Source organism: Malus sylvestris, chromosome 7, assembly GCF_916048215.2.
Source record: "Malus sylvestris chromosome 7, drMalSylv7.2, whole genome shotgun sequence".
NCBI classification, from domain to species: Eukaryota; Viridiplantae; Streptophyta; class Magnoliopsida; order Rosales; family Rosaceae; genus Malus; species Malus sylvestris.
The window spans coordinates 22,354,663-22,496,402 of NC_062266.1; the positions used below are offsets into that span (position 1 = coordinate 22,354,663).

At 37.8% G+C, this 141,740-nt stretch overlaps 14 protein-coding genes, 1 non-coding gene and 1 pseudogene across 40 annotated transcripts; 8 read left to right on the forward strand and 8 right to left on the reverse strand.

Annotated features, from left to right (window-relative positions):
- The first annotated feature begins 5,046 nt into the window (after positions 1-5,046).
- Positions 5,047-6,976, forward strand: LOC126627963 (dof zinc finger protein DOF2.5-like). 2 transcript variants are annotated; one of them, XM_050297542.1, is made up of 2 exons: positions 5,047-5,167; positions 5,643-6,976. In XM_050297542.1, the coding sequence occupies exon 2, from the start codon at positions 5,667-5,669 to the stop codon at positions 6,486-6,488; it is 822 nt and encodes a 273-aa protein (XP_050153499.1). In that variant the 5' UTR covers positions 5,047-5,167; positions 5,643-5,666; the 3' UTR covers positions 6,489-6,976. The 2 variants fall into 2 exon arrangements, with proteins under 2 accessions (XP_050153499.1, XP_050153498.1); XM_050297541.1 differs by having other exon boundaries at positions 5,117-5,270.
- Positions 6,977-9,619: 2,643 nt separating this feature from the next.
- LOC126630353 (uncharacterized) lies at positions 9,620-12,819 on the reverse strand. Its single transcript, XM_050300446.1, has 3 exons — positions 12,438-12,819; positions 11,131-11,279; positions 9,620-10,012 (listed from the first exon to the last, which is right to left on the reverse strand). Exons 1-3 carry the CDS (start codon positions 12,621-12,623, stop codon positions 9,874-9,876), a joined length of 474 nt encoding a protein of 157 aa, XP_050156403.1. The 5' UTR covers positions 12,624-12,819; the 3' UTR covers positions 9,620-9,873.
- A 7,258-nt stretch (positions 12,820-20,077) lies between these two features.
- Positions 20,078-21,141, forward strand: LOC126630183 (aluminum-activated malate transporter 10-like). The gene is made up of 4 exons (XM_050300302.1): positions 20,078-20,198; positions 20,355-20,417; positions 20,657-20,797; positions 20,894-21,141. Exons 1-4 carry the CDS (start codon positions 20,078-20,080, stop codon positions 21,139-21,141), a joined length of 573 nt encoding a protein of 190 aa, XP_050156259.1.
- A 19-nt stretch (positions 21,142-21,160) lies between these two features.
- On the forward strand, positions 21,161-22,498 carry LOC126627702 (aluminum-activated malate transporter 10-like). Its single transcript, XM_050297214.1, has 4 exons — positions 21,161-21,321; positions 21,423-21,538; positions 21,624-21,767; positions 21,842-22,498. Exons 1-4 carry the CDS (start codon positions 21,285-21,287, stop codon positions 22,040-22,042), a joined length of 498 nt encoding a protein of 165 aa, XP_050153171.1. The 5' UTR covers positions 21,161-21,284; the 3' UTR covers positions 22,043-22,498.
- Positions 22,499-22,585: 87 nt separating this feature from the next.
- LOC126627700 (protein LEAD-SENSITIVE 1-like) lies at positions 22,586-25,303 on the reverse strand. Of its 2 annotated transcripts, none has more exons than XM_050297212.1 (3): positions 25,126-25,303; positions 24,771-24,925; positions 22,586-23,444 (listed from the first exon to the last, which is right to left on the reverse strand). In XM_050297212.1, the coding sequence occupies exons 2-3, from the start codon at positions 24,862-24,864 to the stop codon at positions 22,759-22,761; spliced, it is 780 nt and encodes a 259-aa protein (XP_050153169.1). In that variant the 5' UTR covers positions 24,865-24,925; positions 25,126-25,303; the 3' UTR covers positions 22,586-22,758. The 2 variants fall into 2 exon arrangements, with proteins under 2 accessions (XP_050153169.1, XP_050153170.1); XM_050297213.1 differs by having other exon boundaries at positions 24,771-24,976.
- Positions 25,304-25,975: 672 nt separating this feature from the next.
- On the reverse strand, positions 25,976-31,180 carry LOC126629529 (bifunctional fucokinase/fucose pyrophosphorylase). 2 transcript variants are annotated; one of them, XM_050299602.1, is made up of 7 exons: positions 30,724-31,180; positions 30,143-30,434; positions 29,394-29,758; positions 28,891-29,017; positions 27,767-28,780; positions 26,847-27,580; positions 25,976-26,552 (listed from the first exon to the last, which is right to left on the reverse strand). In XM_050299602.1, exons 1-7 carry the CDS (start codon positions 31,048-31,050, stop codon positions 26,154-26,156), a joined length of 3,258 nt encoding a protein of 1,085 aa, XP_050155559.1. In that variant the 5' UTR covers positions 31,051-31,180; the 3' UTR covers positions 25,976-26,153. The 2 variants fall into 2 exon arrangements, with proteins under 2 accessions (XP_050155559.1, XP_050155558.1); XM_050299601.1 differs by having other exon boundaries at positions 30,143-30,437.
- Positions 31,181-31,310: 130 nt separating this feature from the next.
- Positions 31,311-31,384, reverse strand: TRNAV-AAC (transfer RNA valine (anticodon AAC)). The gene has a single exon. It is a non-coding gene; the product is annotated as a tRNA-Val (tRNA).
- Positions 31,385-32,367: 983 nt separating this feature from the next.
- LOC126627933 (probable serine/threonine-protein kinase WNK4) lies at positions 32,368-35,981 on the forward strand (annotated as a pseudogene).
- Positions 35,982-37,153: 1,172 nt separating this feature from the next.
- Positions 37,154-38,840, forward strand: LOC126629738 (protein yippee-like At4g27745). Of its 3 annotated transcripts, XM_050299845.1 has the most exons (3): positions 37,154-37,210; positions 37,540-37,696; positions 38,433-38,840. In XM_050299845.1, exons 2-3 carry the CDS (start codon positions 37,589-37,591, stop codon positions 38,658-38,660), a joined length of 336 nt encoding a protein of 111 aa, XP_050155802.1. In that variant the 5' UTR covers positions 37,154-37,210; positions 37,540-37,588; the 3' UTR covers positions 38,661-38,840. The 3 variants fall into 3 exon arrangements, with proteins under 3 accessions (XP_050155802.1, XP_050155801.1, XP_050155803.1); XM_050299844.1 differs by lacking the exon at positions 37,154-37,210 and having other exon boundaries at positions 37,407-37,696; XM_050299846.1 differs by lacking the exon at positions 37,154-37,210 and having other exon boundaries at positions 37,410-37,681.
- Positions 38,841-50,728: 11,888 nt separating this feature from the next.
- LOC126630743 (calcium-binding protein KIC-like) lies at positions 50,729-51,430 on the forward strand. The gene has a single exon (XM_050300907.1). It carries the CDS (start codon positions 50,883-50,885, stop codon positions 51,267-51,269), a length of 387 nt encoding a protein of 128 aa, XP_050156864.1. The 5' UTR covers positions 50,729-50,882; the 3' UTR covers positions 51,270-51,430.
- A 723-nt stretch (positions 51,431-52,153) lies between these two features.
- Positions 52,154-64,687, reverse strand: LOC126630742 (serine/arginine-rich splicing factor RS31-like). Of its 3 annotated transcripts, none has more exons than XM_050300906.1 (6): positions 64,411-64,687; positions 53,536-54,015; positions 53,294-53,409; positions 52,918-53,147; positions 52,543-52,638; positions 52,154-52,434 (listed from the first exon to the last, which is right to left on the reverse strand). In XM_050300906.1, the coding sequence occupies exons 3-6, from the start codon at positions 53,351-53,353 to the stop codon at positions 52,413-52,415; spliced, it is 408 nt and encodes a 135-aa protein (XP_050156863.1). In that variant the 5' UTR covers positions 53,354-53,409; positions 53,536-54,015; positions 64,411-64,687; the 3' UTR covers positions 52,154-52,412. The 3 variants fall into 3 exon arrangements, 2 of the variants coding, with proteins under 2 accessions (XP_050156863.1, XP_050156862.1); XM_050300905.1 differs by having other exon boundaries at positions 64,378-64,687; XR_007626091.1 differs by lacking the exons at positions 53,536-54,015; positions 64,411-64,687 and having other exon boundaries at positions 52,543-52,835; positions 53,294-53,340.
- Positions 64,688-73,898: 9,211 nt separating this feature from the next.
- LOC126628852 (calcium-transporting ATPase, endoplasmic reticulum-type) lies at positions 73,899-78,806 on the forward strand. Of its 3 annotated transcripts, none has more exons than XM_050298711.1 (8): positions 73,899-74,175; positions 74,889-76,437; positions 76,529-76,650; positions 76,736-77,014; positions 77,100-77,483; positions 77,584-77,693; positions 77,780-78,008; positions 78,111-78,806. In XM_050298711.1, the coding sequence occupies exons 2-8, from the start codon at positions 74,970-74,972 to the stop codon at positions 78,672-78,674; spliced, it is 3,156 nt and encodes a 1,051-aa protein (XP_050154668.1). In that variant the 5' UTR covers positions 73,899-74,175; positions 74,889-74,969; the 3' UTR covers positions 78,675-78,806. The 3 variants fall into 3 exon arrangements, with proteins under 3 accessions (XP_050154668.1, XP_050154670.1, XP_050154669.1); XM_050298713.1 differs by lacking the exon at positions 73,899-74,175 and adding an exon at positions 74,184-74,288; XM_050298712.1 differs by lacking the exon at positions 73,899-74,175 and adding an exon at positions 74,328-74,750.
- A 22-nt stretch (positions 78,807-78,828) lies between these two features.
- Positions 78,829-85,713, reverse strand: LOC126628853 (U-box domain-containing protein 24-like). 7 transcript variants are annotated; one of them, XM_050298719.1, is made up of 7 exons: positions 85,381-85,713; positions 85,172-85,272; positions 84,743-84,862; positions 82,747-84,118; positions 82,266-82,569; positions 81,104-81,594; positions 78,829-80,421 (listed from the first exon to the last, which is right to left on the reverse strand). In XM_050298719.1, the coding sequence occupies exons 4-7, from the start codon at positions 83,980-83,982 to the stop codon at positions 79,423-79,425; spliced, it is 3,030 nt and encodes a 1,009-aa protein (XP_050154676.1). In that variant the 5' UTR covers positions 83,983-84,118; positions 84,743-84,862; positions 85,172-85,272; positions 85,381-85,713; the 3' UTR covers positions 78,829-79,422. The 7 variants fall into 7 exon arrangements, with proteins under 7 accessions (XP_050154676.1, XP_050154673.1, XP_050154674.1 ...); XM_050298716.1 differs by having other exon boundaries at positions 84,743-84,876; XM_050298717.1 differs by having other exon boundaries at positions 84,743-84,876; positions 85,556-85,644.
- Positions 85,714-104,797: 19,084 nt separating this feature from the next.
- LOC126627940 (endo-1,4-beta-xylanase C-like) lies at positions 104,798-113,752 on the reverse strand. Of its 11 annotated transcripts, none has more exons than XR_007625185.1 (4): positions 113,691-113,734; positions 106,251-106,371; positions 105,761-105,827; positions 104,798-104,955 (listed from the first exon to the last, which is right to left on the reverse strand). XR_007625185.1 is itself a non-coding variant. In XM_050297509.1 (3 exons), the coding sequence occupies exons 1-3, from the start codon at positions 111,115-111,117 to the stop codon at positions 104,949-104,951; spliced, it is 876 nt and encodes a 291-aa protein (XP_050153466.1). In that variant the 5' UTR covers positions 111,118-111,131; the 3' UTR covers positions 104,798-104,948. The 11 variants fall into 11 exon arrangements, 2 of the variants coding, with proteins under 2 accessions (XP_050153466.1, XP_050153465.1); XR_007625184.1 differs by lacking the exon at positions 113,691-113,734 and adding an exon at positions 106,507-106,550; XR_007625179.1 differs by lacking the exons at positions 104,798-104,955; positions 105,761-105,827; positions 106,251-106,371; positions 113,691-113,734 and adding exons at positions 111,278-111,760; positions 112,077-112,139; positions 112,945-113,011; positions 113,435-113,658.
- A 950-nt stretch (positions 113,753-114,702) lies between these two features.
- LOC126629623 (ras-related protein RABA3-like) lies at positions 114,703-117,402 on the forward strand. The gene is made up of 2 exons (XM_050299709.1): positions 114,703-115,116; positions 116,762-117,402. The coding sequence occupies exons 1-2, from the start codon at positions 114,818-114,820 to the stop codon at positions 117,207-117,209; spliced, it is 747 nt and encodes a 248-aa protein (XP_050155666.1). The 5' UTR covers positions 114,703-114,817; the 3' UTR covers positions 117,210-117,402.
- Positions 117,403-123,724: 6,322 nt separating this feature from the next.
- LOC126629935 (AAA-ATPase At2g46620-like) lies at positions 123,725-125,909 on the reverse strand. The gene has a single exon (XM_050300089.1). The coding sequence runs from the start codon at positions 125,585-125,587 to the stop codon at positions 124,139-124,141; it is 1,449 nt and encodes a 482-aa protein (XP_050156046.1). The 5' UTR covers positions 125,588-125,909; the 3' UTR covers positions 123,725-124,138.
- Positions 125,910-141,740: the final 15,831 nt, after the last annotated feature.

Genomic DNA, 141,740 nt, shown 5'->3' on the forward strand with positions numbered 1-141,740 from the left:
TCCATTCCCTGCTTTTCACGTTGCAATGAAATTAATCCACTAACTTAATTTATCCATCAACTTTGTCTTTTTGATGTTTATTGTCACCTTCAGCTACCAACCAAATCATGCAAAATTCCTCCTCCTCTTTGGAATGCGGTTCAAGATTATCCATGCATGAAACTGACTCTTAATCACTGCTTTTGAACACATTTCTTGTTTTCTATTGTTTCCCCCCTTTCTTTATTTTCTTTATCCAATAAGGAAAGGATGATTTGTCCTTCTTCTTCTTTTGCATGATGGTTAATAGAAAAGATAAGAAATCAAGCAACCTATATATCGCTAACTATAGGAGCATCTTCAACCTAAACAACAAAGGCTAAATCAAGCAAATCGTGTGCTGAGGCAATTAGCATAAACATAGTATATACACACACACATTCAGTTGGACAAGCTCTAGTTCATAAAATCAAAAGATACAATGATCAACAATCCAATAGCCCATATGCTTATGTTCATAGGAGAATATCACATATTTTTAATGCTCTGCAATTAAGAGATTCCAGACAAATAAAGGAACAAAAAGACGAGAAATGCATGAATAGTCTTGTCAACTTCTACAAAATCGATTGTAACATTCAATTTTGCTAACGTAAATCATTTACGCGAATACGGGTGTGTTGTGACTATTAATAAAATACATCTAAATTATAATAATTTATATTTAAAACTTACTCATATGCACAAAATGTACTGATCATAATTATCTTAAGATCAACTGCTTTCCTTACATTTATATTTTTTTGAAATGTGTTTGTACCATACTTGACCAATCCCGAAACTACTGAGCACCAGTTAACGTTATACCGTCAATGACCCAGAAGAGTTTCCCTCCAACCAGGAGGCCAATCACAGTGCCACACGTGTCGACATCAGAAGCCAATCATAGCGCAACACGTGTCAACATCAGAAGTCAATCACAACACGACACGTGTCAATGTCAGAACAAAGCTAGAAACTCTCTTCTATAAAAGGAGATCATTCTCCCACAATATTTCCTAATGTCATTTGTACTAAATCATTCACTAGTACTCACTAAAGGAGAGCTTGAACCTCTGTACTTGTGTAAACCCTTCACAATTAATAAGAACTCCTCTACTCTGTGGACGTAGCCAATCTGGGTAAACCACGTACATTTTGTGTTTGCTTCCCTATCCCTATCCATTTACATACTTATCCACACTAGTGACCGGAGCAATCTAGCGAAGGTCACAAACTTAACACTTTCTGTTGTACCAAAATCCTCACTGATTTTGTGCATCAACAAATGAATTACGTACCTAACAGATATTTTCAAATTAACGTGAAAAAAAAAAAACCAAATGTTGATTTATATAATCTTCTTTTTTTTTTTTTTTATGAAATTTATTATATAATAGTTAGTGACCGGATCCCCATCAACCAGTGTCATCCCATTTTCTACAAGAAAAGATAAACTTTAAACTTTAAAAAGGTATAACAATGTGTTCATGTTGGATATGCTAGCTATAACACTGTTCTAACTCATAATTTCCAATACAATAATTATGTTTGACGCATTGCCGCTGCACTTCAGAGCTACAAGTTTAAAGAGGAACAACAAAAATAAGCTAATTTCGTCTTCTGTAAACAAAAATAAACTAATTTTGCGTAAAGATGTAAAACTTTCTCCCCTACCGCAGTGCAGTTATATAATATTTTTTCAAAAGACAAAAGGCTTTGAATTGTTAATCATATCGTATTTAATTATTATATATATTTTAAGATTTTCTGGATTGATATTGTAGTTAATTATGATCAAAACTAAATTATTTCAAATTATCTTTCTAACAAAAATCTGAACAATGAACGTATCTTAAAATTTTAGATTCTCGATATTGTTTTGTTGGAATCAACAAGGAAAATACGACCATACGATCTTACTACTTTATTTATGTCCTGCATATGAACCTTATGTTATGACTACCGTCTGAAAGCAATTGCTAATTGATCAACTAGTGCCGATGATATATAGATTAGAATATCATCGTCCGGCAAAAAGTATTATACATTCTTTTATGAATGTACAATTACAATACACCACTATGAGATAAAAGCTCACTACTATGAGATAAAAACTAAAAAGAGGCATATAATACGAAAGATTGTAGACCTTTCTTACAGCCGATGACACTATTTAACAGACATAATCATGGACTATCTGAACACATAACAATTATTTGTATCGTACCATCAGTAGTGCTACTTGGACAAGTATATTAGTTTCAATAGAATTAATCTAATAGAACACACATTATACAAACCCTAGTTGAGGCAGTGGGGTATTAACTTTGGTTGGGTTGAATTGGACTTGGTAGGAAGGAAAAGACTGAAGAGAACGCCCAATCTGTGGCAATCTGGCCATCTGCAAGCCTCCAACTCTGAAAAAGAAAGAGGCAGTGGGAATTTGAGTCCTTTGGGTTTGGCTGTTTCGAACAGATCATTCAATATCATCAAGCATGCCACTGGATGTCACCATCACATAAAAGACATCCCAACACCCACACTAAGACTTATTACTCTCTATTATCATCTCCTCCGCTTTCTCTCTTTCCATCTCTTTTCTTTTCTACCGCCCATTATTTGGGTCCCGCCCATTCTTCCTTTTGTCGCTTATTGTCGGCTCTCCTACTAATCTCTCACTTCCTCCTTACTCTTTCAAATTTTCATTTTCCATTTAATTAGTCTCCAAAATTGATAATTATCTGTTTAGCTAAGGGAGTTCATAATTAATTTACTTTACTCAACTACGACTAATTGTTTCTTATTTCTAATGAGAATATGAACGTTTATTAGCACCACTTCTCATATCTCACTCTAATGCTACTTCAGCTAGTGTTTCAAACAACTTCATGCATGCTAGGGTTTTTTAGCACCACTAAATCGACTTAATTAATAGAGGTTTAAATGATTTTATTCTTTCAATTTATACGACAGATATTAACTTTTGTCTATGTAGCCACTCAATACGGTGATATTCCTCTTCACTTGTAAGTGAGAGGTCTTAGGTTCGAATCTTGTGGATGGCGAATTCGATACTAAACTAGGTTGCCCATTATATGGCTTAACCGAACTCCACCCTCTCTTAGTGTAAAATACATCGTTGTACTAGAAAATAAAAAATAAAAAATAAAAACTTTTGTCTATGAGAATATGGATTGGTCCGAGCCTCCACCAGATATATATATATATATATATATATATATAATAGGTTCCCTTGAACTAATTACTAATATCATTAATCAATTAGGGTTCTAATAATATGATTGTGCCTTTAAACTCGTCCCATACTTCTATCAAATTAGTCTATATATCTTTATGACATACCAAAAAGAAACGAGAAAAACAATAGTACTGCTCAAAAATATGAATAGGTTAATTAAAGTACCTCAACATGAGCCAATCTTTGAAGATGCTTTGTTAAAAAAGAAGAAGAAAATTTGTTACTTTGTTGTTTTTGAGAAGGATAATTAAAGTAGCTCAATCTCGGTAAATTATATAGATATATACACACTTTAGAAAAAGGTTGAGAAGACTCGACTCAATCATCTAAATTACTAGTACTGCATGCATGGTAGGTAATTATTCCTCCGGACTGTATGACTAAAATCTTGACACACACACACATATATATATAATGCAAGGTGATTAAATTTTTAAACTAAATTTACAAATTAAATGATGTATCACTGATAAGAAATAATTCATTAACATTATTTTGTCACATTCCGGCCCGGGACGGACCACTTCCCGGGCCCGCTCTACCACCGTAGCATGATATTGTCTGCTTTGGGCCCCGACCATGCCCTCACGGTTTTGTTTCTGGGAACTCACGAGCAACTTCCCAGTGGGTCACCCATCATGGGAGTGCTCTAGCCCTCTTCTCGCTTAACTTCGGAGTTCCGACGGAACCCGAAGCTAGTGAACTCCCAAAAGGCCTCATGCTAGGTAGGGATGGGAATATACATTTAAGGATCGCTCCCCTGGGCGATGTGGGATGTTACAATCCACCCCCCTTAGGGGCCCGACGTCCTCGTTGGCACACTTCCGGCCAAGGATTGGCTCTGATACCAATTGTCACATCCCGGCCCAGGGCAGACCACTTCTCGGGCCCGCTCCATCACCGTAGCACGATATTGTTTGCTTTGGGCCCCGACCATGCCCTCACGGTTTTGTTTCTAGGAACTCACGAACAACTTCCCAGTGGGTCACCCATCATGGGAGTGCTCTACCCCCCTTCTCGCTTAACTTCGGAGTTCCGACGGAACCCGAAGCCAGTGAGCTCCCAAAAGGCATTGTGCTAGGTAGGGATGAGAATATACATTTAAGGATCGCTCCCCTGGGCGATGTGGGATGTTACAATTTGGTTTACAAAATTTGGTTTAGAAATTTGATCTCCTAACACTATACTTAACAAAAATGCTATTCTTATCTCGTTTATATACCATGTTTGTATGAACTATCTCTCTAATAAAGATGAAACTCACATGTATTGATACACCAATTTGTTAGACCAAATTTGTAAATCATATGATGTGTCACCAATATAAAATAAGCACATGAATTAGCATTTAAATAATAATTTAATCATCAACAACCATGTCATACAATTTATAAAATTTAGTTTAAAATTTTGATTTCTGTAACCTTTCCTATTTAATTGAGCATACCGAGGATACTTTAAGAAATTTAATTACAATACTTCGATGAACGAAAAGAACCATTAATCCATGTTCATGTATGGTCCTTAGAAAACATCTAAAAGAGAGGGTGACAATGAAGAACAAGAATCAAGACTTTAGCATTATGAGGTCAATAAAGAGAAACCCACCCACCACCATCACTACATACACTAATGATTCCACAAAAGATGAATAAAAATGAATTTTCTAAGCAAAAGCAGACAAAAATCTCACATAAAATAATACAATTAACAGCACTAATGCAGTGACATTTTTGGGGTTATAGTCAAAATAAAGACATTTCTTTATTTTTCCTTTCATCATCAATCATAAAGTAAGCCAATGCATAAAGCGATAAGCGCACACAAAATCTAAAAGACAATCTAAAACATTCTTTGTTCCGCTTAGAGCAGCTGCAGACAAAGAAGGTGAACACTTTCTCCCTCTCTCTCTCTCTCTCTCTGTGAAGTCATCAGCTTCCCTTCTTTCCTTTTCTCTTCTGAATTCATGGATACTGCTCAATGGCTGCAGGTGGGGGGATTTATAATTTTTCTTCTTATGTATTCTTTTTCCTTTCTTTAATGTGCATTAGTTCCATGAGCCAAATTTAATTAATCTTGGTTAGAAAGACAGATCAAGCTCCAAAGTGTTTGAAACATATGTATAATTACTGTGTGGGGTATTTGGATATCTTTAATCCAAAGATAAAAGGTTATTTCATACTTCTAGCTAGGCAGCTACTTGTTATGATGATCTATCTCCATGTTTATTTAGATTTCTAGATCCGTGTGCATCTGTAGGATATATTGTTCGTTTTGTTTAATTTTCATTAAAATGAATTAGGGCTCTTAATTTTGATTTCACTCTCTTAATATTGGGAGGTTGTCAATTAATTATAATTAGGGAAGTGGAGAACTTGAGAAGCCCATGGAAGATCATGAGATGGGATCCAATGGATGCACAAGGTCAGTGTTGGAGAAAAGGGCTAGACCTCAAGAGCAATTGAATTGTCCAAGGTGCAGTTCAACCAACACCAAGTTTTGTTACTACAACAACTACAGCCTCACTCAACCAAGGTACTTTTGCAAGACATGCAGAAGGTATTGGACTGAAGGTGGAACTCTCAGAAATGTCCCAGTTGGAGGAGGTTCAAGGAAGAACAAGAAATCCACATCCTCATCGGCTTCAGTATCGTCAAAGATTACTATTCCTGATCTTAACCCACCAACAACCCTTTCACACTTTTCATCATCTCACCAAAACCCTAGGGTTACCCATGAAGGCCAAGATCTTAACCTGACCTTTGATTCTATAGATGCACATTACCATGGTACTACAATGGAAAACAACAACAGTACCAATTCCTCATCAGCTCCTAATCTTTCAGCTATGGAGCTTCTTAGGACTGGCATTGCTTCTAGAGGTGTGAATTCATTCATGCCAACCCAGAATATGCCTGATCATCATTCAAATACAGTACTCTATCCACCATCATCAGTAGGGTTCTCGCTGCAAGAATTCAAACCAACAAGCCTTGGTTTTTGTGTTGATGGGCTTGGAAATAGGTATGGAGGGGATGATCATGAGAATGTTAATGGTGGAAGGATATTGTTTCCATTTGGGGATCATCACTTGAAACAGATTTCAAGCACTGCAGGTCATCATGAAGTACTTGATCATCATCAGAACAAGGGGCAAGGGAACCCAACAGGGTATTGGAATGGTTTATTAGGTGGAGGCTCGTGGTGATGATTAAATAAGTGAAGGATCGGATGAGGGAGAAAAAAAGACAAGAAAGAAAGTGTATGTTCACTTTTAGTTTCTTCCTTTTTTATTTTTTTTGCCCTTAAAAGTTGGGTTACTTATTTGAAGTTGTTCAGAACTAACAGATAGGATAAAATGTGGTTTCTAATTTGTTAATATATATATATAGATATATATATATGTATGTATGTATGTAAGTATTCCTCCCCTTTCTTATTTTGGATTGGCTTTCTACAAGAGGGTTTTGTAAATCCAGTACTTGATATCGAGTAGGGGATATAGAAGAACAAATGAATGTAAGGCTCTTGGAAACGTGACATGCATTCATGCATTCTTCTATCAAGTCCAGGACATGCATTTGATAATGCACTTGTTGTATTATTTTATAGACTTGTTGATCTAGTTAATGTACTAGTGTATCAGTTGCGCACTTGCGCTTTCCCTTTTTGTCTATGAACTAGATTGAATTATAACTTCTCCCTCTTAATATTTGTTTGAAGTTGATTTTGTTACGTGATAATGCTGCATAATTTACTCAACTCTTTCTCTCTCTCTCTCTCTCTCTCTTATAAATACTTATTCGAAATTATTTTTGTTACATGATAATGCTGAATAGTTTACTAAGCTCTCTCTTTATAAATATTTGTTTAAAGTTATTTTTGTCACATAATAATACTCATTAGTATTATGCACTAAAATCTTTCTATAAAAATTTATTTAAGGTCGTTTTTGTTACCTAACAATGCCGACATGAATGTATCCATAATCAATATTATTTCTTAAACACATACTATGCTTTAAATGGATTGGTCTATCTCGTGAGAGCAACTCCACACAGATTTTTCTCGAAGCACACAAGAATAAGGCGGGTATGAGGTGTTAGGGTTGACGTCTTATCTATACACAACTGAGATTCCTCCAGCTATGAAAGCATTTCGTTAGAAAACAAATTGGGCACCTAAAATGATGAAGGCCTACCTTTAATTTTACCTTTAAATAAAATTAAGGGTTTATTTCACAATTGATCTTTGAAATTAACTCATGCCATCAAGATTGTCCCTAAAATTTAAAATCGATCAATGTAGTTCCTGAAAGTAGACGTCACAAATCAATGTGCTCATATGACACACAAATAGGTCTCACAAGTTTTATTTTTTATTTTTTATTTTTTTTATTTTATCACAAATGATTCCTGAAATTGACTCACACCATCAAGATGGTCCCTGAAATTGATCAATATAGTCCTAAAATAGATGTCTCAAATCAATGTGGTCCTTTTATCGTAATTTGTCAAAAAATTCATTATGTACTGATGGACCCAGAAGTCCAACTAAATAAAAAATAAATTAGAAATAGGTCTAATAATTTAACAATTAATTAAAAAAGTTGTCAACCAAGAAACTCAGCCCCGCAATCACCTCCGATCCCAACCCATACTCCTCTACCTCTATCTATGGTAGCCTTCACCATCTCTTCTCTGGAAAAAAAAAATAAATAAATAAATCTCAAGACACCCATCTTTACACCCTTCGATCACCCTTCATCAAATTGACCAAGATTGAGACCACCTTTGGTGACGGCTTGGATTGGTGACTACTTTTGTGACTCCACCGTCAACATTTGGGCAATCGACAACCTAACAACTTTAATCTTGGAGAGCTTGTTGGGTGCTCCCTAGGTGATCTTGGTGACACGGAGAACGGTAAGCTCTGCCTTGAGATAATCTCACTCTGCAAAAAGGTATTTTGACAACTTTTCTAATTAATTATTAAACCCACATCAGCAAGTAACAGAATTTTTGACACAATTGTGATGGAATGACCACATTGATTTGCGACACCTATTTTCAGGGGTTACGTTAATCGATGTTCAATTTCAGGTACCATCTTGATAGTTTGGATCAATTTCAGGGACCATTTGTGATAAAAACTCTTACATCTCGTGTGCCCCATTTATGTGCCACATCAGCACATAACATAATTTTTTACAGAATTATGATAGAAAGATCACAATAATTTGTGACACCTATTTTTAGGGACTACATTAATCGATTTTCAATTTCAAGAACTATTTTGATGGTGTGGATCAATTTCAGAGACATTTGTGATATAAACCCTAAATTTAGTGGGTATATGAATACTTATTCTATTAACAATCAGACTCACTAATAAGATCCAATTCAATTATTAAAGTACTAGAACCGATCTAGGCACTAGTACTAGTGGTGGTAGACCCAATACACATTCTTTTACCCAGTATTTTATGTTCTTACTTTAGGGTTTCTTAGACACAAGTCACACACCACCACCAAACTAATAAGCAATAAACTACAAAGATTCACAATTTTAATTAAGTACCTGCCTCAACCGAAAGCAAACCTAATCAATTTGTTGAAACACTCGGCCGGCCGCTGATCGGTTTTAGAAGACTCCTTCCATGAAAGATCATCATAACTTGCATGCCTTTCTATAAAAAAAACATTGATAAAATCAGAAGGAAATCCCCACAAAGGCCACCCCTCCTCTCTTCTAAATTTTGATTTTAGGGTACTTAAAATGGGACCTCTCAAACATTCCCTTTGGTTTAGTGGGTTCCAGGGAAAGCGTGTCGATAAACCATTTTCTCCACCAACTCTCAGTCCATACATTTTCATATCTTAATTTGGAGTTTTCGTATGATCATATCACCCATTCCTTTCTGGATCACTAAACCCATTTAGGAAAGTAACCCACACGGGGTATTCACGTGAGCCTTTGAGAACTTTACCTTACAGTGTCGCACAGACCAAAGAAAATCCGACCTGCCAATTTCCACTGATTTACCAAAGAAAATTTTTTGTTCAATAAAAACAAAAAGGATTTTTAAATTTTACCTATTGATGTTTCTTGAGTGCCTAATTACACTTAGTATTGACACATATTTGACCATCCAACGGCTAATTGCATTTACTAATCCGTCTCCATGTCACTGAATCACTACCATACATCAGTAACCAACCCAGAGGCTGTCAAAGTTTCCATGAATCTATATCCACACATTTTTATCTGTTTCAGGCATAAAACTGTTTTCAGGATGGAAAATTATCAAATAAGATGTAAGTTACGAAGAAAAAAACAGACAAAATATGTGATACGCTCATATAGCACAGTGACTCTCCCACATACATAAAAATTTCTCTACTGTACAAAGATAATACAATTATTCCTTCATCATCTGGGAGGCACCTTGAAACGCCGTAAGCACAAAGAAAAAACATTATATTTTCTAATATCCCTCCAGTTCCAACTTCTATACAACGATATAGCTCTCCATCTGAATAAGATAACAATGTTCTGACTTTTGAACATGTCAACCCATATGTAAGCGCAACTCACTTATCTCCATTGATTCCAAAGATCCGGACTTTGTGCATGTTGGGGAATTTCGCTATGACCAGCACGATGACTGCAAGACTGTTGAAAAACAGCATCGGATGCTGGTAGTCAGTTGTGTGCGAGGCTATCAAGTACCTGGCAGGATATAAGGAAGACAAAAATGAGAACCGACATGGTTTTTGTTCTAACAAAGCTTCCAAAACATAATCCTAGTAAAAACTGTCATCTTTAGGACTGGTATTTGTCAGCAGGCTCATACAAATCCTATCATAATCAGAGCTTCAGAAATTTCTATTTATTTCCAATGCCTTGGTAATAATGTATTAAACAAAAACACGGGCAATGATTCTGACCAGGAGAAACTGACTCCCAAAATTACCAAGATCTAGGAAGCTAACTTGTCCAACCGCAGCAGGTTAAATCTCACTCCTGGTATATGGGTTTGGGGATCTATAAACGCCATACTTCTAAGTTGGGAAGCCAATCAAGCACATACTAGTGGTAGACGAATCCAAGCCATACCAAATATTGACGTGATCAATAAGTTTACGTGAATTATTTGATGGTAAAAAAGGTTGAAAATAGCATGAGGATACGACTGAATTCATACCTAGGATTATGTTATGAGTTCACAAACTGCTCCATGGATATGCACACATCTCAAATGGAGGTGTCATATTCTTATCCAAAAATTATGGTAGATTTTACTAAAATCTGGCTTCCTTGCAGGCATTAATATGGAACACTGATATGTGGTCCATAAGGCAACCACAAACAAACAAATTGTGATATGTGCAGTGCATAAAATCTGGCCTGAACTGCGGGTGGAGTGTTCAGTGTAATCCCAAAGAGCCAATAGACCAGAACCAGAAATTCTTAATATTCTTAATATTCTTAATATTCTAAATGTACTATCACAAGTTTTCATTTTTTTTTTAACTTCTAAGTTCTATATAAGAAATGACCGGTGTCCTCTTTATTGTAGTTGGCCACCTGAATGAGTCTGGTACAGAGTCCCAACCCACGTACAGGCTTAGCTTTAAACTGGACCTAATATTTGGTGTAGTATGTTTGGGACAGTTCAACAAAAGTGTATATGCAACAAACACATGGTTGGAAAGGTTTGACAACAGCCTTCTGGAGCTGGGCAGGTTAATTTAAATAAAATCTTTAACAGCCAAGAGGTTCAATAATATTTAATCTTAGTGTAAAGAGTTGAAAATGCTAATTTTACAGCATAAAAATCAACTTACAGCACCACAGGAACAACGGTTAAGAACTTCCTGTTGCGAGTGAGCTGCTTTCCACTATCCATCTGCTCCCACCATGTCAGTCCATTGTAGATCCCCTGGTCATCAGCAAAGGGAGTTCCTTTCTTCCAGTGGAAGAAGTGATATGTGACCTGAAGAAGAACCAGACTCTTCAAATACGGTAGATGGAAATTGAATGAGACTAACCTAGAGTTAAGAGGTCAAACTAACAAAGCAGAAGACTGAACACACTGCTTAAGGATTATAAATCAAACTGTTATTTGGCCCAAAGCCTTTGATCAATAGATAATTCAGGAAAGACCGTTGAATGATTAAACACAGAAACATCATACCAAAACTAGGAAACAAAAGGCAACCTCAAGGTCGTCTCCAACAAAGTATGCAACGCTAAAAATACAACTACCAGTTATGTGCATTAATTGGATATGAAGAACCGTTATGAGTTATAACCATAGCACCATATAATTGGAGAATTATCTATTTGCATACAATCAATGGGGACATATCCAATACTTATTCCTGAACTCCCAAGTCCCAGAAAATAGGACATAAGAGTACAGTTGAAAATAGAACAAAGAATAGCTTTCGATAAGAGTTACAATGACAATCCCCCCAAGTCGTGAACAAAGCGTATGGAATCCTTTCATGCCATTGTCTTCAAAAACTTAACAACTAACTGACCTCAAAAACACTGCTCAGCTCAGTTAAGGTAACATTAGCATCTCTAAACAAAAATGAAATTGTAATATTCAAATGTCATCTATCTACTCTCCTTAAAATTTTAGTAGCAACCAAACTAAATAGTGAAATTAGTATATCCGCACCATAAGGCTTCACATGATTAACCTCGTTTTCTAAGCTAAACCACAGACGACTCCAACAACCAACTCATACCCTCTATTACAGGATAACAAAATGGATTAAATCCTACCTTAAATCAAGAAATTCACAAACTAGGTCTTCACCCTCCACACAATACCTCATATGAAACCAATAACTACATGAAACGCCCTAATTAAGCATCGAAATAACCCATGTAGAATTACGAAAGCTACACCTAATCATATGCGTGGAAACACAACGTATCATCATTGAGCAGAATAATTACAACATGGGTTTTATACAAAATTCAACTAAATGCAATTACTTGAATGATTAAGCATCAAATTCAACAGCCTCTAATCAACAAACATAAAAAATTCCACAAACCCAATTGAAAACAACACCAATAAATCAAACCCAGTAGACAACATCTGCACACCACCAACCACATAGAGAGAGAAGGATACCGCAAAATGAGAGAGATTGACTATGGTCCAAGCCATGCCGGGAGAGCAGCCAAAGATTGAGAGCACGAGAAGCCAAGAGAAGAAGAGGATGAGGATATAGGTGGTCCAAACACCAGGGTACATGAACCACTCTGTGTTCCTATTCAGATCCGCAGGTGGCACAGCTTTTACATACAGACTAGCCATCCAAAATTTCGGATCCTGGGTTTTGATTCGTCGACCCGTTTGGTCGAAAACTTGAAGAATTTGGTGGGTTTTGATTTGAGGATAAGCTGGGATTGAATCTGCGTGTCGGATTCAAGATTTGGTCCTTTTTTGGGTGTTTAATGGTTTCGAAAATCCAAAACCCAAAAAGCAGAGCACTCTGTTTTGCTTTGCTTTTTATATATGAAGTCTATTATTTCTCTCCGTTGAGTATCGATATTTCACGGGGTTATACGACGCCGTATAGAACCACATAGGATCTTCTTGTGGATTTGTTTACTTGTTAAATAATTTATTTTGAATTTACAAATTTCTTGACTGAATTTATTTAGTAGGTTAAGGATGACAAGATCACTGAATTTTTTGTAGATTTGACTCTTTAGTTGCTAATAGCTGCCATGGTAACTCTTTTGGTTTGGTGTTCAATTTTATTTGGATGAAAATTAGCCCTTTAGGAAATTTCCAAACTTTTTTTCATAACCCTATAAAATAAACTTTATTGTTAACGTAATTCACGTGAATTTCAAAACATACAAGTGTACAATAGTGCTCAATAGCTAATCAATTAATATACTAATAAGACGCTAACAACTACTCAATGTTTTTTCATGGTCTAATATGTTTCTTTTGAAGTCCTCACATACAATCATCATTAAAAATCACTCAAGTTAAGGTATCTAACAAGTGGATTGCCCTCATGTAAGCGTCCTTCTCTTCAACTTCATGCATCTCAAGTTCAAACTCTTCTTTTCTTTTCTTCCTCTTGATAGCAAGTGGTGAGTTGTTATCAAGTAATAATATCGCTTGTAATAAAAACAATAAACAATCATTTTAATAAAACAATGAATATTCAAGATGACACTTATTATGACAAAGTATCTTGGAGTAATAAATCAACCACATTCATCATACACATCCAAGATCCCCATAACTCTCCGAACATACCAATTACCAAATCAACACACTGAAACGATCTCGATAACTTTCATAATCCGCAGAGTTGTTGGAAGTTAAGTTAATGAAAGAAATGGGAAGAAAGCCCTTCTTTTCTGGAACTCTAAGAAAACAAGAAATTGGTTGCAAGATTAAATACTTGGGTGTGAAGTCTGTGTCACAATCAAATCATGAAAGCTGGTGTCCAAATAAATAGTAGACGGCCCCAATATCAATAGTTTGATAAAGACAAGGGCCAAGGCTCGAGCCAATTAACTCAAAGTGGATATTAGGCATGGGTAGGTTGTGGTTGGCTCAACTTTTTGTCAATAAAGTTTATAATTTGCCTTTTATTTACTTTCTTTTGCTTGGCAATGATAATGTGTGTTAAAAATGACTTTTTAGATAAAATGGTAATAAGATTCGTATAACTCTTTATTTTAGTTTTTGAGATTTGTAATCGGTAAAAGTGGTTCCTGAGTTTGTGCATCATCAATCATTCTAGTCATTCTACGAAAATTCTACCAAGTAAGGACTAAAATGACAAAAATAAAACAATTTAATAAACAATGAGCCAAAATGATTTGACAAAAATTGAGGGTATTTTTGTCATTCTATCTTATTTAATGGATATTTTTCAAGGAATAACCAAAATAATTGATGGTGGGCAAATTTAGGAACCACTTTTATTGATTTCAAATCTCAATTACCAAAGTGTAGAGTTATGTCAATCTAAAAGATCATTTTGGCTAAAAAAGAAAGAAGTGCATAGTATTACCAAGCAAAATGCAGCCCAAGCTGAAGGCCCATTTCAACCAAAGGGGCAATTTCTCCTATCCTGGCTAGCAAATTCAGTACTTCGTAATTTCTTGTGGAGCCTTCGCTTCTCCACATGGACATCTTTGGATCCCCACGACTACTTTGACTTCGTAACCTACAGCTGATCCCAAACCCTTTTCTTTACTTACATAAGGTACTTGCTTGTTTAAGGAATGAATAGGATGAAAAGGGGGATCTCATCAAGTACGTGCTTGCCACTAGATATCATCTGAATGGACGTTTTTTGGTAATAGAAACCCCATTTAGGTCTTTGTGAGGCCAGCCATTTGGGTGGAGGTGGAATGCTTGAATGCTCCCATCTCTACCGGTATCCTCATATACATAGTACTACAAACCAAAATGCATCAAGTTTAAGGCTATTCAACCAAGGTAGCTACAAAGCTCTCTGACATGAGGAGAAAAACTTGAGCATGAATTAGTTTATGCCTCCCATTACCCGTGTGATGTAAGTACAACCCTCGATGCACGACACCGAATAGTTCCAGCCACTATCAGTTGGTAAGTTCAGGCATGAGTCATAACTAGTTGATTGATCAAGATGTCGTAAGGAAGTTTTTCTCGTAACATAAGAAACAAGACCTACCAAATCTCCAAGTTTGGTTAGCATGTCATTGGACAAACTATTTGAAGTAGTAGCAACCTCCTCAATGACTTTGACAAGTTCAAGCATATTTCAACGTGGTTTGTTATACTTTAATGTTGGTTTAAGTTCATCATGTCTCCTGTATAACACTACTACAAAATTATCTATAATTGGCGGTCCAAAAACCGACAAGAAATGTATATTATTGTCGGATTTCAAGCAAAATCCGACAGAAAATGGATGCAGTGGTGGATATAATAAGCAACAGAATTGCCAGCGTCAAGAAATGAATTTTCTGACAGAAAATACTCTAAAACCGACAGAAATTATGTTGGATATAACCGACAGGATATATACTTATAATAAATAAATAAGAGAATTTATGTCGGATAAAACCGACAGAAAATACTAAAACCGCCAGAACTCCTGTCGGATATAACCGACATACAATTTATTAATAAGAATAAATAAAATAATTCTTATCAGATAAAATTGATAGAAAATATATTAATAATAAAAAAATATATAAATCACTTTCTGCATTTTCCATATCCCCTGAACTTTCTGCATTTTCCATAGCATTCACCATCTAAAACCTTGCCTAAGCTCGATCTCGAAAACCTCAGGGCCCTTAAAGTCTTAGGCAAGGGAGCAATGGGCATCATTTTCTTAGTCCACGACTCGTTGTCCGACCCCTCCACCCGTCGCCCGTTCGCTCTCAAAGTCGTCGACAAGTCCACCCTCCGCTCCAAGCTAGACGCCGAGCGCCGTGTCCGTTAGGAAATCCAGGTCCTGACCAGACTATCCAGCCCAAACCCTCACCTATTTCTACCCTCCATCATGGGGTCGTTCGAGTCCGACGAGTTCATGGGATGGGTTGTCCTTTACTGCTCCGTATTTGAGGTGTCTCGAGCAGCATCAACACCATAATGTTGTGCTAACCGTTCTGAGCGACTACATCCACTCGTAACACCACCACCAACAACATCCAACCCACTGAAACAAACAACACAAAATTATTCAAGTTTTTCAATCACCTCTCAGCCGGGTAACTACTAACTACTAACAAATTTTAACAAAAAAAAACACACATCAACAATCCCAAATCACAAATTCTGATGCAATCAAATTTATCTCCTACCTACCTACTCATTTCTCAAAATTAAAACCCTAATAAAAAATTAATCTCCAAATCCCCAATTTGTAAATCATAATTTGAAACCTAATTCAAAAGCCTGTGATCCCTAATTCGTTTTATTAAATATGAAATTGCTTACCTTAAATGGCTGGAACTCTAGAGATAAAATAGAGAGGATTGTGGTTGATGACACGATACACGGTGCGCAGGTGTAACAGCTCGCTGGAATTGGAAGACCCAAACCCAGACCTTAACTTTTTTACGGAACAAATATACTCAGATGTAAAGACAGAGAACCACCATTGAAGAGGAATCCTCCTGGAGCATCAGTGCTGCATATTCAAATCTAAAACGTTTTTACTTCAGAAAATCATTGAACATATATACTGCAAACAACAAGCTTAGTGAATGCCTTGGATTTGTGCTGAGCATGCAGAGCAGTCTGCAGTTGAGAATCCAGAAGGAAAAATCTCAATGGAGATTACAGAAATGAGGGTACGGTTGAAATCTGGGAGTAAATGAGAAGAGAAGAGAATGAGAAGATGAGAAAATGGGGAAGGGAGAAGCATCGGTGCAAGGAAAAGATGGAGGGGTTTTACTTTGGAATATTTTCATTACTGTCGATTAAACAGACAGAAACATTTTATTAAAATAAAAACCAACCTAAACCCTTCATTACTGTCGGTTATAACCGACAAAAAAAAAATAGCGGCAAAAATCCCCCCAAAATTCCCTCTGAAAATTTTAAATTTTCCCCCAAAATTTTGTTACGATTTAAAAAAATAAAATAATAATTGTTTGGTTTAATAAATAAATAAATAATATGTATTAAAATAGAATATTTTTTAAAAATTAAATAAATAATTGTTTGGTTTAATAGATAATTTTTACACTTTTGGTGTAATAGATAATAATCCATGTAAAATATGCGATAAAGAAACAAAAAGAGAATTGTACAATGAAAATGTCATCACACAAACTAAATATTGTCTAATCAATACTTAAAAAATATAAATAAAAATTTAGCACAAATTAATTTTCTCACTTCAAAATTTAGGCAAATTTAATGGAGATATGCATTCTATGAAACTTTTTTCAATGATCCAACCGTCAAACTTATTTGTACACACTCCGAGATTGCATACGTAAAAAAATCGTAAAAAACAAACATTCAAAGATTACGTAATGGAATAAAAGTTTTCGACAGTTATAAATGAAAATTCACAATTTAACGGGTATTTTAGCTTCGATTTTAATGATTTTTTACAGCTACACTCCTCGACCCTATAAGAATGTAATGAATAAATTTCATCTTCAATTTAAAATATTTACACTAGTGGATACCACAAAATCTTATTTTATACTTAATGGAAGTATAACATTAACTCTAAGTGTTTATTTAATCTACTATTTTGATGCGATACGCATTCTATGAAGCGTTTTTCAACGATCCAACCGTCAAACTTGTTTGTACATACTCCATACGTAAAACATGACAAAAAACAAACATTAAAGAGATTAGGTAACAAAACAAAAAAATTTGACGGTTATAAACAAAAAAATCACAATTTAACGGTTACTTTAACTCCGATTTTCATGATTTTTTTACAGCTACACTCCTCGACCCTATAAGAATGCATTGAACAAATTCAATCTTTAATTTAAAATATTTATACTAGTTGATACCACAAAATCTTATTTTATACTTGATGGGGAAGTATAACATTAACTCTCTAAGTGTTTGTTTAATCTACCGTTTTGACTCGATATGCATTCTATGAAACTTTTTTCAACGATCCAATCATCAAACTTATTTGTGCACACTTCTAGATTTCATATGTAAAAAAATTGTAAAAAACAAACATTCATAGATTGTGTAACGGAACAAAAGTTTTCGACGGTTATAAACGAAAATTCACAATTTAACGGTTATTTTAGCTTCGATTTTAATGATTTTTTACAGCTACACTCCTCGACCCTATAAGAATGTAATGAATAAATTTGATCTTCAATTTAAAATATTTACACTAGCGGATACCACAAAATCTTATTTTATACTTAATGGAAGTATAACATTAACTCTAAGTGTTTATTTAATCTACTGTTTTGATGCGATACTCATTCTATGAAGCGTTTTTCAACGATCCAACGTCAAACTTGTTTGTACACACTCCGAGATCACATACGTAAAAAATCACAAAAAATAAACATTCAGAGATTATGTAACAAAACAAAAGTTTTCGAAGGTTATAAACGAAGAATCACAATTTAACGGTTATTTTAGCTCCGATTTTGATGATTTTTTTATAGCTACACTCCTCGACCATATAAGAATGCATTGAACAAATTCGTTCTTCAAATTACACTAGTGGATACCACAAAATCTTATTTTATACTTGATGGGCAAAAATAACATTAACTCGAAGTGTTGATTTAATCTACCATTTTGATATGATACGCATTCTACGAAACATTTTTCAACGATCCAACCGTCAAACTTGTTTGTACACACTCCAAGATTGCATTCGTAAAAAATTGCAAAAAACAAACATTAAGAGATTAGGTAACGGAATAAAAGTTTTCGATGGTTATAATAAAATTTTCATTTCTGTCGGTTATAACCGCTAGAATACTAAAATAATAACCACCAGAAAGTAAAATAATAAAATAGTCAATTTTTGTCGGTTATACCTGCCACCATTAACATAAAAACCGACAGAATTTGCCAAAAATATTATAAAAAAATTCAAAAAATACTATTGGTTATATCCGATAGTTTTTTTTTTGATATCTGCCACTAAATATCCGTCAGGAAGTTATGTCGGATATAACCGACATCATGTTTCTAATATCCGTCACTAATTAAATTATGTGTCGGATATAATTTATCCGACATGATTTTTCTAATATCCGCCACCATCATCCGCCATCTAAAGCTAATATTGTAGTAGTGTAAGTAGGTAGGAACATTTTTGGGAGGAAATATATTTTTGTGAGTTGACTTTTAGAAATGATTGTATTCCATTGATTAGTTTCTTAACCAACAAGTAATGGTTTAACTTTCATTCCCTAACTTTTTCCATTGCATGAATGAAATAGTTTCTTACCAGATGAAACTGAAGAGAGCAAAGTACTAAGCATGTTGAATGATACAGCTTGTGGAGAGATTGTGGCCACAAAAGTTAAATGCCACGACATTTTGGCACGTTGATGTAGCACTAGTAGTCTAGCACATAGAAATTCCTATATTTACAATTCTTTATCAGGTGGTGGAATTGAACGTGAAACCTTTCTCTTTCAGTATTAAGAGCCAAAGTACTATTAAGCTAAGAGCTAGTTGATCAAAGATGATTCAGACATAAAAAAAAATGCTATATAGGCACTTCGACATAATATTTCCAATGATCAAAGATGACATGGATTGCTCTCGGCCTCTATTTCTTAAACAATCTAAAAGCTGAAGATATAAAACTTCTAGTATGTACCTAATGCGTTTTATGGTGTAGTGGATCAACTAAAATATTAGCCCTGCACTAATTAGGTCATGCTTTTTAGGGATTTTAGGTTTATGATCCAAACCCTAATGGTTAAGTTCATGTCCTCAATTTAAAACCTTTTGAACAACAAGCGGTTTCTGTACTTAAAACATATTATCCACTTAATTGTCTAACAAGATAACAGCACCAAGACATTGTTAATTCAAAGCCATTAAGTTAAGCTTAATGGAGATGACGATACTAGTAACTGCTTACCAAATTTAGGCCATGTATTTTCAGTGCTATCTGTAAGACCATTAATCTATGTGCTCAAGGAATTGAAAGTTCTGGTGAATAATATATAAGGCACATGAAGCTTAATGATCGTACATTAAGGCAAACCACTAAGCGCTTCAATTTAGTCTGAACCGCCCTAATTCCGTTGTTCTTGTGAGCCCTAGCCTACATGGTGAGTGAAAATGATGTGTTAGGGAGTGTCGAATGGGGGATCAATGTAGCTGATGGGACAAACAATGCATCTGTTCCAGAATCCGGGCTAGTCGACAAGGCGTTGCTAGGGTTGAAGGGTATGGTTGGAGGATTGGTGCTGAAAGTTTGGAGGTTTTTAGTGAAGGCATGAAAGTTAGGAGTTGATGAGCCCAGAAAGGCGATCCATGCTCTCAAAGTAGGGTTGGCTATTTCAGTTGTGTTGCTTTTTTACTACATGAGGTCTTTGTATGAAGGTGTAGGTGGGAACGCAGTGTGGGCGGATATGACTGTTGTGGTAGTTTTTGAATCAACTGTTGGTGAGTAAAACTGTAAAAAACCAATTTTTTTAATACCAAATAGGGAGTAATTTCCGGTCAACTCTCTTTACTTATGTCCCTTGATTCACCCTTAACTTGATAAAAAAAAAATTAAAAAAATTAAAAAAATTAAAAAAATTAAAAAAATAAACGTTAGGAAGTCTCTTCCTGTACAAAATTTGTCACAGCATCAAGTTAAAGTGAAAAAAAAAAGTAACCAATTGGCCATTTCATTGCAGGTGCTACACTATACAAAAGCATAAATAGAGCAGCAGGAACTTTTCTTGCAGGATCACTTGGCTTGGGTGTCCATTGGATTTCTTGCAAGGCAGGACAAAATTTTGAGCCCATAATTATTGGAACCTCAGTTTTCCTCCTAGGTATGTGCATCTGCTGTTCTAAATTTCGGGTTCATAATCATTTCGCTGGTGTTTCGCTCGAGTTAAACAATACTTATGTGGTGCTCACTTTTGCAGCTTCGGCAGCCACCTTCTCTCGCTTCATCCTCACCTTCAGCTTAGTTTCGATTTCCGGATATCGCGTGGAAGAGTTGTTCGAGTTAGCTTACCATAGACTGCTCACTGTTGGCATTGGGACCTTCTTTTGCATTCTAATTAGCATTCTCTTTTATCCCAATTGGGCTGGTCAGCAGCTCCACTGTTTGATCTATAATAACCTGGAGAAACTGGCTGATTCCTTGGATGGTATTTATCTCAAATTATGATACTTAAATGGCCTGTTTCGGACTGCTTCTGAAAAGGCTAAAAACATCTTCTACCAACTAAAAGTTCTTTTGACAGCATTTGGTAGAAAAACTTAAAACCGCTTCTTGGTCATAGAAGCATTTTGTGGACAAGCACCTGCTAGATGCTTCTTAAAGAAGCACTCCCAAGTGCTTTTACAAGTAATATTTGGATTTACAGAAGCAGTCCTAAACGAGCTCTAATTATCCTTTTCTTTACCCCCGGCAGAATCTAAAGTATTAGTAATGACAATATTTTGCAGGATATGTGCTGGAGTACTTCAAAGACAATGAAGCTGTGACTGAAGACAATTGTTCTACTAAGCAAATCAAGGGGTATAAATGTGTGCTCGATTCGAAGGCAACAGAAGACAATTTGGTATGCCATCGTGTTACATGGGATCGATAGGCGACGAGATCGATTTGCTGATTTTTCTTTCCCATGGGGTCATTCGATTTTGCAGGATAAATTTGCAAGATGGGAGCCTGCACATGGAAGTTTCAACTTCAAACATCCATGGCAACAGTACCTCAAAATTGGCGCATCGATGCGCAGTTGTGCTTACTGCGTCAAGGCTCTCAGCGCTTGTATGGAGTCGGAAATTAAGGTTGGCGTTTTACATCAAACAAATTATCTCTGTTAAGATTATGTAGTTTTAAGTTGCATATTGTTTATGGGCAGACGCCGGCTGGAATCGGAAACCTAAAGAAGCATTTCAGCAATGCCTGTAAGACAACAAACAAACATTCTTCAGACATCTTGAGAGAACTGGTGAAAACAATTAAAACCATGAAAAAATCATCTGAGATTGACTCATTGGTTTGGGAGATGAACAAAGCAGTGCAGGAGCTTCAAAAATCTTTGAAATCTGTGCCTATCTGACTTGTTTTACCGACATCAGAAGCTACCGATGATGATGGCAAAGGAGAACCCATCGTAGCACCACTGGTGGAGGTTCTTCCCGTGACCACATTGGTGTCTTTGCTGATTGAAAATGCAGCAAGAATCAGTGGAATTGTTGATGCAGTCAATGAGCTTGCAGGCCAGCCAGATATGAAGCCTGCACCCCAAGGAAATAAAACGCAACACCAGACCGGTGACAAGCCCTCTGCAGGAGAGAAACTTCCATTCAACGGGAATGTCACGTGACAGTTCCCCATGCCAATTGCGCATTGCCGTATGGTACCTAAGATTATGAAGCCAATGGAGGCCCTTCGAAAAATCTGTGTTACAGAGTGCTGCTTCTATTAACTGTGTATATGTACAGAAAACAAGTCCGTTTGCCAGTTGATTTTGCGATTGCGATTTACCAATAATGCGCAACTAATTTGAAACGTTCTCGATTTGGTTGAAAATTATTTTCCAATTTTCTTTCTCGATTTAAAAAAACAACGGATGGAAGAGTGAAAGATGACTATTTTGGAGTGAAAAATCGAATAGTAGCATCGATTACGGACACCAGATTAGTACTGCTATGAATTATAAGACACTATTATGTGAGTTTCAAATGAGTTGTAAAACCCACATCAGTATTTCAGTCATTAACGTCGACAAATGCTTATTCAACGGCACTTGACTTGCACAAGAACCATGTTCAATCACCTGGTAATCTGCGTAAGAGAGGAATCGGAATCATCGTCCTCACTCACTTCCTCCTCATGGTCACTGCCCCAACCCAAGTTCACGGCCAAATCCTCCACGGCGACCTTGATCACATCAGTTCGAACGCCAATATCAGTTGCATACCTGCTCATACAGTACATCCCAGCTGTTACAGTAGCCACACCAACCGGGCTTGGCATCAACAACTTCAGAGGAGAAGAAAGAATGGCTGCCAATGGGGCACCAATAATAGAAGAAGCTTGACCACTACTTCCCACACCTTGCTTGTCTATTACCAAGAGACCGGTTTTGCAATACATAGCAAAATCCTCGCAGTTGTTTTGAAAAATATCGTAGTTGCCAAATCCATTTTGAAGAAGATACATGGCACGTTGGACAACCGTTTCTGATGGGTCGGATGCTGCAGTGGTGCATGTGCCACCCCGTACTTTTGCAAGGAAAACTGAAGGGCTAACCCCATATTCAAAGCAGTAAAGAGATCCATTTTTCAGGAAGCAGTCCAGGCACGAGAGGACAACACCACTGTTGGGTTGCCGGAATCCACAGTCAGGAGTGGTGGGACAGGACATCGAATCATAAACATCAGATGATGATTCAGTGCTGGAGTTCAAATTTCTTTTGGGTCTAAAATGGACCACCTTGCTTCCCCCAAGATATATACCTGCATCATGTCATTTTCAACACAGCTCGTGGTTAAACTCGATCCAAACATGAGAGTAACGCGAGAGAGAAATAAGTTCAAATGAACTAAGCACTGTATGATTTGAGCAATTCAAAATTGGACTTTATCTGACAGAATGAACAAAACTGAAAATTGCAATGGGAAGAACAAAATCAGGGGAAATAAATCGTTTAGCAGGTGCTAAAGATAATGACGAGAGAAAACTTTATGTTGAAGTTTTCTACGACATTCCGTTACGCAGGTTAAATCAAACCACCTAAATGTGAAGTTCACGGCACAGATGCAGACATGTTCTTCATATAATACGTCCAAGTACATTTTAGTACATTTTGCAAATCCATAGCATGTTGTAACTTGTGATGAGACATCTTAGTTAAATCGGAAGAATAAATGTGTTTATTCTAGCAATCGGGGAACTTATATGACAACATTGATTTAGGAATTCAGTTTTCGAGTCCAAGTTACGGTTGAATACTGCAAGTCAGCAATGTTAATAGGTTACGAACAACAGAAAAAAGGAAGGGGAAACACATTCTACTTCCTCAAGTTCAACAAGAGAAGGCACAAATACTTCGGTCGATTTCTGTTTTCCTGTGTTGAGCCATACAAACCATCCAATAAACAATATCCGAAACAGAAGTTAGTGCTTAAAACGACTTCATAAGCGAATTTGATGACTCAACAAGGTTAAGAAAAGGTAGAAAATTAAAAGAAGTGAACTTTGAACCTCCTGGTGGCTATGGAGTCATGTCTTGTACGGGTAAGAGAAACTAGTCATCTGTAATCATCATGCCGAAATAATCAGCAGAGATCAAGGGTAGAAAAATTCAGTTACATCACATCACAGAACGATTATCCGTGTAATCGAACGATTTGAAGAACTACTCAACAAATTCAAACAAAAAGTCAACACGTATTTGATTTAGAAATCAAGGGTGATCTAAGCAATCAATTAGAAGAAAATTACTTCTATCTGAATTGTAACAATTTCTTTTATTTTGACTGCAAGAAGTCAACAAGTATTTGTTTTTTGGACTGCAAGAAATTAAGGAATCCACAACCATAAACTTGCAGGCAAAGAAACTTGAAATTCAAGGAAACAAGATGCAATAATTCAGCTGAGAATTGAACCCAGAAATTAGAATTAAACGAACAAATGGAAGAAATGCAAGAAACCCAGAAATCCCATCACTCCATGAACCCACATTGTGTAATTCTTCAAGAAGAATATATATAATCAAGAATTAAATACCCAGAAAACTAAATGAAATAAAAACAAGGAAGAGAGAGGGAGGGAGAGAGAACCATGGTGAGAGTAGGCGAATACAGCTCTGTATGTGTAGATGTGGTCTCCTGGCTTGATCTCATTTCTCTCAACTCTGTTCGTCAGCAAACCCATCTCTCTCTAGACTGCTTCTGCTTCTGGCCTTCTGCTTCTGCTTCTGGCTTTCTGCGGCTCTCTGCAATTACACCATAAGCAAAGCAAACCGCTTGCAACGTAAAAATTGACTCTACAAAAAAATGCAGATGGATTGACTGACTGGACTGACCCACAAACGCCAAAGGATGAAAATTGGAGAGTCTATATAAAAGATTACATTAAATTACATTAAAAATTAATACAAAAATTAATGGGTGCGGCAGAAAAGGATTGGCTCACCAAAGAAGCAGTTTAGCGACCTTTACCAATTTTTATATAATTTATACAACATTAATATGAAGTATTTTCCGATTTTAATTTTCTGGGTCAGGAATAATCATGACCAACTTTGATGATGAAATTGAAATGGAGGATGATGACCCCCCTTTGTTTCCTTCTCTTGTTTTTGTTCTTAGCTCTCTTTAGAGAGACAAGTGGAAATTGCAAGAGAATAAAGGGAGGCTCCACTTCATAATTTTGTTCCTGTCATTATCTTTTTCTTTTGTCACCTTTCACTAATCAATTTCCTGTAATTTTGTGGGGTTTTTTTCTTCGAGTTTTTTATGCAATAGTCACACAATCACGTGGTGTTGTAGCTTTATTTTATGTTTTTTTTGGTCAAATGATAGATTTGTTAGAATAGGAAGTCGACGGAGTTCGAACTCACGATGTGGTTCAATAGCAACACTTCTCTCTATCACTGTAATAGAGAGCCACTTGCTGTTGTGGCTTTACTTACAAGTGAAAATTATTTTTCTATATATATTTATATTTATTTACGTTAAAATTCTCATTACTTTATCACAATATTACCGTTACACTCAACAGTTTCTTGTTTTAAATTTGTTCCCTTAGCAACGCAATTTATGGGGAAAAAAAAGGAAAAAGAAAGGAATGCCGAATGCTTTGGATTCTTTGCCATGATTTCACGTTATACGTGTTTCATGTTCATGATTTGTTTTTGCCACTTGGCTTTCTTTTATTTTCTCCTTTGTTTTTCCCTTTTCTCTTTTGCCGCTTGATAATAAGCTTAAATTAAAAAAAAAAATACAAAGTATTTACAATGATTAAATGCATTGTAATATTACGATTTTTAAATGAATCAATTCATGAATTTATTCTATATTTATTTCCATACAAATACAAATTTGAATTATTTTCAAACTAATACAACACCCAAAACTTATATCCAGTAATTATGGCACGTAATTCTAAATTAATATTAATATACATTAAAGAATGTTACAAGAAGCTAAGAATCAATCTAATTAATTATCTAAGAAGACGTTCCAGTTGTATACTTTGACGTCAAAATTTGAATCTTGTTCCAGCAAGTGCCTTAGTTCCTTTGCCTGCTTGGCATCCTTGGCAAGCAACAAGGCAAAGCCTCCGCCTCCGGCACCCACGAGCTTGTAGCCGGAGCAGTACTGGTGTGCGAATCTGAAGAGTTGATCCACAAACTCGTTACTGCAGTAAGGGTCGAGTTCTTGATGCAGCCTCCAAGCCTCTAGCATTATCTCCCCAAGGTCGTCTATGTCACAGTTCATCAACGCTTCTCTCCCAATCTTGGCCAGTTCAGCGAGGCGCTTGATGCTCGATATAAGAAGGTTGTCCCTTCGGAGGTAGCGGGTTACCACCTTTTGCAAGACTTGGTGTGCAAGTCGAACCTGCACGAATATCACATTTACATTATTTCATATTATGCAAATACAGACGTGTGTTCTTTGAGAACATGAGATGCATGAGCTTGGACATGAAGAATAAAGCAACATCAGGGTCCAGTAACTAAAGTGCGTCTGTGTAGAACAAGACTCTGCAATCGTTAACTTGACCAGCAAGCTTCTACGCTTTTCACGATTGAACACACGATTATGTAGTGCCATGTTTTATTGTTATTTACTTATTGCAGGCAAGAAGAATTATGCATTATCTAAAGTTGAAATTGAAAGGATGCCACATACTTGACCGGTAAAAACCACAAGCAAGCGTTGCTGCAACTCTGAAATTAACGGTGGGGAAGCCAAGAGTGGGACGACTTGTAGTCGCAATGGGATACCAGGAAAACTTGAAGTACATTTAATTCCCGGGTAGAGACCCCCAATCTGATCCTGCCAACCACCACCTGTCCCCATGAGCTGTTCTAATACAAGAACAAGTCTCGCAACATTTTCATTACTTTCATCTCCATCGGTAATCTGAAGAAGTCCTTTCACAACTGCAGCTGCTAAGATGCTAGAAGTCCCCAAGCCACTTCCACGAGGTACGCAAGCCCATGTCCTGATCTGCAGACCCCTGGATGCAAGAGCATTTTCGTGAATAATGCCAGTCACAAGCAGTGCGGATTTGACAAGCCGAAATGGATCGTTGTCATCAAATGGTGTGGCAATTGAGGTTAGGTCCTTAATGTGTAACTCATTTCCACCATCATCACTAATACAGACACCAGTTTTTTTCGTTGTCTCGATGATGGTGCCAATTGGAAGAGAACCTTCCAAACTTATTGCCATATTCAGAACACAACCAGAGCGCTCCAAGCTCCATGGAGGAGTGTCACTCCAACCCCCAACAAAATCCACACGAACTGGTAATTCAACCTTCACCTTTCTGGGGTGGAATGAATGATCCACACAGCCGTCGAAATCATTGTTCTTATGGGACAGAATAGAGATATCGCTGGGAGCCTCATAGAGATGTTCTACAGACCATAGATAAAAAATAAAAAAAAATAAAAAAAGCATTTTGTAAATTTCTGGTCCTTTAAAGACCACAGAACGATCAGACAAGAAACATGAGATCCAAAATGAGTACTATCTTGATTTTAAAATGTGGATGAGATTACTAAGAATTATGCCATTATTGAGATACGAATAATTGACTCTACCTTTAAAACCATATTTTACAGCTGAAGCTGTTTCATCAGCAACTGCATTCCAAACTTTGTGCTCCAACTTACGTGCCGTTGTTTCATTGCTGCATGCTCGAAGAAGATCAACTTGAACCTGGAATGCTCGGCTTTTGGGAATGATCTTAGAGTTCTGCTCCAAGAGTCCGGGACAAAGACTTAGAAATTCCTCACATACTTTGACTCCTAAATCTTCCTTTTGCAGAACTTCTTCACACAACTGATATAAATTGCGGCCCAGCACCCCATAATTAATGCATGCTTTAGCGATTCCAGCTGCAAGGTCTGCTTGATGATCAATTGAACCATGACACATCTTTGAAAAATCAATTGATCTATGCAACTCCTCTAAACTAACACGAGGTGAACTTCTCCACAGAGAAAGCAAATGCTCAGAATTTTCATCACTCAAGCCCATCAACCACGATGCCAAAGTTAGCATCTCAAAGTAAGAAAGAATGGGGAATATTTTTGAATTCCACAAACACTTTTCATGAGTACCCATTGAGCTCCATAGATCATTTTCTTGGATTCCTAAATCTTGCACAACCTTCCTCCAGGGTTTCCCACAAAAAGTGCCATCCTTAGAGAGTGAAACCTTGGGGTTATCATGAAGGCCACAATATACCATGACTCTTCCAGTGTGTCCGACTAGAGGAACCTCCCAAAGACAATGGCGATCCGGAAGTATGAATCTAAATGAATTTTCTGCAGCACTACTATTTACTTCTGGAACATTGATACCAACAACTATGGACAGAGAACCAACTTGCATTCCACTCGGAATGGTTGAATCATATATAAGAGAATCTTCCCCAATCGAGACAGCAGGTGCAATTTTACTAGAAAGAAGAACAGCGGATGCTGCAATGTCAGATAGAGTGCTTGCTGGGATAGAACACTGGTGTCTTCGACCGACCAGTCCCGAGGCAGCTCCACTCAGATGATCCAAAACCTCACTTGAAGTTCCAAAATGTAAGAACGACAAATCATCTGCAGTTAAAATCAAGAAGCAGAAATAATATAGGAAATAATAATCATATAAAAGAAAAAAAAATTGAAAATGTTAAATATATGGATAATGGCATCAAGGTAACACATACAAGCGCAGTAGCTAAACATCTTCTGTTTTCCTAATCTGCTGACCAGTTCTTTGCCTGAAGGGCGCAGTCGCAACCAGTCATGCTTTGCAGGTACCCAAGCTGCTACAAGATCTTCATATAAGCTCATCTGTGAAAAATACAAGAACATTATTAAAAAGGGTAATGCTAGAGAGACCATCTATTTAAACCATATTTTGTAGACCATATGATGTGGTTGTTGATGATTGGATTATTACTTAACTATTGATTAACGTGCTTATTTCCTATTAGTGCCACATCACATAGTTTGTAAATTTGGTCTTAAAAGTTGGTTTACCTAGCATTACTCTATTAAAAATTTAAAACCTTCCTAAAATCACTGAGAATTTCACACTTGGAGAAACCCGGTCCTATATATAGGATTTTACTGCAAAGCCTACAATAAGAATCCAGTTGAATTTATATCATAAACTATACACTTGCAGGACGACATGCAATGAAAGCTCATCGAAATAGTAACTTACCTCCTTTCTGGTCTTCAGAAGCTCCGAAATCATTGGTTGGCAGGAACATGCAAGTGTAACAAGCTCCTCCCACCCTTTACCTCTAACCGCTATTATTCCAGTGTCAAGAAGTGTTCTACCATCATCAAGAATTGCATTGTTCTTAACAAGTTCGTCTACACTAGGTTTCTGTAAGAGATTATCAACAAAGCTGATAGGATAACTTTTTTCTACATTTCTTCTCTTAGATGCCACAACAACACCATGGTTAGACGCGATATCAAGGGTGATGGGAACAGTTATGATACAGGATGTGTCCTCTGGAAGCACCATGTTGGAGGCATCAAAACATGGAAGTACGTCTCCAGTCATAGTAAATATTCCACCTGCAAAGAATGAAACATCATTTATACATGATGCTTGGAGAGATGAACTCAGTGACATTAACCACAAGATACGGTGAATGTCATTCTAATATGACAGAACAAAATGAAAACCAAAATAAACAAATTAATTACAAATTCAACTTTCGAACTAGAATATATCTCAGATAGCAATATTATCCATATTTCTTTCATGGAATCAAATGACCTTAGACACATCTCTCAACCCTGCCTGCTTAAGCACTCCTAAAAGAATTGGCCCCATATGATATAGTTAACTAGGGTTAAAAGACAGAATGTGAAAAGTTCATTGGACACCGACTACAAATTCTCATAACAAAGAGATGGCCAAGTCTCACTTATATTGCAATAGACGGAACAACTAACCTTCATTTTTAAAAGCTTGTCTTGCACAAGAAGCAATTGCAAGTATATGATCAAAAAGCAGCGGGACTGGCCCATCAGGGTCGTCAGCTGCCATATATGGAAGTGGCAGGAAAACTTTCCCCATGGGATTTGCCCAGGGGACCCTTTTCGAATCACCACCAGCATGAAGCAATAATATATGCCTCTTGGCAATGAAGCTAACCATTTCCGAGAGATCATCATCCATTTCATTGCCAGTTGCATTTCGATTTGACTCCGAGAACCCAAAACCACCATTGCTTGTAGCTGCCACCTGCTTTTGAAATGAAACAGCTTACAGATACAAGCAAAAAAACTAGCCAACATCACAATTAGTGAAAATTTAGCCACTTGCTGATGACATTTAAGAGTAAAGTGGCCACCTTTCTTCTTCAATTTGCTGTAAATTTAACAGATTACATACCCTTTAATGAAAATTAAGCTACCCAAATCATGTTTAGTGAAAATTTAAGCTAACCCACATCGCAATTTCACAAAGTTTCGTAAATTTAATCACAAATATCTACAATACAACCCAATTACCAAACTCAGAACAGTGTTACCTCTGAGTGTAGGCCCAACGCACGGTAATGCTTGGCGAGGGCGTGAATGGCGTGGAGAGTGGCGGCGCCGGAGCCGATGCGCTGGCCATGGGGGTCAGGCACAGCGAGTGTGATCGTGGAGGCGGCTATGCGGCCCGCCCGCTTGGCGCGAGTGAGCTGCCACTCGTAGAGCTCGGCCTGCTCGGGGCTAGCCGCCGTCAATACGACGGCGTCCCAAGTGGGAACCCGGGTCGGGTGCCTTACCGACAGCCTGAGGTGGTACCATGATTTCCGGAGCACAGCTGCCGCGTCAGCCTTCCGTTTGGATCGCGAGAATTTGGTTTCCATTTTCCGGGAATCTGAGAGAAAGCTTGAGCGGTGAGACTTTCAGATGTTGAATCTCTCAGTACGCTGATACTGATGGACCAATCATTTAACAGAAAAGCCGAACAGGTGTTGTGATAATGTCGGGTCATCCGGCGGTGGGTCGTCGTCGACTTTGTCGGTAAAACAGCTGATAGAACGTCGTTTTTGTTTGCCAGTGTACGACACGTCGTATAACGAATATTGAAAAGGGCAAAAATTTTGGATGAGTTGAAAAAAAGAAATGGCTTCGCCCGGGTTCGAACCGGAGACCTTCAGTGTGTTAGACTGACGTGATAACCAACTACACCACGAAACCATTTTGTGTATTTTGGTCAATTTATTACCTATAAACTGGCATAAAAATATAAGTAACATTTAGATCTTCATTTAATTATATTTCCATGTCTTAATTTTCTAGTCATAACCTTAAATGTTTAATCTTTAATTATAATAGGGGTGTGCCACACACCCGTTGTTAATTTCTATCAATTGATCTTTTTCAATTCATCCGATTCGACGATCGAAAACCAAAAAGGTGTGAGAGAAGTAAAAAGGGATGTGTGGATATCACACTCCTTAGAATAATGTGCTCCTCTCTCTGTACTCAAGTTTGAATTCTTTATTTGTAACTTAAACAAATTTATTAATGTGAAATATCAATTTGTCCCAAAAAAAAAAATTTGACCAATTAATTTTTATGTAAGTTTGAATAAAACATAGTATCAACATCGCTAAAAAAAAAATTTAGTCATAGAGTTAATTATTTTTTTTTTTTACCAAACGATATTAATTACATTAAGAGATGGGAAATAGGTCAAGCCTAATAAGTCCGCCATAATAATGTGGTTTAAATTCGCTTTTGGTTTCAGTTAATTTTAAATAAAAATAATAATCAATTTTTGATAAAAATTAGCCATATTCTTTTGACTCCAATAATTTCTCATAATCTTCTATATCGTGGGTTGTTTAGAAGATAAATTGAAGATGGTTTTCATTATGAGATGTACCCTCTAGATGATGTCATTTGTCACCGTTATCAATTTTTTTGTGTGGTACTATTTATATACTATTTTTACTTTTTACATATTTCTCTTAATTTTTAAGTATCGGGTCGAATAAATTAAAAAATATTAATAGACAAAAGCCAGTATGAATAGCACAAACTATTTTTCTACACAAATCTATTTACTTAATTTTTCTTTAAAAAAGAAAAGATATAAAACAGCAATCCACACACGTGTGTGTTCTGAGCTTGAATTTCGCGCGTCCCCAAAAATGAAAATCCCCCGTACCCGCTCTCCCCTCTCTCTCTCTCTCTCTCTCTCTCTCTCTCTCTCTCAAATTCCAACCCCATTTTCTTCTCGCTTTTTTCTCCCATTTTTCCTCGGTTCAGATTTTGCGGTCCCTCCATCTCTCAACCCCCCGCCCAACGGTCGAATTTTGCTCTGCTACCGCCTTCGTCTTCTCCTTCTGGTCAATCCTAATGTCCGATCTCCACCGCCGCTTCTGACCCCCTCTCGGCCACTTGGGTTCACTTCAGGGATGGCTTTCGCCAAGTGGGTCGCGACGATATTGGCGTAGAGAATGACAAAACCGCGTTGCATGGAACTTGGGGTTTTGAACTCAGCCGGTTCATTGGTTCCATCCGCCGCCGTCGAATGCCGATTCTGCTTCCAATCGGCATTCGATTTCTTCTGCATCGCTTCTGAAGCATTCTATGAGCTGTTGCTGCGTCGTCGTTTTTTTTTTTGACCCAAACAACGGCGATTGCTCTCTTTAGCTGAATGAGAGAAGAATACATTTTCCAAATTAGAAAATTTGACCCGCTAAATTATTTGCTAGAAGAAAAAAATATATAAAAAAAGAAAAAGAAAAAGTCCTTGTCTTTCTGGTGTGGTAGCAGTTTTGGTTCTTGGCAGGAAATGAATTCAGGGGTCGGATTGGTATCGCCAGCAAGTAATGGGATGTTTCCAGTGGCGAAGCTCCTCGATGAAGAGGTCGATTTTGTAGAGAAGGACCCAAGCAATCGATATGTTCGGGTAATATCACAACTTGCACTTGCATTTTGGATTGGACATGTTATGGAATGTGGAATAAGGATTGTGTTCAAGCTGCAATTTTAGTTCTTGTTTGTTTTCCATATTTTTATATGGTTTCGATATGTTGAATTTCGTGTAGTAATGGGTCACATTTTGATGGAAAGGTTCAATTTTGTTGAATAGATTGTACATTTTGTAACTTTGTTGCTTTTGTTTTAGTGACTGATTAATTTTGTTGTTTCAAATGAATTGGTATTAGATTGTATATGTGTGTGCAAGTGTTCATCAGATTAAGCAGCTAGCTTTCGAGCCGATTTAGATAGGAAACCAATGAATTGTTATTTTTTGTTACAACTGAGAAGATTGTGTTTCCCCTTCCATTCAGTCTTTTATTTCTCCTTTAATTCATTTTTTTTTTCTTATTTTCTGGTAACAGTACAATGAAATCTTGGGCAAAGGTGCCTTCAAGACTGTGTATGGTTCTGAGACCTTTCTCTTTGTAGTTTTTTTTTTTTCTTCACTTTTGTTTTCCGGATTTCGTTATTTTTAGGAACAACAGTTTTGTTAAATTTAAGAATTATCATTAATTTTTTAAATTTTGGGCATCTCATTCATTATTTGCAGCTACAAGGCATTCGATGAAGTTGATGGAATAGAAGTGGCTTGGAGCCGGGTGAAGATTGATGCTGTCTTGCGATCACCAGAAGATTTGGAAAAATTGTATTCTGAAGTTCATCTTCTGAAATCACTGAAACATGAAAATATTATTAAGTTCTATAATTCATGGGTGGATGATCAGAAAAATACGATTAACATGATTACGGAGCTCTTCACATCTGGAAGCCTAAGGCAGTATGTTCTATTGATTCCTTCTCATTCTGTCTTTGTATCGTTTAACTGCATTATATGAAATCAAACTAATTGCGCACGTTTTGGTTATTAGATATCGTAGGAAGCATAAAAATGTGGATACAAAGGCCATAAGGAACTGGGCAAGGCAGATTCTCCGAGGTTTAGCCTTTCTCCACAGCCATAGCCCCCCTATCATTCATAGAGACTTAAAATGTGACAATATTTTCATTAATGGAAATCATGGAGAAGTTAAAATCGGAGACCTTGGATTGGCAACTGTTATGCAGCAGCCTACTGCTCGCAGTGTGATTGGTAAGAAATCTAGGACATCAGATGTTATCTCTTGATTAAACCGTCTAAACAAGTATTGAAACTTTTTCTTTTCTCTACGAAAGGGACTTCCGAGTTTATGGCTCCAGAGCTCTATGATTACTTTTGAGTATCCATATAGTGAATGCAAAAGTCCTGCTCAAATATTTAAGAAGGTTACCTCTGTAAGTGAGGAATCATCGGAATATCATCATTCCTTCTGCTGGCTGTTTAAAGTAGAATCACTCAGTTCCACAGGAATCTTATTTCTGGTATGTTCTTTTGCAGGGCATTAAACCTGCAGCCCTTGGGAAGGTGAATGACCCCCAAATCAAAGAGTTCGTTGAAAAATGTCTGGTTCCAGCATCTGAGAGGGTATCGGCGAAAGAGTTGCTCAGAGATGCATTCCTTCAAGTTGACAATCCAAGGGAACCAATCCGTGATCCCTTACAGTTGCCTAACCAGAGTCTGAAAGCAACAAATTTACCAAAGTCTGGGCCTCTATCCATGGACATAGATACTGACTACAAGCAGCTATCTATAAGCACATGTACAGGAAGCAACAATGGGAGTCCACAGGTTCTGGAATTTCAAAGGACACATAAGAACAACGAGTTCAGGTTGAGCGGGATAAAAAATGACGACGATTCAGTATCATTGACTTTGCGTATAGCTGATGCATGTGGTAAGTATGCAATTATGTCTAGTATTGTTATTCCTGTCAGGAATGTAATAGCATGACTTTTCTGTATCTTACAGGTAAGGTGAGGAATATACATTTTCTCTTTTACATTGCTAGTGATACTGCAGTGTCTGTGGCGAGCGAGATGGTTGAACAACTGGAATTAGCTGATCATGATGTGGCTTTCATTGCTGAGTTTATCGATTACTTGATAATGAAACTTCTACCTGGTTGGAAGCCCTCATCTGATTATTCCTCAAGTGGACCAGCGAGTCTTTGTGGCGGATCCTTAGTCCGTAAAAATGGAAAACCATCATTGTCAAGCCTGTGGGGTTCAGTGCTATTTGGTGCTCCTGATGGTTTGATGGTAGAGCAAGATGGTAGCTCCTGTGATAACCCTGATACCATCAATTTTAATGGTGGAATTACCTCTTATCCAAGCTTTGCTGATTTTGCTGATGAATCTGTTAATTGCAATACTTCTGAGCTAGAGCCAAGGTATTCATATTTCGATGACCGCAAGTTACAGAGCAATTATGCTAGCAATGAAGGAGGAGGCTTCCCAGTGAATGGGATCATAAAGAAGTTGCAGTTTCCGTTTCATGGACACGATTTATCAAAAGATATGAGCTTGACAAGCAGCTGTTATTCTCCATCTTTGGTAGATAATGATCTGGATGCCGATTCAAAGTTGGAACTCGAAATGATTGAGTCACAGTACCAGCGGTGGTTACAGGATCTTTCAAGGATGAGGGAGAAAGCATTGGAAATGACCAGAAAGAGATGGATAGAAAAGAAGAAAGTGGCTGTTGGCTAATTTAGAGCCCTACTGAACCCAATTTTTTTTCTATGACTCTTTTCCCTTGTATATTGTTGACTGGTAACTCTATTTAAGCGTCGACATGATGTTTAACCCTTGGATCGGATGCGGCTCACTTTTTTCAGCAGCCGCGATCATTCTCGGGACTAAATTTTATGCTGATATATCCTGTTACTTTTGTTTGCTAATGCATCCTCAGCTTCTTTTTGCAGATGGATGATCACAACTGATGACATAATGCTTCGGGTTTGTCAGCTATTCTAACAAGTATAGCTGAAAAATACCAAACCGCATTCGATCAATGGCATATTTCACAAGGTTGACATAGCTTGAGATCACGCATGTTGAATTCAAGAGAAGCACCAAGAAACGTAAACAAGCCTCTAACCACAAATCTCCCCCGCTCTCTGCAATTATTTTCGATTTCGAGATGTCATTACATTGTGCGTGCTTATACACAACCACCAACAAATCACACTGGTTATTCAATGTGGATTTCAGAGGTTCTTAAATAACATTTTTAAGTGACAGATTTCAAAGGATTGTATAATCCTTACAACCTTTTAAGGATTTTTATGGATTTTGATTGAAGATTTGAAAAGATTTGAAAGGATTCTTATGGACTTTGATTAAATATTTGAATGGATTTTGAGACTCTTTTCTCATTTAAAATTGAAATTTTTTATATGTCCACACATAAAGTGGGTATGAAATTTTTTATTTTTTTATTTTTAAAATTGAAAGAGAGAAGAAGAGAGTGAGAGAGAACTGTAGGTAAAGACTTGAACAACAAATAGCAAAATTTTGTTTTAGGAAATTACATTGACGCCCTTAACTTTTTGTTTTGATAGAAGATTAAATAGTCTTTTCCCTCTCTTTTGGTTGATAAAGAGAGTTTTATTAATATATAGTTTAGATACCAAATAATTAAATAATAAATTGCCTATTTGGTATCTAAATTATATTTGAATACAAATTAAGTTCGTAAAAAAATTGTCAATCCCTTCGTACTATAAGAACCAAAGCTCTAATATCTAATTTTTCATCAATTGAAGACACTTTAACAACTAATACCATTATTTTGTTGCCCATAAACCTAAAATTGCATATACAGGGTTAACACCTCATATATACAATGTTACCTTGGGCATAAAGGAACAAAGGCCTGCAGTACAAGTAAAAGAATTACACATATTTCAGCCTTGCCACCCTTTTTTAATTTGTGGCCCCATCAGATTTCTTTAGCTACCAAAATGTGGCGTGTCTCATGAGAATCCTGACTGCATCACTAAAAAATTAAAAACCCCGAAACCCTACCTCACCTTTGAGCAAGGTGCAAATCAAATCGTTCTCTCTCATATATATATATATGTTGTCCGTAGGAGAAAATTGAAATAGTCTTGCTTTTTGCTGTTTTTCTTTTGGTGGATGGGCATTCAGGTAAGAAACAACAATGCTTGACCGGTATGATTATTTCTTCCAGATTCTTCATTTTAATGAAGGATGGATTGGGACTCAACAGATATTAAAAGCCTACTTAATTAACAACCCTGGCTTAATCATCGCATTTGTTTATCCAATATATCTAATTCTATATTATATAATTCATCTCAATAATTGATGCCTGCTTCAATGGTTTTGTAATTGTTCAATTGGGTGATTGTTTGGAGAAGATGATCAGCTTTGGCTTGGTGGTTAATATCAAGCTTAATTAGCAGTTAATTGGTATGTGACTTTAATTTCTTCCTGTTTTTGTAATTTTCTTGCAGCAATTAAATTAAAGTGATATATATTGCTGTTAAGCAAATCCTCCAATCAATGGCTGATTTAGCTGGGCCAAGGTTGTATGGCTGCTACAAGTGCCAGAATCACGTTTGCTGTCATGATGATATTGTCTCTAAAGCTTTTCAGGTGATCCAAGCACATGTGATTTCTCCTCCATATCTCTATTTACTATTATGCAGTTTACAGCAATTGTTCTGGTAATAAGGTCATTGCATCAGATTTAAGTGTGTCATTGCATTGAAAATCTGGTCTGGAGTGTTATATTTGAGTATACAGAACATGAAGTTTCAGTTATGGAAATGTTTTTATTTGCCATAAATAGTATATACTATGTTATGTTGTCCGACTATTAATTGATTAGACGGATTCAATAGTTTGATAATTGATATGTCATGTCTTCAGGCTACCAATGAGCAGATGCATTATTAGTTAAATGCCTTTTGTTGATTCGTGAATTCTCGTTTAAATATATAGTTCAAAGAGAGAAACTTACCTACAACACTGATGTCATTGTGACGGTATCTCAAATTAATCATGTATGTACTAGAGTATGGTAAAGTTAAAATGCATGACAGTACCAAAATGATGTATACACCACAATGATTTCCATATTGTAGGCAAGTCCTAATAGCCGGATAAGGCAACACAAATGATGAGAGTGGGTGGAGAAATGAGTCACGATTAGGTTAGGTCTAGAGTTCAATTTTTCATGTTGTAAAAAAAAAAAAAAAAAAAAAAGAGAGAGATAAAAACAGTAGTGGGACAAGACAAACATCATCTCATATAATTTATACACTATATATGGAGTACTTTGCAAATATTTGAAGATCTTTGTGCCATAATGTATACATATATATGATATGCTTTGCTTTGTTAGGCAAGCCGTGGCAGGGCCTTTCTGTTCTCCCATGCAACGAACGTGGTCGTAGGGCCTAAAGAGGATCGGCATCTGATCACAGGTCTCCACACAGTTGCTGATGTACACTGCTGTGATTGTGGGGAGGTATTAGGCTGGAAATATGTCAAGGCTTATGAGGAATTGCAGAAGTACAAAGAAGGAAAATTCGTTCTTGAAAAATTTAAGATTGTTAAGGTCAATTGGTAGCATATGTACTCATCAATTTGGGTTGTGAATGTACAAAGAAACTCTTAATTTCCAATTCGGATATGGTGGTATCCTTTTGTGAATAATGATAATGTTGACCTTTTATTCATGAACGAAAATTTTATTTGTTAGACGATTTGACGTATAAGTCAATTTGTAATCACGTTGACTTTTTATTCAGATTTGGTGGCGCCAACCCTAGCTTCGGTCGGGGCTGGTTAGCCATTCTCCTTTTCCTCTCTATCTCCTCTTCCTTCTTTCGGTTATGTTTTCCCATGCTCTCCATATCGATTTATCATTTTCTTCTTATTCCACTGGCGTCCCTCTTCTTTGTTACTCCGATCTGCAATCATGCTTTACTGAGACAAACCGTAGAACTTCGGTGCTTGCATAGACTTGGTGTTCCGAACACCACCACCTTCTCTCTGATTGCCTTTGCTAGCAATGTTGCTTGTGGGTTTCCACAAGCTTTTTTTCTTCTAGTAGCTGGATTTCTTTATTTGGTTGTTGGATTTCTTCGATTGTGGTTGCGTACCAAGTGGTGCTCGGGGTTGGATGCTACAGTCGGCGAGTCGATGTGAGATTGGAGGCGTAGAATTAGGCGGATCGAGATGTATTGTTGTAGCGGCGGCTGCAGTCGACTTATCGGCTTTCTTTGGTTTTTTCTGTTTTGGGCCCAAGCTATTGGTTGGGCTTTGCTTTGGTTTGATTGGCTGGTCCATTTGGTTTGATTGGCTGATCTATTCTGCTTGTTTATGTAATTTTGTCTTTGGAATCTTTGGTTGTACGGTTTGTAAGTTTGCTTGTTTCTAGTGGTAATATTATTATCTTTTTACCTAAAGAAAAAAAAGCTAGGTGCATCGGTTCTTGATGGGGACGAGAAGATGGTGACCATAGCCTTTTTCTTATTGACTTTCCCCCTCCCTTTTTATTTTGGTCCAACTTTCCCCCTCCCCTTAGGGACTTGTCTGTGTCGGTTGTAAGAGATGTGAATTCATCTATCCGACATATTTCTTAAGTATTCAAGTTTATTTATGACATGAAATAGCTCGAAGTATGGGTTTAGCTTATTAATACATTCCAGAAAACCCTACTTGAATACATTTGATTCTTTTACCTTTATCGACAAAAACCCGTGCTCAAAATCTATTTATTTTGAGCATGTAACATGGATTTCTTAGTCGAGTCTGATGGTTTAATAGGGCAAAGGGATAATCATAAGACTTTAAGCGTACCTGGGGCCCTTAAAGAAATTAAAAATGGTACTAAATTAACCGATAAAGAGGCAGAACTAACAACTGCTGTAATGAATTTAAACTAGAGATGGAAATAGTCACTCACTGAATACATATTTATTAAAGAAGACTGAGCAAGTTCTAAAGTTGAAAGATGAAGGCAGCAAGGCGAAAGGAACAAGGATTGTTTGTCTATTAAGAGTTTTCTAATCAAGTAATCAATTCTTTCTTTGTTAGGAATACCTTTATTAATGAGCTTGTTTGATACAATTTTATTTTTTGTTTCTAGTTTTCTTCTTTTGTATTTTAGATATGAGAAATGTGTATGGGGTGAAATGAGGGATGAAGAATGTGGTGGGAGAGGAAAAAAGAAATAAAGAGATTAATGAAATAAATTTTGGAAGTGAAAACAATTTCAAATAATTTTGGTTTGTAGTATGGGAAGTAGTAAGGGTGCTGAGTCAAACCGACTATCAAGATGATCAAGCTCGGGTCAGATAATATTAATAGTGCTCAAGCTCAAGCTCAGATCAAATAATTGTTTCAAGTTCTAGTTGGACTCGACTCTAACTTTCAAGTTCAAGCTTGGCTTGGCTTGGCTTGTAAACTAAATATGAACTTTTATATGGCTTTGCTCAACTCAGTTCTCTGGACAAGCTTGAACAGTTCGACTTAATTTTTATTAACACCTAAAATAATAAACTCATTTTCAGAATTTAGCCCAATGATTTTTTTTTCTTTCAGTTTTGAAAATTTCCATAAATTTGAACACTCAATCTTACTGATACAAAGAGGAAAAAAAATACAATCGGATGCTTAGCTACTAGTAGTATCCGAGCCAGATCTTAATCAAGTAGATCTTGCAACTTTCTCGTATTCCTTATTTTGGCATTAGAATGTTTTGACCCTTGAATGGATTTCTTGATTCAACATTGAGCCGACCCTGCTTTCCTCTCATGCGACAAAAACTTGTTTCCCAACTTTGAACTCCCATTTTATCGTTGATGATGGCTCTATTCAATGCTAGCAACCGCATTTAATTCTTTCCGCCATTTTTTTTCAATTTTCTTACATTCTAGCTCCTCTCCCGCGACAAAAACTTGTTTCCCAAGTTCAAACTCCCATTTTATCGTTGATGACGGCTCTATTCAATGCTAGCAACCGCATTTAATTCTTTCCGCCATTTTTTTTCAATTTTCTTACATTCTAGCTGAAGGATAGACTTTACCTTTACTTAGGGAAGGACGACAATACTACTACACACTTCTGTGCTCGTAGGTTGACTTCCCTTATGCATCTAGTCACTTCACTAATGTGAATAGGTTAGGTTATAGAGAGGGGTGGGATGGTTATATCTCTTATTCGCATTCTTCTTCAAACCTTTTGGCAAGATAGTTGGAATTCTCACTGATATAGCATGTGTGCCACTAGTGCTTTGTCTTTGAAAAGGCAGAATGTTGTTATATAATTCACTGTTTCAAAATATGTTGTATGTCCTAACCAGATGTCGTGGGGCAATAATGGGTACTTTATCTAAACTAGACAGGATAATTTCACTAACTTTCCTGCTCTAATAGCAATGTTTCTATTCAACAAGAGTGGTTATTGGAAATAACTTATTGTGTCCATCGTTTAGGCTCATAATAAATTAAAAGTTGCTTCTGCTACTCAACCCAGAGCCCTTAGTATTGTCCTAGGATATGTCGTAGGATAATGACTAGGAGGATTTAAAAGGCATTATGGCATTAAGATTGCCAAGGTTTAGCTAAGACTTAGCTCAGGTCCTCACTACCACCCCCATCCGAAGGAAAATGTCCTTTGGCGCAAAAACTTATTTGTTTCTAAATGGATTTGTTTCAACAACATATCTTTGTTCGTGAGGAAGGAGGAGAGTTGTAGCCAGATCAAACTCCCTTAACCTCTTAAGTGCTTGGACATAGGATTTATGGCCTTTAGTTGCACGTTGACATCTTTTAGTGGGTCGCCCCCACTCTACCTCTGTCTTTAGTAAGCGCTCTCAACTTCTGTTCATGGCGGGGGGTGGATGGCCTTCATCATTTCTAAGGAGGCTAGGTCGGTCATGTAAACTTTATGCGGTTATATAATTAAAACACAAACAAGGAGTTGGCTAACCTGATCGTGAAGCAATAGCCATTGAATACCAAGTGGAATGATGTAGGATGTGGCAACACCAAAGTCTTCTACAAAACACGTAGCCAAATACAACTACTTTATGGGAAGCGTTTGTTGTGTATCTAGGGTTTGCAAGGACCTTAGTATTTATAAGGGCTAAGGTATTAATGTTCCGTCCATAAAGGAATCCCAAATCCCACTTTTTTAGCCTATCAGTTAGGTATTATAATCACATAAAATCAATGACTTCATCAATCTTACTTGTATTACAAGACACCTAATATAAGATTGATATCTTTAGGAAATCAAATCACAACATCTACATTAATCTCCAATATTACATTCCTATTATATGATGTAGACCATTTAAGGTTGATTTACATCGAAATAAATCCAACATTCTCCTACTGGTCTACACATATAATATTTATGTTTATACTTGAAATTGGAAATCAATGTCACTTTAATGGCCATGTAGTTGTGATAACATCATATCCTTGATACATTTTTTTTTGTCAAATAAGTCTTTCAACATGAAACTAACAAGGTTGTAAGGTTGATACAACCCAAAACCTTCATAATCACACATGCTAAAATCCTCATTCACATGAAACACCGTCAAATTATGATCACAGAGATGAACTTTAATTACCTGAATGTGTCTTAACTTTTATCATCTCAGGTCCTCTTTAATGCAAACTTTTACTGCAGTTGCAAACAAAACTTGATAAAACATAATTAATTCAACACCTACAAGCAAGATGAATTAACATGTTTTTGACACTAGTTCATCTACGATATCAGTTACTTTCACAAGAAAATTTTCAACACTTATGAGCAAGATGAAAAAACCCTCACAACTAATACAACATATAAATCATGTCATGCCATTTTAAGTCAAACCAAAAACATTAATCCACACTTATGAGCAAGAAGATTAACCATTCCTTTATGATTTAAACTGCAATTTGCTTAACTGGATATCAAATATATTTTCATATGATAATTGACCAACACATAAACATGTGACTCAATGAATCCAACCAGAGATTAAACTGAATACATGGATTAAAAAAACTATACATACCTTATAGGTCATCTGCAAATGTAAGGCATTACTAACATGAAACTTTGCAACATCGTCACTTAATTTGCAAATCCATACTTAAATCAAATCTTTTGAAATATGCTTGTGGGAACACCCTTACTTAGTCAATGAATGCATATCACTATAAAATTGTCTTTCTTTAACCTTTCCTTAACACCTTAAATAGCATAATCTCAATGAAAGGTAAAAAACTATGCAAAGGAATGAACAATAATGACTAAAATCTTATGTCCAAAACCCAGTCAGTGTTAGCATGATGGCTAGTGTAACTGTATTAGAATACCTTAGTTTTCTACCTTTAATGAAAACAGTATTTGAAAACATTCTTCATATCATCTTGTAAATGCTTGTGACTTTAAAGCATTAACTTTACTTTTTACTTGATAACTGCATTCAAACAGCCACACAGATATATAATCCAAAACTGACGGACCAGCCAAAAACTAATAGTCTTAGTGACTTAACTACATAATGAATGCAAAGGGAACTAACTAAATTATAAAACATGAATCTCCCACTAATTCAATGCATCAAAATCGAAAATTAAACCCATGGTTTTTCACATGCACATGGAACGCTGCATTAGGAAGAACTCTATTAAGTGGATTAGCAAACATTGACTTAGTATCAATGTAATATATTAAGTCCCCCTGAGCCTCAAAATTCTTTCCAAAGATTCACAAATAATCAATTAAGGCATCCAAATGGTTGCAAGTAAAAATATACACATGCACCAAGTACTCATTCAACAACTTAAACATATTATTGTCATTCGAGTCATGCATAATTCTAATTTCATCAACCAAAAAACATATTCATGGAAGATAGAATAACACTTTAATAGACTTATGCAAGTCCACTTAATGCTCAAAACTTTAGAACAACTCCCACTAAACTTTTAGAGTTTATACACTTGTTGCAAATAAGTTAATGAGTGTGAAGCCCAATTTTCTTTCCCTAATTCTCCCACTTGGGCAAACACTCATTCATAAATTCTTTCAAGGAGGTACAAAATTGCTTCATATCTTAGACATAATTAAATAGACATCACAACCAACATAAAGTTATCAAACAAAATTTCAGCAATGAGTTACACTTTAGAATTTATCATAATTAATTTATATGCTTAATTGCTATCAAAATTTTACAGATCAAAATATACATAGTAATCTTCATAAAATAAAAATATAGAGCCGTTTTAGGTCAAAATAATTGTCTAAAGTGACGTCTCAAAAGACAAAAACAATCTGCCAGTAAAACTGTCTGTACGAGCATGGGTTACTAGTAAATTCACCATAATTACAATACATGGCAAATATTTACGAAAATTTTCAGACACGTAGACATATATATGTTGAACATATCAAAAATTCAGGTCATTTGGTGACCATTAGACGTGTCATTCACCCGATTTAAATCAAGACACGCAATCTACCAGAAACAATTATGTGCATCTATCATGAATTTATACATCCATAACAAATTCAATTTCATATCACTTAAATTTCGATGTCCAAAAGAAAACTCTAGTAGTCAAATTTCATCCTCTAAACCGACATCATGGTTCAAATTGAAAAGATTTACAAGCATAAGACTTAAACAATGCATACCTCAGCAATCCTTGATTAATCTTCATGGGTCCAATACTTTGCAACAACAAGTCTTATGAAGAGACACAAAATACGTCATGATGCAACCAATTTCCATGCCTTAAAACCACAACCTATTATGGGGCTTATAGTGGGATTTTGTAATTGATGACATGGAACTTTGTTCCCAATAAACTTCATGAAACTAGATTAATTTACACCTACATGCAAACAAATTAATTAGTTTCTAGTAATGGATTATATGCCACAAGAGTTACCTTCATAAAAAACTTCAACACCTATGGGCAAGATTAAGCTTTCACAAACTCATGTGAAATAAAACTCATACTATGCCATCTTAATTAAAACAAAGGAAACGATCCACACCTACGGGCAAGAAGATTATCCCTTTTATTCTAATTAAGATGCAATGTTGATCGAAGTAACTTAAAACCATAGTCCCAGCATCAACTAAGCCGCTACGACTTGCTTAGTTGACAAGACATTGATCATCTCCAATTTGAAACAATACAAAAAGTCATATGGATTAATTAGCTGTAAGTGAAAAAAATTATGATAACCTGATTCAAGCTTCGAGTCTTGCCAACAAATGGCCTTAATTTAATAATCTCCTTCATGAATTCCTTCGATATTCAATTAATCTCAAGAAACCTGACAACATACTTGAAAGAGATTAATCACATATAGAACAAGTTGTATGAGAACTGTAATATCAATCTTCCACCACAAGGATGTCAATAAGTGTAAGAGAACATGATGGAGCTAATAGATTCAAAATAGAAACACTTTAAACAATACAGTCACTTTAATTCAAAAGCCAAATTGTGATATCACCTAAATGCTCTCTTAAGTCAAATGGGTTCCTTCTTTTGTACCTTTCTTTCCGTAGTACAAGACTCATTAGCCTTGAGTAATTTCTTTTCTTCTCCTCTTGTGGCATATACAACATTGACTGATCAAAGCAATGTTTAGAATTCCTTAGGCATAAGAAAAACTAACAAATCATATAAAAGTTTGGAAACTCATGCTTATCAAGTAAGTCACATGCTTTGAATGAATTACATACCTCAAGCATTCATATGCTCACCACATTTTGTTAAACATATATATAATCACATGATTAACCAAAAAACTATAATTCATCACATTCCAAGATCAAGGCAATGTTTAAAATTGCATCATCTCATACATGCTTGAACCAACATGCCATTTGCTTAATAATGTTGCCAAAATTTATATGAAATTACTTTCATGTATAAGAGATACATTAAATTCATTGACAAGTATGTATTAAGTTGATATGTGGAGAACTTAGCATATGCATCCCTGAAACGCAACTTTAATATATGTTATCGTAATAATATATAGAGGCACAATCTATATACCAACAATAGTATTGAGACAATCTAAAAGTGAACCAATTCCGTCGCTTGCATTTAGAAAGATGCCAAGAAGCATTTGAAATCTCATGCCCATCTCTTAATTGTAATAATTAGGTAATAGGATTTGAACTTAATTTAATTTACCTTTCAAACGCGAAGCTATAGGCAACATATACACTCTTGCACTAGAGTCAGAATATCCAAACTATTTTGACAAAACAATCTCAAACGAGTACGATAATCTATGCATATATAAATGCTTCTCGGTATGCCTTCTTTATGCATACAATTTGGATAATGGTGTTATGATGAAATTTACACATGCAATACAAGCACTATATGCATAATTGGCTTTGGAAAATTACATGTACTTGCTTGATAAAAAATATTAGCAACCTCCAGACTTCGATGGTGCAACCAAAACATATTTTATGCAATAAAATGCATGCATAAACCATATTATATGCAATTATTATAGGTTTGAAAACTGTTGCGATTGGAGGCTTATTCCATATTTGGATCATCACAATTTAAAATTTTATGCTTCAATATGTTCAATCATATACCATGGTTATAATATTCATGGACGATGAAGAAATTTGCTTGCTTAGATCATCAATCAATGGTTCTTGAATCCAACACAACCATTCTTATATAACTGAACATGAAGACCAAAAGAAAATATCATACTAGGATCTCATATGCCGATGAACTTCCCCATTGGGCTTGCTGATGTACAGGGATCTCAAAATTTTCTCCAAACAAGGTTAGAACAAATGTAAGTATGTACACAACCTGAAATTATAATTGTATATATTAGCCATACTTTTGCAGAAGCAACCAACTAGTCCAGTCTTTGATTTTATCCATACTTTTTATATTTAACTGGGTAAATATACACAATAACATGGGCTTGTGACCCAAATGTGCGGCATTAAAGATGGTGTGGAAGATAAGTGCATTAAGTCGATCTCATTCTCTCCTCTAGAAAGTGTCTTCCTATGTATACGTAAACAGCGAAGCTAACCATAGGGGCCTTTTCACTGGGATGACAGTGCCGCCACACCGACAACCTCTTAACTGTGCGGCCTCCATCTTTGATTTTTATATTTAAGTCACACTTTCAATTTATAGGATCAAAAGAAAGTAATAGCAAAAAACACTTTACATAATAGCACGATATACATATATTTATATGCTTCTCCAAATTCCTATATAATTATAGGACTGATCCATGACTTGCTGCTATTCTTGATGAAGTTTGCCCAGATTCATGCCATAATGGTTATACAACCTATTAATAATCCTCGAATTCCACTAAGTAATCCAACACGGTGGTGTTGCCGTGTACAAGCAATTATACGCAAGTATACAGTTTTCATGGAGGTTCGTGGTGGTGTTGCCAAGTGCAATCACAATTTGAATGTAAAATCAAAACTGCAGTTCATGAAAATATTATATAATCAACCTTCAACTTAACAAGTCTTAATCATATAACCGATGGCTCTAATACCACATGTAAACTTTATGCGGTTATATAATTAAATCACAAACAAGGAGTTGGCTAACTTGATTGTGAAGCAATAGCCATTGAATACTAAGCGGAATGATGTAGGATGCGGCAACACCAAAGTCTTCGACAAAGCACCTATCCAGATACAACTACTTTATGGGAAGCGTTTGTTGTGTATCTAGGGTTTGCAGGGACCTTAGTATTTATAAGGGCTAAGGTATTAAGGTTTCATCCATAAAGGAATCCCAAATCCCACTTTTTTAGCCTATCAGTTAGGTATCATAATCACATAAAATCAAGGACTTTATCAATCTTACTTGTATTACAAGACACCTAATATAAGATTGATATCTTTAGGAAATCAAATCACAACATCTACATTAATCTCCAATATTGCATTCTTATTATATGTTGTAGACCATTTAAGGTTGATTTACATCGGAATAAATCCAACAGGTCATGACCTCATTGAATGACCTTTTAATTAGGTTATAGTCAGCCCTTTGGAGTAGGGTGGGTTGCTATCTAGAAGCTTTCCCTGCAAACAATTCTCTTTGGAAGAATTGAGATGAGGCATAGTCCGTTTCAAAAAAAGTGCATGTATATTCGCAAGGCTTGGCTTACTATAGAGTTTTATAAATTACTTTAAAATCTTGATTGAATAGTGAATAACCTTGGACTTCTATGGATTCATATAAGATCTTGATTGAATGCATATGAATTCGTAAACTCTTTTAAAATTATTTAAATTCCTAATTAAATACACCCTCCTAAGTTATTTCATCTTATTTTTCAATTATTATTTATTTTTTGTCAACCAGTGTGGCACTATATTATTGACTTTGTGGCTCATATGCATGACAAGTCAGCTAACTAATGAAATTCTTAACAGAATTGGATGGTAGGGACAACATTAATGAGTAAGTCAATAGATAAAAGATCAATTTGATGAGTTTAAAACTTAAATGACCAAATTGATGATTTTGCTATATATAAGACTTTATTTGTGATAAAACTCTTAAAAAGAAGGGAGCTTTAAAGAAAAGGGTTTGAATTAACTTTTTTTTTAAGCCAAAAACCACAAGACAAAACTATTCATATACTAGCCCTAAAAACATTTAAAAGACGGGCCTAACTAAGCCCAACCCGCAATAAAATAATTTTTGCCATAATTACCCCTAATGGTATATGTGAACAACTGGAGGGAAATAAAACACGTTCTTTCATATTTGTTCGTCAGCTTATCAAAAAGTCGTATCAGCCATTTCTAAGAGAGAATGTAGGAGTTTGACGTATGTATTCGTATTACAGAAATATTGAAACTTTTTTTTTGTTTTTTTCAGTGGTTTTTATTAAACAAAAGTGGGTGGATACATGACATTATTTAACTAGAGAGGAACTCCATCTCAGTCAATGTACCTGTCACCTAGAAAAATTTCTCGATGAGTGGATGGACCACTTTTGAGATAAGTGGGCTCGATTTTACAAGAGGAAGATGAAGTCTGACCCCTGACGCATTTTAGCCACCGGCCAACGTATTTTAAGCCCTTCATAGGTTTTTTTTTTTTTTTTTTTTTTGTCTTGGATAAATTACTTTGATTGGGCTTGTTTTATTGGGCTGGTTTGATAATGAGTTTTGTCTGAACTATTAAATAAAGTTATTACATGATTTTTGGTTAAATTCAAAGTTTTGAAGCATTTTTCATTAATTTTCCTTGGAAAAAGAATGATAAACATGCACACATAAAATAGAGAATGAAACCCTTAGAATGGTAAACATGCAAAAAATATGTCAACTATAAGCATATTTTATGTGGCTCCAAATGTTCTTGTGGATCATTTCATACTCTGTTGTTCGTCTATTAGCTTTAGAAGTCCACAACGTTAGCAGGTACAATGTTTTATCTTACGTCCACAATTAGAGATCGACTTTTGCCATTTCATTTTCTAAAACAACATGCTCATCTCTTTCACAATTAGAGTTCGACATTCGCACTCTTCTTCGATAAAAAAAACCTGCTCACGTCCTACCTTCCCACGTTTATCACTCTTACCGGCCTACAGCTGTGGGTTGTGCTTAATGCTTATTCTCTCAATTGGCTTACTAGTGGGGAAGAAAATAAATAAATAAATAAAATTGGACGGCAGATATTTGTTATTGACAGATCAAACAAAGTAGAAGAATCCAAACAAATCAATTGATAAGAGAGACAAGGAAGCTTCATAGAAGCCAAGCTCACGGACAATTTAAGCTATTCTCTCATTTTTCAAGATTACGTTTTAGCCACACAGGTCCCCTCTTCCCCCACCACAAAGAACCTTCCTAGAAAGTTCGAATAAAAAAAATATTTAAACCTCATAAAATTAAAATTTACAAATAGAAATCAAGATCAGTGATCACGTTGTATATCAAATTGTTGCACCACGTCTGACTTTGGAATTTCAAACACTTTTAGGCCGTTCACATGTCTTGTTCCTTGATAAATCAACCGTCCATTTGATCTACTTTCAACATCATAAGGTTGCAAACGTTTTTGCGTCTGACTGTTATATTGTCATGTGGTGTTGTTTATTCATATTTTTAAATATTTTTTCTTAACCTTGTGATGTTTTTCATTCTATTTTGCAAATTTACACCTTCAGGTTCGGTTTTATAAGAATTAGGTTTCATGTCCCTCCTCTTTTCTTTGTATCTTTGTTATTTTTGTTTCAGGACGGGTAAAGTTTATGCCCTCCTTCTTTTTCATGTATTTTTTAATTCGTTTTTATTGTATTATGAGATATTAGGTTTATGTTCCCCTAACTAGATGTACATTTTTTTCGATATCAATAAAATTCTCTCGTACTGTCAAGGTTTTCTAAAAAAAAACTCATATTTTTATTCATATTATAACACATAAATTAGTAACATCATGTGACAGTGTTACAATTAGACGAAGAGATTTTTTTCCAATTTGTGTGGATAGGGCATCATAAACATAAAGGCAATAACTAACCAAATGGGTGGCTAAGATTGGGAGAGAGTCGTAGCCTAGGCATCTTGCAAATTAATATCAATAAATTCCACACACCAATGATGCATTTTGTATTGATGTAAACTCTACAAAAAACAAAAAAACAAGATATATACCTTAAGCCAAAACATTATATATATTCTTCCAATCCCCATAGCTCTGCAAAAATCCTCTTGTTATTTGTTGTTGCATCGCATTTTCCACTACACATTAAAATACAAAAAACCATGGAAAACAAGGGCAACACCTCAAGGAAGTCCACAGCACCAACTGAATACCAAGACTTGCTGCCAGTCATGGCGGAGAAGCTGGACGTGGAGACGTTTGTGTCAGAGTTATGTGGAGGTTTCCGGCTTCTGGCAGACCCCGAACGGGGGCTGATCACGTCGGAGAGCCTGAAGAAGAATTCAGCGCTTCTCGGGATGGAGGGGATGAGCAAGGAGGATGCCGAAGGAATGGTTAGGGAAGGAGATCTTGATGGAGATGGTGCACTCAGTGAGACTGAGTTTTGTATACTGATGGTGAGGCTTAGTCCTGGGATTATGGAAGATGCTGAGACATGGCTTGAGAAAGCACTTGATCAAGAACTCAACAAGTCTTCTGATCAACTTTGATGTTGTAGAGTTCCAGTGGTTTTTATATCTCAATTGCAGAATGATATGTTTTTCCAATATATGTCGTGGATATTTGATCACTTATGTCGATTGGTATATTGTTGAAATTTAATTTCGATCAGTTAAACGATTGGAATTTAATTTCTGATCATTTTAGCTAATTTCTGTTTTTTTTTTTTTTTTTTTTTTTTAAGAAACTTGGCAAGGCTGCAGGGCACTGTTAATAATGTTTTATTAAAATTGTTAGATTGGATTACATAGTGTAATTAAGAGGACAAGATCATGATGAAGGGATTGTTATCCCATTTGCCAACTCATAATTTATAATCTAATGAGACCAAATGGACCAGTCATTGCAACTTGGGATGCTTGGCCGGATCACAAGGAGCAAACAGTGACAAAATAATTTCTTATACTTGTCATGATGCTTATGGAATCCTGTATTTGTTCTTTTGTAAAATTAATAGATCTGAGCGGTTACGAGTACTTGTTCATGCACATTAAGTTGTGTGTTCGATTTTTACACTTTGATATTCATTTGTGTATTATTATTTATATACAGTTTATTGTCGATTTAGTTTGTCAGCATACGAATCTCCTGAGTGCAAAAGGCAAAAGGCGAAGGGTTGGCATATGGGTCCAAAGGGAAAAGCCACTACTGAACCACCAAAGTTATGACTTGTGTGGCATTTTCGCACGATTCTTTTGTATAACCAGAGACATCACGTGGCAAATATCTATTGAACCGTTGGTACAACACATGACAAGCATTTGCTGGAACTAGAGACGCCATCGGGGCTACGTATTAGCTGCAAAAGAGAATCTCTCCATTTGCACATGGTGGAAGAAGTGCTCAGAATGCAACGAAGCTTCCTATCAGTTACTGAGTCACGTCCATCAAATATCTGATTTCTCCATACGAGGGGATAAATTACAGATGCGAGATGAGTCGAGAGACTCAAGACAATGTGTTCCAGCAGAAATCTAACTAAATTCCTATTATTTCAACCCTAGAGAGCAACTTGAACTTAATAATAACATCAACTTGAACTAAGTACTATCGTTTCATCCTCTACAGATGTACCTAAAAGCTATATAGCGAAACTAACGATGAGCTCACTACTGCATCAGATGACTTCACGTTCATCTTTGGATAGGCGAGCGACTGCAAACAGTAAATGATAAATCACAAACTGAAATGGTATAACATCAACCTCACAAGCAATTGAAATCTCTGCATATAGAGAATGAACAGCGTGGTATGAAAACATACCTGCGGTATCTGCCGTATTCAGGACTTGCATTCCTTCCACGTTCAGGACTCCTGCGCCTGTCATACACTGGACCGTTGTACCTGTCATAAACAGGGCTGCGAGGACAACCGTAATCAGGATTTGGGCGCCTGCGACAACCAGGACTTGGTGATCTCCAATAAGGACTATCACCATGCCTACCGTAACTGCCCCTTCTAGGAGGGCTATCACAATAGCGATCACCTCTCTCGACATCACCTCTCTCACTATTGTCTCTCAGAGCGTACGCCACAGAGACAACCCTGTCTAGTATCTTGCCGCAACAATGATATAATTTTGCCTCAGTTTCTCAGCGTTCTAGTCAAATGAGTTGAGAAAACAAACATATTACTAACCTCAAATGTGTAGCCTGAAGAGCTTCAGTAGCTTCTTCCTGCGTGTCAAACTGCACAAATGCAAAGTTCCGACGAATTCTGACATGAAGCACCTTCCCATAAGGCTCAAAGTGCCTTTCAATATCACGAACTTTGGTGTGGACGGGATAAAAGATGATAACAAACAAACTTTTAGTCGGCCTCTGGTTTGCCAGTGATTTAGACCCATCATGATGGCGACCACGTTCACCCTGATAAATTAAATTGTTAATACGTTATAGGTTAAGATCTTAAGACCCGTTATATATACTACCAAAAAATACACTGTATGACTTGTGAGTCGATATAGAAAAAAAATACAATGAGAGAGATTATAAAAAATAAAGGATAATCGTACCTTAGCCCATTCCACAGATAGCCTGCGCCTGTCATTCCACAGATAGCCTGCGCCTGTCATTCCACAGATAGCGTCTTCAGCATCCTGTTCATCCTCAAAATAGACAAAAGCAAAACCTGAAACAGAGGAAAAAATCAGACGCAGAAAAGACCAAAGGAAGCATCAGCATATAACTCACTCATAAGCTACTACATCAACCTCATATATCTTTACCCTGGCACAAACTAAAGTAAATACAACACCTGCATTTACACGAGGGACTTGATAGATATAAGGCGGTAGAGGCGTTGCTTGAAGAACTAAATCATGATGGTAGCATACTAAAGGTTTTAATCCAAAATTTCAGGTCTGAATCATTGCTAAGAACGCTTCGCCATTCAGAGAGCACAAATTCCGTAATGGAAGGCATAGCACGACAAAATCAAAGATCCCCATTATCAGTGATTGAAGGCATGGCCAGATTTCATTAATCCGCTAAGAACAGTGGTGGATTTGTGGTGGGCATGGCAAAGGAAATGACCCCACCAGGACAATTCTTGTGAAATGGCAACGTTATGCGATGAAGTGGGTGAGTGACGGATGATCGAGTGAAGAAAATGCAGAATGTTGCTACCTGTGAACGGAGTGTAGAGAAGCAGGCAACCAGGACGGTTTCCTCAATTCGAAATCTGGAAGTGATGTTGGCAAGAAGCTCAGTTCATTTTCCTTTAGTAGACAAGTTCCTGCGCCAAAAGCAACACTTAAAAACCTGGTCCAAAAAATTGCAAACTCGCGGCTGCCAAAAGAAGCAATGGATATGTTCGCGTCAGGAATTTCCGTCGGGGACGTTTCCTGGCCGATGAGCGCACAGCTCCCCAGGAGGTTGGCGCGGGTTGAGGGCTACTGTCGGGCTTCTGCTTCACTGTCGGGCTTTGTCGGGCAAGGCTCGTCTGGCACAGCCTATCGGGCAAGGCACGTCAGGCAAGGCTCGTCGGGCAAGGCTGGAAGAGAAGGACAGCGTTAACTTTGAAAGGTGCCTTTGTGGGGCCTTAGGTGTAGGCCTTGAGGCTCACAATCAAAATTAACTTCTAAGTACTCAGGCGTGCCACTGCCATCTTTAGCATGGCAGATGTAAAATGGATATCGCGTTTTAATTGTGTGTATATATATATATATATATATATATATGCCCGAGAAACCATGTTAGTTATAACAGGTGCCTTTGTGGGGCCTTAGGTGTAGGCCTTGAGGCTTCCCATCAATAACTAAACCAGTGCTCGAACATATAATATGCGTTCGATTGATTGCAGGAGCCTTACAACTATTATACTTCTGATTACCCGAATCTGAGAGATAGAACGAACCCAAATAGGTGCCTTTGTGGGGCCTTAGGTGTAGGCCTTGAGGCTTCCCATCAGAATTCGTTCTTATACTCAAACGTTCCAGACCGCGGAATGGAATGAATCCAAATAGATGCCTTTGTGAGGCCTTAGGTGTAGGCCTTGAGGCTTCCTATCAGAATCCATTCCATGCTTAAGCATTCTATGATAATCATAACATAATAGAAATAAAACTAAGGGATAGGTCGATTACTTGCGCCCCAAGTAACTTCGGACTTCTTGTTTATCAAGGGCTATCGTGGATGGGTTAAGTCCACATAAGGTTCTTTTTTATGCCTTGAGGTCAAGGACTTTCAACTGATCAAATGTATATGCCCGAGGGCTTATAACTTAGATCTTGTTTGAACAATGAAGATATATTCAAATCGGATCCAAGCACTCAGAGATTCTTTTAATCGTCATCTTAATCGAAATAACTTGAATACAACTGGAAGTATACAACATATTGCTAAGCTAATGAATGAAAAGACAAAAACACAAAGAAGGTCGGGCAAGGTTTAACCTTGTCGGGCAAGCCTGGTCGTCTTGCAGGTTCCTATCTTTGTGGCTTATCAAGGGTCTGAGAGCTTTTAGGGAGAGATAAGGAAAGGAGTTTTACAAAGAGAAATCGATACTACAGCAAGGTTGAACAGGGTAGCAGAGCTATTACAAGGGTTTGAGTGAAGGCTTGTCCCGAGAGGGATGAAGGCTTGGGCTGACTACAGCTTCGTTATGAAGGCAAATCTAGCTTTGAGCAGAGTTTGTGCTTGCATTTGTTTGTTTGTTTGAGTGTCTTTAATCCTGATTTCTCTTTCTTCTTTTATAGACAACTCAGCTTGGCCTCTTATAGCAGCAGCCTTGCCCGAATGCAACTTGAGAGGCAGTGACTCATAAGCTATATTACTTGTTCTGCCATTATAAAGTACTTTATGGACTATATAGCTGGTCAGTCTTTACCACTTGGCTTTTGGGTAGGTGAGCAAGTGGTCTTCATGAGCTGCACCAAGTCAGGAAAGCCCCTTTTCTGGTTTCTGGGCTTTGGCTGGGCTTAGGCCGACTATCCCTTAGGCATCCCTTTGGGCCAGCCCCTTTCCTGAGCCCAAAATTCAAGTTTTGATCCAAACAGTGCCCCTTTCAATTGATATTTAGCCTGGAATTCCAGGCGCCAATATTGATTGAATAGCTGCATGCGGTTGCACCCTTGCCCTTGGAACTTGTGTCTTCTAGATGAAATTAATGGTACCCGGAGTCTCTTGATCTTCTCGCAACCCTTGAACTACTCTCTAGTATTCTTTATAAATGTCAGCTCTCTTAACAAACCATCATCGAACTCGATCTTTCATTCTCTCCAAGTATTTCTTCTTTCTGAGTTTCCTCCCAAAACTGTGGAATGAGTTCTTCATATTTTAAGTGGAGTTTCCTAAAATTCCTTTTCCGTGAGAAAAAGAGTTTTCATCAAATAATCGCTATCTCTAACACCCTTGGTCGAACACCCCGCTATCTCCAACACCCTTGGTCAGGCGGTTTCCTCACGAAGGCTTGCTTTCCTGCTTGCTACCGTGATAAATCGGGCTTCACCATCACATATGGTGATAGTCTTGATTGAGGATCCTCTACCAGACGTGTCTTGGCCGCACAACCCGATCACCTGATCGGGTTCCATCCATGAAGACATCGGAAAATCAGCTGAAGATATCATTGCCTCCAAAAAGAGAATTGATTGTAATACGTCGGCTTTGAATCTTTTGTAAATTTCACCAATTTGTCGAAATGAAATATACATTATATCAGCAACTCTTGTCTTTCCATCTTCTTGAATGATTGATAAATATACACTGCACATCGATATCCCGAAGCTTGCTTTACCATGCATCATCTTCAATATAACAATCTCTAACATCCCACAACGTAGGACAATATTTCTTTAAGAATTTAACATTAATGAGATGTTTCTGCCTGTTTCTTTCAAGGTCCGCCAAGTAGTATCCTCCTCTATCCAAAACGCGACTAATAATGAAAGGACCTTCCCATGTCGGGCTCCATTCTCCAAAGCCCCTGAGCTGAGCTCCTAGAGGGAGGACTGTCTTCCAGACTAAATCCTCTTCCTTGAAAGACTTCATCTTTACCTTTTTGTTATAAGCTCGGGCAACGGCTTGCTTTCCTTCTTGAATCTGGTTCAAAACTTCAATTCGGGCTACATCCAAGTCTTCAATTCCTTGACACATGGCCTCGATGTACTATTCACTATGTAACCCAAATTGATTTTGAATTCTTACAGAACTTACATTGATCTCCACGGGGAGCACTGCATCTTGCCTGAAAGTTAAAGCATAAGGAGTTGTCCCTGTTCCTGCCCTCTTGGAAGTTCTGTATGCCCACAAAGTGTTCCCCAGATTTTCATGCCACTTTTCTGGACTATCTATCACCATTCTCTTGATAATGTTGACCAGGATCTTGTTGTTGGCTTCTGCCTGGCCATTTGATTGAGGGTAGTACGGACTGGACTGGATCATCTTTATTTTGTACTTACTTGCAAACTCCTCAACTTCTTTTGAAATAAAAGATGGCCCACGATCCGTTACTATAGTTTCGGGCACCCCATATCTGTGCAGAATCTTGGTCTCGATAAAATTCTTGACTGTGGCTGAAGTTATGGATTTTACTGCTGATGCTTCCACCCACTTGGTGAAATAATCCGTTGCTACAATTATGAAAGTATGCCCTTTACTAGAAGCTGGATAGATTTACCCGATGAAGTCCATCGCCCATCCCCTGAAGGGCCAAGGCTTGACTACTGGATTTAAAGGTACCGAGGGTATATGCTGGAGAGGTTTGTGCCTTTGACATTCTTCACAGCCTCGGGCATAAGACTTGCAATCTTTTTCCATGTCGGGCCAGAAATAACCATACCTTCTAAGCAGCCATCTCATCTTCGTTCCAGCCTGATGTGCTCCACATACTCCTTCATGTACTTCGGCCATTACCCTCATGGATTCTTCTTGGCCCAAGCATTTCAATAGTAACCCATATGGAGTTTTCCTTAGCAAGTTCTTCGCCCATAAGACATACTTGGTTGTTTGCTGTCTATCCTTCTTACTTGTAGGCGAAGAGAGATCCTTCAAATGATGAATGATAGATGACCTCCAATCTTCTATCTTGGCTTCTAGCACCATTATGTCTAGACTGAATCCCCTTTCTAAGATCGAATGAAGGTTTCTTCTTTGGATCTCGACATCTATCCCGTATATTCTCTCCTGTATTGGCACTCCTGAGGCTAGTTGTGCCATCTCATTGGCCGCTAAGTTGGATCCCCTAGGAACATGATTGACTGATATCCCAGAATCCCAAAAACTCAGTAATTGTGTAACCGCCAAGTAATACCCCGCCATGGTAATATGTCTGCACTTGAACTCCCCATTTAACTGGTTTATTACCAACTCTGAATCCCCAAAGACCTCTACCTCTACTGCCCTCAGATCCATCAAGATTTCCAGACCAATTATTAAGGCCTCGTACTCTGCCTGATTATTAGTATTTCCTTGGTAGTCCAGGAGAAATGAGTAATAATGATAAACCCCTTGAGGGTTTACAATCACAATCCCCGTTTCTGAAGCCCTCTGAGTGTGAGATCCATCAAAATACAGCTTCCAATGAGTGATCCAGAGACCAGTCACTCTTCTTATCTCTTGCTGGACCCACTCTTCTTTGCCCGAGATATGTTTTCTTGGCGGGATCCAAATGCTAGTGACCTTCAGGCTTCCGGGGATATTGATTACCTCACTTTGAGATTCTTGGTGCTCGGCCAGGAAGTTAGCAATTGCTTGGCCTTTGACTGCCCTTTGGGGTACGTACTGAAAACTGAATTCTGATAATGCTAGAATCCATTTCCCAATCCTTCCTGTTAATATTGGCTTTGACAACATGTACTTTATCACATCTGTCTTAGCGATGATGTGCACGTGACAAGGTAACATGTAATGCCTTAACTTACTGGCAGTGAAATATAGAGCCAAGCATAATCTCTCTACTGGGGAATATCTTGTTTCTACCTCAGTCAGAATTCTACTGAGGTAGTACACTGCATGCTCCTTCCCGCCTTCATTATTTTGGGCTAGCAAACTCCGGATTGACTTTTCTGAGGCAGAAATATACAGCTTCAAGGGTTTTCCCCTTTGAGGTGGCACCAACACTGGTGGAGAAGTTAAATAGGCCTTGATGCTGTCAAAGGCATGTTGATGTGGTGGTCCCCACTCGAAGTTTTCTTTATCTTTCAATCTTAGTAAAGGAGTCAACGGCTGGATCTTGCCTGCTAAATTAGCAATGAATCTCCTCAAGAAGTTAATTCTGCCCAGTAGCCTCTGGAGTTGCACCTTGTTGGTGGGTGAAGGTGACTCCATTATTGCCCAAGATTTGTTCTTGTCCACTTCTACACCTCTTTGATGCACCAGGAATCCCAAGAAGTTGCTCGCTCTTACTCCAAACGCGCACTTCTTTGGATTCATCTTTAATTTGTGGATCCTCATCCTTGCTAATGCTTGTCTGAGATCTTCCAGATGCTATTCTTCTGTCTTGGACTTCACCACTATGTCATCGATGTATACCTCCATGCTCTGGCCAATCAGATCGTGAAAGATGGCATTCATTGCCCTTTGGTAAGTTGCACCAACGTTCTTGAGCCCGAATGGCATGACCAGATATTCATATGCCCCCACATGACCGGGACACCTAAAAGCTGTTTTGTGTATATCTTCTGGAGCCATCTTTATCTGATTATACCCGGCATTCCTATCCATAAAAGATAGGACTTTATGTTTTGCTACTGCATCTATGGATAAATCGGCATTGGGCATGGGATACTCATCTTTTGGTGTAGCGCCATTAATTTTTCTATAATCCACACAACATCGTAATGCTTTTGTTACAGCTTTTAAAACGGGTACAATGTTGGCCAACCACTCCACATATTTGGCTGGTCTGATAAAGCCAGCTTTTACTAGCCTTTCAATCTCCTCTTTGACCTTTTCTTCTATCTCCTTTGACATCCTTCGTGGTGCTTACTTAACAGGTTTATATCCCTCCTTGATGGGCAATCTATGTTCCACCAAGGCTGAATCTAAACCTGGCATCTCAGTATAATGCCAAGCAAAACAATCTTTGAACTCTTGCAAAAGGCAGATAATCTTTGCCCGATCATCAACCCCCAATAAACCACTAATTTGTATTGGTCTTGGATCCTCCTCTGTCCCTAGATCAATAATTTCCAGAGGATCCTGGACTTCTGGTGGTGGTTTATCTGGTTTTGCACACAAAAATTCGACTAGCTCCGGGCTCTCGGGCAAGTCATCTGGCCCATCTAGGTCATAAATGCACTCGGCCATTTGAATGGCCCTTTCCAATTCTTCTCTGCAAGATTCCTCCTTGCTTTCATGCTGGCTGGTTGAAGTTCCCACCTGCCATTTCTGCTCTTCCTTGTCCAAGAGCTCCATTTCTTGCCTTCTTCCCTTCCCATATACCAACAGTCTTTTAATCAGGGATCTGACTGCCATTACCTGATCTTTCTTCTTTTGTTCAGTCATTGATGGTGTAGAGGATTTGGGAGGATACAAGGTCTATCTCACTCCTCTCTAGTAAGGAGCATTCCTTGTTCCAAAAGCTTTTGGGCCGTCACCTTGGTAGGGCGGCCGTTCTCATCAGCTCCTGAACACTTCAAGATTCCTACGTTGGGGTTGTAGAAACTTGCTTCCGCAACATTAGCTGTGGGGAAAAATGGCCGTGATTCGGCCTCTACCATCTCCCAAAAGCCTGGTCCTTCTGTGCCTGCTTCATGATAAACAGCCACTTGTTGATGAAGAGTGGAGGGTATGGTTAGACTTTGATGGATCCAATCTCTTCCGAGTAAGGCTCCATAAGTGAAGGTGCAGTCCACCACAAAGAATGCCAACATGATCTGTTTAGATCCCAAATCCACTTCTAAAGGCAATATCCCATGAGTTTTGGTGATAGCGCATGAGAAGCTAAAAACTGTGAGGTCTGTAGGAATAAGATCCCCCGTGCCTCTTCCCATTTTCCTCATTTGCTTGGATGGTAACACATTAACAGCTGCCCCCATCAATTAAAATTCTTTTGAAGGGCACCCCTTCCAAATGAGCAGCAACATATATGGGCTTCAGATGATTGGCCAACGAGATGTTCGGGCGGCTAAACACCATTTCGTCTGTATAAATCCTGAAAGGACCATCTTTGGACGCTTCAGTGGATTCAGCCTTGCCCGACGCTCCTTCTTCAACTACCTCCACATTGACATGTGCCATCATTGGCTCAGTAATCAAGTAATCATCCTCCATAGTAACGGGCTGATCAGGTCTGGCACCAAACATGGCGGATAATACATACGCCATGTTGATATGAAAATTACTAGGCTCGGGCAGATCTTCTTTATTGCCCCCAATCTGGTCCATGAATTCATCCAACCAAGTCATCGCATATACTGGAAGTAATGGTTCCAGTGCCCTTTCTTGTTGATCCATGCTGGCATACAACGTTTGCTTTGGAACTTCACCAAAAGGATCTACCAATGGCAGAGAAGGTGGTCTCCTTTCAGACGAAACAGTTCCATCCGGCTTCCATTCAGGAGTTGGTACCATGATTAGATCTTCCTGAGCCCGCCTCAAGATCCTATACTTCCCAGGGTGTTGGCTCTACGGCACGTGATTCCCCTCGCCTTCTGTCTTGCTACTGGTATTTTCCACCTTTTTCTTACTTCTCCAGCGGAGTTGACTACTTCCCCCAGATGGTGTCTTCTCCGATTTTTTATTTTGGGAGGCTTCAGATGTTGCGGGGGTCTTTAGGGAATTCATGTAGACTTTGTGCTGCCTTTGAACTCTTCTGACCATGGAGGCTCCCATTTGTTTGGTAGGCTGTCCATTCTTTCCGACTACGTACCATTTTCGCCCGAGGTGGGTAGGATTTCCTTTTCTGACAGGATTTGTTATCCCATCAATCTTCTTGATTTCCTTCCCCATATGGCCATAATGAGGATGATCTGCATTCCTCCGTGTTTTGGCCTCCATATCTTCTGCCTCTTCAGAAGCTTCATGGTTTCGAAATACTTCTGACAAAGTTTTGGGTTGAGAATCACCTCCTAATCGTTGAAAAACGCTTCGGGAAATGTCTCTTCTCGTAGCCTGCTTGATCTTTTCGTGGGCTTTCCTCCTTTCATCTTCTTCTTTCCTCCTGATCAGTTCATGATCAATGAGGATTCCAGATGGGGGAATTTCGAGCTCACACTCGCATTGGCACTTACTACACATAACCATCCCCTTGATTATGGCTGCTGTTGGATATTCGGGCGATTTGATTACCCTTCCTGTAGGTTTTTTAGCCAGTCTTCCTTCCTCCACTTCCCTTGTGATTTTTTCTTTTCCCTTCTCAGCCCATGCCATACTGATCATATTCATAGGGGCCTCTGAGAAGAGAACTGCATGTTTGTCTACCACCAACTCTTCTGGCTGGCTGGTTTTAAGTCTCTTTCCCTCGGGAGGAACCAAGTCTGTTTCTTTTCTGGAGCCTGTGGAGGCTTTCTTCCATCTTTGCAACATCTGTAGCAACGTGGTTTGCAAATCTTCTGGCATTTTGACATATACTGATCAAATGTATCCCACCGGGCGTGCCAAAACTATGTTCGCGTCAGGAATTTCCGTCGGGAACGTTTCCTGGCCGACTAGCGCACAGCTCCCCAGGAGGTTGGCGCCGGTTGAGGGTTGCTGTCGGGCTTCTACTTCACTGTAGGGCTTTGTCGGGCAAGGCTCGTCGGGCACGGCCTATCGGGCAAGGCTCGTCGGGCAAGGCTGGAAGAGAATGACAGTGTTAACTTTGAAAGATGCCTTTGTGGGGCCTTAGGTGTAGGCCTTAAGGCTCACAATCAAAATTAACTTCTAAGTACTCAAGCGTGCCACTGCCATCTTTAGCATGGCAGATGTAAAATGGATATCGCGTTTTAATTGTGTGTGTGTGTGTGTATATATATATATATATATATGCCCGAGAAACCGTGTTAGTTATAACAGGTGCCTTTGTGGAGCCTTAGGTGTAGGCCTTAAGGCTTCCCATCAATAACTAAACCAGTGCTCGAACATATAATATGCATTCGATTGATTGCAGGAGCCTTACAACTATTATACTTCTGATTACCCGAATCTAAGAGATAGAACGAACCCAAATAGGTGCCTTTGTAGGGCCTTAGGTGTAGGCCTTGAGGCTTCCCATCAGAATTCGTTCTTATACTCAAACGTTCCAGACCGTGGAATGGAATGAATCCAAATAGATGCCTTTGTGGGGCCTTAGGTGTAGGCCTTGAGGCTTCCTATCAGAATCCATTCCATGCTTAAGCGTTCTATGATAATCATAATATAATAGAAATAAAACTAAGGGATAGGTCGATTACTTGCGCCCCAAGTAACTTCGGACTTCTTGTTTATCAAGGGCTATCATGGATGGGTTAAGTCCATATAAGGTTCTTTTTTATGCCTTGAGGTCAAGGACTTTCAACTGATCAAATGTATATGCCCGAGGGCTTAGAACTTAGATCTTGTTTGAACAATGAAGATATATTCAAATCGGATCCAAGCACTCAGAGATTCTTTTAATCGTCATCTTAATCGAAATAACTTGAATACAACTGGAAGTATACAACATATTGCTAAGCTAATGAATGAAAAGACAAAAACACAAAGAAGGTCGGGCAAGGTTTAGCCTTGTCAGGCAAGCCTGGTTGTCTTGCAGGTTCCTATCTTTGTGGCTTATCAAGGGTCTAAGAGCTTTTAGGGAGAGATAAGGAAAAGAGTTTTACAAAGAGAAATCGATACTACAGCAAGGTTGAACAGGGTAGCAGAGCTATTACAAGGGTTTGAGTGAAGGCTTGTCCCGAGAGGGATGAAGGCTTGGGCTGACTACAGCTTCGTTCTGAAGGCAAATCTAGCTTTGAATAGAGTTTGTGCTTGCATTTATTTGTTTGTTTGAGTGTCTTTAATCCTGATTTCTCTTTCTTCTTTTATAGATAACTCAGCTTGGCCTCTTGTAGCAGCAGCCTTGCCCGAATGCAACTTGAGAGGCAGTGACTCATCAGCTATATTACTTGTTCTGCCATTATAAAGTACTTTATGGACTATATAGCTGGTCAGTTTATACCACTTGGCTTTTGGGTAGGTGAGCAAGTGGTCTTCATGAGCTGCACCAAGTCAGGAAAGCCCATTTTCTGGTTTCTGGGCTTTGGCTGGGCTTAGGCCGACTGTCCCTTAGGCATCCCTTTGGGCCAGCCCCTTTCCTGAGCCCAAAATTCAAGTTTTGATCCAAACAGGATATCCAAACTACAAAAGTAGCCATACATCCATAACCAACAAGCGCAAGTTTTACACCAAACTCTACGTCTCTGTTTATCAGAACAAATGATTAGATACAACCATGCCAGGCAGACGGAGCGGTCGGCCTGAATCAAACAGACACAGTCTCGACATTGAATTGATGAATCATAGGAAGAAACAAAAGGGTAAATACAGATAAAATCAAAATCAAACACACCCGTAAAACCACGACATGAGCAATTCATTACATGAAATCTTGAATGATCCACAGCCAGCAGACACACAATCCCATAGGACAAAATCACTAACTCGACAAATCAAACCTAACAAAAAGATTGAATCTTTAACATAAATCATTAAATTCTACCTTATAAACAAGTCAAAACAAGTCACGGCGTACCAGACTTTATATCGACACGCTCGACCCTTCCGTATTTATAGAACAACCGGTCCAGCTCCGATTGCCTAGTTTGCCAACGAAAATCGGCCTCATTGTTTCTATTTTCATGCAAATTGCACCGAAACAAACAGTCCGAAAAATCCCCAAATGATACAGGAATGGTCAGAAGATGGAGAGGGTAAGGTTGGGCTTTCATTCAAGCGAATCCTATCTAACCGAGGACCGTTTAATCGCATATACTGTTATGAACTGTAAACAATGTGATTTTCTTAATCACATTTTAATAAGTGAGTTAGTATTAAGCATGGAATTAGTTACAATTTAGTTATGCTTTTATTGTTGTGTACCGAAGGCGCTGGCTTAGTTTGTATGACTTTATATAGCTGATGGGTTGTAGGGTCTGGCAAGCATTATTTTTTAATAGAAAATATTATTCCAAAAAATAAGAGCGCAGCTCCCTTCTTCTCCATCATTCCCATCCTCCATTGTTATACCTTGCTGCAACAGGTCAAGGTAGAATCAAGTCATAACATTGGTATCAACCAATGTCGATTCTAGTTTCCCTTCCGTGCATGCCCAGACACACTACCACATCTCGTTTTACAGTCATGGAAGAGCACATGGCTGCTCTCGAAGCTTCTTTTGTTTCCTTGCAATCTTCCTTCTCTGATACTCTAGACGCCAAGCTCGCAATCTGTTTTGAGCAGTTTCGTCGTGAACAATCTTATGGGGGAAGGAATTGCAGTTTAACCTCTGATCCCGATCGTTGTCCAGCTCCGCTCATGGAAAATCTTCCAGATCCTAACGAATGGAAGCTCATCCGCACTCCACGACGTGAGATCTATGACGGTAGACACCACCATCGGCAAAACTTCCAACATTGCATCGAATTTCCCATATTCACCAATGGAGATGATCTGATTGCTTGGATTTACAAGGCCGAGCAATTTTTCGCCTACTATGGCACTGCGGAGCATAAAAAAGTGGTGACAGTCTCTTTTCATTTGGAGGGCGAGGCGTTACAATGGTTTAGGTGGATGGATTGTTTGGTTACTACACCACGCTGGGATGATTTCACCACTGCATTTTGCCTTGAATTCGAACCTTCAGAGTTCAAAGATTGCACTGAATCTCTCTTCAAACTCCGTCAAACAGGTACTCTCAAGGATTATATTGCTGAGTTTTGTAGGCTTGCAAATCGAACTTCTGATGTTGGTCCGATTCTACTTAAGAGTTGTTTCCTAGGTGGTTTGAAGAAGGAATTGAGATGTGAAATTGAAACGCCTTGCCACTGTCTATGAGGCTATTTCTATAGCTATTCAATTGGATACTAAGTATGCTGAACTTAAATCTGGTTCTCAAAAATCATTCCCTCAGTATAAACCCCCTTTACAACCTCCTACTCCCAATAATGCTACACATCCTAGGCTTCCTAACTTACCACTTAAGAAACTCTCACCTAATGAAATTCAAAAAAAGAAGGGAGAGAGGTGACTGTTGGTTCTGTGATGAAAAGTGGGTTCGTGGTCACAAGTGTGGCCATAATCAATTATTGATGATCGATTTCTTAGGTACTGATGAGGAAATATTTAAACCACCTGATGATGTGTTGGTTGAGATACAACACATGGAACTTAGTGAATGTGCTTATTTTGGGACTCTATCCAAACACACACCTCAAACCATGAAAGTGGGGAGATTCATTGGCAGCCAACCAGTGATAATCTTATTAGATTCGAGTAGTTCTTATAGTTTTGTGGATTCCAGGTTGGTGAAGCAAGTTGGTTGGAAATTGTGGGGCACCAAACCTTTTGAAGTACTGGTGGCTAATGGTGGGAATGTGAGGAGTCAGGGGTGTTATAAGGAGGCTCCCATATCTTTGGGTGGTTATTCCTATGCTCATACACTTTTTACTCTTCCTTTTGGTGGTTGTGATGTTGTTTTAGGTGTGCATTGGTTATCTACCATCAGCCCTATACTTTGGGACTTCCAGCTTTTAACTATGGGCTTTATAGTGAATGACCACCATTATACACTCTCCCATAGTAACACTCAACCACTAACTACTTTACATGCCATCTCTCTGCCCAATGTAGACAAAGAGTTTTCGAATTCTACTTTGGGGTTGGTGATCTACTCCTTTGAGGGCTCTACAATGGAGGCTTCTGAGTTGACCCCCTCTCAACTCCAAGACTTGTAACAATTATTGCATGATTATAAGCCTCTATTTGAAGTTCCTACTTCTCTACCACCAATACGAGTGCATGACCATCGGATTCCCCTCCTGCCAGGTTCCAAACCACCCAACATCCAACCCTACCATTATGGGCCTCTCCAAAAGTCTGAAATAGAAAAAGCAGTGGCTGAGTTGTTACAAACATGTTTTATCCGTCCAAGTCACAACTTTTTTTCTTGCCAGTGTTGCTTGTCTTGAAGAAGGAAGGAGTTTGAAGGCTTTGTATAGACTAAAGAAAGTTAAACTTTGTTACCATAAAAAGTAAATATCATATTCCCTTGATAGATGACTTGTTTGATGAGTTGTATAGGGCTCGGTTCTTTACTAAGCTTGATTTACGATCTGGTTACCACCAGATTAGGACGTGTGAAGAAGATATCAAGAAAGCTGCTTTCCATACCCACAAGGGACACTACGAGTTCCTAGTGATGCCTTTTGGGCTCACAAATGCTCTTGCCACATTTCATAATCTAATGAATGATGTCTTCTAGCCTTACTTAAGGAAATTTATACTTATGTTTTTTGATGATATTCTCATATACAACAAGTCTTGGGAGGATCACATCTTACATTTAAAAATAACATTCCAGGTACTCACACATCATAAACTTTTTGTGAATAAGCAAAAATGCTCTTTTGGCTAGTCCAAAGTTGAATATTTAGGACATGTGGTCTCTCGAGAGGGTGTAGCCGTTAATCCCTCCAAGCTTCAAGCAATTGTTGACTGGCCTATACCTGCGAATGTAAAAGGGTTGAGGGGTTTCTTAGTCCTCACGGGTTACTATCGGAAGTTCATTCTCAGTTATGGCAAAATTTGTCAACCACTTTATGAGTTGACCAAAAAGGATGGATTTCATTGGAATTCTAATGCTCATAATGCTTTTCTTACACTCAAACAAGTTATGGTTTCTCCTTAAATCTTTGCATTGCCTAATTTTTCAGTACCCTTTGTCATTGTATGTGACCATCCGAGAATGGCATAGGGGCAGTGCTGCAACAAAGGGGAAAACCTATTACTTTTTCGAGTCAAGCACTTGGTCCCAAGAACCAAGCACTCTCCACATATGAAAGGGAATTACTCGCAATAGTGCAAGCTGTAAAAAAGTGGCAACATTATTTGCAAGGAAGGTATTTCATCATTAAAACAGACCACCATAGTCTGCGATATTTCCTCAGTAATAGAGCATATACATCTTTTCAACAGAAATGGGTATCTAAGTTGCTTGGATTTGATTATGAGATCCCATATAGGAGTGGCTCTGAAAATGTTGTTGCAGATGCCCTCTCAAGGGTAGTTGATTCCTCTCAGACTCAAAGAGACACCAATAACCAGTCTGAAATGATTGTTACTTGTCATGCTATCTCATACCCCTACATGGGATGGATTGATGAATTAAAGAGGTTTAATGAGATGGATAAATGGATCCTGCAGAAGGTGCAAGATTTAACTAAATATGTAACAACCACCTCTCACTACCATGTTGATAATGGGCTGCTCAAGTATAAATTGAGAATAGTGCTCAGTCCCACTTTGATTTGGCGAGATAAGGTTCTCAATGAGCACCATTCTACTCCTACTTCGGCACATGAAGGGGTTTTTATGACATATCACCGGGTTAAGCGTGGTTTTTATTGGCCAGACATGAAAAGTGATGTGAAGAGAATTGTTTCTAAGTGCATAATTTGCTAACAACATAAGTATGAAACCATTGCTCCTCCAGGTTTGTTGCAACCACTGCCTATTCCTCAAGGTATTTAGAGGGACATTAGCATGGATTTCATTGGAGGTCTTCCCTTATGCTCTGGAAAATCTGTAATAATGGTGATTGTCAACAGATTATCCAAGTATGCCCACTTTGTGGCATTAGCACACCCCTACACTGCTTCTATTATGGCTCAAGCATTTGTGAACCATGTCTTTAAATTACATGGCATGCCTTTATCAATAATAAGTGACATGGACCCTAACTTTTTGAGTTCCTTCTGGAATGAGTTCTTTAAACTTCAAGGTTCAACCCCTTGCCTGAGCTCTGGTTATCACCCTCAAATCGATGGCCAAACTGAGGTTCTCAATAGGTGTTTGGAGACATATTTGCGATGTTTCACTAGTGCACAACCTAAGAAATGGTTGCACTGGTTACCATGGGCAGAGTGGAGTATCATACCTCTGCACAGTTTACTCTATTTGAGTTGGTTTATGGATACCCCTTACCTCACATTGCAGCTTATGAGAGTGGCACATCACGAGTGGAAATGGTGGAGCAAAGTTTGATAGCCAGGGATAAACTTTTGTCTCAGCTAAAATCAAACTTGGAGAAGGCAAGGAACATAATGAAGGTGCAAGTTGACAGGCACCGAACCGAGAGAGAGTTTGTTGAGGGGCAACTGGTATATCTAAAGCTTATACCTTATCAATTGCAGTCCTTAGCTTCTCACTTTTATCACAAACTTCAGCCTTGTTTCTATGGTCCTTTTGAAGTATTGGAGAAGATAGGCTCGGTAGCTTACAAGTTAAAGCTCCCTAAAGGCTGCAAGTTACATCCCGTTTTCCATGTTAGCTGTCTTAAGCAACATTTGGGCCCTAACATTGTTCCTACTACTACTTTGCCCTCTGTTCATGATGATGGTCTGAAACAACAAATGCCTATGGCAGTACTACAACGAAGAATATACAAAAAAGGGAATGCAGTTGGAGTTCAACTTCTTGTGTAATGGGAAGAGGGTGCCAGAAAAGATGCAACCTGGGAAGATTTTGATGCTTTCACTGCAAGCTATCCGGAGTTCAAGTTTTGATTGCTAACCAACCTTGTGGACAAGGTCTTTTGAAAGGGAGGGAAAGGTTATGAACTATAAACAATGTGATTTCTTAATCACATTTTAATAAGTGAGTTAGTATTAAGCATGGAATTAGTTACAATTTAGTTATGCTTTTATGGTTGTGTACTGAAGAAGCCAGCTGGCTTAGTTTGTATGACTTTATATAGCTGATGGGTTGTAGGGTCTGGCAAGCATTATTTTTTAATAGAAAATATTATTCCAAAAAATAGGAGCGCATCTCCCTTCTTCTCCATCACTCCTATCCTCCATTGTTATACCTTGTTGCAAAAGGTCAAGGTTGAATCAGATTATAACATATACCGTCAGATTGTCCGACTTTCCGTGCTAAGAGAATTAGGTTGCTGACTAATCATTGGGCTACTCGACTTCTATTTGGTGGCCTGCTGAGGTTTCATTTGGGCTACTAGCCTACTACTAATGTTACAAGGAGTCTTGTTCTCTCGGTCACTTTGTGATGAAGAATTTATGATACCCACTTTTAGTGGTTGGAATTATAACATCAAAACACATTAATTTATCAAAACACATTAATTTATATAGTTGTTGGAATTATAACATCAAAACACATTAATTTATATAGTGGTTGGAATTATAATCAAAACACAATAATTTATTGTCCACTTTTGATATGAAATTTAAGAGGGGTAGGAGCACCTCCGAATGAAATGTTAAAAGGTCCTCATCAACAGTAACAGTAAAAAAAAGAAACAATATTAGTGTTTTCTAACCAAAATACCAATTTTTATGTGTTAATGACGTGGATGGCAACAAAGGTGGTTGAGATTATAACATTAAAAATACATTAATTTATCATCCCCATTGATATCAAATATAAGGGTGGATAATATTACATTTCTTGGTCACCCTGGTGGTCAATAGAACATTTAAGATGTTATTAAGCTTTTAATAGTGGCTTAGGTGAATTTGATTTTATATACACAAAAAGTTCGTATACAAGATATAGGCTATTTGATTTTGATTTGTAATACCATAGTTATTCTCGTGTGAGTTTAATAAATATGTTTTTTTTGTGTGTTCAAATTGTTATTATTCAATTGATGGATAAAAGTAAGAGTAGATTGAACTTAAAAAAAAAGTTTCACAATAAAAATGTACGGTTGAACTTTGTCTTTGTCGCTTCGATATATATTGCCAAAATTCAGCCACCAAATCAACAAATCATGCAACTCTAGTCCTATTCGCTTTTTGGGATGTCGTTCAAGATATCCATGCATGAATACATATATTTCTACTAATTAATGAAACACTCATTGTCAATCAAAATTATATGAAATTACCAGTTTAACTCTCTAATTAAAACAACATGAATAAAAAATATGGGGTAAGAATGTAATTTTACACAACCAAAATTTGCTGTTTTTTTTTCTTTTCAAAACTTCACTTACATGTGATCCTAACATATATCTAATTAAAAAACAATTAAAAAAAAAAAAAAAAAACCCTTCCCACTCCCACGTTCTCTATCACTCACTTCCTCTATCCTTCTATTTCAAAAACAAAAATAAAAAAATTTCTCACACACTTAGTGTGTGCCCATATGCTAGTATCTCTACTAATTAATAAAACACTCATTGTCAACCAAAATCCTATGAAATTACCAGTTTAACCCTCTAATTAAACAGAACATGAATAAGAAATATGGGGCATAAATGTAATTTCACACAACTAAATTTTGCTGTTTTTTTTTTCAAAACCTTACCTACATGTAATCCTAACATATTTCTAATTAAAAAAAAAATATTCCCACTCCCACATTCTCTATCACTCTCTTCCTCTCTCCTTCTATTTCAAAAACAAAAATAAAAAATTTTCTCACATACTTTGTGTATGCCCATATGCTAGTTTATATATATGGAAACTAATTAACTCGTAAGACTAACTTCAACACATGGCCTAAAACCTATAATTTCCCTTCTATTCCCTCCAATCCATTCCAACCCTAGTTCTAATTTGAAGTTAGAACCTAAAACTTGAAAAAATGCCAGATTTTGGCCAGTATTTAGCCTAGAAAATGGTGTTGGCCCCACTAGCGAGAGTGAAACTTGGCGCTTGAACGCCAGACAAGGGGTTGCGACATGTGCATTCGAACGACGCTCCAAATGGACAGACCGGCATGGCCCCATCCATATGGGCATGTCAACGACTTGCATCAGATTCCAACGGGTAGTTTTTCAACCAACTACTAAGATCAATTGGTGCTAAGATCAATTGGCTGTTGGTTAATCCAACATCCTACATTCAAATTTTTTCGTTTGTTTTATATTTATATATTTATTGAATACAATGGCTGAAATCGAATATAATCAAATCTAACAGTAAAAAAATGATCTAACGACCCAAATTTAAATCCAATGGCTAAAATAATTAAAAAATAATTATTTAACTCAAAATTCACCCAAAAACCTATAAATACCTATGTATTTGTTCAAACATCCACACGAAACTCTATCATGTGTTTTGTATGTGCTTCATATGTATTATGTGTGTCTTGTATGTATCATGTATTTTGTGTTTATACATCTCTATCATGATTTTCATTTTCTTCCATAGTGTTTCATGAGTTTTATGTATCGATTTAGTGATTTGTCAATATTTATCAGAATTTAAATATTTTTAGGTTAAAATGTTCATAAAATTAATTTAGGGTTGTCTACATAATTTTTTTAAATGTTAATTAAAAAAAAGAAAAAAAAACCTAAATTCATTCTTTAATAATCTGGGGCTAAAATGTTATGCCAAAAGGGTAGAAGCAAAAAAGCTGTTTCTGGGTTAAAACCTAAATTTTTCAGGCTAAAAATTTTTGGTTTTAAGCCAAGAGTTGGCGATGGTCTAAGTTGTATTTGTGACATATTTACTTCTAGACTCTTGGTTCTAGTTGCATCTTGTGGTGACCATATTGGAGTTTAAAATCTTTTGCGTTCGGTGCGCATCATCTCCAAATCAAGAAACTAATGATCACCAAAGAATATATACCCATCTGACATCTCTTGTACTGAGCTGTTCTTTTTAACAAAAAATGATTGAGCACAATTTCCATAATTATTTTAAACCTTCAAATCAACTCAGCTCTACAAAATAATTGAAATGGTTACCAGAAGGACTGATAATTAACAAAACCTCACCATAAAAGACAGATGTGCTAACAGCCTAACCCTAAGCACCCCAAAAGAGAAACAAAACAATACTGTGATTGTGGAAGCAGCCACACCAATGCATGCATGCACCTGCCAACAAATGACTTAAAAAAAAAGTTCATTTATGTTAGCTTGCTTGGGCAACACACTTCCTTATGTTTACTTCTCAAGGAAAAATGTCTTATTCTTGCTTAAAACCAAATTAAAATAAAATAAAAACAATTATGATGATAAATTGACTAACAGAGGCTGTGGATGAAGCAGGTGAAAGGAAGAAGTTTCCAGGAAGAACTTTTGTTTGAATTAATAGGTTTCCTTTCCTTTTGCTTTCCACAACACAAACATTAAACAATTGGAAACGATATGATTAAATATAAAAGGCAGTTGCAGAACAAGCAAAGCAAATGCGATCATTGATTTGTACATCGCATGGTCTTCTTTAACTCTTTACCAGCCTAGCACCCCTGTCCCCATAACACACCAGACACCTTCGAAATTCTCTTTTCTTTTTTTACTACTTGTCCCTTTTTTTTCTTTTTAATTTGTGGGCACCAATGAAACTTGAACAACATTTGAATGTAGTCGTTGAATATCATGTTTCTACCACCTCTAACTATAAAACCGTACATGTTCGGTACGTATTAGAAGTTAGGTTTTTTGGTCAAAATTGTCACTGAGATTAGCATAATTTTTCATATTGATTCTTGACATTGAAAATCGATAGACGGATCCAGTTGGAGAAACGGTACTACACATGACTAGTCTAACAGAGAGGATGACAGATTCAATTGGAGATAGTTTTCTTAACATTCTACCTTCAACTTAACTTTATGAACCATCTCGACAATAACGCATTTCAGTTGTCTCGTAAACGATTGGATCACAAAAATTGCAAACAGGAAATAAAACATAATCCCATAAAAGGGGACACCATTCATCAAGATTAGTTAAGAGATTAACTAAAAACAAAACTATCCTGCTTTGAATTAAGTTGAACTTTGTTTGTTTCTTATTTATTATTTTTTTTTTCCTTTAGAAAACACAAAAGCAAAAAGAAATGGAAGGACATATTCTTCTACGGCTGTACGCGTACGGCAAACAAAGTTAGCCACAACTCACAACTCACGAATAAAATACGAGGGCAAAAAAGTCAAACTAAGTGGGTCCCAGGCGTACCACAAGGGTATAATCGTAAACAACGGTTCATATTCGGGAGCACGACCTCTCCTGTTCCGAAAAATAAGAAAACTTGAACTGACCAAAAAGACCAACTTGAGCGAAAGCAAAAGATTCCAAAATTCTTTCCAAAAAGCCAGAGAGAGACCAGACTAGTCCACTTATCCCAAAATTCAAAAGACCATTTATTCTCTTTTGGTTTGGTTGACAAGTTTAATTTAGTGTTCTGTTGTGCACTTGGGGCCTTGCATTGCTTTGTGCCCAAGCCAGAAGCCAGAAGCCAGAAGCCAGAAGCCAGAAGCCAGAAGCAGCCGACAGCTTTTGGTGTTTTCATGTCTTCTACATGTTCTTCTTTAAAGGGTCAGTTCTTTTTCACTTCAATTATGCTCCATTCAGTTCAAATTTTACTTCTTTTTGTTGCCTTTTTTTCATTCTATACATGCAAAATTGAATTCGGGGTCTCGGATGCAAGGGTGAATGCTCTTAACTATCGTAGCTATAGCTTTTAAGTCTGTTGCAGTTTTTCTGTGTGGATTTTGCGGATGTTATTTTTTGGTTTTCCATGGTTCAATTTCTTGGTGTTTTCATGTCCTACACATGTTCTTGTTAAAAGTGTCGGTTCTTTTAAATTCGAGTACGCTCCAGAGTTCAAATAATTCATCTTTTTGTTGTTTTGTGTTGTGGGTTTTGGAGATAATTGGCAGATGTTTTGTGGTTTATAAGTTTGTAACTGCTTTTTTCTTCTGTTTTTTGGTTATCTTTTTGTTTTTATCTCTCTCTCTCTCTCTCTCTCTCTCTCTCTCTCTAAACTGCTACTTTGAGTCATTTCTACCTTTCACTTGAAGAATTAGTAAAATAGAAAGACATATTTGGGCTTGTAGCAGAGAAAAAGAGTGTACAAGTTCTCAATTCTTTCTCCAAGTTCAATTTTCTTGGTAACTTTTTCTTCTCATTTTTCAAAATCTGATTCATGACATCATATATGTTTGAATTTTGAATTGATGGTCTGTTGAAATTTACCCTTTTTCTTTTTCTGGTAAAAATTTCTTACATGTTTTTTAGTTGCTCTGCAGATGTCTGACATGGTTTTAAGAGACTTTTAACCAAGATTTTTCGTCTGGAGGTGAAATTCGAGCTCCGAAATTGCAGCATCAATGGAAGAAAAGCCGTTCCCGGCATGGTCATGGTCAATCGAGCAGTGCTTGAAGGAGTTACATGTGAAGCTAGATAAGGGTCTGAGCACTTATGAGGTTGAGAAGCGACGCGAAAGGCATGGCTGGAATGAGCTTGCCAAAGAGAAGGGGAAGCCGTTATGGCGGCTTGTACTCGAGCAGTTCGACGACACATTAGTGAAAATACTTCTGGTTGCAGCCTTCATATCTTTTGTTTTGGCTTTCATGGGTGGAGGTGAGTCAGGGGACTCCGGTTTTGAAGCCTATGTGGAACCGTTTGTGATAGTTTTGATTCTAGTCCTCAATGCCATTGTTGGAGTTTGGCAAGAGAGTAATGCTGAAAAAGCGCTCGAAGCACTTAAGCAGATGCAGAGTGAGTCCGGTAAGGTTTTGAGAGACGGGTATTTGGTGCCGGATTTACCTGCAAGGGAACTTGTTCCGGGTGACATTGTTGAGTTGCGCGTTGGAGACAAAGTTCCTGCTGACATGAGAGTGGTGGTTTTAAAGACTTCGACTTTGCGAGTTGAGCAGAGTTCATTGACTGGAGAGGCCATGCCGGTGTTGAAAAACACTGATCCTATATTCATGGATGACTGTGACTTGCAGGCTAAAGAGAATATGGTTTTTTCAGGCACAACAGTTGTCAACGGCAGCTGTCTTTGTGTTGTGATTAGTACTGGCATGAACACTGAGATTGGGAAAATCCAGAAGCAAATACATGAGGCTTCTTTGGAAGAAGATGACACCCCTTTGAAGAAGAAGCTGGACGAATTTGGAAGCCGGTTCACGACTGCAATTGGGTTTGTTTGCCTCATTGTTTGGGTTATGAACTACAAAAACTTCCTCTCATGGGATCTCGTTGATGGATGGCCAACGAATGTTAGGTTTTCGTTCGAGAGATGCACGTACTATTTCAAGATAGCTGTTGCACTCGCTGTGGCTGCAATCCCAGAAGGTCTTCCTGCTGTTATCACAACTTGCTTAGCTCTTGGGACAAGGAAAATGGCACAAAAGAATGCGATTGTGAGGAAGCTTCCGAGCGTAGAAACCTTAGGATGCACAACTGTAATTTGTTCGGATAAAACGGGGACTTTGACAACAAACCAGATGTCTGTGACAGAGTTCTTCACTTTGGGTGGAAAAACCACTGCTTCTCGAACGATTCGTGTTGAAGGCACAACTTATGATCCCAAGGATGGCGGAATTGTTGATTGGAGTTGCTTTAACATGGATGTTAACATGCAGGCCATGGCAGAAATATGTGCTGTTTGCAATGATGCTGGCATTTATTTTGATGGCCAGCTCTTCAGGTCTACAGGTTTGCCTACTGAGGCAGCTCTCAAGGTTTTGGTCGAAAAGATGGGAGTTCCAGACGCCAAAGCGAGGAACAAAATTCGTGACATGCAGCTCGCTGCAAGCTACTTAATCGACAGCACGGCAGCGAAATTAGGTTCGCAGAAAACCATATATTCTTATGTTCTTCCTATGATCCTATAGCTGCTGTCAATGGATTAGGTTTTTAACTGTCAATTTTTCTACAGGGTGTTGCGAGTGGTGGACAAAAAGATCGAAAAGGGTTGCCACGCTAGAATTTGATCGTGTCCGAAAGTCTATGAGTGTTATTGTCCGGGAGCCAACTGGGCGTAATCGACTTCTTGTCAAGGTACATGTCATTGCTGTCTGCAATTTGGTTTGAGTTTGCTGTTGCAGCATATTTTCATGCTTGATGTATCTGGTGCGATTGGCAGGGTGCCGTTGAGAGCTTACTGGAGCGCGCTTTCCATGTGCAACTTGCTGATGGATCCCTCGTTCCAATCGACGAAACTTGTAAACAGCTATTGCTCTCGAGACTCCAAGAGATGAGCTCAAAGGGATTGCGGTGCTTGGGATTTGCATACAAGGAGGAGTTGGGAGAGTTCTCAGATTATTCTTCCGCAAGTCATCCTGCTCACAAGAAGTTGCTTGATCCGGCCTGCTACTCCTCCATCGAAAGTGACTTAATTTTCGTAGGCATTGTTGGGTTAAGAGTACGTATACCGCACAAACCTTTCGCTGATTGATTTCTAAAGTTGAAATTTTCGAAGATTTCCATTTGTAACTGTGTTTGTACAGGACCCTCCTCGCGATGAAGTTGGCAAAGCGATCGAAGATTGTAGAGAAGCTGGAATTAAAGTTATGGTGATAACTGGAGATAATAAGTCCACGGCTGAGGCAATCTGTCAAGAAATCAGATTGTTATCTAAAGACGAGGATATGAAAGGGAGAAGCTTTACAGGAAAAGAGTTCATGGTTCTTCCCCAGTCGCAACAAAAGGAAGTTTTATCGAAACCAGGAGGGAAGGTTTTCTCTCGTGCCGAGCCTAGGCATAAGCAAGAAATAGTAAGGATGCTGAAAGAGATGGGGGAGATTGTTGCAATGACCGGAGATGGAGTGAACGATGCACCAGCACTCAAACTCGCTGACATTGGAATCGCCATGGGAATTACTGGGACTGAGGTAACAGAGACACTCTCTCTTAACCAACTGCCACTTATACCTCTTGCTAACTTAAGGGCCTTGCAGTGTGACTTCTAAGCCTTCATGTTTTATAACTCAGGTGGCGAAAGAAGCTTCGGATATGGTTTTGGCGGATGATAATTTCAGTACTATAGTTTCCGCTGTTGCAGAAGGCCGTGCCATTTACACTAATATGAAAGCTTTCATCAGGTACATCCCTTTGTTCAAAATCCTTCCTCCCACGTTTACCGTCTTCTTCCTTTGAGTAAGCACTTTATCAATATGTCAATTTGCAGGTACATGATATCTTCAAACGTCGGAGAAGTCATATCCATATTCTTGACTGCTGCGTTGGGAATACCAGAATGTATGATACCTGTGCAGCTTCTGTGGGTAAATCTGGTTACCGATGGACCGCCAGCAACAGCTCTCGGTTTCAACCCAGCTGACATTCATATTATGAAGAAACCACCTCGGAAAAGCAATGATCCTCTTATGAGTTCTTGGGTTCTCTTCCGCTACTTGGTAAGTGTTAACGGAATGGTTATCCGTCTTACTTCAGATTCGAACTTCAGCATGCCACGAAAGAATCATATGCTTAAGTACTAACCTGTTAAAAAAATGCAGGTAATTGGTTCCTACGTAGGCATTGCAACTGTTGGCATCTTCGTCTTGTGGTATACTCAGGCTTCCTTCATGGGCATCACTCTTGTGAGTGACGGACACACACTCGTTGCAGTGTCTCAACTTCGCAACTGGGGCGACTGCCCCTCATGGTCAAACTTCACAGCGGCTCCATTCACGGTTAGTGGGGGTCGGACAATCACTTTTTCCGACCCCTGTGACTATTTCTCTGTTGGGAAAGTGAAGGCAATGACTCTGTCGCTCTCTGTACTGGTGGCCATTGAGATGTTCAATTCCCTCAATGCTCTCTCTGAAGACATCAGCTTGGTGAAAATGCCACCTTGGAGGAACCCTTGGCTTCTGGTTGCCATGTCGGTCTCATTTGGGCTTCACTGCCTCATTCTCTACATCCCGTTTCTGGCAGACGTCTTCGGTGTTGTTCCGTTGAGCCTGAATGAGTGGCTCCTCGTAATTTTGATCTCCGTGCCGGTGATACTAATCGACGAGGTTCTTAAATTTGTAGGAAGGAGGAGGAGATGGAGAGCAAAGAAGGAGAAGACAGCATGACAGAACGAGTCAATTCACTGTGGATTAGAATTCTCTGATGATTATATTTGTGCACCTAAAGTTTGTTTTATGTCAAACTAAAGGCTTTAATCACCATTTATTCATTAATCAAATTAGAAATTAGAGATCAAATTTGAAAAAACGAAAACAGAAATGAAACAAGAACTTAAACGGATTCAAAGGGCACAATTTACTCGAAAATTTTACAGCGAATTTTTTGATCATTTCCTATGTATTCACAAGAAAGAATCCACATCCTATAGTAGAAAAAAGAATTCAATTTTTCATCGAAAAAAATGACCTCAGCTTCCCTTACCAGGCTACCGGTGGTGCCTCGCAATGATCTCTCTTCTCCTTACGCCAACATACAAATCAAGCTTCAAACACACAAGTGGAAACCAACTTCCGGCAGCACCTTATGTTTGACACAAACATACTTCCTTCTGCTCCAACACCTTTAGTTTCTATGCAAGAGCAGCTGAATTTTAATTGTCATTTCGCATCTTGAGACTGCAACTCCACGTCAAGACAAATTAAATTGCATCCCTCCGATCACACGTCGCTGAAAACCAGATAATGGCATACTGACCAGAGAGCCCTGCTCTGCACTCTAATATGAAGGGCACCCATGTCTAGCTATGCATGGCCAGCCCCGTGTTTTTAGTAGTCATCGTGAAGTTGAAGCATAAAGGTGAGTTTATGCTTGACCTTCAAATCAATGACACGTAGCTGAAACCACGAAGCTTCTTCAGAAATAAGAAGACTGATCGTGAAGCACGTTCAGGTGAGCAAGTATTCTGGCTGCCATAGATTTCACACTACCGCTTCCACGCTGGGTTAAGTCGACTAAAGGCATCTGAGCTGAGCCTCCAAACTTCTGTTTAAACTCCAGCAACCGGAACATTCTTTCTAGAGCATTTAAGGCCTTCTCTTGCAAACTAGGTTTTGGGTGAACAAGAAATTTTATTATAGGTGGGATGGCATTTGCATCTGTAAGCACCTTACTACCCATCTGCAGTCTCTCACCTTCGATTAAAGTTAATAGTGCATCTAAAGAAGCCTCACAAGCTCCGGGATCAGGTTCCCCAAGAATCCTAACCAGTGGCCCCACTGCACCAGCCTCCACAAGGCAAAATGATGAAACAATGCCACAGATTCCTCCATGAACAGGGCATCCAGTTTCTGGTGGGGCCGAGAAGCAGCAGAATCCTTTGCGGTTAGGTAAAGACTGGCTCAAACTTGGTGAACTCTTTGAAAATCGAGAAAGAGATATGGCTGCACGTTCCTTTGTCAATGAAGTTCCAGACTCCAGCAAATGTACGAACAACGGTATAATGCCAGCTCCAGCTGCATTCTTTTGCCATTCCAAGTTTGTTGGAGCAGTGAACTGACAAATGGCTCCAACAGCATTCTCTGTCAACTGATTTCTATGGGGACCATTCCGCTTGCTATTCTGGAGAAAACTGAGTATGACATGTAGTGCCCCAGCATCCATAAGCCACTGTGTGATCTCGGTGTTTTCGGGAAGGTTAGAGATAATGTCCATTGCATAAGCGACCTCCTCTTCGTCATCAGAAGTTTTGATGATCTTGATTATAGTCTCAATGCACTTCTGATTCACATGCTCCAGGATAGTGGTGACTTCACTGCTGCCTTCTACTAAGCAAGAGAACAGCTTTACAGCACTTGCTCGTAGGTTTAGGTCATCATGCTCGCACAACTGAACCAATACTTGTACAGCTGAGGACTGTAAAAGTAACCACATCGGTGAAATGCTCATTTAACGCTTGTCAAGCATAAGTTGAGTAAATCAAGTTAGCATCTGGTAAAGATTATTATGTCTGGTTATGAGATAAATTGTGGAAACGAAACTTGGAATTAAAACTCTGAAATTCAAGAAAGGATACATCTGACTTAACATTTCCTAACTTCACATTTCAATAACCAGAAGAACATGGTATAGCCATAAAGGAGGCGATGACTAAAAATATATCAATAAATTCTAAAAACAAAACCTTCTCTTAATAAAGCTTCAATTAACTTCTGTTTCTTTATATATATATATATATTATTGTATGGGAATTTGGATGTGCATCATTAGTCCGAATTGAGCATACACTACCCCAGTCGTTAATGTTTTCAGGAGGGTGATGGAGGAAAGTCAAATGATGATGACTACTAATTGCAAAACATGATAAATCCCATTGCAGTTTCTTAGAAGAAAAGAAAAGGGCCTGTCAGTTGAAGCTTCAACTTCATAATTTCAGTTCATATCCCTTTGAACCTTCGCCTACTTCCCAAGTTCTTATGAGACTAGCCACATTTCTATTCGAACTTCTAAATCCTGTTAATATTCTACTAGTAGATTTGTGTATGCAGGAAACCAATTTTTATTGAAATTAAAACCTCTTGTAAAATAAGATGCACACCTGTATCAACTTGGTCTTGATACTTGTAGTGGAGGGGGATTGACACAAGGCGTGGAAGGTCCGAATGATGCTTTGCTTTACATTGGGCCCCATCAAGCTAATCAAAGAGAAAAGCTTGATAATATCTTCATCTGATTCCAAAAATGAAACGGGTGTCTGGTTGGATTCTTGAGACGCCATTGAAATGGAGAGTTGCATAATTGTGGCTGCTATGTATTCACGCAAACTTGACAATGACGAACTAAGACTGAAAAGAAGGTCAAGTAATGGGCGTTCAGCACCTTCTCGAATCATCTGTAGACCATTTTTAGGCAAGCTTGAGAGGTTTCTAAGAGCTCTAACAGCCACCATTTTAATTGGAATGTCACCATGTGCGACCATGTAAAGAAGTGGACCCATTACTCCTCCTTGAACCAAAGATTCTTTATTGTGGTCGGTCAATTCCATCTCTGCCAAATTTGATGCCATAATCATTTGTACATCTTCCGGTCCTGGATGAAGAAATGACAAACTTTATAGCAAAAATAACGTTATTTACTCATAAGATGAACCCTTAAGACACATAAATGTAGCAAACACATAAATTGAAAATCATTGCATACCTATACAATAGTTTAAGCTTTCATAAACTATATCTTATTGTAATCATATCCAAGTATGCACAAGTATAAACTAATGGAATTCAATTCGATACGGTGAAAATTTAAATCGCTGAAGAATAAATTGTACCGATAAAATTTAGGGAGTTTTAACAAAACACTCCGAGTACTGTTCACTTTTAACGAAAAACCACATTTTTACCCTTTTCCTGGTACAATTCATTACACCTTTATTTGTCATTTTTCATTAAAACTAAAGTTTTTTTGGATTTTTCGTTAGTTTTCCTTAAAATTTAAGATTGATAAACTTTTGACTACAAACAATATAAAAAATCAGAAGGAACCGTTAGATATATTACTAAAGGTTGCAAAAAATAAAGAATTGAAAATTGAACCCCACACTTGTAGGTTTATTTTACAAAAGGTTGCAACTTTAGCTTAAAAATTATCTATTTTGGTATCTTACTGTTTTACAATCTGTATGAGCATACATCCAGAAAACAAAAGAAAAAATCCTGTATGAGCCATTTATGAGAAATCAAGACGAAAGAATTTAAGAGAACCTGTAGTGAGACGCTGCAGCAAATGTTTAAAATAGTTTGCCTTCGCCATCTGTACAACATTCTCATTAGAGAATGACAGATTCTCCAGTAGCTCTCGTGCGTCTCTGGCAGCCCGATTATCGTCACTGTTGGACATGGTAACTAATAGGAGTATGCAACCTTGAACCTTCCCAATGCATTCTCTTACCAAATTATATTTTGATAACTCCAAAAGTAATGCAACTGCTAACTTCCTTTCCTCAACACGGCGCCCAAGTGAACGAACAATAGATTCAATACCGTTATCAACTTTGGCGATTCTTTCCTGCAATATTAATTATAAGGTTTTAGCCATACAGGAAGGATTTAAGAAAATATAACACAAGAAAATCAAATGTATAAGAAAATGAAGTTTATTATTGTTCATCAAAAGAATACCACAGCAGAGAGAGAGAGAGAGAGAGAAGAGCACACTAAGTAGTTACGGTAAACAAAGTATTACCTTCGCATCATCACTATCCTTCACCAAAACGCAAAGGATGACAAGAGCATTGTTCCTTATCTCGGGATTTTTAACACCAAGAAGTTGAATGAGAATCGGTATGTAGTTCTCTAGTATGACCCATTCCTTATGCAATTCTCTTTGTTTACAGAGATCTAGTAAATCAGCCAGGCAATGAAGCACTTCTTCTTCTTCTTCAGATTGGAGTTTTGATTTCAAGGAACCAATCGTAATCATCGAATTTCTGTCCTTCCATTCTTCTATGGATTGCCGAAGAGTTTTATTGGGCCGCAAAATTGATGTGTCCAAAGAAGTCATGGTCAGGGGGCACAATTTGTTCCCATCGGCAAACCACTTTTCTATAGCACTTTTCTCAAATGTCTGTCCAGAAGAAGTTTCCACTGGGTCCACCATAACGTCCCTGGTGATTGGACAATAAAATGACTGAAGCGGTTCCAATAGTTGAAACCCCAAAGATTTCCGCTTTATCATATATTTCATTTCTTTCTCCTTAGAAGATGAAGCTGCATCAGCTCTTTCTAATAAAGCAATTATTTGCTCCATTTGTATAGCTTCAGCCTGGTCTTTCCTCAGCCGAGCGTTTTCTATCTCACTCCTGAAGTCTTCTAATTCCTTCTTTAACACTGACCTCTCAGTTGAGATTCCGATTGCCTCTGCTATAAGAACCAGCAAATTATTTGCATAAGAACGATCGACGTTTCTCTCCTGGATTCCAGACTCGATTTTGTTCAAAATCTCTTCTTCTGCTATTGCTGCCCTGAACTCAGCTCGCTGCATATTATCACAAAGCTTTTCAATTTCTTCAACTATGCCAGATGAAATATCTAGAGAAGTCAGGGGAAGAAGACCTAAAGCCCGACTGATCTCTTTCATAGTGTCTTCTAGGCGCTTAACTATTGTTCGGCAATGGATTAAGAGATACACTTTGTTTCTCTTCCTGCACTCAAGGGTCAGTTGCTTTGCGGCTCTGATTTCTCGGTTAAGAATCACCATAACATTGTTTAAGCTCTCAGAATGAAGAATAGATTTCTTGTTCAACTCCCTTAAGATGGGGACTATCCTTTCCAAATAAGTTGAAACCTCTTTAAATGTATCCTTCTTAACAAGGACGTCCCCGGCAGCAGCTGCAATTTCGAAAATGGCCTCTAATGTTTGAGAAATTATTTCTGAAGCCGGAGCAGATGCAACACTTGAAACCAAGTCTGGTGCCAACATTTTGATACTCACCAACACTAGGAAGTGAGATCCTCATTTACCATTTGACTGCTCAACTGATAAAAACAGCAGATGCCCTGTTGCAGGACAACAACCTCAAGCTTCTGATCTCTATATGCCTGCTTTCAGCTTCAACCTGAAATATCAAAGTATTTTCTGTCTTGGTCATGCTAGTAAATTGATATATTTGGAATGTATTTACTCTATATACATGGACCAACTTCCCATTCAGAGCACCGGGCAGAAATGAAAATCACACAATTATAAACTGGTTATAAATTCTCCATTTGGTTGCTGAGAATTAAGTCTTTTATTCTTTAATTCGAATGCCTTGAATCTACTCACCAGTCTTCCATTACCCATTTTCCAGAAATCAAAACAACATGCAGTAAGTAAACGCTTCATTTTCCTCCGCAACGGAAAGGAAAGTGGTTTTGGTTTGTTTATCATAAATTAAATGACTGAAAGCTCATCCATAAATTTGTAATCCCATAACTGTGTCAAAAGTTCCCTTCTTTCATTAACAAAAAATTAAACTTTTGTAAGTTCACTAAAACTAATTATTCTTTCCTGCTTTCTCCTCTACGCAGAGAAAAAAATATACTTCCATTTTCTGGTCAGAGAGCTTTTTTTTTTTTTGTTTTTTAAACAAACGATATTATTTACAGTATGGGATGGGAAGTGGACTAAGCCTCGTAATAGGCTAGCAATAATGTGGTTCAAATCGCCGTGAAAGTCAAACCTAAAACTTCTCACTTACAAGTGAAGTGAAGGGAATACCACTAACAATAATAGGGCCTTCCTCTTCAACCCGCTGCACTCCGGCTTCAAACCCTCCCCCTTCCCCTTCCCTTAGTGTATTTTAGAGCAATAATATCGCCTGTAATAAAAAACCTGCTTCATGAAAACCCAAAGCAACCAATATCATGCACTTGAAAGTTGAAACAAAGAAGACTCTAGTCCTAAAACAAGGATCTAAAATCATCAATATTGCTTCATTTTCCAAAGATCTGAAATCATCAATAATGCTTCATTTTCCAGCTCCTTTCCACAATTTTGGGCTCAAATTGCAATTCATTAGGACCCCATTAAACATCAAACAGGTAAATAACCCAGAATCCAAAAACCCAGTTCATGGCCAACACAAAAGTCTTCACTAAATGAATAAGAGAAAGTTCAGGAGGCATACCTGACAAAGAGCTCATGCCCAGCCCACCAAAACTCACAGCACCATCACTCTTCTCACCACAATTTTCCCGGGAAAATTAGCAATCAGTCCACCACAGAACCCTTTCAGAAATAGAAAAAATAAATTTCAAAAGTAGGACTAAAAGGAATTTCCTTTCTACTTTTTCTCTTCTTTTTTTCTCCTGGGTAATCAATTTGGAAAGTTGTAACCTGAAAAAAGTTTGTCTTTGAGCTTGTAGGGAGGATGAAGACTCCTCTCCCAAGTCCAAGTCTTGACCCTTTCTTTGAAGGGCCTGAAAACAAAAAGACCTCTTCTTTGAAGGGTTAACTTCTGCAAAAGGTAAATTTTTACAGGAGTGAAACAGAAAATGGGAGGAGAAGAAACCTTCTTTCCTTTCTGGGTCTTTGCTTTAGAGATCCTTTCCGGATCTCTCGCACAACACATCGCATCAAGTATTTCGGACTTTTTAAATTTCATCGACCAATCAAAGTTATCATAGTTTTTAAAAGGTAAAAACAAATTAGTCGTAAGATAAAATTTGAAAGGTCGGATTACTTAATCTGATGATTTTGGTAAAAGAGATGCAGATCGCTTTCCTTTGCTTTAATCCTTGTGGAGTCTTCACCGGGATAAAAATAAATAGTAATATAAAATATTAACGTAATTTAATCGTGATTACACAAAACAGAATAAAATAGTGAAGAGCAGAGAATCCTTGTCCGTCTTCACAGTCATCAACTCAGCAAGACAGCTGCAGCATCCGTTGACTGAAATCCATTAAAACTCTGGACGCAAACAAAAAACAAATACTATATATTATCGAATTTAAAGTTAAACAAGGGTTAATAGGGGTGTGACTTTATTGTTATGTAGCACTCAATGCTGTAAATGTTTAATTTAATTTTTATCATTATTAGATTTTTTGTTTTTAATATTAACTGTATATTTTTCAAATAAATTGTTGAAATGATGAGTGTTGTACTTTTATATACAGAAAGGCATCAAATTAATTGAGAATTACACTTTTAGACTTCATGCAGACAGAAAATATAAATTTATGCAATTAAAATTTTAGAGTGTAACATGAAAAAATAAAAGGAAGTTAGCTACGATTTACATATTTTGACATTTGATTTTTCATAACGATGACATATTGATAATGTATCGCTGATACAACGACGATATTATAACAACACAATTGTATAATGACATCATAATAAGCATTTATTATTATTTTTCAAATAAATGTTGAAATATATTACTGTAACTAATTGTCCAAAATTTTAAAATGTTAGTTCCTCATTAAATAAAAAAAAAAACGAAGGTAGAAAAATAGAAGCTCATTGAAGCTTTTAGGACAACTCACACTCAGTAGCATATGCATTGCCAAGTTGCCAAGTTGCCAAGTTGCATTGAACAGTATCAAGTTCTTAAACACGTATTGGTTGCGGGGGCCACTACTGGCTCACTGGTCAACCGCATTTTTCTTTTCTTTTTCCACACCACAGAACAGAAATTTGATCTCCATGATTTCATATTATACACATTGAGATATTTTGCTAATTTGAGTGATTTCCTTCCAAACTTGTAAAGACCAGCTATAACCTTAATTTTAGTTGATTACTCTTGATTTTTTTTTTAGGGCATTTTTGCTCACCACCATAAATTATGGTGTATGCTCACCATATACCTAATCAATTGACACATGTTCTTTCACTTAATCTTGGTTAATTTTTTTCAAAATTGAAAAACTAACATTTAATGTGAAAGTTAACTAGAGTTAAATGAAAGAACACGTGTCAATTGATTAGGTGTATGGTGAGCATACACCATAGTTTATGGTGGTGAGCAAAAATGCTCCCAACAACTGAATTTCATTAAAGATAAAACACACTAATACAAAGTGAAATTAGTCCGAAGACAGTCCACAACACAATAAAAGTGTAGCCTATTACAAAAATAAAGAAAACAAGCCCCAAAAGTAAGCTCAAGCTAAAGCCTAAACCGAAAACCCTCCATTTGGAAATGAGAAACAGCCACTTCCACCAAAGCCACCACCACTGGTAAGAAGAACCAACAAATTGAAATGATGAACGGAAAATGGGGGTGGGCAAGCCACCCGCGCAAAAAACGCTTCCATAATCCTACCAAATAGTGCGAAATGCACTTTAGCAGCCACTGAAACCCAAGGCCTCTAACCGAAGTCCATGGAGGAAGAGCACGAGGAGCCAAATAGCCGAATCAAGTGGGCAGGAGCTCGCGACTAGGAACAACAATTTGGGAAGGAAAGGGCGTGAAACTCATATCTGCAATAAGATTGCCAAACATTGAGACCTCTTATCTCAAGGAAAATGAGACAAGCTCAAAGCAAACCAACAAAAAAACAAGGGCCAAAGAAAAAGAAAAGGAAGAAGATGGGGCTTAGTGAATAAGGAGAAAGAGAAAAAGGAAAGAGGAGATGAGGTTGCTACCAACCCCACCCAAGAGGAAGGGCCCGCAGTTGAAGGTAAGCTTGATTTGGAGGATATGGGTTTGGCAAGGGGAGCGGCACCTCTAAGGATTTTTAGATAAAAGGAAGGAGGTTGCTTTTGTGGCAAGGGGAGCGGCAAAGTCGTGTCTAAAAACTCATTTCTTATTCTTGAACTTTTATAAGTAGGTAATTTTCCCCCTAAATTTAATTTTAACTGATTACCTCTTGATCTTTTCTAATTAGCCAATTTCCCATTGAACTATGATTTTAGCCGATTACGCCCTTGAATGTTTATAATTGGTTGATTGAAATTGGGTCATTAACTAAAATAGGTGAATCGAGACGGTCATTTAAATTAAGTCACAAGAAAGGCTAATTAAACTGTATCACAACCCCATCATGTTGCTGAAAACGCAAAGATCATGAAGAAGATTCACAGTTGTCCAAATTAGGAATAAAATCTAAACAAAAAGTGTAGACAGTGAAATAGAGGAAGAGAAAAAGAAAAAAAAAACAATATGTTGTCCATATTAAGGACAAAATTTCCTATTTTCTCTTAGACAATTTCCATGTGATGTGTGAATGACCAAGATGGATGAAAAATTAGATGAAAATTTTCTAATCTAACACCAGGGAAAATTGGCCAATTATAAAAATTTAGGAGGTAATTGACTAAAATTAAAGATCAAGGGGAAAATTGGCAGCTCCTTACAAGTTTCGAGGAGAAATCGACAGATATAGTTTTTCATATTTGTGGGGTTACTTAGCAATGTTTAAGTTTTGTTTAAACTAATAAGAATTTATTGAGCAATCGTCAAAAATGTACATAGAACTGTTTGGACCCAAATTTACACTATCAGCCTGCGCAATCAAGGTCGTTGAATGAGCAAGATTTTAGACCGTTGAAAGATAAAGTAGTTGAAATGATTTTTAATTATTATTAAGAAATGATATTGTGATTTTAATCATGATATTATCTCTTATTAATATATTAAATGATTTAAACCTGATATTTATCTAAATCCCAATTGATTTGAATGATGATGGGATACGAGGATATGCATAAGGCATGGCAGTAGATAAATATGTATGCAGGATAAGGCGATAATCATATAAGTACAAATGGTATATGCCTTTTGATGTTTTGGTTTTGGCCACGTGAATGTGCTTTATGGAATTATATTCCATCTTATTATGCGTGCGTGGTTACACTTGGATCAATGTGGTGGAGATAGAGTTCTAGTTGGGCTAGGAGACACAGTCTAAGGGCACAGTTTTTTGGAAGGAAAATATGGGATTTTTGACTAATGGTGAAGCAAAGTCAAATGATGGCATCTAAGAGATAGCATGTCGCTTATCTTGAGAAGTCTTTTACTGAAGTTCTAGTTGACAAGTTTGAATTGAAATCAAATTCTACACTGGGGTGAAGATGCGCCACACAACATTTGCTTCTATAAATACAATGTTGCATGCATCATTCAAACCCCCTCCAATTCAACACACAAACTGCCCTACGCAAACCCTCACTCTACGTGAAACCTCTCAAACATCTTGAGATTTTTATTTTCTTCTTCGCCGACACATCTTCAGTTTAGATAAACGGCACTGTGGAGGCAACCGGCGAACATCTTCAGTTTGGATAAACAGCACTGTTGTTATAGAATCAGCCGACTGAGAAGTACCTTCAGTTTGGATAAACAACACTGCGATGAGGCCGATTGGTTATCTATCCAAGTCTCGGTCGAGAAGGATTTTCGAGTCCTTATTGGCGGAGGTCATCTCATTAGCCTTCTCGGCGAAGTGAGGTGTTACAGATTATCAGGCTCGGCACATTGAACGCCAAGTTATTTTATGATTGAATACTCACAAGTAGGATTTAGAGTTCGGCATTGTGACGGCCGAACTACATTTACGATTAAGACGTACATTTGCTTTGAGTATTTGTGTCCGTATAGTCTGGTGTCAATTTGGTGTGCTTATACTTTTACAAATATAATTACTGTGGCCGAACCCGGCGCCGACGATTTGTGAACTTCGTAGAACTAGTAGCCTTGTCTTCAGGCTCTATAACCCGAAGGCCGAGATGTATTCCTTCCTCGGTCGCAGTCGCAAGGTCAAGAAGTCAGCAGTGCATTCAATGCAATATCAATAAATTTTACTCACTGGCCGAGCTCGGCCGTCGAGTTGGCACGCCCTGCACACAACCGAATGATGTAGTTAGCTTATTAATTACTCGGCCTGCACGCCACGTAGGCTTGGTAGTTTTTAGGGTCAACATTTTGGCACGCCCAGTGGGACCTAGTGCTAAAACTACGAAGTTCACATGATAAATCAAGATCTCAATAAGGGTGAGATTTGGCACCTATTAAAGGAAAATGCCGAGAAGCAACAAAAACTCCATGAGAAATTATATAGAACATTTTGTGATATGAGTAGAATTCTTGAAAAATAAAAGCAAGAGGCCTGGGAGCAATTCTTCACTCCGGCCACAATCAAAATTTGGCCTAAGAAAATTGTTAAGACAGCAGAAGAAAAACCTAGGCCACCTGTTGTTTCAATCGAGACTAAAAGTGTGGTGGGCATAGAAGAAAATGTTCAAGTTTATAAGCTACAAATCGACTCAGAAAAAAATTCGTCAGAGGAGTATTCCAATGACGAACAAGATTGATACACAGCTTCAGACCATAAAACCACATCAATTGATATAGTAATTGGAGACATAGTCTTAGACGCTGAAACTAAGGCAATCAATATGATTATTGGCGATAAAGCTAATATGGAGAAACCCCGTTTGACTAAGTTGTTTGAGCTAAAAGCCGAGATTAACGAAATAATTATGCCTGGGGGGCATAATAATTGTTCAACACATTCGGCGGCTGATAAAAAATCTTTCGTCAAGCCAAACATATTTGGAGATGTTATTTTATTCGGCCGTGGAAAAACTCAACATGAAAATTTTGATGTAAAAAGATCTCGACTCAGAATAAAACATCGTTGGCCTCCTCCACTTTATAGTTCGGCCACTTTTGTTTTCTTTTGCTAAAAAAATAATAATAATAATGAATAAATTATTTTCTTAACCACTCAGTTTTTCAGACCGATACATAAGAAAATAAGGGGGGGAACATGTGATATAATCGGCGGTTTAAATTTTTTTTAGTCTCGTCGTGATAAGTGTTTTTAGCATGATGTGCTACCATTCTTAATATTAATGCCAAGGCTAGTGGTTCTCCATGTTGCTCTGTTCAGCATAGAAGCCGTAATGGCTTCATGAGGAAAAAACCGCATCATACTGATAATTTTGCTATTGTCAGCCAAAAAAAACCACTATAAGCCACCTTTAGCAAACGTGAAGCTTCCTCCTCTCCTTTGATGTGGCACAAACCAAAAGAAAAACAAAAATTAAACCTTTGCTCTAAACAATAGATGCCATAAAAGTTTTCATGGATAAAGTGAGAAAGAAACCACAACTATGAAAATTCCTCTGGCTACAATGAAAGAGCACCAACAACCAAAAAAAAAAAAACACATAAGGAAAAAGGGAAGAAATCTAGAGAGATTATCGCCCTAAGATCAACAGTTGGGGTCGCAGCTGAGGGTTTTTTTTTTTTTTCTTTCTATTTTCTCTCTAGATGGGGGCCAACAATGTTTAATTGATAAGGAGCTAACAATGTCTTTAATGACAATTCGGTAAATTGGTAATCCTAAAAGCACTTTATGTTGGTGTTGGGAAATTAGGGAGTTATGGCTATGAAAAAAGGTGAAAGATAATATTTATTCTTATCTGAAAGCGTCCTTCCTTCTCAATGCCCCGACATCCCTGCAATGCATTCCTTTCAATCTTGTACCCACGTAGCGGTACACTGAACACAACAATATCTTCCCCTTTCTTGAACACAGCTTACAACTTTCATCGTACTTTGCTCTCCAAAGAGAAACTCTTTTCAAAATCCAAATTCTCAGAAAAGGAGAACGCAAATATGCCTTCTGGATAAAATAAAGCCCGAATTTACTCTGTTGTTCAACAATGTTATGCACTAAAGTTGAACCAAACACAAGAAGAGATAGACAAGGTACTCGAGGTTTCTAGAAACTAAAGTTGCAGATTTTGGTTCCTAAAGTTATTTTGGCTTTTGGAAATAAATGGAGAATGCACAGAACAAATTCAAGTGATTATTTCCTATATAAGAAGTCCCCATATAAAGGATTAAGGCCCAGTTTGGTATTACTTTTTTTTCACCAAAAACTGCTTCAATTTAAAATTAAGTAGTAAAAAAGTGCTTGGTAAAAATAAAATATACAACTTATTTTAAAAGCAATGGCCTTCAAACATCTTTTAAAAGCAGCCTATAGGTTGGTTTTAAAAGCTACTTTAATAAAAAGCGGAGTTGAGCCTGTAGAATATTTTTAGTTTATGTAATAAGCTTATTAATTTTAAGAAATGACCTTATTTATCCTTCTAGACATTGCATTTACACTGCTTTTCATACTTAGAACATTTTAAAAATACAGTTTATCAAACGCTCAACTGCCTTACTTTGCAGCTGATTATTCTTAAAGTACAACAAAAGTAATTTATTAAAAAAGCACAACAATCCTAAACTGGCCCTAAGTGTCTTTTCTGAACTGGTATTGAAACCATTCAAAACCATGTCACTTGGTTTATGAGGGACCACTTCATATGAAACATGTCTCTTCAATTTGAGTTGAATTCAAACATCTAGAACATGTTTTTGAAGTTCCCTAGACTTAGATGTAGAGTATCAAAGTTTAAAATCGAAAGAACATAACTCTACCTCCGAAGAGGTGCGAGTTTTGAATTCTACAAGACAGGCCAACCGTTCTCGACGCAAGACGAACTAAAGGACCGGGGGAGATAACATGGGAATCACTCAACCAGGGGCAACGGAACTCGCTCGACATTGTTAATCATGGATTTGCTCACACGATCAAGCCAAGCATTTGATTTTAGAAGAAGAAACAACTCATTTCAATTGCACAAAGCAAATATATTTTTAACTAATCAAGTCTGCCATTCAAGGTTTTCTAGTACAATATTTATAAGGATTTATAAATTAATAAACCGCAAGTTTCTATAACACCCTTACAACTCCCAAAATAACTTAACAAATTCTCAAGTAATACAAAACCTTTGTTATTTCAAAGCATACTAATGGTTTCAAATTGTTTTCTCCAAGGCCTGCATCCCGCATCATTCTCCAAGGCCTGCATCCCGCATCATTCTCCTATTCTCAGAAAAAACTCATCGTCGAGTTTAATTGAATTTTTTTTTCCTCGATCTTTTGGAAGACAAACCAACTTTTCCCCCCTTCATCCAATTTAACACCAATGAATTCAAAGTTCCAAGAAGCAAAACACTCTAAAGAATTTTTCGTTTTCCACAATATCATATGCCATGCACGGATTAACATTTTCTTGCTGGCGATAATCACCTTTGGATAATGCACATAGAGCTTCCAAATCACTTCTTGGTATTAGTTGCTTTGAAAAGAGTAGAAATAATTGGAATCATAAGATAAAGGTCTTTGATCCAATTGTTTTCTCCTAATGTTGTAAGAACATAATGTTTGCCAAACGTAATCACAAATAGTATGGATGTCAAGGATAGACTTTACCTGTTTGTAAAACTTCCCACAATGTTGTTTAATCAATGAACTCACACTTGCATCCCTATGGTATTCAACGACAATTGGGGTAAAATCCCAATTTGGAAAATAACTGACCCCAAGCTGCATACCACACTCTTGATTAGCCCCTTAATTGTGACAACATGTCCCTAATTTTACGTTTTTATAAATTTTAAAAGCATGAATTGATGAAAATGCCCTAGAGGCAAGGACTTTGATTTCCGTTAACCCTCATTTAGAGAAACGTATAACTTATTATTTTAGCGTATTTAAGTAATACTCATCACTACGAATGCATAGGCGAAAGCCGTTTACGAGTCCAGATTATAGCGGTATAGTTATGGACGTTTGAAGTTGGTTATTTAAAGGTAGTTAAATTATTTGAACTCCCACCTTGTAGGATTGAGAACCAATCAACATATGGGTTAAGGGGACCAATCTGATTTAGAGTTAGGGAGAGTGAGAGCCAATTAGGAAAAGAAAGAAAAAAAGAAAAGGGAAAGCTCCCAGCCTTCCTGTGGCCTTACACACGCACCCACACCCATTGCGATCACCCATCTTCCAAGGCCGATTCCAGCCAATTCCGGTGGAGATTTTCCGACGCCGCCACCACCATCTTGAAGCCCTCATTCCCCTCTACAAAACCTAAGCCAGAACCACCTTGATTAACCATGAGGCGGTTTGAGACCACGAAAGTCGACGGTTCTCGCGGTGCTCCAGCCACCATTTTCAATTCTCTTGCGAATCGGTAAAGCAATGGTCGATGCCACCACTTGGGCTTTGTAGCCCATCATCCCAGGAGAAAATCCCAACCAACCTTGACCCTATTGGACCACCGTAGACGACAAGTTGACGCCAGGAAGCTTTAGGCACACGTCGACTTTGTGGGCAAAATTGACTATCTTCCATCTACTTTTGGACTTCATGGCAGGTATGAAAGTTGTTCTTCTCTTTGAGATCTTCATTTCTGTGAATTTTAGTAATTTTTAGAAATAGTTGAATTGTCACGCCCCGATCCCGACCTACGCCCAGGATCGACACGTGACGTCACTGAATACTCGAACTTCTAACATACCCCGCCTCCAGGATATGAGATAAGGCCACTTAAGGTCCAAATTTCATAATAATTTTCGGATGCTTTATGGTTGCATCTAACCTACTCGTTAGACTGCCTATGTACCCTCAATAGGGATCAAGCCATTCGTAGTTTACCATTTCACTACTCTCGAACATTCATCACATAGACTACTAGGTCTCAACATAATACCACAATTCAATTATGTGGCACCTCAAGGAACATTTAAATAAGCACAATAATAATCTCTAGTCATAATGTCATTCATCCTCACATATGCATTCCAACACCATCCAATTATCACATCAATCAATAATGCCAATAACCATATCATCAATAACACATACAATTCATCAGAATGCCGAGCTAGAGCGACACAGTTCGGCTGAAGCCTACATCTCTGAAGTTATGTCAATCTAAACTCAATAAAACCCAAGGTGAATACGATTCCGGATCATCACTCAACGGAATCATATGGATATGGTACCCACTGAATGTACCAAGTATATCTAACCCTCATCCCCTCTATACTTACAACGTAGTCACCTACCATATCCACTTCTCATGACCACCAACTAATAAGTCTCACAAGCATATAAGTTCTACAAAATACTTCTAATAGGATTCTAAAATCACATTGCCATAAAATCTATCATACTTATCATTCGCATTACTAGAAATAATTAAACACACATATTCACCATTATCATCAGTACCCAAGCCACACCATGTTTAATAAACATAAGTCTATGGCTAAATATATGAAAATCACATTTCAATAGAAATCATATTTATAAGACGAATTCATATTCATAAATGATTTTAACATAAACAATTAAAGTAATAACCATATCACAAATATTCAAGTCACTCTCCGACCAATGGAGGTCCACTAGACTTCACTTAAGTCTCTCATAGTACTAAATTTAGTATTAAGAACGTTTGGAGACATGTTGACCAAAAGTCAACTCTCGGTCAAAGGTAGGATCCACAATTCCACACAATTCAATATGGAAGATCCGCATATTGGATTTCAGATCCGTAACCTTCTAAAGTCCACATTATGCTTCTAAAACAACCTACCAAAATTTCATCATGATCCGACGGTCGGATCCCCGCTAATTACAATTTCAAGTGGCAACCAACGTTTGATTTTACAAACTTAGAAATCCAAATCAGGAAGATCCGTACGTCAGATTCCCAATCTGTCAGTTCCAACCATCCTTAAATATTACATTCTATGACGCATTAAAGTTTGGTGACGATCCAACGGTCGGATCGTCGAATCACATTTTGACCTAACCACATATCGTAATGAAATTAGGTTCAAACAATCAAACCATAACATAAGGATGTCATTTATGAAATCAGGGCATCTGATTGAACTTAAAAGGACATCGTCGGCCCGCTGGCCGGGCCGCCACCACGGGTGGCGGTCGGCCGCCCCGATTTGCCGGAAAATTCAACTATTTTTAAAAATTACCAAAAATTACAGAAATGAAGATCTCAATGAGTAGAGTACACTTTATACCTGTGACCAAGTCCCATTTGATCAAGAAGTGCTCCAATTTCTCTAAAATCCGTAAGAACCCTAGAATTGGGTGTGCTCCAATTCGACCTTCAAACTTGCTCCGACGTCTCCACCATTTCCTGGGCTTTGTTCAGGAGCTCAAGGGAAGTCTTTTGATGGTGGTAATTGGGTGTAAACATTTTGGATTTGGGAGATTTGACACACACACCCGCCGCACCCTTAATGCGGTTTCTCCCTAATTCAAGTCCAAAACCTTTGATTTTTAAGGTGAAACATGTAGAGGGAAGGTCAAGGGAGTGTTTCCAAGTGGTTGTTTGAAGAAATTCGTCGGAAAATGGAGATGGGTGGCCAGCAATACCCACAGGTCGTACGAACCCGTTTCTCCATTTTCTTCCCTCTTTTTTTTTTCTCTCCTTTCCCTCCTTTCTTCCTTTCTGATTCCGCAGTGCCCATGCTCTCCACTCCTCTTTCAAGTCCTTTCCTTTGCATCTCCACCATCCATTTTCCTTTTCATTAAATCTGGGCCACCCAATGTGGCACACCATATTTGATAAGAGAATTCCAGATTTTCTATTTATTTTTAAAATGCCCCAAACTTCAAACGTTAATAACTAATTTAATTAAAATTTAAATTCAACAAATTAAAATAAATTCTTGAGAAATAATATAAAATCTCAATAATACAAATATGTAGGTGATAACAGTGAAATCCAGGAACGAGATTTCACATGAATTTTCCGCCAAGTTAGGGCGGCCAACCTGCCACCTGCAGCGATGCGTGGGCCGAGGGGTCCCCTGACCTTCCTTGGCTAAATTTGAATACCTTGGTTCCATTTATGAAGTCCGATTGACGAAATTCCGTCGTTTGAACTTAGTTCCATTAAGGTTCGCCACTTGATCAGCAACCGATGATCCGATCGTTAGATCGTCATTAAATTTTAATACATTATAGTACGTAATATTTGAGGATATTAGAAACTTACGGATTGGGAATCTGACGTACGGATCTTCCCAAATTGGATTTGTAAGTTCATAAAATAAAACGTTGACCACCACTTGAATTGGCAATTAGAGGAGATCCAACCATTGGATCGTAATGAAACTTTAGTATGATGTCTTAGACGCACAATGTGGATCTTTGGAAGGTACGGATCAAAAATCTGAAATGCGGATCTTCTGGATCGAGTTACGTAGGGTTGTGGACCCTATTGTCGATATTTGACCGACGATTGACTTTTGGTCAATGGGTCCCAAATCATTCTAGAACGTCCTTGGGGATATGTTTTATGTAAGTTACGTATTTTATCGATAAGAACTCTAAGATGTGATTGGATAATTGTTATAGGCGACGATGGTTCGTGATGTCTCGATTTTCCTGCTAAGGAGTCGTAGCACGGACCTCAGGTGAGTGGGTCTTTTCCTTTTATCGTATATAGATATGACGGATAATTCCACAAATGCTTTTAAATTGTTCTATGCATTTTATGCCATGTTTTATATATATATATATGTGTGTGTGTGTGTGTGTGTGTGTGTGTTAAAATACTATGGTATGGTTGAGTTTTAGATTGCATTATGGTATATCTATATGCATATTATCGGCATATAATTATTGTGATTTCTTTGAAGTACTAAGTTGAACTACGAATGACTTGATCCCATTTGAGGGTACGTAAGCAGTCTAACAAGACAGTTAGATGCAGCCATAAAACAATCCAAATTTAACATGGTACTTGATTTCTTTAAGGAAAGAAGTTATGCTGGTTAACAGCGTAGAGATTAACCATGATTTTATTCTGGTCCATCACTGGGTTTAGTTCTGATTAAGAATGTTGGAACGTTAAAGTGGTTATGCCAAATGATGTTGCGGATGCCCAGGTAAGCTTCATGTGAGTACATGTTGATGATAGTGATTTCAGTGTGTATGGTTATGTTTTTATGTAAGCTCATTATCCTGCACATCGGTGTTAGTGCTCCGCCCAAGGATAGGGCCTAGCCTTCATGTGATCGTAGCACTTGAGCGTATTTATTTACACACAGCCTGTCGTACAGACCATATTAAGTGGTTTCGACTCGTGTGCAGGAATTGGTAGATGAGCTATATAGGCAACTCCGACATTGTCGTATAGGTTGCCTATGAGTCGTACAAGTCACTATAAGTGACTCCGACTTATGTGTTAGCTTTGATTGATGAGATATGGATGAGTCGTACAGGTCACTATATGTGACTCCGACTTATATGTTAGCATTGATTTATTGAGCACATGATTATTTATATTGCTTATGAGATGTTGTGTTGTGGTATATTTATGGATTTACTGTTGATATACTTTTGATTTTACATTGATACGTGGTATGAATTATTATGGAAACTATAAAGTTGTCACAGTGAGGGGTTATAACGATTTAGAAGGTTTTTATTAAAATTTTATTTCCAGGGCCACTCACCCTTAATTTGTTCCCACCCTCCAAGTTTTTTTAGCTAAGCTTTCTTATCGATAAGGATTTGTGGAAAATCTTGGTATTGGAGATTACCTTCGATGGTATGATTCTCAATCCACTCTACTGTACTTTACTTATGCTCTGACATCACATGTAAAATGGGTTCATTCTCGCTCACATCGCACTCTTGTATTTAGGCACTTTTAGATTTAAATTTATTCACATTTTCCCACATCACTATACTTTATGGCTTCATCACCCTCTTGGTGTCGGCCATCACAACTCAATTTGGAGTCCAAGTGGACTTTCCGGGTCGGGGTGTGTCATTAATCATAAACTTGTACTGATCATTTTTCTCGTAAAAATGGGTGGAGAGCTCCAATCGACAAAGTTATCATTGACTTCATCGTCATCAACATACGTGTCATAAACCGGCGGGGAATTCCAATCAACCAAGCTAAACTCTTCAACCATTTAATATTCAAACGGATAATGATTCTCACCCATGATCTTCATACGCAGACACAGGACGAACCAAATGACCGGGGGAGATAACCTGGGAATCACTCAACCAGGGCAACATAACTCGTTCGACGTTGCTAATCATGGATTTGGTCATACGACCAAGCCCAACACTTGAGTTTAGTAGGAGAAACAACTCACTTTGATTGTACAAGGCAAATATATTTTTTAACTGATCAAGTCTGCTATTCAAGGTTTTCTAGTACAATATTATAAGGGTTTACAAATTAAAAAACCTCAAGTTTCTGTAACACCCTTAAAACTCCCAAAATAAATTAACAAATTCTCAAGTAATTAATACAAAACCTTTGTTATTCCAAAGCATATTAATCATTTCAAATTGTTTTCTCCAAGGTTTGCTTCTTGTATCAATTCTCCTGATATGGTCGACAGTTAAACAACAAGCTGCTCCCTACTAGTATTAACAAACTTAGGCATTTCCTATTTGCCCTTATTATGGTGTCAAATATTCGGGGTGATTCATAGGTGTGAACGTTTGTATTAAGCAACAACTTCAACTAGATGCAAAAGCATGGAGTTAAGTGAGACTAAATACAAGGGGGTGTGTCCTTTGTAAAGAAGGAACGTCAATGAGAGATGTGGTGTGAGTGTTCAGACAAAAACCTTCTCCAACTATTAAATCAAGAACAGGGAATTTCAATACATTCTTACCATTTAATTAAGACATTTCATTTGTAGGCCCTATTCATTTAGTTTTTTTTATTAATCTAGCCTTTCGCTTTTTCATTAAAAATCAAGTTGGGTTGGTAGCAAATCAAATGTTATCAACTGATGCAATTAATACTTTGTTTTTTTGTCCTGAGAATCTAAGAGCTATTTATTTATTTTTATTTTTTCATCAAGAAGAACTTCCAATATATTAAAAACTAGTACAAGGCTAAAAAAGAACCAGATAAATACAATAGATAAAGTAAAAGGTCCAAGAAAAATGTGAGCCGCAACCCAAAATACAACGGGAGGCCTACATAAGCTTAAACCCGAAGACTAAAAAAATAAACAATAGAAAACCCTAATCTCAAGCAACATAAATTAGATCACCGCCACCACCACACCCTCAGAGGAATCTAAACTCCAAACCGAAAAAGTTAACACCAAATCCAAGTCCCTATCATGAATCCCTGCAAATATATACAAACAAAGTATCTTATGGGTAGAAAATGAGGCTAAGGAGGTATGTAAAATACCCTTATTGTGGTGAAGGTCACATAACACTTGGCCTCAAAGGGGATCTAGCTTGACGCTTGGGGTGGGGATAGAATAACACGGCTAAGGAAGAAGGAGGAAGGAAAGTCAAAAGACAGAAAGTGGTAAAAACAGGCAAAAAATGCTAGAGAAAGGGCATGAAGCTCAAGATAGTTGAGACTCATTTCAAGGAAAACTGAGTTTAAACTCAGAGGAGAACCGAGAATTAAAAAGGAAGGGAGAAAACTGGAAAATGGGAAGGAAGAGGAGGAGGGATGCAGGGAGGGGGGAAGAAGTAGAGGAGATGACAGGGGAAGAAATGAGGGAGATGACAGGGGAAGAAAAGAGGGAGAGGGCAAGGGAAAGAGAAACTGAGAGAAACTAGGGGGAAAATAGAGAAACGAGAGGAAAAGAAGAAAGGAAGAAGGAGATGAAGGAATGAGGGTGTATGCCTCCGGCACCCAAGCCAAAGGCTAGGGCCGATGACGAAAATTTCCTGAGTTTGTGTTTCACATAGAGAGAATTTTAGAGAGAAGAAGGGGGAGACTTTATGAAATCCTTCCTAAGAGCTATTATTGACACTAACTAGGATAAAAACTGATGTTCGCCCAGCTCTTATTCTGTGCACATTTTTATTTCTTTTTTTCTTTTAGATAAACTATAAGGATGGATTTTCAATAGCATAAACTTGTTAAACAAGAGTCCACAACATTTCCCTTAAGTTTGTTTTAGTTTAAATTCAAAATATTTGTAATCATGCCGATGAGATATAGTTAAGAGACTTGTACTCCTGATAGAACTCTACATCCTTTTGGACTCTTGAAAATTGAAAGTAGTTACTAAGTTTTTTTTCAATTTTCAGTTTCAAATGATCCTTTGTGTGCAGATTTCATTTTCCAAGAGAAATTGCATGTGGCGGAGTGGAAATGACTTTTTCTAGTGCTTTCTTTCACTAGAAAAAGATCAGTCACCATGTTCACCTTGCTCCATGCCTAATGAGATTTTTAGCACCGCACATTTAGTATATCCATCTTCAAGATGCAATGAAGAAAGCATTGACCAAAATAGACTTTGAACACCCTCCAAATGTAGCAACTAGCAAGGCACCCATAATTAGTGCACACGTTGTGATTGGCCAAATTTGTCAATCCCCCAGGACAGGATTATCTCCATTATCTTCTCCATCCACCATTATATTATATTTTTAGACAATAAGTAAAATGTTATTTTCTTGCCCGATAATTCTTTCTAGTGATCATTTCCAAGTATCGAAGACATTATATAAAACATGAGCATTATTGAGCTTAGACTCTCTCCAACAATGGACTAAAAGCCAAATTACCCCATTAATTCCACCCCCAAACACCACCCAACCCAAGCTAAAACATTGGGCTAACAGCCAAATGCTAAAGTTGGGCCAAATTCCCCCCCCCCCAAAACACGTGGACTCGCTGGAACTTGGGCCAGTCTCGGTCCGCCCACACGCCAACGCGCCACACTCGGTAGGTTTGAAATTGTTTCCTGACAACATGGAGTCCACTGTCAAGGCCCCTATTGGCCACTTCCCCAAGCCCAACGGCTCTTTTGCGCATCGGACGGCCATCATTTAAGGACCGTTGGTTGATCGAACAATCTAGATTCAATTTTTTTTTTTAAATATGTTATTTTAAAATACATTGAATCCAACGGCTGAGATCAAATATAATCAAATCTAACCGTAATGATGGAGATATCTTTAACGGAAATGATTTTTACACACTATTTTTTTCTTCTCGATACTCTATTTATTTTTGCCTCTTCTTGATTCTCCTATAATTGATTTGTTAGACTTAAAGACACAAAATCAATATAAATTTGCAGGAGAAAGAAAAACGACGTTCAAAAATCATTTTATGGGTTGTATACACCACTGCTTATGCAAAGTTTGCATTTTTTACAGATTGCAAATTTTTGCAATCTTTACATTTCTTACATTAATCAGACATCAAAGGAAATTTTCAATCCGTACATTTCTTACAAAAATCATACATCAAAGGAATTCCTTACGTTCTTCACCTTCACATTCCCAAACAAGTCACTGTAAATTCTCAGGAACACCTCTAAAACTTCTTTCACAATCCTCACCTTCTTCTTTCCCACCAACATCTTCACCAAAGCCACCAAAGATGGGGCTTTGGTCGAGATGAAGCTGCTAGGTTTGGTGGTGATAGAGTGGAGGCTGTGGAGGAAATTTGTGGGTTTTTTCAGGGACTTTAAGGACTGAATTGACGAGGCTCGCGAGATGTGGTGGAATGGAGGGTGGGGACGTTGAGGGTTGAGACAGAGCTTGAGAAGGTATCCATGAAGGAGAATAAAGTGGCGAGGATACACGTCAACAAATGAATTTGGCTATTGAAGGCATATACTCATTCGCTCTTCCTCTATTCTTTATTTACCTCGTTCATGACTTCTCTAACTTCAAATAAACGTACAAGTGAATTCCGACATATCCTTAATGGATTGTTGTCATGCATATGTATTGACGTCCACTTTGTTAGCCTTGTAGGCTTCCCAAATTACATGTAAAGCAATAACTTTATAAGCACCGATCAAGCAACAATAACTATTAAGCATTGGTCTATGTTCCCTCCTCCACTTTACCAAACATTTTGTCAGTGCAAACATCACAATTTGAGGTCATTCACTTGTATAGTTTCTGTGTAGACAAAAAAGCATACAGAAGATTTTCACATGTTGGAATTTCATTGGGTCACAAATATGAAATGTGGGAATACAAGTATATGATAAATGACAATACATTATCCAGTGCTGTTTTAAGTTTGTATGTGACAAGTTTAAAATTTTATACACTGATACATACTAAATTTTATTAAGATGAGTTTTTTTTTTTTTAATTAAAAAGGGGGGACAACTGGTGCTAAGGCACGGTTACCCACCCTTTCTGGGCCCGAAAAGGCTATGGGAGTTTCACCCTACCCATGGCCTTAGTGAAGCAGACTCACCAGCTCGAACCTGAGACCTCCCACATTATTTTTCGTTTATTGGGGAGCCGAGTCCGCACCCTTACCACTGGGCCACTTGCTGGAGTTTTTTTTTTTTTTTTTTTTTTTTTAAGATGAATTGATTCATGATAAATTGCTAATAGACAAAATTTGTAGCTTTGTCATTCAAGATTTAGAAATATAGTCATTTGAGTCCCGCTAGAGCAATGCTTGAATTTGAATCCACTTTGTCATTCAAGATTTAGAAATATAGTCATTTGAGTCCCGCTAGAGCAATGCTTGAATTTGAATCCACTTGGGTACAAGGCCGGCCCAAGCCAAGTGCGAGTTGAGCAACTATCCTAGGCCCAAAAAAATTAGGGGCACCAAATTGTTAGAGTGACGTATTCATATATGTTTTTATAAGAGTATAAATTTATAAAATTTAGTTAAATAACCAAGGAGTTTAACCAGAACTAGTGATTTCTGTTGTTTAAAATTAACAAGGAGGTTCCCAAGTTCAAAACATTATGTGTGTTTATTTACTATCAAATTTTTACGAATTCTTTTCGTAAGAGTATAAATTTATAAAATTTGGTCAAATGATTAAGAAATTTAACTAGAAATTGTGGTTTATTTTGTTTAAAATTAACAACGAGGTCCTGGGTTCAAATCATTATGTGAGTTTTTTTACTTTCTAGTTTTTACGAACTTCTTCTTTTAAGAGTATAAATTTATAAAATTTGGTTAGAGAGATTATATTCACACACCCTTAATTACTTCCTCCATACCCTTTTAATTTGTAATGTTTTTCTATCAAGTGTTAGTGGTGTGTCAAAAAATATTAAAAAACAAAAAGGTGTGGGGGAAGTAATTTGGGGTGTGTGAATACAATCTCTATTTGGTTAAATGATCAAGAAGTTTAATCAGTATCAAAGGTTTATGTTGTTTAAACTTAACTAAGGGTCTTGAGTTTGAATTGTTGTGTGCTTTTTTTCTGAATTTATGTTTGGTTGTTAATTTCTTTTTAATTACTAGCTAGTTGCTATGTGGATTGTACTTTTTAGAGATTCATTCCAATTCAAGTCTAACCTTCAACAAAGAGTGATACTTAAACCAAACTTTTAGTTCAAATATGTAAACCATATGACGTGTCACCAATAGAAAATAAGCATGTTCATCGACACTTAATTAATAATCCAATCATCATCAATCACATCATATGGTCTACAAAATTCGCTTTATAAATTTGGTATCACTAGCATTAGCCTTCAAGAAATTAATGTATGTATGTCTACTTTAATGCTAATTCATTCCTTATAATATCAATTAAAGACTTGAAAATATGATTATATTTTTAGTCTCATATTGACAAGGTTAGTAAATAAACAAAAACACATCACAAGTTATATAAAAACACTTTAAAAGTTCAGATAGAAGGGAAATAAAACTCATCATCTATCTACTACTACCTGTAAGCCTGGATATTTTGGTTCCCTTCTCTCAATACAAAATAAATTAGTTTTTTCTTGTTTGTAAATTATTGAGCTTGAAGTATTTTTTAAATGTAATTTTATCGAAGTCTTACACGGGAAAACAAATAATTTTTGACACACCCCGATCCGGAGGATCCAGGTGTGCTGGCCGTCACGTGGGCGTGACGTAACCATAAGCACAACACGGAAGCGGAAAAGCAACATAAATCAACAGAATTTCAAACCAAATTCAACATAACCACATACGGACATAACCGGACGAGTTTACAAGTAAACACATAAGTTCAGAGCATAGGTTATCTGCAGTCAAGTAGGACTAAAATAAGAATACATCACCCTCAGGTGAGTCCTACATGTCCCAAATCTGTCAGAAAGCCGGAAAGGACCTCGTGAGCCAACCACCGCTAAACTAGAACCTGGAGGGGCGCAAAACAAAATGAGTGGGTCAGTAAAACAAATTAGTTTTCCAAAACAGTTCATAAAACAATTATATCCCCTCGCCGTAAAAACCTGTATACTTTCCCAGAAATATATATAACCATATAAAATCTCAAAACTTAAATCTCAAATCTTTAACATTTTCAAGAAAACATGCCATGACATAAATCAAAATATAAATCAGGTGAAATAAGGAATCAATCGGAGACCCTGCAGTTGGTCCTATACGATTAATTCAATAGCTCAAATCCCACTAAGCCGGAGTCACCACAGTGACCTATACGGCCCTACTCTGCACATCACTCGGAACTACGTAAGGTAGTCTATACGATGAAAGGTGTAAAAATACGCTCTAGTGCTTCTCTCATCATATCATCAGCGCGCATAACTAAGGTCACCCACTAGTCGGAATCACGCCTAGTGATCTGTACGACTAGCATGTCGGAACCCTCACATGGTCTGTACGACATCCACCTACTTGGATCCAAGGCGAGCGTGCGGTGTGGTGAATAAAATAAGCACTAACACCTAGGGTGCAGATTATGAGCTCAACACATCTCAATAACAACAATTCAATGAATAAATGAACTCACCTGACTTACCTGTGCCTCCACAGCACCATGCAACATGTATGCATCATATATCAATCATATAACTCATGTGAAATTCACCTTTTTCCAAATAATTCTATGCATGGCATTTTAAAAACGTATTTTCATATAAACATTTTTCTGGGAAAAACAGTAGTATATAGGTAATACGAAAACAAAACTGCCCACTCACTGATAAGTCGACGGGTCGTAACCCCCGTGGCGTCCCTGGATGCGGTCGTCCTCGGGATACGTCTCACCTATATGCGAAACAACTATAAAAACATTAATTTTAAGCATATCACCAATAATTCGAAATAACTTCTCATACGATGCTCAATTTTGGTATATGAATATACCACATCGACCTACTCGACGTCACGAGCGTCGAGAAATTTTTAGAAAAATTTTTGGAAGCCCCACGCGCCCCCACGCGCCACACGTGGCACGGGTCCACGCGCTGGCCACGCGCAGCACGTGCAGCGCACGTGTCGTCTTCTTCGCAGGTCTCGCCGGACTGGTTCTCCGGTGGCCGGACTCCGGCCGAACTCCGGCCGATTTTCAAACTCACTATTCTCCTTCGTTTTTCACCCATTTTCTTCGTATTTTATACCGAATTGAAGCCCTAAGAGTGTACAATCACGTTGGACTAGTTTTAGGGCCTAAAAACTACGAAATCTCACCTTGCAAAAACCAAAGATTCGGCCAAACTTGAAACCTACGATCCCGACGTCCAAAACTCTCCAACGAACGTCCCCGAGCTTCCTTAGAACCTCCTAAAGCTCACTACAAGCTTGAAATCTCCTGAAACACAACATTTTACGTTCGCATGAACAGTACCTCAAAAATGGAGGTTCGGGATCTATGTGAAATCGAAGGTTTCACTTCCTAAAACTAGTACCAATGAACTCAGGACGACGAAAGGATGAAGATGCATACCTTATTTGCCTCGATCCGTCGAGTTTTGAAGGGTTTTGGTGGTGGTCCGTACGATATGGGTGTGTTTGGGTGTGAGGTCGAGAGAGAGAGAGAGAGAGAGACTGAGAGAGTGATCGAGAGGGAGGAGAGAAAGGGACTGATCTTGTGTGGTCAAACCAATCCACACCATCCAAAATCTCTCTTAAGTCCCTAACCACAAAAATATAAAATCAACTTCCAAAATATTTCTAACTTAAACAACTTCTTAAAAGTTTAGGGACCAAACATTTTCAAAACGTAATACACCCATACCTTGATACCTGACAAGGGCATTTTTGTCCTTTCACATTCCCGCCAAAAGTACCTCCGGGACGGGCTGTGACAATCTCCCCTCCTTATAGAATTTCGTCCCCGAAATTCCCATAACCAAATCATAATTCAATACTCGTAGAATAATCTTGGGTACATCTCTCTCATCCGGTCTTCCGTCTCCCAAGTAGCTTCCTCCACAGAATGATTTCTCCACAACACCTTCACCAAACTCACCGTCTTGTTCCTTAGAACCTTGTCCTTCCAATCCAATATTGTGATTGGTTCCTCATCATAAGTCAAATCCGGATTAATCTCTAACGGTTGATGAGGGATCACATGAGAAGGATCAGAAATATAATGCCGAAGCATAGAGACATGGAACACATTATGGACCTTAGATAACTCCGGAGGCAGTTCCAACCGGTAGGCAACTTCACCAACTCTTTCAGTGATCACATAAGGTCCAATATATCTCGGACTTAGCTTTCCTCTTTTCCCAAATCGTACCACACCTCTCCAAGGCGACAATTTCAAGAATACCCAATCACCCACATCATACACTCGATCAGTAGTATGCCGATCCGCTAAACTCTTATGTCGATCCTGGGCTGCTTTCAGGTTTGACTTAATTACCTGAACATTTTGAGTCGTCTCATCCACGATCTCAGGGCCTTCTAATACCCGTTCACCAACCTCAGACCAACACAATGGCGTTCGACACGCCCTACCATAAAGTGCCTCGAATGGGGACATACCAATGCTCGAGTGAAAACTGTTATTATAAGCAAACTCCATTAAGTCCAGACGATCATGCCAAGAATCACCAAATTGTAATACCGAAGATCTCAACATATCTTCCAACGTCTGAATGGTCCTCTCTGATTGCCCATCAGTTTGAGGATGATAAGCTGTGCTATACAGTAATTGAGTACCCAGAGCTTCCTGAAAAGCCACCCAAAATTTAGAAGTAAACCTCGGGTCTCGATCGGAGATAATATTTACTGGGACTCCATGATACTTGACAATCTTCGAAATAAACAACTTAGCCAATTTATTCAGAGGGTATTTCTCCCTCACTGGAATGAAATGCGCAGACTTGGTGAGTCGATCCACAATCACCCAAATACCATCAAATCCATTTCGCGTACGAGGAAGTTTATACACGAAATCCATGGTTATATTTTCCCATTTCCACTGGGGAACGGGAAGTGGTTGCATTCGCCCAAAGGGCTTCTTCCTTTCTGCTTTCACTTGCTGGCAAATAATACACCTGCTCACATATTCTGCAATTTCTCTTTTCATACCCGGCCAATAATAAAATGGTCGAATGGTATGATACATTTTTGTTCCTCCCGGATGCATCGCATAAGCTGAACAATGTGCTTCATCCAGAATTTCCTTCTTCAATTCCTCATTATTCGGAACATACATTCTGTTTTCTTGCATGAGCATACCATCTGATTCCCGAATTCTGAGGTCTTTCTTTTTCCCTTCACTTCTTAACTGAACCAACTCCTGAATTTCTTCATTCACCATCTGAACTGCAAGAATACGATCCACCAAAACTGGCCTGACTTGAAAACTAGCAAGAAAAGCTCCACCTTGATTCTCCCACTCCAATCTTACTCCAGTTGCCCTCAGTTCAGCAAGAAGAGGAACACGACTAGCATATAGGGCATTAAGTCTACCTTGAGGTTTCCTACTCAGCGCATCCGCTACTACATTAGCACGACCTGGATGGTATTCAATAGAACAATCATAATCACTTAACAATTCCATCCACCTTCGCTGACGAAGATTAAGATCATGCTGAGTAAACAAATATTGAAGACTCTTGTGATCAGTGAAGATCTTACACTTCTCACCATACAAATAATGCCTCCAAATTTTTAAAGCAAAAACAATTGCTGCCAATTCAAGATCGTGAGTAGGATAGTTCCTTTCATGATTTTTCAACTGCCTAGAAGCATATGCAATCACCTTGTTATGCTGCATCAAAACACATCCCAAACCATTTAATGAAGCATCACTATATATCTCAAAATTACCGCTATCGTCGGGAAGTACCAACACCGGTGCATGAGTGAGGCAATACTTTAATTGCTGAAAACTCCGCTCACAATTCTCATCCCACTCAAATTTAACATCCTTCCTGGTCAACTTTGTCAACGGTAAAGCAATCATAGAGAAATCCTGAACGAACCGTCGATAATAACCTGCTAAGCCAAGAAAACTTCGTACCTCCGTGACGGTTCGAGGTTGCTCCCAATTCTCCACTGCTGCAATCTTTTGAGGATCAACTTGAATACCTTGAGCTGATACAACATGCCCCAAAAATGCCACTTCAGTCAACCAAAACTGACATTTACTGAACTTGGCATACAACTGATGCTCCCTTAATTTCCTTAACACCAAATTAAGGTGTCGGATATGATCTGCTTGGGACTTAGAGTATACCAGAATATCATCAATAAAAACAATAACAAATTTATCAAGATATTTCTGGAATACCTCATTCATTAATCTCATAAAAGCTGCAGGTGCATTAGTCAACCCAAACGGCATAACCGAAAATTCATAATGTCCGTACCGAGTTCGGAAAGCCGTCTTAGGTACATCATCTTCTTTAATCTTCAATTGATAATACCCAGATCTCAAATCAATCTTAGAAAATACACACGCACCTTTCAGCTGATCGAACAAATCATCAATGCGAGGCAATGGATAACGGTTTTTAATCGTTACCCGGTTCAATTGTCTATAATCAATACACAATCGAAGAGTTCCATCCTTCTTCTTCACAAATAATACTGGGGCACCCCAAGGTGAAGAACTAGGTTGAATAAAACCTTTATCAAGTAATTCTTGCAACTGGATTTTTAATTCCCTCAACTCAGCAGGAGCCATTCTATAAGGAGTCAGAGATATAGGGTCCGTACCTGGAAGCAAATCAATAGAGAATTCCACCTCTCTGTCTGGCGGCAATCCCGGCAAATCATCAGGGAAAACATCCGGATAATGTCTGACCACACCAACTTCTTCTATACTAGTAGGAGCAACATCATTTAATACCACATGTGCCAAATATCCCTGACAACCCTTCGATAATAATTTCCTCGCCCTTATGGCAGAAATAACTCCATGTCTCACCCCACTTCTCTCGCCCTCAAAAGTAACCTCGGGTAATCCAGGACGATAAAAAGTAACTGATTTACCATAACAATCAATATGGGCACGATTATGGTGTAACCAATCGGCCCCTAAAATCACATCAAAATCCACAATATCTAACGGAATAAGATCAGCGGACATAATCACGCCCTCAACCATCACTGGACACCCCAGATACACACTATCCACAATACATTTATCTCCTCTAGGCATGGCAAACTCTAAATCAAATCCTAGAGGTGAAGGGTGAGGTTGGGTTATTTGAGCAAACGTATGAGAAATCACAGAGTGCGTAGCACCACAATCAATCAAAACCTTAGCAAAATGACCAAGAACATTCAACGTACCCATAATCAAGTCTGGATGGTTCTGAGCCTCCTGCAAAGAAATATGATTAATTCGCCCTTGAGCCTGCTGTCGTCCACCTCGGCCTCTATTGCCCTGATTACCTCGTCCCTGAGGATTACGTCCCTGGCCTGGCTGACTAGGCTGCCTGGATGATCCTGCACCACCAGTAGCAACTTCCCCCTGACGGGGCTGGCCTCCCTGATGCCACTGCGATCCACCAGCTGGCATAGAGAAATAAGAAGAATAACCTCTAAAATCCTGAGAATACCCTGCCTGAGGATAAGGCTCCTGAGAATACTGATAAGGTCCGGAAGCATACGGAGCAGCATCCCCCTGATAGTGGTAGGCACCACCACGACTCGGCTGGCCATAACCACCCGGTCCAAAACTCTGCTGAACTGGTGCTGGAGGTGGCATATTAGTCTGCTGCGGTCTCTGCTGACCCTGGGGGCACTGAGAAGCCCGATGTCCCATCTGCCCACACGTAAAACAAGCCCCAGAACCTCTCCTACACTCACCATGGTGACGGGAGTTACAACGGCGGCACCATGGAGCGCCAGATCCACCAGCATCCCTCTGACCCTGAAATCTGGGTCCACCAGAAAATCTTCCACCACCTCTCCTCGGGCCAGTAAAACTATATCCCCCACTAGAAGAACTCGAACTCGCTCCACTCTTCTTAAAACTCTGAGTCTGTCGAGGTCCAGGAATAGAAATACCCTTACCTTTGTCATTCTTCTTCTGACCCTCATTCTTGTCCTCGTCATCCTCACTGTCAGGGAGATTATCAGAGTCCTCCATCCTAACCAGAATCTCGAAATATTCATGATAATCAGCGCAGGGGAGTGCATTGGCAAAGGTACGCCACTTCTTATTAGATCCCAACTTGAAACGTCGAAGCATCTCTCCCTGATTACCAGCTGTATCAGTGTCATAGCGAGACAAATCAGTAAATTTTCTATAATATTCATGTGCCGACATATTTCTCTGTTTCAACCTGGTGAATTCCTGCTTCTTACGGTCAATATACTCAGGAGGAACGAATCTCTTCATAAAATGCTCCTTGAATACTTTCCAGTCGGCTGCCGTCTCAGGTGACATGTACCTAGCCTGATTTATCCACCATGCTGCTGGTTCACGACCCAAAAACCAAGTGGTGGTCTCCACCCACCTATTAGCAGGGAGATTCCCCTGACTCTGCATCACCTGGAAAGTTTTCTCAATATGATCAAGCCATTTCTCTGCCCCCTCATGACTTTCATTACCCATAAACCGATCTAACTTCAAGTTGTACATGGTCTCCAGAGGTGTCCTCGGAGGAGGGGGAGGACGAATCACATTCTGTAAAGCCTGGGCCATCGCTTCCCCTAACTGAGTAATATCCGGAAAATTAGATTCAGAAGTACGGCGGGACTCCCTACGCTCTCTACGAGGCGGCATGATTCTGACAGAAAACATCAAAAGATCGTTAAGACATTAACAAATTTACAGGACTGCAACCTAGGCTCTGATACCAAACTGACACACCCCGATCCGGAGGATCCAGGTGTGCTGGCCGTCACGTGGGCGTGACGTAACCATAAGCACAACACGGAAGCGGAAAAGCAACATAAATCAACAGAATTTCAAACCAAATTCAACATAACCACATACGGACATAACCGGACGAGTTTACAAGTAAACACATAAGTTCAGAGCATAGGTTATCTGCAGTCAAGTAGGACTAAAATAAGAATACATCACCCTCAGGTGAGTCCTACATGTCCCAAATCTGTCAGAAAGCCGGAAAGGACCTCGTGAGCCAACCACCGCTAAACTAGAACCTGGAGGGGCGCAAAACAAAATGAGTGGGTCAGTAAAACAAATTAGTTTTCCAAAACAGTTCATAAAACAATTATATCCCCTCGCCGTAAAAACCTGTATACTTTCCCAGAAATATATATAACCATATAAAATCTCAAAACTTAAATCTCAAATCTTTAACATTTTCAAGAAAACATGCCATGACATAAATCAAAATATAAATCAGGTGAAATAAGGAATCAATCGGAGACCCTGCAGTTGGTCCTATACGATTAATTCAATAGCTCAAATCCCACTAAGCCGGAGTCACCACAGTGACCTATACGGCCCTACTCTGCACATCACTCGGAACTACGTAAGGTAGTCTATACGATGAAAGGTGTAAAAATACGCTCTAGTGCTTCTCTCATCATATCATCAGCGCGCATAACTAAGGTCACCCACTAGTCGGAATCACGCCTAGTGATCTGTACGACTAGCATGTCGGAACCCTCACATGGTCTGTACGACATCCACCTACTTGGATCCAAGGCGAGCGTGCGGTGTGGTGAATAAAATAAGCACTAACACCTAGGGTGCAGATTATGAGCTCAACACATCTCAATAACAACAATTCAATGAATAAATGAACTCACCTGACTTACCTGTGCCTCCACAGCACCATGCAACATGTATGCATCATATATCAATCATATAACTCATGTGAAATTCACCTTTTTCCAAATAATTCTATGCATGGCATTTTAAAAACGTATTTTCATATAAACATTTTTCTGGGAAAAACAGTAGTATATAGGTAATACGAAAACAAAACTGCCCACTCACTGATAAGTCGACGGGTCGTAACCCCCGTGGCGTCCCTGGATGCGGTCGTCCTCGGGATACGTCTCACCTATATGCGAAACAACTATAAAAACATTAATTTTAAGCATATCACCAATAATTCGAAATAACTTCTCATACGATGCTCAATTTTGGTATATGAATATACCACATCGACCTACTCGACGTCACGAGCGTCGAGAAATTTTTAGAAAAATTTTTGGAAGCCCCACGCGCCCCCACGCGCCACACGTGGCACGGGTCCACGCGCTGGCCACGCGCAGCACGTGCAGCGCACGTGTCGTCTTCTTCGCAGGTCTCGCCGGACTGGTTCTCCGGTGGCCGGACTCCGGCCGAACTCCGGCCGATTTTCAAACTCACTATTCTCCTTCGTTTTTCACCCATTTTCTTCGTATTTTATACCGAATTGAAGCCCTAAGAGTGTACAATCACGTTGGACTAGTTTTAGGGCCTAAAAACTACGAAATCTCACCTTGCAAAAACCAAAGATTCGGCCAAACTTGAAACCTACGATCCCGACGTCCAAAACTCTCCAACGAACGTCCCCGAGCTTCCTTAGAACCTCCTAAAGCTCACTACAAGCTTGAAATCTCCTGAAACACAACATTTTACGTTCGCATGAACAGTACCTCAAAAATGGAGGTTCGGGATCTATGTGAAATCGAAGGTTTCACTTCCTAAAACTAGTACCAATGAACTCAGGACGACGAAAGGATGAAGATGCATACCTTATTTGCCTCGATCCGTCGAGTTTTGAAGGGTTTTGGTGGTGGTCCGTACGATATGGGTGTGTTTGGGTGTGAGGTCGAGAGAGAGAGAGAGAGAGAGACTGAGAGAGTGATCGAGAGGGAGGAGAGAAAGGGACTGATCTTGTGTGGTCAAACCAATCCACACCATCCAAAATCTCTCTTAAGTCCCTAACCACAAAAATATAAAATCAACTTCCAAAATATTTCTAACTTAAACAACTTCTTAAAAGTTTAGGGACCAAACATTTTCAAAACGTAATACACCCATACCTTGATACCTGACAAGGGCATTTTTGTCCTTTCACATTCCCGCCAAAAGTACCTCCGGGACGGGCTGTGACAATTTTTCTTATATACAGTTAGGGCACATTTTTTGGGGATCACTCTAGGCCTCAAAAATCTCAGAACCGGTCCTTCTTGAGTAGTAAAAATCTTAAAGTAAAATAGATAGAAAAACAAATTAAAAGTTATGATTTGATTACAAATCTCCCTTCATTTTGCTTGAAAATTGAAATGAGGGAATCTAACTTTATAACTAAAATAAGCCCAAAGACTGCATGATGGCCTCAAATGAGTTGGTTCATTATCAAACACCAACCCATTTTTGCTTGTTTTATCATGATCAAATCAACTCTTATAATTATAAGATCCTTGTTAGGCTGTTATTATGTAATTAAATTAACATCAACCTTGTGGAAGTTCAAAAGTATAAATGATGCTTTCGTTGCATCCGAATTCGAATCTCTTTTCTGCAATTTAAAATGTCTTTTTTCTCCAAAGAAAATAGTATGTATGCTGCTTTACTGGATCAGTATAATTAATAGATACCTGATCCCAATTAAAAACCTACTAAACAAACGTGTACAGCTTTTGAGTGACAGTGTTAACCTAAATTATGCATGTCACACACCATTATATACCATATGGTTTAATAATGCTGCTGGTACGTCCAATTTGCTTAAAGCTTTAAAAAGACAGAAAAGGACTGCACCATTATTTTCTCGATCTTATTTTTTCCTGTTGGTTTCACTTACTCCCAGCACTGACTTCCTACACTAGACCAAAACAAAGACCAAGCCTTCAACTTCGATATTTTTCAGAACAAAATGAACCAAGAAATGAATGGGGTAGAGGCGGAGTTGACGGCTGCGGAGAGGGCGGAGAGTGAGAGGGTGAGGAAGGAGATTAGTGTTATGAATGGACATGAAAAGATAGATTATGTGTTCAAGGTGGTGGTGATTGGGGACTCGGCAGTTGGAAAGACTCAGATTCTGTCGAGGTTTACAAAGAATGAATTCTGCTTCGACTCCAAGTCCACAATTGGGGTGGAGTTCCAAACTAGGACTCTCACCATTCAAGGCAAACTCATCAAGGCTCAGATCTGGGATACTGCTGGCCAAGAAAGGTTAGGTTTTTTGTTACATCATTCTCCCACTTTCTTTCTTCTTTTTTTCAACCTATAGGAACGATTTTTTATTTTTTTTTTCATATGTAAGTCTCCAAACAATATGTCTTGATTTTAAATGGTTATGAAGGCTTAAGCACCATGGTAAAGATTTCAGAAAGGTTTTAACAGTCCACTACTAATTGGTCTAGTACCGATATTGTTCTTAATTTAACCACCTACTTCCTGCTATAATAGCATGTGACACAAAAGGTTGAAATCTGTTAGTTCAAGTAGCGAGGGAAGATGACCGGTGGAGTATTTGGTTAGGTATTAGACAGGTCTATCGTTTGATTCCTTCCAATGTGACTAAAAAGATGTATCAGGTATAATGTATATGAAACATGAATACATATTTACAGTAATCATGGTTTAGGGTATGCGTGACATACTCAACAGTATTATTTGGTTTAGCTTACATTTCTTGAGTAAAATTTGTTTATCATATTACATGTCAATATATGTGTCGTTACCTTACTTTTAACAATAAATAAGAAAAAAAGAAATTTAATTTAAACCAATCAAACACTGTTATGTCATTTGACGAATAAAATTAATCTATGCATTGATACTCAATTACTTATTAAGAAGCCTTCACTATTTGAGATTTGGGATCTAGCTAGTGGCACTGTGCCAAATGAAGAAGAGACCGGCTTTCCCTGCCCTAATGTTTCACCTAAAAATGCAGCTTTAGAAACGTGCTAAAAATAGACATTTAATATTACCCAATGTTTACATAAAGGGTAATGCTAAAAAGATTAAATTTTATAAACTAAATGATATGAAGGTTGATAATTAAATTATCACTTAAATATTGACTAAAACACTTATTTCTAATTGTTAATTAACACGCTTATTTCCTTTTCCTTTTTATTTTTGCCCTACATGACAGACATGCATGTGTAAAACTGCAAAGAGATCTTCATAAATGTCAAACAACCTTGATTTTCTGCTGGTGCTATAATTATGTACCAGCTGCACCATTAAAAGTACAGTAACAAAACATTCAAAACTTTACCTATAGATTTAATTTTAGTAAATTGTAGCAATGGTCTCTCAATTTTAATCAAATTGGAGCAATGATCCCTCAATTAAAAATTCATTACCATTAGTCCCTCAACTTATCAAAATGTGTAGCTATAATCATTTTCATCAATTTCGTCAAAATTTTGTCAAAATAAGTTATGTTGGAATAACCATTTATATAATTAGGGTTCCTCAACTCATCAAAGTGTGTAATTATGGTCATTTTCGTCAACTATGTCCAAATTTTTGTCAAAACGAGTTATGTTAGAAGGATCATTGCTACAATTGGGTTAAAGTTAATGGATCATTTCTCCAGTTGAATTAAAGTTGAGGGATCAATGGTAATGAATTTTTAGTTGAATGACCATAACTGCACGTTTTGATGAGTTGATGGACCAATGGTAATGGATTTTTAGTTGAATGACCATTGCTCCAATTGAGTTAAAGTTAAGGGATCATAGTTACAATTTACTCATTTAATTTCCCAAAAAAAAAAATCCTAATAGAATATAACCAACTACAACATCAATTCTGCGGGACAAATTCATGATTTTTTAAATTTCTTTTCTTTTCCTTGTAGGTATAGGGCAGTTACAAGTGCATACTACAGGGGTGCTTTAGGAGCAATGCTGGTGTACGACATCACCAAGAGGCGGACCTTTGATCATGTAGCTAGATGGGTTGAGGAGCTCCGGACCCACGCCGACAGTTCGATCGTGATCATGCTGATCGGGAACAAGGCCGATCTTGGGGACGAGAGGGATGTGCCCACAGAAGATGCAGTTGAGTTTGCTGAGGAGCAAGGGCTTTTCTTCTCAGAGACATCAGCCTTCAGTGGTGACAATGTGGACACTGCATTCTTTAGGGTTCTTGAGGAAATATATGGTGTGGTGTCTAAGAAGGCATTGGAATGTAGCAATGGGATAAAATCCAATGGGGTTGATCTTCAAGGGGCAAAAATTGATGTTATTTCTGGGTCTGATTTGGAAATTAGTGAGATTAAAAAACTGTCTGCTTGCTCTTGTTAAATTCCAAACGTAAGAAGCAAATGCAGAGATCTCATCATACTTTTGCGTTTGTAAGCCATTTGTATTTATGTATCTTTTATTTGTTTTGTTTTGGGTAGCTAGGGGAAATGTTTAAAAGTAAAGGATTGAAATTCTCCTGGATGTGGGCAAGTACTTTACTACTTGAGCTATAAGTCTTTTCGATTTGTAATTACTATGACAAGCATTATAGCAACAACATATGGTATGGTACTTGCCTTACCTCCAAAAATTGTAGGGTGGTTTTGGGTTTGTTCCATATCATGTAATGGCCAAAAAGATGCTCAAATGTGGTCGTCCGTTCCTAAATTGGCATATTTGCATGAAGAATAACTAACATGGATTGCGTTTACATATATCGTGATATCGCAGTTCAATAATATAATGTTATGTGTAATTTTCTCTTTGCATAACATTATATTATTAGACTAACATTTGCATGACATTATATTATTAGACTAACAAGTCATAGTAATTGTGAATTCACTCTACGTAAGTTGCTTTCCCCTTCTTTATATACACACAAAACTCCGTTGCTTGGGTTGGTTTGGAACATCGAAGAAAAAGTCCTCCGAAGCTAGAATATCAAATGTGAACCCTTGGCAGAAGGTAGCATAGGCCATATATTGGGCCTTTCTTTGTTACACTAGAAGCAGGGGCCGGATACTGGGTTGTTTTGGATCATTGAGACACTTTATTGGGAGACCTTCCTCAAAGAGTATCAAACGACATGTCGTCTCTCAATTGGATCATTTGGTTTCAACTCGCTTTAGATGAAATCAAACCTAAGATCTTTTACTTACAAGTAAAAAGAAATATTACTAGACCGTAGCGGTGTGCACTAGTGGAGCCATGTTAAGGGCTAGCCCACCTTATATTTGGTTACTAATCGGAATTCTCTTGATTTAATTAAATAAAATTATATAATACAATTTACAAACCACCTCTTTTTTTTTCATCATTTTCCTCATTGCTTTTGGTACATGTACAAGTTTGGATTTGTTTGAATTTCAAAACGTATTTGTTTAATAACGAAAATTCTTAAGCTAGCTAGCTGATATTGTGAAAAATACAATATCAAGTTTATTTATAAAGATTTAAATCTTTAAGCTAGTTCAAAAAAATTCCTAACTCCGCCATTGGCCGTGCGGCATGATTGGATCATGTTTTACTCCCTTTGGTAGGCTAGAAAATTTATATGTTCGAAAAAAAAATTGCTTACAATTGATATTTTTGATTAGTGATATTCCAAATTTATGAAGTGAACTCCTGGCGATTGGGTTTAAGGATAAACTCTGTTGATGAGTCAGGTGGTTGGAGTGCTTGGTTGGCATTCAAGGGCACCCAAAACCCATGAGGTTCTTCAGCTTTCTCCTTATGCTTTTGAAGCCAAGTTTAATTCGGTGCGACTCGTGGTTCTCTAGGCCAGGTGAGGATTGGTAGTTTTTTTTTTTTTTTTTTGGATCATTTTATAGGATGCTTTACAGAATCGTTTGGTATTTCAACTACCTTGGAGGCGAAGCTTACGACCATCATTCATGTTGTAAGTATGACTTTGGAGAAGGGTGGACATTCTCTTGGATTGAGTATGATTTTGCTTTAATGATGTATTTTCTTTATAACCGATCATGCATGTCGGGTTCCTTGGCATTTATCGGTTGATTGATCTAACACTTGCACCATTTTCTCTTCCATGTGGAAACCAGTTTCTCATATTTATCGTAATGGTAATCAAGTGGTTGATTGTTTAGCAACCTTTGATGTTTATATGATGGGCGTTCACGGTGGGATTCTTGCTCTGCAAGTGCTGTTGCATCTTTTGTTCATGCTCTTTCGGGTCTTCTGAACATCCACTTCTTTTAAGAGTAGTTTTAACGAATTTCTCATCTTCTAGGTTTGAGTTTCGGTGTTGCCTTGTTGGTTTGCATTGGGGTCAGTCTTTCTCGCTCTTCCATTTTTCAATTGTGTTTCTATGCCCCTAACTTATTGTACCTTTTAAATTTTGCTTATTAATATATTAATAATGTCTTCTTGTGATAATTACGTTGGAGTGAATTTGACATTGTTGCCTTTTTTTTTTTTTTTAACGAAACTCATCTTTTTCTTATATTACTATATATGTATGCCCCAAGCTCAGGGCAGTGGTTGTTATAGGAAAAATCTACACCCATCAAATCTCCTTTTCTATAAAAAGTTTCCTTTTTGTTTCCTTCTTTATGCTGGCAAAGTAGAAGTTTGTTGGACTGACCCCATGTATGTCCTATCAGGAAAAACAGCCTCAGACACAATCATGAGCGATGTTGTGGGTAGCAACTTTCAAATTATAAACACAGCAATTTAACATACAACTAACATTGTAAATTTAGAGAAGGATTCTCTTCCCTATTTTTTTTCCCTCATCTTCCCTCTTCTCTCATTTGAATAATCACAGTTAAGTTACGTCAATATTTTATATTAATTTTTTATAGAAAGAGAAAAACAAAATAGAAAGTGTGAGAGAAGATGATGAAAGGGAAGGAAAAGAGTAAGAGAGAGAATTTTGGTCCTATAAATTTAGAAGTCAATCATTTCCCTTTTGAAGTATTATGCTTAATATATATGATATAACCCTTGCTTAGCTTAGCCTTTTATTATGTTCCAACTACTTCTCTTGCTTAACAATAATTATCAATTTGTACTGCTAATTGTAAAACTTTAATTTTCCTTTTGTCGATAGAAAAGAGGAATTCAAACTTAGCTCTTTCGACGCTGAAAAGAAAAGAGAAAATTATTACCATGCACCTGTATGATTACATCTAAATAATTTCAAAAGGCTCTTTTAATTAGGTGGTGTGAGACGGTATGTGGGTGGCAAAAGGAATTGGGTTGATCATGCTATCTGGGCAGTTTGGTCCACGTCCATACCAGACATGCTCCGAAGGAGGCATCCAGCTTTAAAATTATTATTTCATGCTAAAGGAACCAGCTGGAACGTACCAGCTTATACATCTATAGATATATATATGTACACACACACATATATATAATATATATTTGCAAAATATAACCGAACCAAATCAATCCTGAGAAAAAAAAATCAATCGTGAGAACTTTTGTAAAGAGAGTAGTAAGGTAACGACTGGATTGAACACTCAGGGCGCGCTTACTAATCCGTAATCAAATTGAAATGAATTGAATTGAGGAAGAATTAGATTGATGAGGAATTGGAATGAGATGAAATTAGAATCAGATTCCTGTTAGAATTGTTTACTAAAACTATCTGGAATCGGAGGTAAGAAAGACATTATTATATATAAACTGTTTACTAATTCTTATGAATCGGAATGAAAATGACATGATTACTAAAATAGCCCTAGTTGAACTAATCTATTTTATATGCTAATTATTTTTAATAAAACTTTTAATCTTTCATATTTTCTTTTTGATGAAAAAAGGCCAAAACCTATCATTTTTTTATTTTTAGTAGAGAGAACAATTTTATTTTTTATTTTTTAGTAAAACTTCTTTATTCTCCATTTTCCCTTTTCTGTTTTTTTGTGTCTCTCTCCCTCTTCCTCTCTTCCCCATCTTTCTCCCGACCCACCCCCCTTCTAAAATTTATCCCTTTCTTTGCTGCCTACCTACTGCTCCTCCCCCCCCCCCCCCCCAAATTCTAACATTTCCCCCTTTTTCTCTGCTGCAGATCCACCCCACTCTTGCGAAGAACCTTTCATGCTCCCTCCCTCCATATCCCAGCCTTGATTTTTTTACCCCATTTTCTCTGCAGCAGATCCACCCCACCTTTGCGGTTAAAGAAAACGACAACATACCAATGGGAAAGGAGTCCTTTCCAAATGCTTTTTCACGAATGCTCAATGCCTCATGGGCAAGCTGTTCAGCTTCTTCATCTCGTTCCAAATGGTAGGTGCAGCGTTGGGAACGAAGCTGCAAGGGTGTTTGGGATATCAAAAGAAGTACAAGGGCAGTTTGGGAAGAAAAATTTGATTGCTGATGGTCCCTTTCTCTCGGAATTCAATTACCATCTATTTCTTGGTAATCGGATTCCGGGTATATCCGGAATTGAATTCCCCATTTTGGGTGGACCCCATCTTTATTTTGATTCCTCAAATACAAGTAAAGCAATTCCGTTTCCACTCACCTCATTCCTGTTACGTAAATGTGCCATCATATTGTTTGTGAGAACTTTTGTAATTGTTTGTGAAGTTCAATGAAATACCAATATATTGTTTTCTTGTAAAAAAAATTAAAAAATAAATAAATAAAAACATTCACAATGTTGCAAATTACAACAATCATGCATTGATGGAAATGGTCATAAACTTTAAATACAAGACTTATTTTAATAAACTGTAAATTATGTGACACTAAACCGAATGAACTATATACATGTAAACACAAATATCTCACCTCCCAAGAAAAAGCACCCAAAAATATGTAGGAAGATTTGTAGGTAAACTAAGAAAATAAAACCTAAGAAATGGAAAACGAGAGCAATGGAGAGACCCAAAACCCTAAAGCAAAGCCCCAGTGACGACAAGGTCTTCAACTCTCAAAATTCACGCTAGAGCCGTTTAGGGAAGGAAGGACTTACTCCCAACTAACCTAACTTTTTCTCAAAGCACAGCAATACCAAACCAGCCCTTAGAGATAACATGCCTTTGTGTCTAAAATCATATAGTTGGGGTACAATAAAAACCACTTAAAATAAGCATTTGGCCAGACACAAATTCCCCCCAATCAATTCAGAATTCCCAAGATTACAAATTTACAGCCACTTATCGATGATTTGAAGCATCATATCTTGAAGAATTGACAAGCAAATGCGTGTTAGCTACGATTATTTTGTGGGGGAAAACGCAGCCAATGAGCCACTTGGTGCATTCTAATTTCTAATTTTGGCTCATTCTGCGGTTAAAGACAAAAACGACATGAAAAAAAAAATCACGACCAATCATGAGAGCAGGAAATGTGGGCAGTTGCACAGCTTTTTATATTAGCTACAGAATAAAAATAGAATCTCACTTCAATAGCTAAAAAGTTATTTACCATCATTTGTATAAGGAAAAATTAGTATTCGGTCCTTAGTTTTTACTGTTTATTAACTAAGATCTTATTAGTTCTCAAGTTTTGATTCAAGTCCCTAGCATTAATGTGATAATGAATTTACATGTTTATTATATAATTTTTTAATATAAAAATTAGTAATTAATATAGGGTTTAATACTTACACCTCTATTAAACTTCTAATTAATTTTCAATTCAAACATTTCCAAAATAAAAAAAATTAAATTAAATTAAATTAAGTTTGTACCTATTAGGTTTTTTTTTATATATATAAAAAGATTCTCAATTTTTTAATCTTAAATGTACCCATTCATATAATTTTTCAATTTTTTTAATCTTAAATGTACCCATTCTCAAATATATCAATTTGTTATATGTAAAATGTACCTTTTTTTTAATATAAAATCCATTCAAATTTTTTAATCCATGTTTAAACTTATATGAGTACATTCTTTTTCATTGATTTGAGAATGTATCCATGTTTTGGTACAATAACTTTTTTTGTTAATTTTGGTTAATGTACCCATACATATATGTATATATACACACACACACAATATAATAGAGAGTATAATTTATATTTTATTATTTTTAATCCCATAAATTATGGGTTTTATTTAAAATCTCATTAATATAAACAATTACAAATTTCAATTTTTAATTTTTAATTTAAAAAATACAGTAACTTACATTATTACATTAATGTCAAGAACCTCAATCAAAAACAAAAAACTAACAAGGTTTCAATAAAAGAATATTAATAGTTAGGGACCGCATCCAAAGTGTCCCTTTGTATAATTTTTTAATAAATAGAGCTGAGATTCAAATGTGTTGACGAATTCTATTTTTATTAGAGAAATAGTATAAATAATTGTACAACTGGATGATAAGTATACCTTACTCCTTCGGTAGACACCAAACATCACATAGACAGGGATTGAGGTTTATGTGTTCGTCACTTTCATACATTTTTTTTCTGTGAATCTTTTATTTCTTTTCTATTTGCAGAATAAGATTCTAGTGTTACTATTTGTAATATAAAGATTTAGCGTAGGAACCAAACAAATACCACTTCAAGCGGTTGACTTTGTTAAGTGTTAATGTCGCGTTTATTAATGTGTAATCGGAACATGAGAAATTGATTGTTGATTAGGTTTTGTTTGATTAGATGTTAGATTAGCCACCGACAAAGTTTAAATCCATGCTGTCATGCAAGGGCCTAACACATTTCCACCACTGTGGCAAAGGGCACCTTCCTAACAGATTAATTTAATTACTTAATCTTGGTATTGGACTAATTTGATTACTGATTTTTCGGGCTGAGTGTACTTAGGATGAAGGCTTAATTTAATTACTTGTTTTTACATCTTGGTTGGTGAATGATAGTATGGCAACATTTGTGTTTTGATACATTACTTGCTACAAAAACCACATAGCTCAAATAATTAAGCGTATCATTTATCCATGCATTCAGGGTCATGTATCTCTACTCGACATCGCTTGTATCGAACAAAAAAAAAAGGAAATATACATAATTTTGTACAAGAGATACACAATTTTACAACCCAAAAAAAAGAACAAACCCTAAAACTATTTAACCTATTAACATTGATTAATAATTTAATTGAAAACCACACAAAATTGAAGAAGAGCAGAAGAAAGATAGAATCATCAATTAATCCATCCACAAAGCACCCAAATCCCAACTAACAATTATCCAAATTATCAAAACAAATTGGTTTCTCTGTTCAATTATATGCTCTATACTTCTGCATTTCTTCCCTATAACCCCCAATCACATTTCGACACGTAATGCCCCCAAACATTTTAAATTTCAGACCCTCCGATCAACCTTCCCTGTGCGCCGAATCCGCATCGAACGACTGAGAATGAGAGGGGCTCCTGCTGCTTTTCATCCTCAAGAACCCATACAACTTCCTAATATCCCTAACCGCAGGAACACCACCTTCCCCGCAAATCGCCCCGCCGGGTTCACCCGATTCGGACTTTCTCGACCCGGTATCAAACCCAACCCGCCTTCCGAACACTCCCGCGCCCCTCCCATCGCCGTCCGTCTGCAAAGCCGTGATGACCGACTTAATCGCCCGACTCGGCGAGTTGCGGTTCGCGATCATCAACTCGCCGATCTCCGCCGGACTCAAACTCGACCCGCTTAGGAAAATCTCCTCCACCTGCGGGAAGAGCTTGTGCTCCTTCACCCCGAGATAACTCGTCGCCAGATTTTTGAATGCTCCGAAATCGCAGAGTGGAAAGTGGATGTGGACGTCGATCCGACCCGGTCGAAGAAAGGACGGGTCAACGTGGTCTTTTGAATTCATCGTGAACACCATGACTCTCTCCTCGGCGCAGCATGAATTCAACAGCCCGTCCATGAAATTCGATATACCCGAAAAGCTCAGACCCGCGGGTTTCTCGGCTAAATATCGGTCCAAGTCCTCGATCACAATGACCGATTTTGTTGTCGTCTGCAACAGCAGAATCTTCAGCTCCGAGTCGTCTTTGACACGCGAGAGATCCAGATCGTACACGTCGTACTCGAGAAAATTGGCCATGGCGGCGACGAAGCTCGATTTTCCGGTGCCCGACGGCCCGTATAGCAGAAAGCTCCGTTTCCAGACCCGACCCAGTCGGTGATAGTACTGCTTAGCCTTGAGAAACGACTCCAAATCGGATTTGACTTTCGATTTAAGGTCGGACTCCATTGATATGGTCTCCAAGGTCGACGGGTGAGTGAAGGGGACTGGCTTCCACGCTCTGTCGGGCGCGTCGACGTTCATGTAAAGCTTCAACTCCCGTTTCTTCTGCTCGAGCTCGTCGGCGACGACGTGGATGTGTTGTAAATAGGGCCGCAGAATCCGCCGCTTATCAGCTTTCCGAACCTTCAACACTAGGTTCCTACTCCCACCGGCGCCGCTGCCTTCTGTTTGCCATATGACCTTGGCGCCGAGGAAATCGTCCTCGATAGTCTGATTGGGGTCGAGCTGGAGCACAATTTCATTGGGTTTTTTCCCGGTGACGAGGTTGGTGAAGTCCGATTCTTCAATGGAGGTGAGCGAGTTGAGATAGTCGGTGACTCGTCCGTAGAGCTGATTCTCCTGCATGCTCTCGTTGAATTTGGGGACTTTGAACGATTGGTAGACATGGAAGCAGTCCTCGAACCGCAGCCACCATTTCTTCACGATGTAAACCAGCCCAGTTCTGTAAAGCGCCACACGGATTGCTACAAATATACAGATTGTTACAATTACAAGAAATATTGGATTGGAAAGAATCATAATTTGGATTATTGGGAGAAAACCCAATTCAATTTTCCCCAAAAAGGTGTGGAATTTGGTGATTAGAGATGGGATTTTTGAGGCGGGCAGGGGATTTTGATGGGTCTCTTCCTTCTTTCCGAAAGGGAAATCATGGCGGATCAGGTGGAGAGTTTGCAACTACAGAGAGTTGGGTGTTGGAGAAGAAGAAGAAGATGAGAAATTTGAAAAAATTGAGAAATTGATTTATAGGTACGGGGAAGGGGAGAAATCAGAGGGAAGAGGGTATTGAGTTTTGAAGGGAGTTTTTAATTAGGAGACGGCTACTCGATGGGTCAATGGCGAAGAGTCGAGCAGATTAAGCGAAGTTAAGGCCGAAACTGTGTTATGTTTGGAATCGAGTATTATAAATAATTAAATAAATAAGTACTTTCATTAAAATTAATTAATAAATAGATGGAATAATGAGATTTTAATTTTAACCTTCTTAATCTCCATGAAAATTGTTCAAAAAAAAAATCTTCAACTTTAATCTTTCTTTATTAGCTAAACGCGACTTTTTTGTTTACTTACTTTTTTTAAGTACAAGTTTTTATTTTTATTTTTTTTAATCTGAGATAACAATATGGTTTGCTACTAACCTTAGGATCAGGACGTGCTTGAAGTGATAATGAATCTCTCATGTTTTTCTCTTAATTTTTCATACAACTAATTATTTTAATCTTCTACTTAGTTTCAAGCTCACAATACAAAGATCGGCAAATACAAATTTAATTTAAAATTTTCATTTTTACATGTGTGGGTATGGATTTCTCTAATCTCTACCACGTATTTAGTACCAATATAGAAACCATAATCTCTCTAGATATAGGGAATAACTTTTATCAATCCACAAATTTATTAAATTTCCAACTCAGACTATGTACTAAAACAATATCTTAATCGAATTCGAATTGTAATTATTGTTGGTTCGTACACGATTGGCTATTAAAATTTGATTTGAGATGCTAATCACTCCAAAAGAAAAAGGGTTAATGATAATACAATGAGTTTTCTCACCTTCTAAACAAAATTGATTGGAATAATTAGTTTTTATTTTTAATTTTGATGTGTATATTGTCGGATATCTCTTTCTCACTTCTTTTCTTTTTTCTCTAGCGTATCTACTCATCTTGAGTTGAAAAGGAGACATTATTGCTATTACCAAAGTTTTCAACCAACAAATGACTATAAAAATCAAAATAAGTCGGAATATATTTTCAATATTCGGGATTAAATTTTTTAGGTTTGGATAAAAAAAAATTATCATGGAGAGATTGGAAAACTCCATTCCAACTTGCACTCACAACCCTAGCCATGAGATGCATGCACCCACAACCCATGCGATACTGATACTTAGTCCAGGGCCATCTTTGAGATTTTATGAGCTCTGTGTGAAATTTATAAAAGCGCCCACCTTAAGATAGTCTTAAAAAATGTAGGACAATATATTGATACTAGAAATCAATTACTTAAATCAAAACAAAATTTAGCATTCACTGATTACAAGTTTAAAAATGTCATTAGTAATAAGTAAAAGAGCTACAAACATAACGTTTACTAAGTAATCAAAAGTGTTTATACCATACTTAGAGCATCTGTATTTAGATCTCGTATAAATACTCAGGAGACTCAAATGTAATTAGGTAATAAAGAAATGGGCAAATATGTAATAAGTGAGGAGCCCTTATTCTATAAAATGACCCTTCACCCTCACAATTGAGGAGGGCTTCACTCTTACCCTCAAAGGCCAATTCTTAGGCCATACCCTCACCCACTCAGAGCTCTCATCCTCATAGAGAATCTCTCTCTATCCTCTTCAACATCTCAGAGAAATACAATATCAGTGTGGACGTAACCCAAACATTGGGGTGAACCACGATACATCCTGTGTTATTTACTTTCTTGTAGATTCATGGTCGGATTTACGTTGTTCCAAGACCCCTCCGGTTTTGTACATCAACATTTGGTGCCATCTGTGGGAATCGACATGAAAAGCTATGTCGGTTCTCTTTCATTTTTTTCATCTCATCCACCGTGAATCGGCAAGAACCCAAAAACCTCACTCTTTGGGCTTTTCCAAAAAATTCTCTCTCCTCTCTCTCCACTCTCAGTCAGTCGCAGACCCCTAACATTGCTCCAGCCCCAAATATAGCCAACAAATCAACAACTGCCTTGGATGGTTTACCCTGTACGAACATCACTGGCAAGATAATCAGGCAAATAAAGGAGGCCATGCTCACCAAAAGCAAGCACCCCAAGGTAGGGGTGGATTTTTTTGCCAAATTACCGTGCCAACCATGCCATACCGATTTTGTGCCAAATTTTTTGTACCATTCGGTAATAGTACGGTATTGTACCGTACCGAAATTTCATGGTACGGTATTGGTAATGGATACCATTACCACGGTATTACCATACCATACCGAAAATACAATATAATATATCATTTATAAATTATATAATAGATAATTATATAACACATTTATAATATTCCAATAATTTGAAAATAAAACCCTACTTATATTAGCATTGTTGTTGGTGACTTTGATCTCTTGAAATTGTGGAAATCAAACACAAAAGAGTTCCTAATTCTTTCATAAATAGCCAAAATATCTTTGTAACCCCCACTTCTATTGTTGCTATTGAAAATGCATTTAGCCTAGGGAGGAGGGTTGTGGACCCTTTAAGGTATCCTTGACTCCTAAAATAATGGAGGCACTAGTGCGTACTAGTGATTGGCTTAGGGTAGATGAAGTAAACTTCTACAAGGAACCAACGGAAGATATGCTTCAATTTTACAAGGAAATGGTAGAAGAGAAAACAAGAAAGATATGCTTTAATTTTTTCAGTAAATTTGTTATTAAATGGTTTTCAATTTTAATTCTTCTTGCTACTAATTAATATGTTTTCTTTGTTTGTAATGTAGGTTTGACACAAACTCAATTTTCTACAAGTTCAATGCCTCCTCCAAAAGCTTTGACATCTCAAGCTTGAATAACTGATCAATGAATTCTCCTTTGTGAAATTTACTTCCAATTTTCATTTGGTTTGAAACTTTAATTTCTATTTGGATTGTTAACTTCTATTTGTTTTGGTTCGTACCTTCTATTTGGATTGTAAGCTTAATTTTCATGATGAATCTTGATGCATCATTTGAATTATTATGTGTGTGAATTGTGAATGAGCAACCGCCACCTCAGCGTATTCTCAGAATCATCAGTAACAATACCCAAGGTGGCTTATGTTATCGTTTCATGTCGATCTTTACAAATCTTCTGGAACAGTTTTCAGAAGAAAGAAGCTACAAAGCTTGTTTGGGTTTATAATTCTCAGGCTGAGCAGCGGAGAGGAAGAACTGGTTGAACTTGTGATGGCCAGATTTATCGGTTGGTTATTAGACCATTTTTCAACCTGATGGAAAAATACGAGGGTCTGTCAAGATGGAAATCCCATGATGGACATGTCAGTTTGGTCAGACTTGTCATGATCTTGGTCAGACGTGTCCCCCCGTCTCACATTACCAAGGAGATTGTCAAGGCGCATGAGCTATCTGGGAAGTTGGTTTTCCCCATCTTGGTCAAGCAGTCTGAAATGACCTCTGCAAAAGAATCTGAAAAAGATGAGACCTTTTCCTTTTTTCTTTATTATTTTGCTTTATCATTATTACTTCCCTAAGCCACTAGAGAATGATGAAACAACCCACTACTCGATCAGTCTCAGAGATCATTGCAAACCATCAGACAACTCAACCACTCCCACAAAAGAAAAAGAAAAATGATGTTTGGAGAAAAGCAAAAAGCAAAAGCAGAAAGCAAAATAATATAAAAAGAAGCAGACATAATTGCGGTGGTGATGGCATGCAAAAAAGGGAATTATGGGCGTGACCCATTGAGCAGAGGGTCAGATTTATTTTTGAATGATGTAATTTATTTTTCGTGTCTTTCGGAGATATCTGTATAACCCTATCAAAGGGTAATAAAAAAAAAAGAAACGGCAAGCCCAAAATAATGGGTTGAAATGTTATGGGGAGGGCGAAAGCCCATAAGCCCAAAATAGCACCAACCAGGTGACCAAAAGTACGTCCAGTACTACAAATTATTCAGGCACCCTGCCGCTATTATTACCAACTAGGTGACCAAAAGTACGTCCAGTACTACAAATTATTCAGGCACCCTGCCGCTATTATTACCAACCAGGTGACCAAAAACACGCCCAGTACTACAAAAAATTATTCTGCACCCCGCCGTTATTATCGCCAACCAGGCGATCAAAAGTACGCCCAATACTTCAAATTATACATAAGCATTACTCATGTCAATCATACATAAACATTCATGAGCATCACTCATGTCAACATGCATGAGCATCACTCATGTCAATATGCATGAGCATCACTCATGTCAATCATACATAAACATTCATGAGCAGCATCACTCATGTCAACATCCATGAGCATCACTCATGTCAATCAACATAAACATTCATGAGCATCACTTATGTCAATTAGCTTCAAAAGCTTCATTTACAGAGCTCTAGCTTCAAAAGCTTCATTTACAGAGCTCTAGCTTCCAAAGCTTCATTTACAAAAGCTCTAGCTTCAAAAGCTTCATTTACAGAGCTATAGCTTCAAAAGCTTCATTTATAGAAGCTCTAGCTTCAAAAGCTTCATTTACAGAACTCCAGCTTCAAAAGCTTCATTTACAAAAGCTTTAGTTTCAAAAACTTCATTTACAGAGCTCTAGCTTCAAAAGCTTCATTTACAAAAGCTCTAGCTTCAAAAGCTTCATTTACAGAGCTCCAACTTCAAAGCTTCACTTGCAAAGCTTCACTTGCAAAGCTTCACCTACAAAGCTTCAGTGCAGAGTATACAAATACCGCCTTCGACCAACCACCACTTCAGCCCATACATGTATTCAATTTGAAGTCTCCAGCCAACATACTTTATTGACCGAAGACTTAGGGGACTACATTATGTACCATATATTGGGCCTAAACTAGGCCTCATGAAAAATACTCGGGGGACTTAACCCATTATTCATGTATTGAGGAGCGAGCTCTTATTTTATAAAAGAGACTCCCTCACTTTCATTAGAGCGCACCCATCATTTATGTATTGAGGAGCGAGCCCTTATTCTATAAAAGGGATTCATTCACCATCATTAGAAAGCATCGCCGCCTGCTTAGCAACCGCCTCGCCGCGAGCATCAACTCTAGTCCATCATTTATGTATTGAGGAGCGAGCCCTTATTCTATAAAAGGGACTCCCTCACCTTCACAGCCACAAACCGAGCCAACCAAGGCAACATAAGCCACAAGCAGAGCAACCTCGCAACATGTGCTACTTCTGGTTGAGCATCATTTCAGATTGGGCACCGCCTCATATCGAGTATCAGTTCTAGACGACATCTAGTTACTTCGGCCCGCACATGGACCGAATTTCAAGTCTCCAGCCAAAAGACTCTCTTGACTTAAGACTTGGGGGACTACTGTTTATACCATACTTAGGGCCTCCGTATTTAGATCTTGTATAAATACTCGGGGGACTCAAATGTAATTAGGTAATAAAGGAATGGGCAAATATGTAATATGTGAGGAGCCCTTATTCTATAAAATGACCCCTCACCCTCACAATTGAGGAGGGCCTTACTCTCACCCTCAGAGGCCAATTCTTAGGCAATACCCTCACCCTCTTAGAGCTCTCATCCTCACATAAAAGCTCTCTCTATCCTCTTCAACATCTCAGAGAAATACAATATCAATATGGACGTAGCCCAAACATTGGGATGAACCACGATACATCTTGTGTTATTTACTTTCTTGCAGATTCACGGTCGGATTTACGTTATTCCAAGACCCATCCGGTTTTGTGCATCAACAAAAAGCATTTCACTCTTAAACAACCAAACAAGAAAACAAACTTCAAAAACTCTAACTTTAAAGTTTCACTTGAATATGTAACTTTATTATATAATAATATTGAAAAAATACCGTCTTTTATGGTGTATTATTGGCACTCAAAATATCTTATTTTGCTCTAAATTTTTATATTTAGAAAAGAAAAAAAATTACGTTTATAAGGAATGTAAGATGAGATTTTAAAGTGCTAACAAAATCGATTTTTGAATATAGAACATTATCTCATAACAAAAACAATTTTAAATATAGAATATTATTACATATAAATACCAGGTGACAAAATTTTTAGGGGCCCTTCAAATTTGGGGCCTTATACAACTGCACCTTTCGCACCCCCTCAACGCCCCCTCTGACTTAGTCGGTAATAATAGTGACAATCCTCGTCGTTCAAAATAAAACAACTAGAGAGATGGTTTACATTGCATAGTAGCATAAAATGTATAACGCTACTCTTTATCTAGATGAACAAAGAGATGGAACAACAAAAACAATAGAAACATTATTTGAACAAAGTTTACAATTTTTTTTATGCATATATAACATTAAGTAATACAGAAAATGAATAGTTGAAATTGAAATAAATGATCTAATAGCTGCATTTTTTTATGCTACGTAGCATTGATGCCACGCCTCAAAGTTGATTCAAACTTATGCCACACGTATACGTATTCGTATATTCTTTCCTTGTTCTTTTACCAGCTAACCACATTACCTAACACAATTTGCCACCTTGAATTTTGTTTTTCGGTTGATCGATTCATTCGAAGAAAATCATCAGCCAAGTGTCCCTAGCTAGTTGGAGATACCAACCCATGGAGATTCTTATGCAATTTTAATAAAAATATCCCAATATATATACAAGTGTATGATCTTTTACTTGTATATGTAACGTGTCAACAACCAAACAAACAAGTATCTAACTTACACGCTTTGAAGACTTCCAAAAGCCAATTTCGTCCAACTTTCCTTTTGATTTTTGCCCCATTTTCTTCTTCTTCTTTTATATTTATATATATATATATATATATAGTAATAATTAATCTATACTACATATTAATAGAACTCTCATTGGTAACCATAATTCTAGAAAATTATCATTTTAACCCTCTAATTAAAACTAAACATGAAAAAGAAATATGGGCAAAAATGTAATTTCACCCAACCAAAATTTTGCTTTTTTTTTTCAAAGCCTCATTTACATGTGATTCTAATATATCTCTAATTAAAAAATAAAAAAAATAAAAAAATAAAAAAATCATACACACTTTGTGTGTGCCCATATGCTAGTATAATATAAATATGTTGTATATATAGTGTGCTTTGGTTGAAGGATTTATTTGAGAAGTGCTCTTGTAGGGATTATTTCAAATTGTATTCCAAAAATCCATGACTCACTTTTAGGTCCTTTCTAAAAAATCATCTCTAAAATTACATAATTCAAAAACCATAGAGATGATATTTGTAAAGCGGTTTATAAAATGATCTGATGTTTGGCTACCCAATGTTGAGTAGAAGTTCTTACTTAAAACCCTTCATGATTGATTTATAGAATTTCATGCTTATGGTTGCAACCCATAATTTTATAAATGGTCTATAAAGATAATATGTGTAAAAATTTAACTAAGATTGTTTAGTCAATTAACTGTAGCAAGTAGATAAACGGTTTATTTAGGCAATCAACTATAGTATTACAAAATGTCTATCTATTTACTACAATTGATTTAATAGATGACCATAGTTTTAATTGACTTTGTGTGGAAATAATGATCTCACTGTGTAAAGAAAAGGATATTCGGCAAAAATACTCACTCTTTTTCCAACTCAATAATAAATACTCACTTGGAAAATAAAAAATAAAAAATACTCACAATTTCAAATTTGTGGTTTTAAGAATTTGCCCTCCTTTTAAATAATTCTACGCCTCCATCCCCTAAAATTTGATTTGTTGAAACACCAAATTGAAAGCTCACGTGCTCTGGAATAGGGATGGGCAACGGTTATGGTGATCGGTTATTTACCCATAACCGTTTATGTTCATACTCACATAACCGTTTATGCTCATACACGCATAACTGTTTACCCGTTGAGTAATTGCTTAAACGGTTATACCCATACTCATAACCGTTTATAAATGGTTAACCATACCCATAACCGCATACCCATTTAACTGTAACCGTTTAATACCCGTTTTCCCATTCACCCTTTTTAACCCGTTTATTTTTTTTTTTTACTATTACCCATTTTTCATCTGTCTACATGTTTTTTAACAACTTGAAAATTAAAAAAAAATTGTCATAATTTTCTTTTTCTTTTTTTGACAATTAAACACCGTTATAGGTACATTCATCATATATTTCTGTATTTTAATTTTGTAAGTCCTTATACCATTCCTGTGACAGCCCATCCCGAAATATTTATTTTCGACGGCATGAAATTACTTATATACCCTTGGACGTTTTGTGTGGTGGGGTGGTAGGTTAGATTTTGGACCAATTAGTGCTAAGTCCTATTATTTTGGAACCAATTAGGACTTAGATGGTATTTTCTTTGGTTTTGGTTGGTGACCCGCGTAGACCACACACACACAAAACACCCCGTGTATTATCTCTCTCCTTCTCCTTCTCTCAGCCTTCCTACCATTTCCGTACAAAACGTACAGACGAACACCAAACTCACACTTCGCACACGGATCGACGTCTATCAGGTAATATTTGAACTCCTTGTAAGATTTTGAGTTCATCCATACCCTTTTTAGATCGAGAAACCTTCATGTTCTCGAGAAACCTTAACCGTCGAATTGATGCACTGTGCATGCACTTATAAATGTGAGGTTTTTAGGAATTTTCAAGGACTTAGGGAGCTTTGGATCATCCTTACGAAGCTCGAATAAGAAAAACCAAGAAAATTGGACGTCGAGAAGTGGAGATCGACGAGTTGAAAGTTTGGCCGGATTATCGAAGGATCTTCGGCGAATTCTCGAGGATTTCAGGTCCCAAAATTGGTAAGGTATTGTTCCTCATGTTGTAAGCTTCGTTTTGGTGAAGATTTCGTGGAATTTGGTGCAAAAATGAGATAGATATAAGGTTTTATATATTTTTTCAGTTTCCGGCGACGGCGACGGTCGCCGTAGTTTGAAGGTAGAGGACGATAGAATATTCCGTCAACTTTGACAGAATATTCCTAACGGAAAATAACGGTGTTAGTTGATTTTAATGGAATATTCCTAACAGCTGTTAGGCCTCAGTTAAGGTTTGGCCGTGCGTGGGGGCGTGTAGGGCCATGCCTCCGCCGATGCATGGTGGCGCGTGGGTGGTCGGAAATTTTTTCTAAAAATATGGGGATGTTCCTGAGGTTGTGAAGATCATGTTGGTATATTCAAACATCCCATTTGAGCAATGTATGAGAAATTATTAACTAGTTTTGTCTATGTGCTTTAAATAACGTTTATTCAGTTATTTCGCATATATGTGAGACCTATCCTGAGAACGAACGCAGTCAAGGGGGACTCAGAGGCTACAACCCTTTGACATACCAATTAGTGGGCTTTTGGTTTTCAGTATATATTTATATACTTGATATTTTCCCAGAAAATTTGTTTAAATGAAAGTATGCTTTGAAAATGCCATGCCTATTGAATTATGCTTATACCATGAATTAGAATTGTATGCATAAATGTGAACTGGTGCTGTGGACACTCAGGTAAGTACCAGGTGAGTTATGTTTTGTTATATGAGATGTTGATAATGTGAGACGTGATTGAAAGCTCATAAACCTGCATCCCGGGTGATTGTGATTTAGCCAGAGATATGGCACATGCCTATTTATGATGTCATCTCCCGCACCCTATGCTCACATTGGATCCAATTTATGTGCACAATCTTGTCGTACAGACCATCATAGGTGGTTCCGACGCGTAGGTGACTAGCGAATTATCGCACATCTATCATCAGAGAGTAGCATTGAGCATAATTATATTACACCCAGTCTTGTTATACAGACCATTACAGTGGTTTCGACTTATGTGCAGTGTAATACTGTATAGATCACTTGCGGTGACTTCGGCTAGATTGACTAATGAGCTATGAATTCAGTCGTACAAACTTCTGCGGGGGTTTCGGCTAATATGTTATTTTCCATGAATTTATTTTCACCTAAGTTACTTATTTTGTTTTATATTTTGGCATGACATACTTATGAATATGGATATGTGAAGCATGAATTGATATATATATATATATATATGTTTATATTTCATTTTTAGGAAAATTATACATGTTTTATGGCGAGGGGTTAGAGCATTTGATAATGGTTTTGAAAAGCTTTATTTTTGCCCACTCACACTTTCTGTTTTGCGCCCTTCCAGGTTTCAGATAAGCTTGTTCGTTGGTGGCTCACGAGGATTGATTTGAGGTTATGACAGACTATCACAAATGTAGGGCATCTTTGGGTGTTGTTTAATTAATACTTGTTTTCTAGACTGAACTTAGGCTACTCACGCTCTGATTGTGTATTCACACATATTCTAGCACTTGTCTTAACCAGTACTCTTATGAGTTAGTTTTCAGTTATTCGTATTCTCTATTATCATTATTTCTTCCGCACAATGTATATGGCTACGTCACCCTCACGTGACGGCCAGCATGCCTCGATCTCGGTCGGGGTTTGTCAATTCCAATAATTGAAATAATAGTTTACGGACGATATTTTTAACTATTACCAATGAAGGTAATATAATATTTGCTAAGTATTCTTGGGTTACGAAAACTGTTTAGAAGATAGTATTTTTGGGTTATTTAACCCATAATGTAAAGTATTAACATAATATATATAATGAGCTACATTATATTATAATTAGCTATATAAATCATGCACTATAGTCAATAGCATTGATTTAAGTTTTGTCCGATAGAGAACATGGTTAGGAGAAGGATTACACTTGTTGACCATGAAGCATGTCTTTTCAGCAACAATCAAAAGATGCAACATTCAAATTGAAGAGATGTGATTGTTGGGTTAATAACACAACTTCCCATCCCCTGTCAAACATCCGCATATATATATATATATATATATATATATATATATATATAATTTTATTTTTAAAATATTCAACATTACATATATAAAATAAATGGATAAACGGTTACCCATTTATAACTGCGGTTAATATCCATAACCACCCATTTAAATTTTACGGTTAAACAATTATACCTATAACCGTTTTTTTATCTAAACGGTTATCCATAACCGTAACCGTGAAGTTTAAATGGACGGGTAACCGCGGTTACTCATAACCGCAGATATTTTGCCCATCCCTACTCTGGAACCCCTCTTATTGTCTCTATCGCTCACTCGAGACTGGGACGAAGAAGACAAAGGACCAAAAGTGAAGATTGCTTGTATTTAGTATTGAACCCAATTATATAAGCTGAAAATTGTTTATGTTTTTGCAAAAATGAACATAGTTGGAATAATGGTATGTTATAAAGGAAGATGGGTGATCAAGGGTAAAGTTTGCAATTACAAGATCGGAAAATAAAGCGACACACTTTATCGCGATGCACGATGGAGCAAAGATGAGCGACTTAGTCTGGATTGATAGGCCCCCATCTTTATTTGTGAGTATGTTTGGTTAAATTTGAAATTGTGAGCATTTTTTTATTGAGTTGGGCAAATAATGAGTATTTTTACCAAAAAATGTAAAGAACAACCTGGCGTTGAACTTTTAACGTGTGAAAAGTTCATGGATTAGTATTTTTGAAGCTGGATTAAATTATTCAATTCTTCATTGTGTTTGACTACTTCCCTCTTGTTCAAAAAGCTCTGTGGAATTTTTCGGTGTAACTCTATTGACCCTAAAAATTATTAAGCCTACGTGACGCGCAGGTCGAGTAATTAGTAAGCTAACTACGTCTTTCGGTTGTATGCAGGGCGTGCCAACTCGTTGGCCGAGCTTGGTCGAGGAGTAAAATTTATTGATGTTGCGTTGGGTGCGCTGCTGACTTCTCGATCTTGCGACTGCGACCGAGGAAGGAACACTCTCGGTCTTCGGGTTCTAGAGCCTTAAGACAAGGCTACTAGTTCTGCGAAGTTCACATATCGTCGGCGCCGGATTCAGTCACAGTGATTATATTCATAAGAGTATGAGCACGCCGAATCGACACCAGAGTATAGGGACACAAGTACTCAAAACAAATATACGTCTTGATTGTGAAAGTGGTTCGGCCGTCAGAATACCGAACTCTAAAACCTACTTACGAATAACCAATCATAAACAACTCGGTGTTTGATGTGCCGAGCCTAGTAACTTGTAACACCTCACTTCGCCAAAAAGGCTAATGAGATGACCTCTGCCGATAAGGACTTGAAAATCTTTCTCGACCTAGACTTGGATAGATAACCAGTCGGCCCTGTTGCAGTGCTGTTTATCCAAACTGAAGGTATTTCACAGTCGGCTGATTCTACAGCAACAGTGTTGTTTATCCAAACTGAAGATATTCACCAGTTGCCTTCACAATGATGTTTATCCAAACTGAAGATGTGTTGGCGAAAAAGGAAAACAAAAATCTCAAGGTTGTTGAGAGGGGCGCGTAGAGCAAGGATTTGCGCAAGGCAGTTTGTGTGTTGAATTGGAGGGGGTTGTTTCGATGTCTTCCCTCCCTATTTGTAGCAGCCAACCTGTATTGAATCCCAATCATTCTCGGATTAGAACTCATTTCCCCGATCCAACTTTCTCTCGGCCTATCCTACTTCTACTAGGACTTCGAACTTAACTCGTGATCAGGCCGTATTCAATCTCAAATTCCAGCATCCTGATCATGTCGAAACTCATTCTCATAATATGACTCATCCACATCCCACAATTCCCCGATGGGACATGGTCAACTTCGACCGTGCGACCCATGAGCTAGATAACCCCCAACGACACCTACACACGGCCTCTGGGCCGAGAAGAATTCTAAACTCGGCCCAAAACAATATTTTTGGGTCCAAACAAACTCTCACACATAATTATAACATGTTATAGTGATACAAAGATATTGGAGAAAAAAATAATTACGACGAAAGTTTTAATGCATTTTGTTGGGTTAGGTTTATTCATTGATTATTCACCTCACATTTTTTTATTAATTTTTATTAAATTGTGACAAACGTCGTCTATCTCAATTTTTTCTTCTACCTCCATCAGATACTAACTATGTTAACTGTGACAACCCGTCCCTAATTTTAAGAGTTTTTAAAGTTTTAATAAAAGATTTTACAAAAATGCCCTTTGAGGCACGTACATTATTCGAGGTTAATCGTTGTGTCGTGCCATCTAAGATTTGTTTTCTTGACATATACTCGTAGTACTTGTCGCTACGAGCGTGTGGGCGCTGACGGTTCGTTATTTGGAATTATAACGAAAAAGATTTTAAAGTTTGAAGTTTGGGTATTTTATAAATTTTATTATTAAAATTTGGATGGCCCAGATTTAATGAAGATGAAATGGATGGCTTGGATGTAAGGGAAAGAAAATAAAATAAAAATAAAAAGATGTATAAAGGTTTGGTGTGTGTGTATGTGACGGGAGAGGAAGAAGAAAAGAGAAGAAGAAGAAGAAAGAGAAGGGCAAAGATGCCCAATCGGAACAAGAGAGAGGGAGGAGTTGAGCCAACCAGAAAGAAGAGAAAGTGAAGGACCAATCAGAGGGAGAAGAAAGGAGGGAAATGAGGGAAAGTAGCGTGCGGGGGATAAGAGGAAACGGGTTTTCCCCCAACTCGTTTACCAGCGCACCCACCTCCATTTTTCCGACGATTTTCACCGGATTTCTCATGAATTGGATCAAGGTACCACTCCCAATCAACACCTAGGCATTCCCTCTTCATGTTTCAACCCAAAAATCATGAAATTTGATGGTGATTTGGTGAAAACCGCACCCGTGGGTGCCGTGACTTTTTGTTCAAATTCTTCAAATCTTGAAATGTTTTCTTTCAATTACTAACACCATTAGCATTCCCCTAGGACCTGGAACAAAGCCCAAGCATTGGTTGGGACGGCGGAATTGATTTGAAGGTCAAATTGAAAACACCCAATTCTAGGGTTCTTTACGGTTTTGGTGAAATTGGAGCTCTTCCAGGCCAAATTGGCCTTGGCCACAGGTATAAAGTTTTCTCTCCTCATTGAGATCTTCAATTCTGTATTTTTTGAGAATTTTTGGAAATAGTTGGATTTTCCGGCTAGCCGGGGCGGCCAACCGCCACCCACGGCGGCCCGTGCGGTGGCGCGTGGCCAATGGCCCGCCAATGGCCCGCCAATGTCATTCTTAGCATGTGTTTAAGGTTCTAGGTTCAGTTTTGATAATTGATGGACGTAAATTGAATAATTGAACCTAAGTTCGTTACGATTCGTGGTTAGGTGAAAATGTGAATTGACGATCCGACCGTTGGATCGTCACCAAAATTTGATACGTTGTAATACGTAATATTTGAGGATTATAGGAACTTACGGATTGGGAATCCGATTTACGGATCTTCCGGAATTGGAGTTGTAAATTCATAAAATAGAATGTTAACCGTCACTTGGTTTTAGAAATTGACGGAGATCCGACCGTTGGATGGTTATGAAATTTTAGGATGTTGTCCTAGATGTATATTGTGGACCTCTGGAAGTTATGGATTTGAAATCTGAGTTGCAGATCTTCCGGATCGAACTGCGTAGTGATGTGTTTTATATAAGTTATATCCTATCGATATGATTTCTGAGGTTGGATTTGATTATTGTTCTAGGCGCCGATCGTCATGACGCCTTGATGTGTTGTGCTAGGGAGTTGTTGGGAAAACTCCAGGTGAGTGGGCAGTACTTTCTATTTATACCTATATACTATGAATTTTCCCAGAAATTGAGTTTTAATGAAAGTATGTTTCTAAAATGTCATGCATGCATAATATGAATGATATGAATGATATGAGTTATATGAATTGATAATTGATGCATATATATATATATATATATATATATATATATATATATGTGAATTGGTGCTGTGGACGCACAGGTAAGTATCAGGTGAGTTTTATATTATTCATGTGAATCATTGATGATGTATATTATGTTGATAGCTCATAACCTGCAATCATGGTGTTAGTGCTTATATTATTCACCTCGCACCACACGCTCACCTTGGATCCAAGTAGGTGCATGTCGTACAGACCATGAGAGGGTTCCGACTGATAGGTGACCTTAGATTATGTGCACAGATGATTGATGAGAGAAGCATTAGAGCGTATTATTACACCATTCATGTCGTACAGACTACTTCAGGTAGTTCCGACTTATATGCAGTGTAGTGTCGTACAGGTCACCAAGGTGACTCCGGTTGGATTGGATGTTGAGCTATAGAATTAACCGTACATGACCAACTGCAGGGTCTCCGGTTAATTCACCATTTCACCTGTTACATTGATGCATCATTCATTCTGTTTTTGAAATTATAACATGGCATACTTTCTGGTTTTTGAGAAAAATTGATGATTTGAGATTTATGAAAAGTATTATGCTATTATGCTATTTTCTGGAAAAATATACAGGTTTTACAGCGAGGGGTTAGAAATGTTTTAAATGAAAAGTTTTCGAAAAACTTTGTTTTACTGACCCATTTAATTTTGTTTTGCGCCCCTCCAGGTTCACGTTAGCAGAGCTTTGGTGGCCACGAGGAATCCAACGGTGTTATGATAGAATTCACAGAAGTAGGATTTACACTCGGGTGTTATATCTTAGTAATTGTATCTTTAAAGCTTCCGAACTGTGTAAATGGTTACGTCACTCTCACGTGACGGCCAACATGCCCTCCTTCGGGACGGGGTGTGTCATTAACTAATTTATGTTGTAGGTACTATATATGTCTGTACATAAATTATAGTATGGATTTATAAATATATAGAAGAAAATTTTCTTTTGAACTATTTTTATGGATGATAGGTAGATTAGTTTTTATTTATTTTCATTGATTCCTCTATAACATGTTAAATATATTTTATAAACATATGATATAGCTATCACATCTAATGACATATAATTTTTTTTTTAACTATTTGTCATGAAACTGGTTAGATTTTTATATTTATTCATATTAAAATTTGAGTAAAAATATATAAATTAAGATAATTAATTGACTAAATCCGACATTAGCTCAAATTTGTAGACCTCGATCAAAGTACCCCTTTATAAAATAACT

Excerpts from the sequence above, each read along its gene's own strand:
- LOC126627963 (XM_050297541.1), top strand. The coding sequence starts at position 5,247 with ATGGATACTGCTCAATGGCTGCAG. Across the intron at positions 5,271-5,642 it reads ATACTGCTCAATGGCTGCAG|GGAAGTGGAGAACTTGAGAA; the intron begins GTGGGGGGATTT and ends AATTATAATTAG.
- LOC126630353 (XM_050300446.1), bottom strand. The coding sequence starts at position 12,623 with ATGGCTAGTCTGTATGTAAAAGCTGTGCCACCTGCGGATCTGAATAGG. Across the intron at positions 11,280-12,437 it reads TCAATCTCTCTCATTTTGCG|GTCACATATCACTTCTTCCA; the intron begins GTATCCTTCTCT and ends GTTCTTCTTCAG. Across the intron at positions 10,013-11,130 it reads ACCGTTGTTCCTGTGGTGCT|GTACTTGATAGCCTCGCACA; the intron begins GTAAGTTGATTT and ends ATATCCTGCCAG.
- LOC126630183 (XM_050300302.1), top strand. The coding sequence starts at position 20,078 with ATGGTGAGTGAAAATGATGTGTTAGGGAGTGTCGAATGGGGGATCAAT. Across the intron at positions 20,199-20,354 it reads GGCGTTGCTAGGGTTGAAGG|GTGTAGGTGGGAACGCAGTG; the intron begins GTATGGTTGGAG and ends CTTTGTATGAAG. Across the intron at positions 20,418-20,656 it reads AGTTTTTGAATCAACTGTTG|GTGCTACACTATACAAAAGC; the intron begins GTGAGTAAAACT and ends ATTTCATTGCAG.
- LOC126627702 (XM_050297214.1), top strand. The coding sequence starts at position 21,285 with ATGCTTCTTAAAGAAGCACTCCCAAGTGCTTTTACAA. Across the intron at positions 21,539-21,623 it reads AGGCAACAGAAGACAATTTG|GATAAATTTGCAAGATGGGA; the intron begins GTATGCCATCGT and ends TCGATTTTGCAG. Across the intron at positions 21,768-21,841 it reads GTATGGAGTCGGAAATTAAG|ACGCCGGCTGGAATCGGAAA; the intron begins GTTGGCGTTTTA and ends GTTTATGGGCAG.
- LOC126627700 (XM_050297212.1), bottom strand. The coding sequence starts at position 24,864 with ATGGGTTTGCTGACGAACAGAGTTGAGAGAAATGAGATCAAGCCAGGA. Across the intron at positions 23,445-24,770 it reads ATTCGCCTACTCTCACCATG|GTATATATCTTGGGGGAAGC; the intron begins GTTCTCTCTCCC and ends GACATGATGCAG.
- LOC126629529 (XM_050299601.1), bottom strand. The coding sequence starts at position 31,050 with ATGGAAACCAAATTCTCGCGATCCAAACGGAAGGCTGACGCGGCAGCT. Across the intron at positions 29,759-30,142 it reads ACAAGCTTTTAAAAATGAAG|GTGGAATATTTACTATGACT; the intron begins GTTAGTTGTTCC and ends CATTCTTTGCAG. Across the intron at positions 29,018-29,393 it reads TTCTGAAGACCAGAAAGGAG|ATGAGCTTATATGAAGATCT; the intron begins GTAAGTTACTAT and ends TATTTTTCACAG.
- LOC126629738 (XM_050299845.1), top strand. The coding sequence starts at position 37,589 with ATGGCTGATTTAGCTGGGCCAAGGTTGTATGGCTGCTACAAGTGCCAG. Across the intron at positions 37,697-38,432 it reads TTCAGGTGATCCAAGCACAT|GCAAGCCGTGGCAGGGCCTT; the intron begins GTGATTTCTCCT and ends TTGCTTTGTTAG.
- LOC126630743 (XM_050300907.1), top strand. The coding sequence starts at position 50,883 with ATGGAAAACAAGGGCAACACCTCAAGGAAGTCCACAGCACCAACTGAA.
- LOC126630742 (XM_050300906.1), bottom strand. The coding sequence starts at position 53,353 with ATGACAGGCGCAGGCTATCTGTGGAATGACAGGCGCAGGCTATCTGTG. Across the intron at positions 52,639-52,917 it reads CTTCAGGCTACACATTTGAG|CCCTGTTTATGACAGGTACA; the intron begins GTTAGTAATATG and ends TTGTCCTCGCAG. Across the intron at positions 52,435-52,542 it reads GAATACGGCAGATACCGCAG|TCGCTCGCCTATCCAAAGAT; the intron begins GTATGTTTTCAT and ends TACTGTTTGCAG.
- LOC126628852 (XM_050298711.1), top strand. The coding sequence starts at position 74,970 with ATGGAAGAAAAGCCGTTCCCGGCATGGTCATGGTCAATCGAGCAGTGC. Across the intron at positions 76,438-76,528 it reads CAGCACGGCAGCGAAATTAG|GGTGTTGCGAGTGGTGGACA; the intron begins GTTCGCAGAAAA and ends ATTTTTCTACAG. Across the intron at positions 77,484-77,583 it reads TGGGAATTACTGGGACTGAG|GTGGCGAAAGAAGCTTCGGA; the intron begins GTAACAGAGACA and ends TTTATAACTCAG.
- LOC126628853 (XM_050298719.1), bottom strand. The coding sequence starts at position 83,982 with ATGTTGGCACCAGACTTGGTTTCAAGTGTTGCATCTGCTCCGGCTTCA. Across the intron at positions 82,570-82,746 it reads AGGATAGTGATGATGCGAAG|GAAAGAATCGCCAAAGTTGA; the intron begins GTAATACTTTGT and ends TTAATATTGCAG. Across the intron at positions 81,595-82,265 it reads GCTGCAGCGTCTCACTACAG|GACCGGAAGATGTACAAATG; the intron begins GTTCTCTTAAAT and ends TTCTTCATCCAG.
- LOC126627940 (XM_050297508.1), bottom strand. The coding sequence starts at position 111,117 with ATGGAGGACTCTGATAATCTCCCTGACAGTGAGGATGACGAGGACAAG. Across the intron at positions 105,843-110,315 it reads CCATCCAGACTTGATTATGG|TTGTTTCGCATATAGGTGAG; the intron begins GTACGTTGAATG and ends ATGTTTTTATAG.
- LOC126629623 (XM_050299709.1), top strand. The coding sequence starts at position 114,818 with ATGAACCAAGAAATGAATGGGGTAGAGGCGGAGTTGACGGCTGCGGAG. Across the intron at positions 115,117-116,761 it reads GATACTGCTGGCCAAGAAAG|GTATAGGGCAGTTACAAGTG; the intron begins GTTAGGTTTTTT and ends TTTTCCTTGTAG.
- LOC126629935 (XM_050300089.1), bottom strand. The coding sequence starts at position 125,587 with ATGATTCTTTCCAATCCAATATTTCTTGTAATTGTAACAATCTGTATA.